This window comes from Rhinolophus sinicus, chromosome 4 (assembly GCF_057876585.1).
Source record: "Rhinolophus sinicus isolate RSI-liver-muscle chromosome 4, RSI-T2T, whole genome shotgun sequence".
Taxonomy (NCBI): domain Eukaryota; kingdom Metazoa; phylum Chordata; class Mammalia; order Chiroptera; family Rhinolophidae; genus Rhinolophus; species Rhinolophus sinicus.
The window spans coordinates 301,080-435,003 of NC_142504.1; the positions used below are offsets into that span (position 1 = coordinate 301,080).

General features: G+C 51.2%; 7 protein-coding genes and 1 pseudogene across 19 annotated transcripts in view; 2 read left to right on the forward strand and 6 right to left on the reverse strand.

Annotated features, from left to right (window-relative positions):
• Positions 1-13,984: 13,984 nt before the first annotated feature.
• On the reverse strand, positions 13,985-30,856 carry LOC148758312 (mitotic spindle assembly checkpoint protein MAD2A pseudogene; annotated as a pseudogene). Its single transcript, XR_016021224.1, has 3 exons — positions 30,841-30,856; positions 17,810-26,895; positions 13,985-17,704 (listed from the first exon to the last, which is right to left on the reverse strand). The product of XR_016021224.1 is annotated as a mitotic spindle assembly checkpoint protein MAD2A pseudogene (transcript).
• Positions 30,857-42,130: 11,274 nt separating this feature from the next.
• On the reverse strand, positions 42,131-44,876 carry MRPS24 (mitochondrial ribosomal protein S24). Of its 2 annotated transcripts, XM_074312142.2 has the most exons (5): positions 44,703-44,876; positions 44,558-44,626; positions 44,120-44,231; positions 42,735-42,856; positions 42,131-42,562 (listed from the first exon to the last, which is right to left on the reverse strand). In XM_074312142.2, exons 1-5 carry the CDS (start codon positions 44,739-44,741, stop codon positions 42,452-42,454), a joined length of 453 nt encoding a protein of 150 aa, XP_074168243.2. In that variant the 5' UTR covers positions 44,742-44,876; the 3' UTR covers positions 42,131-42,451. The 2 variants fall into 2 exon arrangements, with proteins under 2 accessions (XP_074168243.2, XP_019587244.3); XM_019731685.3 differs by lacking the exon at positions 42,735-42,856.
• Positions 44,877-50,310: 5,434 nt separating this feature from the next.
• On the reverse strand, positions 50,311-79,435 carry URGCP (upregulator of cell proliferation). 6 transcript variants are annotated; one of them, XM_074312136.2, is made up of 6 exons: positions 78,878-79,338; positions 61,818-61,844; positions 61,436-61,506; positions 55,370-55,420; positions 55,130-55,168; positions 50,311-53,274 (listed from the first exon to the last, which is right to left on the reverse strand). In XM_074312136.2, exons 4-6 carry the CDS (start codon positions 55,401-55,403, stop codon positions 50,774-50,776), a joined length of 2,574 nt encoding a protein of 857 aa, XP_074168237.2. In that variant the 5' UTR covers positions 55,404-55,420; positions 61,436-61,506; positions 61,818-61,844; positions 78,878-79,338; the 3' UTR covers positions 50,311-50,773. The 6 variants fall into 6 exon arrangements, with proteins under 6 accessions (XP_074168237.2, XP_074168239.2, XP_019587233.3 ...); XM_074312138.2 differs by having other exon boundaries at positions 61,818-61,839; positions 78,878-78,991; XM_019731674.3 differs by lacking the exon at positions 78,878-79,338 and adding an exon at positions 71,777-72,180.
• Positions 79,436-84,276: 4,841 nt separating this feature from the next.
• DBNL (drebrin like) lies at positions 84,277-95,663 on the forward strand. Of its 2 annotated transcripts, none has more exons than XM_019731678.3 (13): positions 84,277-84,434; positions 88,293-88,348; positions 89,787-89,899; positions 90,384-90,458; positions 91,246-91,392; positions 92,096-92,173; positions 92,683-92,834; positions 92,915-92,963; positions 93,188-93,311; positions 93,789-93,884; positions 93,972-94,084; positions 94,317-94,413; positions 94,777-95,663. In XM_019731678.3, the coding sequence occupies exons 1-13, from the start codon at positions 84,352-84,354 to the stop codon at positions 94,914-94,916; spliced, it is 1,323 nt and encodes a 440-aa protein (XP_019587237.1). In that variant the 5' UTR covers positions 84,277-84,351; the 3' UTR covers positions 94,917-95,663. The 2 variants fall into 2 exon arrangements, with proteins under 2 accessions (XP_019587237.1, XP_019587238.1); XM_019731679.3 differs by having other exon boundaries at positions 92,918-92,963.
• Positions 95,664-96,437: 774 nt separating this feature from the next.
• PGAM2 (phosphoglycerate mutase 2) lies at positions 96,438-98,838 on the reverse strand. The gene is made up of 3 exons (XM_019731683.3): positions 98,367-98,838; positions 98,085-98,265; positions 96,438-96,638 (listed from the first exon to the last, which is right to left on the reverse strand). Exons 1-3 carry the CDS (start codon positions 98,778-98,780, stop codon positions 96,472-96,474), a joined length of 762 nt encoding a protein of 253 aa, XP_019587242.1. The 5' UTR covers positions 98,781-98,838; the 3' UTR covers positions 96,438-96,471.
• Positions 98,839-99,423: 585 nt separating this feature from the next.
• POLM (DNA polymerase mu) lies at positions 99,424-107,660 on the reverse strand. Of its 3 annotated transcripts, none has more exons than XM_074312141.2 (11): positions 107,434-107,660; positions 105,906-106,089; positions 105,111-105,209; positions 104,804-104,974; positions 104,105-104,176; positions 102,337-102,457; positions 101,037-101,169; positions 100,843-100,945; positions 100,516-100,755; positions 100,347-100,430; positions 99,424-100,087 (listed from the first exon to the last, which is right to left on the reverse strand). In XM_074312141.2, the coding sequence occupies exons 1-11, from the start codon at positions 107,604-107,606 to the stop codon at positions 99,980-99,982; spliced, it is 1,488 nt and encodes a 495-aa protein (XP_074168242.2). In that variant the 5' UTR covers positions 107,607-107,660; the 3' UTR covers positions 99,424-99,979. The 3 variants fall into 3 exon arrangements, with proteins under 3 accessions (XP_074168242.2, XP_019587234.3, XP_019587236.3); XM_019731675.3 differs by having other exon boundaries at positions 99,424-100,157; XM_019731677.3 differs by lacking the exon at positions 100,843-100,945 and having other exon boundaries at positions 99,934-100,157; positions 101,037-101,161.
• A 12,668-nt stretch (positions 107,661-120,328) lies between these two features.
• Positions 120,329-129,615, forward strand: AEBP1 (AE binding protein 1). Its single transcript, XM_019731669.3, has 21 exons — positions 120,329-120,714; positions 122,276-122,617; positions 123,068-123,130; positions 123,256-123,327; positions 123,451-123,594; positions 123,671-123,748; positions 124,406-124,483; positions 124,771-124,854; positions 124,944-124,997; positions 125,391-125,500; positions 125,574-125,713; positions 126,018-126,102; positions 126,179-126,323; positions 126,418-126,503; positions 126,714-126,837; positions 127,054-127,250; positions 127,411-127,590; positions 127,767-128,118; positions 128,198-128,337; positions 128,444-128,543; positions 128,800-129,615. Exons 1-21 carry the CDS (start codon positions 120,462-120,464, stop codon positions 129,402-129,404), a joined length of 3,432 nt encoding a protein of 1,143 aa, XP_019587228.3. The 5' UTR covers positions 120,329-120,461; the 3' UTR covers positions 129,405-129,615.
• Positions 129,616-129,740: 125 nt separating this feature from the next.
• Positions 129,741-133,924, reverse strand: part of POLD2 (DNA polymerase delta 2, accessory subunit) — a 7,297-nt gene continuing 3,113 nt past the window's right edge. For all 3 annotated transcript variants that reach the window (XM_019731671.3, XM_074312133.2, XM_019731672.3), the window contains exons 3-11: positions 132,442-132,563; positions 132,153-132,276; positions 131,829-131,943; positions 131,469-131,667; positions 131,256-131,336; positions 130,963-131,120; positions 130,653-130,780; positions 130,367-130,468; positions 129,741-129,991 (exon numbers count right to left, since the gene is read on the reverse strand). In XM_019731671.3, coding sequence (XP_019587230.2) covers positions 129,831-129,991; positions 130,367-130,468; positions 130,653-130,780; positions 130,963-131,120; positions 131,256-131,336; positions 131,469-131,667; positions 131,829-131,943; positions 132,153-132,276; positions 132,442-132,563 — 1,190 coding nt within the window. In that variant the 3' untranslated portion in view covers positions 129,741-129,830. The remainder of the gene's footprint in view (positions 129,992-130,366; positions 130,469-130,652; positions 130,781-130,962; positions 131,121-131,255; positions 131,337-131,468; positions 131,668-131,828; positions 131,944-132,152; positions 132,277-132,441; positions 132,564-133,924) is intronic.

Genomic DNA, 133,924 nt, shown 5'->3' on the forward strand with positions numbered 1-133,924 from the left:
CTAAACTCTGTACTCCAAAACCTGAATCCAAATGTGAACCCTGAACCCAAACCTAAAGGCCAAACACCAAAACTGAATCCGGAACCCCTGAAACTCGAAAATCAGTACCCAAAAATCGAACACAAACACAAACAACAAAAATGAACCCTGAAACCGATTCCCAAAACCATAAACACGATACCCGAACCCTGAACACTGAACCCCAAAATCTTGTACCCAGAAACTCAAACCAGAACAAGAGACAAGAACCAAACCAAATCCCTAACCCCAAACACAAAGCCCTAAACCTCAACCACGAACCTCTGAACCCCGAGACCCAAACCCTGAACCCCGAAAAACCGTTACCCCAAAACAAGAGCCAAAACACAATCCCTAAACAGAGCATGAAACCGAAACCTCTATACCCTAACCCTGAACCCGTGAACCCCAAAATCATGTACCCAGAAACTCAAATCAGAACAAGATCACCGAAACCAAACCGAAACCTCTAAATATGATCCAAGAACCATGAACCCCAAAACCTGTACCACGAACCCCAAAGACATGTACCCCAAAATAGGACACAAACACAAACCCCAAAATTAAACCGCAAAATGGAACACCAAACCCCAAAACCCACACCCCTAGCCCGAACCCTGAACCCCTATACCATAAACCTCATACCCAAAAAGCATCCCCAACCCAACCCCAAACCCTGAAACCAAATCCAAAAGCTGATAGCACAAGAAAAAAAATGAGAAACAAAAACTCACAGACACAGACAATACTTTAGTGTTTACCACAGGGTAAGGGGGGCGGGGGGGGTGGGAGATGAGGGTAAGGGGGATCAAATATATGGTGATGGAAGGACAACTGACTCTGGGTGGTGAACACACAGTGGGATTTACAGATGATGTAATACAGAATTATACACCTGAAATCTATATAATTTTACTAACAATTGTCACCCCCAATAAATTTTTTTAAAAAAACACTCAAAAAAACAAAAAACAAAAAAAACCGCAAACCCTAACCCTAAACCCAACATCTAAACCTACCCCTGAACTGTAAATTTTAACACTAACCCTAACCTTAGACATAAACCGTAAACTTTCACCCTATCCCTAACCTTAATCTCGCGAGATAGGATATCAAGAGCCCAGCGTGAGACCCACGGACCATATTCACGCGAGAGCCAGGAGAGCGAGAGACGCCGGGATGTTTACCCGCGACCGGAGGTGCAGTTTGTTTTGAGAGCTTTGCTTAGCTCGGTGTTTGCCGTGGACACACTGCTGCTCTGGGGACGGCATCGACTGCCTTCTGTACCTGCTTCTCTCAGTATTTCCCAGAGAAACACTGGACGAGGGAAGAGAAGGTAAGGGGCTTCCTGTGCTGCCGAGTCGCTGAAGGGGGTGTTGAGCCCCGGCGGACAGAGCGGAGGCCGGGCTGGGTGTGGAACCAGGGCTGGTGTTTGTTATGTGAAGCGAGACAGGGTTCAGGGTCATTGTTCTACGAGCGGCTGTTTACTGTTTTCACTGCCATTCGTGTAGGTTTCATTTTAAGCTCCATTTTGCTTCCTTGATGTATGTGGTTTATGTCGATTCCACTGTTTTGCTTATGATTTTTTGTCTTTTCTCGAGTGACCTGGATGAGTCCATTGAAACTCCTGCTGTGTCTGCTGACACATTTCTAGTTACTCAGGTCACCTGAGGCCCAACGGCTGCTGATGGAGTCTTCACACATTGACTTTTAATAACACGGTGATTGCAACAAGGGTGAACAGCTTCACCTCCTTCAGTGAACTTGGATATGCATAGGGCTTGGACTCTATGAAATGCATGTCTTTCTGCTTTCATGGTCTGGTTTTGACATTGTTGTGTAGAATTGTAATTTACTTTCCGTTAATTTCAAACGTGAAAACTTTGAATAGCATTACAGGTACTATGTCTGCACTCAAATAATGCAGCTGCATAGCTTCTGTTGGTACACAAGTTTTTAATATTGAGGAAATATAATTTTTCCATCATTTGTTTCATTACTTCTGCTTTGGTGTCAGATTAAAGAAACCATGGTCAACTCCTACGTCAGACATTCATCACGATGTTTTCTTTTAGCTTTCTTAATCTAATCTCATACATGTAAGACTTTGATCTATCTCAAGTCAGTATTTTAGGGTGTAAGTTAAGGGCACCATTTGATTCCTACACCTGGGGATACTCCATTGCCCATCACCATTTTTTTGAAAAGACTCTTTACCTAAATGAATGGTTTCCTCCTATGACAAATGACTGAAGATGGATGCATTGATTTTTGAGGTCTTCATTCGGTTGCATTCTATGTCTCTAGAAATGCATCACATTGTGATATTTCTGTCAGTGAGACTGGACATATCACCGTGACCACAGAAAACTATAATGGTGCAGAAAATCTATCACCTGGAGATGTCCTAGCACAAGGCATCATTCATGCGTTCGTGGTGATGCTCATATAAATACTACAGTGATGCCTGTCATCTAAAGAATGTACTTAATGTGAAAGTGTACATATTTGGAGTTAGCAATTTGCAGAGATGTGTGAAACGGGAAAAGTGATGGGAGATTGGAAGTTCCAGGCCCCACATAGCTTCATAGGGCCTCACCCCTCCAGGATAGTAAATGTGTTACAGAAAATGATACAGTTAAATTACACAAGGGCAAATCGTGACCGGCTTCATGTAGGCTATTGAATGGTCTGTGATCTTTCTGTGATGCTCCTGTAAAAACAGTGAACCAAATGCAGGGGGTAGGAAGCATTGGTTATTCTACTTTGTCTTCAAAAATGATGAACTTTAGAAATCAATATCTATGCATAGAATGGGTGCTTCTACTATTTTTCTTGGTAACTGTCGTGCACTTACAGTCTGGGCAATTCAATGGGGCTTTGACCTTCCTGGGATAACTGATGTGCCCTTCAATAAGTGAAAAGTTTTTCATAATATATCATAGTCACATTTTTAACATAAAAGGTGGATCATCTGCAGCTTTAAGTCAAAAGGTAGAAAAAGGGGCATCTGCATTATAATGTTTTAGGTTCAGTAGTCTGCAGTTTGTACCATTCTCTAAACGCATGAAGCTAATAAAAAATTCTCTTTGTATTTAACAAAGCAGACGTCAGTTTTACCTCTTAGCTCACAGAATATCCAAACCTGTTTGGAGGGAACTTGGTAAACCTCTTTATCTACCCTGCAGGTACTATGTCTTCGAAGACGAGGTGGAACGTGCTTTTGTACCTGCTTTACTTCAGTATCTCTTCAGGAACTGTGGAAAAGAAGAAAAAGGTAAGGAGAATCTTCCTGTGTGTATAGTCTGCTGAGAGGTGGGGAAAAGCTTATCTGTTATCTGAAAACGAGGCATAGAAAGGAATTGGTGTGAAAAATCATGGTTTTTTTTGTGGTATCAGTAAGTATTCAGTGCTGATTTTTTTGCATGTGGCTGTCCAGTGTTAATAGTGCCGTTTATGTGAGTTCAGTCATGGGCTCCTTTATGCTCTATGATCTGTCTTTGGTTTTATGCCAATGCCACGCTGTTTTTGCTACTATACTTCGTGGTCTAGTGATCTGGAACACTGGAAATAAAAATCTGATTATGTCTACCGTATCCCAGGTCACCCACGTCACCCGAGGCACAGTGCCTACTGATACAGTCTCCCGACAGTGCCTCTAATTAGCTTCACCTCTTTGGGAGAGTTGGGTCTGCATAGGTCTTATCCCCTCTGACAGACTTGGATGTGTTCTGCTTTTCTGGCATAGTATTGATGTGGTTGTTTCAAATAGATTACTATGCAGTTATTACAAAGTTATGGAAAACTTTCTATAGCACTAGATTCTTTCTGTGCTCAGATTTCAGGGTTCGGTCCCTAGTCGGGCTCTGCATCTGATATCCGGGGTTCGAGACTGGTTGGGTCCAGCTTCAAGTCTGGGCCCATGTGTGTGGGATATGTACAGCTCTGGCTCCAAGGTTTGACGTCTGCGACCTAGTATCCGTGGTCCAGCATCACATGTGAGGCTCTGGCGGTTGGTGTCCAGCATCCGTGGTGTCTAGCTTGTGTTCTGGCTTTGAGACTGGCTCAAATTGGGGTCCGGTTCTACTCTGCGACATCCGATCGATGTCCCGGGGTCTGTTGTCCAGCGTTGGAAAAATGGTTAGGTACCCAGTACAGATTCGGGAACACAGGATGTGTGTCCCGAATCTAGCATTGGCAGCAGGTGTCTGTCAAACTATGATCATTTACCATGATTCAATGTCAAAAGGAATCCCCAAATTGGGGTTGTGGTGAAGATGGAAATTGTATTCAGTGCAAATAGCTCTATTGTGATACAGCATTGCTGTGAGAATAGCATAGCTGAGCTGTGGAGCGGCTCAGTAGTGTTACAGCTCAATTATGGATCATCGGAGCCCTAAGTAGAAGAGACCCTGAGGTGAGTTCCCTCTCTGGCTAGACACTTCTGCTCTACGTTCCTCCATGACCTCCGGCGTTGTCTGGTCCTGTCTGCTTTGCCCCTGAGAGACATCGTTCATGTGCAGTGCACTGTGGGAGGCAGGCGGTTTCCTGCCAGACTCTCCCTGAAGTGTGGTTTGTGTAAAAACCGTGTGTGAAAATGGCTGCTGGGCTACCTTTTTAACAAGTTGAGGCGTTAGCCGGCCTTGACACTTAAGGAGATGTCTTCTTTCTCAGAGCTTACGTCTGTGTTCTTTTTGCATGTGAGGGGCACGGGTAAATGAAACATGGCTGCCAGAGTCTCCTGAGAGCAATTAGGCAACAGAAACATAGCTGTCAGAATCTCGGGACAGCAGAGTTTCACACTAGAAACTTGTCCTCTGAAATATCCCAAGAGCACTTCCGTGTGAAAAATATGGCCACCAAAATCTCCCGAGGGCACTTTCGCTGTAAAATATGGCGCCGAAATCTCACGATAAATATGGCCGAGATCTCCCAAGAGCACTTTCGCTGAAAATATGGTGCCAAACTCTCGCGATAAATATGGCCGCCGAGATGTCCCGACAGCACTTTTGCGGGGAAAATATGGCGCCGAAATCTCGCGATAAATATGGCCGCCGAGATTTCCCGACAGCACTTTTGCGGGAAAACATGGCGCCGAAATCTCGCGATAAACATGGCCGCCGAGATTTCCCGACAGCACTTTTGCGGGAAAACATGGCGCCGAAATCTCGCGATAAACATGGCCGCCGAGATTTCCCGACAGTACTTTCGTGGGAAAATATGGCGCCGAAATCTCGCGATAAATATGGCCACCGAGATTTCCCGACAGTACTTTCGTTGGAAAATATGGCGCCGAAATCTCGCGATAAATATGGCCGCCGAGACTTCCCGACAGCACTTTCGCGGGAAAATATGGCGCCGAAACCTCACGATAAATATGGCCGCCGAGATCTCCCGAGAGCACTTCCGCATTAAAATATGGCGCCGAAATCTCGCCACAAACACAGCCACCGGTATCTCCCAACAGCACTTGCGCGTGAAAAATATGGCTGCCAAAATCGCGCAAGAGCAGAGGTTCGCGCGTGAAACATGGCCACTGGAGTCACGGGAGAACAGCAGTTTGCACAATAAACATGGTCGTGGAAATCTCATGAGAGCAGAGGGTCACACCAGAGCTGGGGCCGCTAGAGAATCAGAAGAGAGGCCTCTGCCGTGACAGACGCCATGATGCCTTTCGTGTCCTGCAGTGGTATCCTCTGTGAGGGAACTGGTTTTTTCACTGTATCTATCCTGGACGCTCTCCGGCTGGGACACGACGTGGGATTTCCTTCTGTACCTGCTTTACCTCTCTGTCTCCCCGGGAGGCACGAACGAGAGCCAAAGGTAAGGAGACTATGCCGACTCTGCGGTTCGCGGGAGGTGTGTTGGCCAGTGTTGGCCACTAGAGGGCCCAGCACTGAAAAGACATAGTAGTGAAAATTGTTGGTTTTTATTTGTGCGGTAAAATAGCGTTCAGTGCTGTTGTTTTGCATACAGCTGTCCCATATTCCCAGTGTCGTTTCTGCTGCTTCAAATTTGGCTGGATTCTGCTCCACTGATCTCCGTGTTTGATTTTATGCCAATACCACCCTGTTTTGGTTAATATAGGTGGTTTTTGGAATAGTGATATGGAAAACTGGAATTAGAAATCTTGCTGTCTCCCAAAGCCCAGATCATCCACGTTACCCAAGGCGCTAATACGGTCTCCCCACAGTGACTCTTATGCCAAGGGCAGTTAGCTTCACCTCTTTTGGAGAACTGGGTCTGCGTAGGGCTTGTGCTGTGTAATAAACTGGGATGTCTTTTCCACTATTTCGGTGTGGTGTTGACATGGTTGTTTAGAATTATTACTTTCCAGTGATTTCAAAACCATAGCCATTCTACTGTGTGTGAAAGGGGTATCGTATTGTGATTTCAATTTTCATTTACACGAGTAATAATGTTTAACATCTGTTTGAGTGTGTTTTTGCCCATTGGTGTTTTCTATGGGGAAGGGTGTGTTCAAGTCTATTGTCAGCCATAAAAAAATAAACTGATAAATACCCTAACTACAGAGATGAACTTTTGTGGTATAAGTGCCTGAAAATTAGTTCAGTTTTGTTTTACTGTAATGTAACTGTTGGGCATTAAGCTTTTGGTTGCTGAGGCACCAACTTTAAACCATCCATCTAAAATATACTTGCGCAGGTACACAGTCACAGAGAGAGCCAGGCTGCCTCACCCATAAACTTCCCCTTTAAAAAAGCCCAAGTTGACCTAAATTTCTGCCTGCTAGAGTGACCCGATAAAGAGTGAATCTCTGAAACCCAAGGTACTCCCAACATCTGCCCCTACAAAGGCAGAAACGCAGGTCTGCACGTGCACTCCCTCTATACCCAGGACCATACCATGTGGCCAGGGACAGTCAGACCTTCCACGGGCCGTAAATTATAAACCTTGTTTTTTTCCCCCCCTCATAGTTTCCTGATAGTTGTTGCTGAGGTCATTCTTACAATCATAATAATAACAAGGGCGGGTCCGGCCACATTGCTTCAGGTCAGGGAAATATCTACAGCGGCTCACGACAAGTGACAAGGACCCCAGGCGTCCATAGGCAATAGCATCGTGACAGACCGGCTCAGACCAACGCAAAACAACCTTGACAGAACGCTAAATGACGGCCAGATAGAAAAGGCCACCGATAGAATGCTTCTCTTTATATGGATTTATACAGATGTCCAGATTAAGTACACTCCTAAAAATACAAAGTAGAGTAATGGTACCTAGGGGATAGGGGAAGGAATGGAGTCACTGTGAATGGCAACAGGGTTTCATTTTGGAGTGATGATAATGTTCTGGAATTTCACAGTGGTGAGATTTGCACAACTGTGTGAATACCGGGGTCCCCTAGATCTATGTTTTCTCACTTTCCGTGGTCAACTTTGGTTCAAAATTATTACATGGAAAATTCCACTAAAAAAATTTTAAGTTTTAAAATGCAGTGTTCTGAGAGGCATGATGACATCCAGTAACATTACGTACTTTTTCACCCAGGATGTAAATCATGCCTTTCTCCAGCGTACACACGCTATATATTTTCCCTGCGTATTAGTCACCTGGGTTATCAGGTGGACTGCAGCGGTACTGCAGTGCTTTTGTTCCAGTGACCCTCGTTTTACTTAATTATGGCTCCAAAGTACAACAATAGTGATGCTGGCAATTCTGACACACCAAAGAAAAGCCATAAAGTTCTTCCTTTAAGTGAATATATAGGTATGGTTCAGTACAATCTGAGGTTTCAGGCATCCATTGAGGATCTGTAAATGTATCATCCATAATTAAATGGGAACGATTATGCTGAAAGTGACACAATGATAACCTTTAAAATGATGAATTGTATGGAATATAGATATTATACTTCACTGACTCTCCTAAAAAGAGAGCAATTTTTTAACCTCAAAGATTTTGAGTAATTTGATAGTTTTTCAACAGTCATCTCATCAAGATTTACAACATTTCCATTGCCCTGGAAGACAATCTTTTAAATGCCAGGCTTAATAGAAACTAGCTGGAGTCTCATAGTATCTTCTGCATTCAATCTACATCTTGTACTTGTGGAAATGCATTAAGGAAATATGGACACGCCCAAGTATGTAGTTGAAAAAGGACAGGTAGTTTAATATGCTTATCCAGTAACTGTGGATATTGCTCTTAGACAGTAAAAACTGAACAAGGGATCATTTACTAGCAATGTACAGTCTGAGATCATACAGATGTTGACCTTAAACAAAAAGTCAACTAGATATTCCTTCGACAACCAAAAAAAAGGTTTATTTGGGGGAAAAGGCAGAATTCCCACCCAGGACATGCAGCCATGGACAGCCGTGCTGCCAGTCCCCAGCAGAAAAGCGGAGATTCTTTTCTAGGAGTTTGGAGAGCTGTGATAACCAAGGGGCTCTTCCTGTAGGGCTTTGTCATCCATGTAGCAGTGAGAGCTCCCCCTACAGGCCCTCCCCATTCCAGTCTTGGGCGAGGGTCTGTATTTTTTTTACACAGGCAAACTTTTTTTGCTGTATTATATTACAATCCATTGGTCTAACGTGCACTTTAAATCGTAGTTTCGTGCATGATTTTGTAACATCATGCACTGGTTATTTCAAAAAACTGTGGGTTCGATGACCTATGCAGATCTCATGAATGTGAACACATTTAATTTTACATCAATAATCATATTCATCACTATCATCAGTCTTAAGTACTTGGAAGCTCTGACATTCACAGTGGCAGATACAACTTTTCCAAAATTCTATTTTTCATTTGAAGCTGTTTTATATAGCCAAGAAATGCTGTTAGTTATTTTGCATGAATTTTGTTTCATGCAAAGTTAAGCTTCCAAATCTAATGATCACACAAGTGCTCTTTCTGGAGACAATTTAAATACAAATTGTGGAATATTTGTTACATAGATATAAGACAGGTAATCAAAAGTTGAGATCAAATAAAATTATTTTTTAATGCTCCATTAAGGACATTCTGAAGTGAAATGTCACATTTCTTAAAACTGTGAATGTGGTCATGAAGAATAATAACATAGCTACTAATTAATCAACTCTAGTACCATTTGCTTGATGAATAATGAGTGGCAATACTTTTACCGACTATAGCTTTTGCAAATCCAGGGAAATAATATAAATAATCGCTGCAAATCCAACAAATGTCTTAAATTTGGGATTATCAGTGATAACTGTAACATTCTCTCAACTTTTCTGTCTGTGTGAAATTTTTCATAACAACACATTGGGGGAGAAATATAGTAGACAGCAGGACAGATGTGGACTATGATCTATTGTTTGCCAACTCCTGGTGAATTACGCTAGGCAAATACATCACTGTCTCGTTCTTACAGCATTACGGTGAGCCGTGGCAAGTAGTAGGTCAAAACACTTTTTATTGTTCTTCAAAGTGGTCTCGGTTATTTTCATTCCTTTGATCTTGCATGCACATGTTAGACTCTGATTACCCACTTCCACATATACCACCCTTTCTGTATATTGTGGTTTGTCTGTTAGGATGTATCTCTATGTGCCAAGCACGGTGTCTTCATTCTCCAATAACTACCCTCTCCCCTTCCTCTTTGCTAAAAGATGACTATGGCTTTACTTATTGGTTGTTGTTGATAAATGTACGACACCTCCCCATTTGTGATTCACTGGATGAAGGTTGATGTCTTCATTGATTCATTCAACACTTGAGAAATATTTCTCGAATGCCAGATATGAGCCTGCCACGATTATGAGGCACAGAAGATACATCGGTAACTAATATTCCTTGTGATAAATTCATTGAGGCAGGGGAACACATAATAAATTATGTAAATATTGATTTTTTTAAAGGTAATAAGTACTATGGAAAAAATAGAAAAAAACAACTAGAGGGGATTGGCAGTGCCAGTGGTGTAGGTGCAATTTTAAATAAAGCAGTGCCTTAATTTCCTAGGCCTGCTATAACAACTACCACAGAGTGTGGGCTTAAAAACCAAACGTATTGTCTCATAGTTCTGTAGGCTATATGCCCAAAATCATGGTGTTGGTAGCATTGGTTCCTTCTGAGGGCTGTGAGCGAAATATGTGTTATAGGCCTGCCTCCTTCACTCGTAGACCTGTCTTCTATCTGTGTCTTCACATCATCTTTACTCTATGTGTATCTGTGTCCTCATTTCCCCTTTTTTTAAAAATAAGGACAACAGAGGTATTGGACTGGTGATCTAATGACCTCACTTTACCTTGATTACCTCTGTAAAGACCCTTTCTCCAAAAAAGGCCGTATTCTGGGCCTGGGGGATATAACTTCCAAGCGTGAGTTTTGGGAGGACACGATTCAATGCTTAACAGACAGTCAGGATAGAATTCATTTATTTATAAGGTGATACACACTAAATCTAATCTTTTTCCATAGGACTGTGTGATTGAGTGAACTTTGTCACTGAAAATATCTAAACTGTAATTGCTGATGGACGTAACCAAAAGCGGTTGGTCTTTCAAACTGTTTGAAGCCCAAAATCTGTGGAATCTCTATTCCCTTGCCATCCATCTCTTAAATTCATCTCATTCTTGGAGTAACTTGCCAACTACAACCAATAGCTGGTTTTATACACCATTACTTTGTTTTTACTTGATTCCTGTACAGCTGCTGTGACACTAGCAACATAGTTTGGAACTCGGCTAAGGACGAAGTTAACTAAATCAATTTCTTTCCCTTCCTGCCGTGTAACAAGAAAATCAATGCCACCGTTTTCATCAGTGTGTGCTTAATGAAGGGATGAATGTTAAGAAGATACTTTGACCCCCCATGTGCCTATAGCTTTGGACACTGTGATGCTGGGGTTTTTTAATTCCTCAGGGCTTTTCTATTCCTCTTAGTAAACCGCCAAGATCCTTAGCCAGATGTGGAGGCAGCAAGGAGTTTCAGAAAATAGTGCAGCCTCTAGATTATGGAGCCAAAGTGATCTGGGTGTGAACCCTGGCCCCTCTATTTCTTATTGTGCAACCTGGCCCGGGTCACTTTGAGCTTATGAAGTGGAAGTTCATACGTATGAACAGATTTACCGTGAAATTTAAATGAGATGGTGCGTGTAACTCACATGCCACATGACATTTAAAACATAATTACTTCCTTCCCTTCAAATTCTAATTTCTACTTAGTAGCCGTTGCATTCTAAGTTATTACATCAACACAATGACAGAGGGAGACGGGACAGTATTCGAGGGAGTTCTGAGTGGTTTTTCAGAGAGAATTATTATTCTCCCAAGAGAATAACGATGGTAGGGCATATTTACTTTTTCAGTTAGAATACCTGATTTTATAAGATGCTATGCCATGTACCAGGCATTGTAGTATTGAGACCAGACACACACTAGCTAGTTATTTTTTAATTGAAGCTTCGCCATTACTAGCTATGTGAATTTGGGCAAATTACTTAAAAATGCCAAGCTCTAGTTCCCTTAACTAGAGAGGGGAGAATATTATGTTCCTCGTACGGTTATAGATAGAAATAACCTAATGCAGTAAAGGGCTCAGCAGATCGGGTACCTCCTAGTCAGATGTCTGTAGTTTTTAAAATAAGCAATGATGAGTAAACTTGTTGTGAGCATTCACTTGGAGCTGAAGATTTGTTTCCCCAAAATCCGTTTTTCTGAGTATTTCTTAAAATCGGCTTTACTGAGGGTACAATTTACAGAGAGCAAACTGGGTCCATTTAAAGTGTTTAACAAATCAATATTCATGGAACCACCAACATCAACAGACAGATCGTCCCCCGTGGTTCCATGGTGGTCCTGTTTGCAGTCCGTTGCTCTCCCACCCCCAGCTGCAGACAACCAGGGACGTATCTGTTGTCATTAGACATTATCTGTTTTAGAATGGCATATACGGGAGTCACAGTGTGTACTCTTGTGTGTCTCACTTCTTTTACTTAGAATGCTTTTCACATTTAACCATGCAGTTGAGTGGTCATTAGTTTGTCACATTTTATTGCTGAGTAGAATTCCATTATGTGGCTATACCCCGATTTGTTTATCCAGTCACATGTTGTGAGTTATTATACGTGACATCTGTTCTTTACATGTACGTAGGGTTTCAATTCGATAAATGGACTTGATGAATCATATAACTGTACGTTTAGCATTTTAAAGACATGCCAAACTGTTTTCCATAGAGGCTGCACTATTTCATAATCCCCTCAGCCAAGGATGAGGTTTCTATTCGCTCCAGTACTCAGCAATTATTACACTTTTTATCTTAGTTCTGTTACTGGCTGTGAAGTACTAGCTCCTTATCTTTTCATTTGCATTTCCGTAGTGACTAATGAATGCTGAGCCTCTTTACATGGGTTTAATGGACAGTCAGTCCTATGTATTCTTTTAAGTGAAGCATCTGGTAACATATTTTTATTGTGGGTTTTTGTGTTTTTGTGTGTTTTTTTGGTTTGTCTTACTACATAACTTATGAGTTATAAGGGAGAAATTTTATACTTCTCAGTGTACAGACCATCCTCATTTTGTTACATTTATCTAAGTGTCTCATGTTTTTGTATTACCCAGAAAGCCCAGCTAATGGTGGAAGTAAGGTTCGGTGGATTAGGAAAAGGCCTGATCTGAAGCCCAGAATGACTGCTGCTTTTACTGTAACCAAAGCAACTGGGAAACCAGGGGCTCACAAGGCGGTGGATCAGCCCAGGAATGTTAACAGTGTAAGGGGAGGTGTTTCCAAAATGCCAGCATTTCCAAAAGCCACACCTATGACTTGTGCCAAGTAAGGCCAACTCTGAGACATGCTGACCTCTCACACTTGGGGCTCAGTGCTAGTCCTGTAACCGCAACACAGCAACTTTCAGCAGGAGGCTGCCTTAGGTCTGGGTCAGATTTTGCTTCCAGAAAAGCATCTTGGGTGCCAGTGGGCCCAGAGGGGCTGGTGCTGAGTCTGCACATGCAGTGGCTGAATGAACTCAACCAAGGATTGGCACACACACAAGCCACCACCAAACACTGATGACCACAGAACAGCAGCAGGGTTGTGCCACATGGCTCTTGAGACCTTAGTCTCTGTGAATTAAATCCCATCCCATACTCAGGGAGAGAAGGACTAGAATCCAGGCCTTCTGACAACCAGAATAGCCAGTAGTCTCATTGGAACTCGTGGGAACTCATGTATGTTATATGTGAGAGAGAACAAGCTCCTGGGTTGACCTGATTATTTCCAAAGGAAGTATACTACGGGGGGTGGGGGGGGCCTGGTTGGGCCCAAAGTCCAACCCCTCCTCTGATCACCAGCCTGGTCTCTTGTCAGTCACGGGGGGAAAAAATCTTTTTAGTTACTTAGCCCAGAGTGGCTCCTTTTCTAATCGTCACTTCTTCATGTGAGACTGCAGGAGTTCTGAGAGAGGGAACTCCAGCATTAGGCCTCTGGAATTGGTGTCATTCATTGTTCTGATGATGACACTCAGAACTCACATGAGTGAACATATTAAAAATAATGGTAAAACTTCTTTAAATAAAGTTGTACTTGAGGCTTATTGCTATTAGACAAGACTAATATTTATACTCCTATTTTTCCATCTATTGAGCAGATAGTTTACTGGATAGTGGAATTGGAATAGAAAGATACTGAGAAAATTGTCTGCATACATTATTCTTATTGCTCAACTGGTAACTCAAACTTTGAGTCTAATCTCCTTCCAGGCATCATCTCAGAAAAACGTGGTCAGAGCAGGAAAAAATGCTTACAGACCCAGTTATGCAGAAACTCTACAGCTAGGAGTGCAATCTGAGGAACTGATATTAAATGTGTGGACAGTGTTAGCATATTCATTGCAGAGAAACAGTTGAAGTCAACCTAGATGTAACGGGAGGAAGTCTATAAATACGACATATACGTGAGATGGCATATACGCAACCATTTACAATCACGTGTACACAGAATATTTATGCAGTGGGAAATAATCTTGATGTATGTGAAATTTCTTAAAAATGTAGTAACGGTCTTGGTTAAATTTCAAGGAACACAACACCTACCAAGACTAAATCACAAACAAATAGAAAATCTGAATAGACCTGTAACAAATAAGGAGATTGAATCCGTAATCAAAAATCAAACAGAGTAGTACATACAGAAAGGGCTTTGGGAAATGGGCAGAGGTCTACAAACATAAGCTTTTATTGCAGAACACTTAGAATTGTGTATATAGGTTTACCCAAATTACTTAATGTTTGAATGACTAAATAAGTCTTTTCAACATATGATTGGTAGAAAAGGGAATGGTGAAGATGCTGAGGAGTCACCCTCCCAATGTCACAGGGGCTCCTCTGCCGGTTCATGCTCTTCTAAGTTTGCGGCACTTCAGTGTGTGAGCAACTTGGGGAAATAGGAGTTTAATTTTTAAATGACCTGAATAGCACCTTCTCCATATTAGACACACAAATGGTCAACAGGCACACTAAAATGTTAAACATCATTAGTCATGATGAAAATACAAATTAAAACCACAATGTGAAACCCCTTCACGTGAAACAGAATGGCTATAATTGAGAAAAATAAAACAAATGGCAGCAACAATGTGGAGAAATTAGAACACTTAAATATTCCTTCTGAACATGTAAAATGGTGGCCTGAGTGTACTATAGTTGGGAATTTCTAACCCGTAAAAAAATTCCCATGTGGTACAAGTCCACTTCTAGAAGTAGACCCCCCAAAATTGAAAACAGATGTTCAAACAAACACTGATACATGAATCCACGGCAGCGCTGTTCACAACAGCAGAGGCCTAAACAATCCAATGTCCATCTTAGTCAGCAGTGAAAACTAAGTAAATAATTGTGTAGCTATACCAGGATTCCTTAGATTGATATAATTATGGACATATTAATAATTTCTAGAAACATGTATCCCCATAACACACACAAAAATTTTAATATACCAGAAGACATATTTAGTAATACACCAATATATTTAGTTCCTCTACAATAAATACCAAAAAGTTGATAAATCTATTTTCAGTAATCAGTGTTTCATTATTTTATCCTATTTGGAAATAGTCCAGACGTTAAATGCATATCCATCATTAATTTAGATAGCAAAACTGTTAAGTTTCAAATTACCAAATACACGTAGAAAACCTTTTCAGTGCTTATGTAGAATATAATTATCGCTAAAAAGTTTACATATTTTTTATTTTCATTGTACCTATCTTACATATTAGTTAAAAATTTTAGATGTCAAAATCAATTATTACCGAAGCTATTTTCTTGACACATTTTGTAACACAGATAACAAACTTATTTTCAGAAACCCAGTTAAAATATAAATATTTTATGTTACTGACTTTCACAGATATGACTATGTGATAAACACAAACTAAAACCAGCTTTAATATCAAATATTTCACCACGTCATCTGATCCTGAAAAGCATTTGTGTCAGTTTGTATTTTATTTCTTAATTTATGTAAGCATTTAATTTCTTCAAACCGATCAAATATTACACTAGTAACACCATCCACAGATACAAAACATCTTACCACACACAAACTGGTTTCACACAGGGATCACAAATTAACAGAATTAGTAATAACTTTAGAGAACGCACAAGTTGGTTCACCAAGAAAACAGCTGGTTGTCACAAGAGCTCTGTAACACAATTTAAATGTAGAAGATTTTCCCATTCCAGGATCCATCGTCTGTCCGTGGACAGTGAGGACTAAATAGTGACACAACCAACCAGCCTCCTTACAGCTCCGGCCAGGAAGCCAGAGGCCCCTCCACACAGAGTGCAGAGGAAGCAGCCCTCCCAGAGCCAAAGGGTCACCCCCAAAGACAAATTAGTTAATGTTTGAATGACTAAATAAGTCAGAAAAGCACAGAACTTCGTCACCCAGGAGGTCGGGATGGAGGCGTGGACGGTGTCTCCGGTCTCACACAAAATGGGAGGCACCTCCAGCCCCAATCCCACTAAATCGTGGTTTCCGGGAGGTGCTACTAGACTGGGATCTGTCCAGGTCTAACGGGTGAGAAAGGCAGGGGGGACAGATGCCCCTTATGGGCAGAGGCCCCTCAGGACACACTCCCCTGGGAGCTGGCACAGCCAAGCAGAGGCCCACTGGGAACCCCAGCTCATCCCACTGGCTACAGGGCACAATGGAATAAGTGCACCTGGCCGATGGTGGGGACGCCGGTCTGGACAGAACCACTTAACTCCCCAGCCTGTGGGGCCGGCTCCAACGACAGGCTTACGGGACCTGTGCCTGTGTTCCGTCCCCGTGGTAGTGACTTCTTAGGACAAACGACATGCAAGACACAGAGACAAGAAAAAACGAACACCTCTGGGAGGAAAGAATATAGAGTCTCTAGGTGCAAGAAGTTAGCTGCACAAGTATTTTTTTCTGACGATCTAAATTCAGAAAAGAGACAAAAGCCTCGCACCCCTTCTAACTTCTACCCAACCCCACAGACAGAGACCAGGAATTATGATACATGCGCACCTAGAATTCACATCACCGTGAAATTTCCAAATACAGCGAGGAGAAATCAGGTAAATATGACATTTTGACAAGGGTGGGAGTGGACTCTTAGATTTCAGATGTAAAAATGGGACATTTACAGGTAATTCAGGAAAAGCTGAACACACGTGGCAGGTACATTTGGTGAGGCTCATGCATGGACTCTTCCTGTCTACTGCTAAGGGGATTGTGGTCAGTGTTTATTTGTGCTTCACAGTCTTTCAGGAGGCAGGAAAAGGGGAGTCAGGCTGGAAGAGGGAGGCTTGTATTGTTAAAAATGCCCCTTTTGCAATTTATTTTCCTCAGCTCGGCTCTCTGGCCTCAGACAGTTGTGGGCTGTGTTTACATTTCTGATCTGCTCGGCAGAGGACCTGGGGGAGATGCTGAGACTCTAATTTGTATCAGACTAAAAAAGCTGCCTCAATTTTGCTCAAGTTCCTGATCAGTTATTACATTCCTTGAAACTTGTTCCAACATACCAATTATCGTAATATTAGATCGCCATACAGTTTTTAAAAATTTGCACATCTCTTGATTTTCCCTTCTGCTTTTTTTAAACCTAATGTTGACATTAGCATTTTTAAGACCCAACAAGATGAAGAACTAATTCAAAAGTTAAATCTCCTTAAATTCGTTTGTATTAAACATGTGGTCTTCCTCTTAGGTTCCAATAAAACAGCTGTTTGCCATGAAAATTCTCCAACGCAGTTTCAAAATTTGAAGTTTTTCCAATTCAAAGCAACTGTGGTATGACCATTGATGATAGGATTTTAATAGCTCCTAAAACCAAAAAGCCCTTTTACTAACTTAACCAAGGAAGCCAAAGGCTTTCTGTCCCTGTGGTATTTTCTTTCTTTCTTTTTTTTTATTAGAGTTTATAGGAGTCACAATTCACAGTACAGTTACATAGGTTTCAGGTGTACAATTCTGTATTACATCATTTATAAATCACATTGTGTGTTCACCACCCAGAGTCAGTTCTCCTTCCATCACCATATATTTGATCCCCTTTACCCTCATCTACCACCCCCCTCTCCCCCTGGTATTTTCTTTCGATTACAAACGGCACAAGACACAGACACAGAAAAAAATGACCACTTCTGAGAGGAAAGGATCAATAAAGAAAACCTGAGTCGCTACTCCCGAGAAGCCAGCTTCACAAACATTTTTTCTTGCCAATCTACATGTAGAAAAGAGAAAACGGACACGCAGCACTTCTGAATTCTCCCCAACCCCACAGAAATAGACCAGGAAACATGACAGGGTGAACAAAAACACCGCTTACCTCTGCCTGCAGATGAGATGTCCATGAGCTCCCAGCTGCAGAGTTTCCAGGTGCTGTAATCCAGCCAGTAATTCTCCTCGCAGGCTCCCCAATACTGTGGGGCTTTAACAAAATTCTTTTGCTCTCATCTTGTGTGTTAGAGGAGATCAGGTCCTTGTATCTATCACCACAGGAAGGCATTCCAGGACGTAGGAACAATGCATCATGAGCAAAGGAAAAAGCAGGCCAAGGATTTAATAAAAGAAACAAAATATATTCCCAATATGCTGGAGAGCACAAGACCACGAGGAGAGTGACTGCACCGGAACAAAGAAAAGTTAGGATTATATCTGAATGAGGGCGGGAAATATTCAAGGGTGGAGTCACAGGTGATCTATGGGCGTTTCTAGGGCGTTCCCAGGGCCTGTCTTTGTTGATGCCTCCTTCCCACCCGGAGGAGGGATTCCCTTATAGGAACTGTGAAAGGGGTGGAGAATTTTCCCGCCTGTAATGCTAACACTGTTATAGCCAATTACAATTAGCTGTAGCTGTAGCATTTCTTAGGAATTTTTCCCTGCCTGGAATTCTGATAGTGTTATAATCCATCACAATTAGCTGTAGCTGCACTTTCTCTTACGAATGATTGCATTGCATTTCTGTTTTCTTTGTTTCCTCTCACATCTTCCTTCCTTTCCTCCCCCATCTCCTGTGGCCCTGTGCTCTCTGCCTATGGTAATTTTTTCTAGCTGAGCTAATCATAAAATTAATAGAATCACATTAACGTAAAATAGAATTTTAACACATGCGCATGGGGAATTCACATACGTCTAAAAATTCCAAAGGCAGCGAGGTCAGATTGGGTGCTTGGCAGGTAATTTAGGGAGAGTGGCACACTCTCAGGAGGTAAATTGTTGTTAGGCAACCCAGAAAATAATGGGAATGTGGGAAGGGAGGTCAGCAGGCTCCACTGGGCGTCTTCCCGCCTTATGCTCAGGAGTTTATGCCAAGGTTCCCTCCCTAAAGCAGGTCTTTCCATCTGAATCTCTTAGGCAGGAAAGGGGGAGGGTCAAAGGCTGTTTCAGAGTCTTTTGTTCCCTAACAAGGAGCTTAAAGTCAATGTGCACAAAGACAAAACTTTTCATCCTCTTCATTCCCACCTTTGTAACTTTAATACAAGTTTCACGTCCAGAAGTTAAATTGGTAGATTGTTCCGTATTTCATTGATCTAATCATTCAATCTGGAGAATAAGTTAGTTTAGTTAAATTGTTGGATCTTATTTCATGATGCAGTGATGTAGATACAATCCCAAATTTCACCTTTTATTAACTACCCTGCTTAGATGACTTGCTTAGATGGAGGGAAGGAACAAACTGTCTTCTACCCTCAAGGTTTCTTCTGGCTGCTCTAATAATCAAACAGACATGAGACAGATTAGCCAAGAGAAAATAAGCCGATTTAATTCATACACATGGGAACCCCGCACACAGGAGAGAGTGAGAGACCCCACGTACAGGATTGGTAGGGAATTAGACAGGGAACCTATGTAGCTAAGACATGCCAAGCTAGGAATGAAGTAAGGTCCCTCGGGGGCTTGAAAGTGTCACTGCAGAGGGGTGACAAGAGGAAATGTTTCATAAATATCTTGAACCTAGTCAGACAGACAGATGTTGACAGACACTAAAGGAGGTCTGACAGGGGCAGAAATAGAGAAAGAATGTGGGGTGTAGGGTGCTGAGCTGCTACCAGCCCAAGGTCGCTGTGTGCATGACCTGTGGGTTTGGGATCTCTCGGGGTGTCCTTGGCTGCCTCTGCATTGTTTTCCCAGTTCTTCCATATATGCCTTTAGGCCTCCACGAGACTGAAGTTCCCACACCAGGCCAGCACTCGGGACCTGAGAGTGGCCCCAGCCTTGGATGAGACCCCTTATGCCAGGGAAAAGCTGAGGGACTGTACCCCAACCCACCGGACAGGTCCAGCTACCACAGCTGTGCAGGGGGGACCTGTTCCAGCAAAGCTGCCCCAGGAGCCTGGTGTTCGGCTCCCCCTGCAAATGCTGCACCTGGAGTGGAGTCCCCAAGGCCCCTTCAGCCCCAGTGCACAGGCCAAACCCTGGGATCCCACCACAGCCAGCCTCCCCTGCCAGGAATGCTAATAGTGTTTTAACCCACTCCAATTAGCTGTAGCTGCACCATTTCTTAGGAATAATCTCATCTCCTCTCTTTTCCTTCTTTTGCCTCACGTCTTCATTCCTTTCCTCCCCTCTCTCCCTGAGGCACTGTTCGCTCTGCCTATGGTAACAACTTCTTCTAGCTGAGCTAATCATCAAATGAACAAAATGAGATTAATGACATACCTCAAATTTTAATATATGTGCATGAGGCATTCACATACTTGTCAAGATTGGGTAATTTAGGAAGAGTGGCACACTCATGGAAGGTAAATTGTTGCAACTCAGAAAATAATGGGACACAAGGGAAGGGTGGTCAGCAGTATCCACTGGGTGTCTTCCCGCCTTATGCTAAGGAGTTTACGCCAAGTTTCCCTTCCTAAACCAGGTCTTTCCATCTGAATCTCTTAGGCAAGATATGGGGGTGGGGTGGGTCAAAGGTTCTTTCTGAGTCTTGTTTCTTAACAACCAGCTTTAAATCAATAGTCCCAAAGGCAAGTTTGAGTCCTCTTCTTACCCACCTTTGAAACTTTATGAAAGTTTCACATCCAGAAGTTCAATTGGTAAATTCTTCTATATTTCATTGATCTAATCACTCAGTCCTAACGATGGAGGAATATTTTCCTGTGATTCCCCAATTGGTGTAGATGATGTTGGATCTGCCGGCAGTTTCTGGGTATAGGCCAGGATTGTCTCGGGAGACCCAAGAATGGAAACACGGACCCAGGAGAGGTAAAGAGTTTTAAAAAGAGGATACTTTATTGCAAGCAAAGAGTCAGAGCTCCCAAGCAGGAGGCGGTCCCGAATGGGGGTGGCCCCGTGACGGAGGCAAAAGCCCTTACTTTTGTATCTTCCCTTGCCTGTTTGGGGAAGGGGAGCTGTTTGAAGAAGGGAACTGGCGCCTTCTAATGCCTTCTAATGGAATTTGTCTACCATGTTTGTGCTGCTTGCCCATCCTAAAGGAATTAGGAAAGTAATCCACTCTTATGTATCAGATCTGTTCTGTTTGTCAGGCCAAAAGGAATTTTATGATTAATCTCAAGGCCTTGTTATATTATGTCCTGGAGCGAAGGAGTGATTTCAAAACCTGGAGTTTTAGGATATGGCTGTCTTTTGTTTATTCCACCAGGGACCTCCCTGTCTACCTAGGGATGCTAGCTAACCTGTACCACTAATAATAAGTTACTTTATAAACTAATTGTTGAATCATATTTTATGATGCAGTGATGTAGATATACTCCCAAATCTCACCTTTTGTTAACTATCTGATTACTTGCTTATGTGAAGGAGGAAGAAACTTTCCTCTACCATCAAGTTCCTTTTGGCTGCTCTGATAATCAAATAGACATGAGACAGATTAGCAAGAGAAAATAAGCAGATTTAATACATACATAAGGGAACCACACACACAGGAGAGAATCAGAGACCGCAGGTACAGGAAAGGTAGACAGATAGAAATGGTGAATAAGGCATCCCTAGCTAGGGATGAGATAAGGTCCCTTAGGGGCTTCAAAGTATCACTGCAGGGGGGTGTGACAGAGCAGATGTTTCATTAATATCTTTAACCTAGTCAAAGACAGATGCTGACAGAGACCGAAGTAGAAGGTCAGACAGGGACAGAAATAGAAGCACAGCATGGGGTGTGGGGTGCTGAGCTGCTGCCAGCCCAAAGTTGCCAACTGAGTGTGTGGCCTATGGATTTGGGATCTCTTGGGGTGTCCTTGGCTGACTCTGCACTGTTTTCCCAGGTCTTTCATATGTGCCTTTAGGCCCCCTGCTTCCCCAGCTCTCCCAGGGGACTGCAGTCTGGACCCTGCAGGCCTCTCTGTAGTCTCTCTGAAACAGGGCCCGGTTGGGACACCCACAAAAGAGGCCTCACCTCTTCCCGTCCTAGAGCTTAACAGATGGCCAACCCACTCCCGGAGGTTTGGGCTTGGAATGTCCCGTTCCTGAGCTTAGGAGATCCCTCTGTCCCAGTTACATGCTTTAGATAATTACCCTGAAACTTACGCTTGCTTACTAGTCACAGTGCCTTGTGCCTGCCGATTACAATCTTTAAGGCCCAGCATTCTTTCCAGTCACTGCTCCTGGGTTGGTGAACACGTTGGAGAGCCACATCGCCAAAGGGAAGCCTCCATGCAGACCCCCGGAACCATCACAGCTTCTGGAGGAATGCCCAGATTTCCCCATAAATATCCCAGGCTGGTCTGAGAATGTGAAGGCAGTTTTTGGAGGTGTTAACCCGCTGCCTTCTCAGGCCACCGGTGCTCTGATAATAAATGCTTATTCTTTGACCCAACTCCTGTGTCGGTCTATTGGCTGAGCGATGCAGGCAGCACGAGCCCCGGACACGTTTGCCTCCGGTGTCAGTTTCTGGTGACCCAGATGGGACAGCCTCGGGGCTCCTCCGGTAAGTCTCGGCTTGCGGAGGGTCTCGGGGGCTGCCTGGGACTGGGCAGATTCCTTGGTGCAGGACCGACCTCTGCCAAGATATTTTGCAGGAGGTGGGGTTTGTGCCAGCGCCTGCCCGTCATAAATGCCATTTGTGCACAGTAGGGATAGAATAAGCGTTGGCTCTGTTTCCTGCCTCTAATTTCTGGTTTGGAAATTAGAGTGGATCTGGTATGCACAGTAAGAGGACTTTGCACTCAACATCTGCGGCTCCTCTTTGAGGGCCATCTGGGGGTCATACTGACCCATTGGCGTCAATAGGTGAGGTTGCAACATCCAGCAAGGCGTAATACCCCACCAGTAAGGGACTCTGGTTGCAGGCTTCCTCTGGTCTTGGAAGCACGCATGTTGTCTGCACTGTGAAAGCCACCACGCTTGGTTTCAGTCTTTGGGCATTGGGTGGCCTTAGGGCCACACTTGGTTTTTGGTATTTGCTCACTGGCCGATTGTCTGATGGTCAACGGACCATGTATATGGATTAAGACAATGTCGCATCCCAATTTGGTGCCTGGCCAGGTTTTGGTTTCGGTATTCGGATCCAAAGTTAGTTTTTCTGGTTTTTGTCTGTCTGATTCAGGAAATACTTGGGGGGGGGTGTGTGTGTGTGTGTGTGTGTGTGTGTGTGTGTGTGTGAGTGTGTGTGTGAGTGTATATCAAGTGTAGCTGTATTTGTTCAAGCTCAAACATGGGATCTAAGGTTTCAATCCCAGCTGGGAGCCCATTGGGTAAAATATTAGGACATTGGCAAAAGTACAGCTATAAGCCATTGACCAAAAAGAAATTAATGTTCTATTACAGTGCTGTTTGGCCAATGCATACATTAGATTCTGGAGAGTGATGGTTGCTCAATAGTTCATTAAATTACTATACAAAATTGCAACTGGAATTGTTCTGTTAGAGGTCTCAGAAATATGGTGAAATTTCTTATGTATGCCTTTATGATAGACTCTGAAAAAAATTAAACAAAACTGATAGTTAAGAAAAAAGGGGACTCCACCCATCTCCTAATCCACTAATAAACAGGAATGCTGAGGCTGAGGTAACTGAAGGAAAAAAAAGACACTTTTAAAACCAAGCGGCAAATTCTCAAGCCAGACCTCCCACTCCTTGTTCCAGCCAATTTGAAATTTTGGGGGTAACTGTAAGATCTTAGGACCCTGTTTACGTGTATAAGGTCTGCAATACGTGTGTTTGTATATTTCATATATAATGTTATTGCCTCCGGATGTATTGCCAATTTATAATTGATTTGCTTAAAAAAAGGATTAAGCACTTATAAATTTAAATAATAAAAACTAACAAGTACTGTTCATGATCAGGTGATTTAAGAAAATATTTGATACTAAGGCTAGTTTAACTTTTAGTTAAATGTGGTTTTTTTAAATGTTATTAACATTAAATATGGTATCTTCTGCCTAGGTTTACAAAAACAAATTCATGTTATCTCAGTCACAAAATTTGTCAAAAAATAGCTTGGTTAATACTTACCTTTGAAAACTTCTGGAGTTAAGAACTAATAATATGTTAACAGGTGAAACTTTTCAGTAATGATATAGTGTGGATGCTTGGAGGAGGTTTCTCAGCATCTGTTGGTAACTTAAGATTTCAGTTCTGAGCGACCAGCTGGCTCAGTGGTTGGAGCGCGGTGCTCATAGCAACAAGGTCGCTGGTTTGATTCCCCCGTGGGCCAGTGAGCTGCGTCCTCCACAACTGGATTGACAATTACTTGACTTGTAGCTGGTGGGTCCAGGAAAAAAACACTGTTCCCCAATATTCCCAAATAAAAGCAAAAAAAAAACACCTGAAAAAAAAATATGAATTTTACTAAGTTGTGTTAAATGATAAAAACTATTGAATATCTAGGTATTTCTAAATAACAAAATGCTGCAATATTAATTATTGGATGAATCTGAGTTCACCTACTTTTTGGTTTCTTGTCACAGGAAATCTGAAAACTAACGATGTCAGTAAATGTGGTTTTTAATTTTCTTTAAAATATAATTTTTAAAAATTGGTAGATATATTGCTAACAAAAACCTATAGTTCTAAAGGTTGCAAGATGTGTTTATGCATTTGCTAATGGAAATACTGGATACTTGCTTTTAGTTGTCAGTAAAAATTAAGGCTCTGAAGGTTATAGATTTTCATTACTATATAAGGAAATGATGTATGTTTTCAAGAAACGCATAGGATATAAAAATACATTTTTGAAAGAAAAGAAAGGAGTTTGTTCTAAGTATGATTATTTCTGAATGAGTGAGAGGAGACAAACCAAGAGGGACTGGAAAACTCATAGAAGGTTTGTGAGGAAAATCTTGAAGAAATTTTATATATGGTTAAAGTAAATGTGACTTAAATAAATTTAAGTATCAAAAGTAAGCTGGCACAAAATTAGGTAAATTTTCTCTCTCTGATAAATAAAACATAGTTTGTTAGACTAGTGGTCAGCTAATGATATTATAGAAAAGCTTTCTGTATGAAAAGCAAAGATTATATGTGTCATTAAATTCATTTTCTATGTATTATATTGTCTTAATTAGATCTTCAGTTACTGAGGAAAAATAAATCTAAGAACTGACTTTTGCTAATAGTTATGCAAACTTCTGTATTTCAGGACTGCTGGAGTTCACGTGTTCTCCTCAGTGTCAGATATAGACCAATATAAGGAAGCTTGTTTTCCTAACCTGGCGAGGTAATACAATGGTTCTGGTCCACTGTTACATTCCTGATAGAGGCTCAGATACTAAAAGAAGGACAGGGGGGTTGTTTAAATGTCTTTAACAACTGCGACAGGGAAAAGGAGGAGAGAAAGGAATAGTGAGACTGTAGATGAGGCCAGAGGCAGGCCAGATTTTTGGCTGCGGTTAATAGACAGGCCAAGGCCAGGGCGACCTCAGGGCCACCCCGGCAGCCCCAGAAAGGAAAAAGACCCTGCTTTGGACGTGGAAGCCCAGGCCACTGGCGTAAGGCGTGCTAGAATCCTGCAAAGCAGCCATGCCCACTGTGCAAACTGAAGGGCACTGGAGGAGGCCCCTGGGACTACATTCTCTTTGAGATAAATCTGTTTTAGGCCCTCACAGGTCCCATGTCACCTACGACTCCTATTTTCCAATTGAGGCAGAGACAATTATTATCTCCCTTTCACAGGTATTTAAAATGACTGATTCTAACGCAGTTCTGAGTCCGAACTGAGGCTGAAATTACCAACGTGGGCCAGAATAGCTTGCACACACAGGGTCCTGGACAAACAGAGTGATCCAAATAGTCCTTATAGCATTGGGTGCAATCTTGGTTATTCTATTCAGGAAAATCTGCAAATAACCTTAATAACCTAATACAGTGAGCTGAGCTAACCAGCCACCCCTAGAAAGATATTTTTAAGAGTGCTCTATTACCAGAATTTAAGCAGTAGAAATATTAGTTTTGTAAGTGTAACTGATATGAATTACAACCCAATTGGAGATTTTTTCAGTATGGTTACTATACAAATGAAATAAATGGCAAAAGGACATGATAGCAATATTTTGTTATTTATGTATTACCAGATATTTTAGGACATGAACAAAGATTCTGAGTGTTCAGACTTCTTTTGTTGTGTTTCATATTTAAATAACTCCCTACCTGTATTCCGAGTCAAGCTACTTGACAAACAGGTATGATCTGAGAAGGCATTTAGCTTTATACCAAAAGTTTTTCTATCTACAGTTACCACCTTCAAGGAATTGACATTACGAGACAAATAATATGCTGGGTCCCTTTTTTGAACACTGCAAAAAATTGTGTCAACAGCACTGGAAGTCAAACTGATACCCCCAAAAAAATGGAAAAATCATTCATGGTCCAGGAAAGTATGTTAAGTTCTCCCCTGCATAACAGTTAAGCAATAAAATATGTAAACTACAGTTGACTTGGTTTCAGGAGAAGCACATTTGAGGATTACGTTATTGTTCTCTTCTCATCTACAGTCATTAGCAGGGATTCTGTGGGCCACCATGCTATTTACTCTGTGGATTGTGGTAGTGAGGCAGGAAGACAGACTTGCTCACAATTGGTGATCAACTGTGGTCCTGTCTCTTCCCATTTTTCAGGCACAATATAATATTTGTATAAATCAGGAGGTCAAAGGAACAAGAAACTTCCGACAATGACAGGAATATCACTGTAGCTGTGATCTGTCTGATCACAGAAAGGATTTCATCTTGGAGAGCTTTCTGAGCCTTTTCTCTGAGTGTACTGTCATCTCTGGCAGTCTTGTCACAATATCAAATTACCGTCTTTCAAGGACCCTTTCAATATGTGAGAGGACTGCCACTACTTTCTTAACTGAACTCTTGTACAATCCAACTTTTAGTTGTCCCACGTTATTTAGGTATTTCATGAGCTCTGAATGAGTAGTTAGAGTCAAGGTGAGCCCACATTTCTGCACTAGAGTAAAGTTTTCAAGTGGATACAGGCCACGCTGATATAACATGTTGTTGATGTCAAGAACTCAGCCATGATGTCAGTGCTCGTGCAGGGTGGTGCCTCACTCCCGGGAGACCTGCAGGACCATTGCCAGACCCACAGACGGGCGAGCCCATTCACAGGGTGATGGCAGGGCTTACGGCAGCTCCCCGTCATGTAAGTCCAGTGATCTTTTTTCCAAACATAAACTTTTTTAATTGTATATCTCTTACATACAGTAAAATGTAAAGATTTAAAATCCATTGATTTTTTGTTGTTGTTCAAGGGTCAAAATCCATTGATTTTTTTATAAAGGGCAGACAACATTAAATTGTGTAAAGAAAGGTATTTCCAACAAATGTGCTACACAGCTGGCCATACACATGAAGAGAAATGAAACTGGACTCTAACCTCACACCACTTAAAAAATTAACTGGAAATAGATGAAGGGCTTAAATATAGGAGGTAAAAGTATAAATTCTCGAAAAAAACATGGAGATACATTTCTGTGACCTTCGATTAGCAATGTTTTTTTAGATTTGATAACACATACAAGCAACAGCAGCAAATAGGTAAATTGGACATCCTCTAAATTAGAAACATGTGTATCAAAAGGAGCGATCCAGAAAGTGGAGGCAGCCCATCAAATGGAAAAATATTATATACCTGACAAGAGTCTGTTATCCAGAGTAAAGAATTTCTAAAACTCATGAACAAAAAGACAACTAAAATTTTTAAATGACCTGAATTGAACCTTCCCCACATTAGACACACACGGTCAACAGGCACACGAAGATGTCCCACATCCTCAGTCCTGATGCAAATGCAAATTAAAGCCACAGTGTGATCCCCCTTCACATGTACCAGAATGGCCATAATGGAGAAAACTAACACAAATGGCAGCAACAATGTCGAGAAATTAGAACCCTTAAACATTCCTTCTGAAAATGTAAAATGGTGTGGCCTCCGGGTACTACAGTTTGGCATGTCCACCCCATAAAAGATTGCCACGTGTTTCAACAAATCCATTTACAGAAATAGACCCCCCCCAAAAAAAAATTTAAGAGATGTTCAAACAAAACTGATAAACTGATACATAAATCTACAGCTGCACTGTTCACAGTAGCAGAGGCCTAAACAATCCAAATGTCCATCTTAATCAGCAGTGAAAGTAAGCAATTCTGTAGCAATACCAGGATTCTTGAGATGGATGCAATTATGAACATATTTAACAATTTCTAGAAATAATACTACCCATAGTGCATACAAAAATTTTAATGTGGCAGAAGACGTCTTTACTAATACACCAATATATTTAGTTCATCTACAATAAATAGCAAAAATTGATAAATCTATCTTCAGTACTGTTTCATTATTTTCTATTTGGAAATAGTCTAGACATTCACTACATATCCATCATTAATTTAGATAACAAAACTTCAAAGATTCAACTTACCAAAGACTGGTAAAAAACCTTTTCAATGTATATATACAATATAATTATTGCTAAAAAGTTTACCTAAGTATCTTTTATTGTCATTGTATCTATTTTATATATTAGTTAAAAATTTGAGATTTCAAAATCACTTATTACCGAAGCTGTTTTCTTGACACATTTTGTAACACAGATGACAAACTTATTTTTATAAACCCACTTAAATATATATATATTTTACGTTAATAACTTTCAAAGACATGACTATGTGATAAAACCAAACTAAAACCAGTTTTAATATCAAATATTTCACCAGATCATTTGATCCAGAAAAGCCTATGGATTACTTTGTATTCTGTTTAATTTATATAAGCATTTAATGTATTCTACCCGATAAGATACTACAAACTAGTAACACCATCCAGAGCTACAAAACATCTTACCACAAACACAAACTGGTTTCACACTGACATTACAAATTAACAGAATTAGTAATAACTGTAGAGAACGCACGAGATGGTTTACCAAGAAAACAACTAGTTGTCACAAGAGCTCTATAACACAATTAAATGTAGAAGTTTTTCCCATTCCAGGATACATCGTCTGTACAAGGACAGTGAGGTCTAAATAGTGAGACACACCAACCACAGCCTCCTTACAGCTCAGGCCAGGAAGCCAGAGGCCCCTCCACACAGAGTGCAGAAGATGCAGCCCTACAAGAGCCAAAGGGTCACCCCCAAAGACAGAGACAGCACAGACCTTTGTCACCCAAGCGGTCGGGATGGTGGGGTGGACAGGGTGTCTCAAGTATCCCACAAAATGTGAGGCACCTCCAGCCTCAAACCCACTAATTTGTGGACCGGCATCTAGAAAGCTGGGGGGACAGATGCCCCTTATGGGCAGAGGCCCCTCTGGACACACTCCCCTGGGTGCTGGCACAGCCAGGCAGAGGTGCACTGGGAACCCGATCTTACCCCACTGGGCACCAAGTGCAATGGAGTAAGTGCACATGATGGATGGTGGGAACCAGAGAGGATTACCTTCCTCGGTCACAAACCCAAGCTCCCGGGACACAGCAGAAGGAAAGAAAAACCTCATGTGGTTTCTAGACAGGGACCCACACAGCAAAGTTTGTTTCCGCAGACGCCGGTCTGGAGAGAACCGCTTAACTTCACAGCCTGTGGGGCTGTCTCCAACGACAGGCTTATGGGAGCCTGTGCCCGTGTTCTGTCCTTATGGTAGTTCCTTCTTAGGACAAAGGACACGCAAGACAGACACATGAAGAAACAAACATCTCTGGGAGAAAAGAATTAAGAAAACTCTGGAGTCTCGAGGTACAAGAAGTTGCTTCAAAAATATTTTCCTGCAAATCTTATTCAGAAAATAAAGGACTCGCACCCCTTCTAACTTCTACCCAACTGCAGACAGAGGCCAGGAATGTAATACATGCACACCTGGAATTCACACAAGCATGAAATTTCCAAAGACGGGAGAAATCAGGTAAATATGACATTTTAGACAAGGGTGGGAATGGGCTCTTAGATTTTAGATATAAAAATAGGAGATTTACAGGTAATTCAGGAAAAGATGAACACACGTGGCAGGTCAACTTTTGTGAGGCTCCTGCATGGAGTCTTCCTGTCTGCTGCTAAGGGTACTGGGCTCAGGTTTTCATTTGTGCTTCAGTCTTTCAGGAGGCAGGAAAAGGGGAGCCAGGCTGGACAGGGAGGCTTGTGTTGCTAAAACTGCCCCTTTTGCAATTTCTTTTCCTTTGTTTAGCTATGTGGCCTCTGGCAATTGTGGGCTGCGTTTACATTTCTGATCTGCTTGGGAGAGGACCTGGGGGAGATGCTGAGACCCTACTTTCTTTCAGACTGAAAAATACAGCTTCCATTTTTGTCAAGTTTCTGATCAGGTATTAGAATCTTTAAAACCTGTTCCAACATAGCAATTCTCATACTCTTAGATCGCCATACAGTTTTTAAAAATTTGCACATCTCTTAATTTTCCCTTCTGCCTTTTTTAAACCTAATGTTGATATTAGCATTTTTAAGACTCAACAAGCTGAAGAACTAATTCAAAAGTTACATTTCCTTGAATTCGTTTGTATTAAACGTGTGGTCTTTCTCTAGGTTCCAATAAAACAGCTGTTTGTCATGAGAGTTTTCTTAACACATTTTCAAAATTAGCAGTTTTTTCAATTCAAAGTAGCCACAGTCTGGCCACTGATTATAGGATTTTAATAGATACTCAAACCCATAAGCCTTTTTACATCTTAACCGAGGAAGCCAAAGGCTTTCTGTCTCTGTGGTATTTTCTTTTTATGACAAACGGCATAAGAGACATAGACACAGAAAAAAATGATCACTTCTAAAAGGAAAGAATCAATAAAGAAAAGCTGTGAGTCGCTACTCCCGAGAAGCTAGCTTCACAAACATTTTGCCCTGCCAATCTACTTGTAGAAGAGAGGAAAAGGACATGAGGCACTTCTACATTCTCCCAAACCCCATAAATACACCGGGAAGACTGGCATGGTGAACAAAAACACTGCTTACCTCTGCGGGCAGACATCCTTGTGCTCTCAGGGGCAGCAGTTTCCAGGAGCTAGCAGTGCCCCAATAATTGTGGCAGGCTCCCAAAAACTGTGAGGGCTTAAAAAAAATTCTTTTGCTCTCATCTTATGTCTTAGCTGAGATCAGCCCCTTGTATCATCGCAGAAAGGCATTCCAGGATGTAGGAACAATACCTCATGAAAAAAGGCAAGCAGGCCAAGGATTTACTAAACGAGAGAAAATATATTCCCAAAATTCAGGAGTGCACTGGACCAGAAGGAGTGGGACTGCACCGAACAAAGAAAATTTAGGATTATGTTTGAACGAGGGCGCGAAATATTCCAGGGAGGTGATCTCTGAGCGTTTCCAGGGCGTTCCCAGGGCGTGTCTTTCTGGATGCCTCCTTCCCACCGGGAGGAGGGATTCCTTGTAGGAACTGTCACGGGGACACAAGAGGTAGAGATTTTTCCTGCTTGCAATGCTAATACTATTGTAATCCATCACAATTACCTGTAGCTGCACCTTGTCTTCGGAATTTTCCCTGCCTGGAATTCTGATAGGTTATAATCCCTCACAATTAGCTGCAGCTGAACCTTTTCTTCGGCATGATTGCATTTCTGTTTTCTTTGTTTCCCCTCACATCGTCCTTTCTTCCCCCTTTCTCCTTGTGACCTTGTGCTCTCTGCCTGTGGTGATAACTTCTTCTAGCTCAGCTAATCATAAAATTAATAGAATCAGATTAAGATAAAATCGAATTTTTATATATGCACATGGGGAATTCCCATACATGTAAAAATTCCAAAGGCAGCGAGGTAAGATTGGGTACTCTGCAGGTAATTTAGGAAAACTGGCACACTCATGGAAGGTAAATTGTTAGGCCACCTAGAAAATAATGGTACACAGGGGAAGGGTGGTCAACAGGCTATACTGGGCGTCTTCCCTCCTTATGCTAAGGAGTTTACGCCAAGTTCCCCTCCTAAACCAGGTCTTCCATTTGCATCTCTTAGGCAGGAAAGAGGGAGGGTCAAAGGCTGTTTCAGAGTCTTTTGTCTGGAACCCTCAAACTCTAACCGGAACTAGAACTCGAACCCGAACTCGAACATGAACTCGAACCCGAACTCAAACTCAAACTCGAACAAAACTCAAACCCGAACTCGAACTCGAACTCGAACTCGAACCAAACTCGAACTCGAACCCTAACTCGAACTCGAACCAAACTCGAACCCGAACTCGAACTCGAACCAAACTCGAACCAAACTCGAACTCGAACTCGAACTCGAACTCGAACCCGAACTCGAACATGAACTCGAACTCGAACCAAACTCAAACCCGAACTCGAACCCAAACTCGAACTCAAACTCGAACCAAACTCGAACCCGAACTCGAACTCGAACTCGAACCCGAACTCGAACTCGAACTCGAACCAAAATTGAACCAAATTCGAACTCGAACCCGAACTCGAACCCAAACTCGAACTCGAACTCGAACCCGAACTCGAACTCGAACCAAACTCGAACTCGAACTCGAACTCGAACTCGAACCAAACTGGAACTCGAACCAAACTCGAACTCGAACTCGAACTCGAACTCGAACCAAACTCGAACTCGAACTCGAACTCGAACCAAACTTGAACCAAACTCGAACTCGAACCAAACTCGAACCCGAACTCGAACTCGAACTCGAACCCGAACTCGAACTCGAACTCGAACCCGAACTCGAACTCGAACCAAACTCGAACCAAACTCGAACTCGAACTCGAACTCGAACCAAACTCGAACCCGAACTCGAACTCGGACTCGAACTCGAACTCGAACCAAACTCGAACTCGAACCAAACTCGAACTCCAACTCCAACTCCAACCTGAACTCGAACCCGAACTCGAACCCGAACTCGAACTCGAACCAAACTCGAACTCGAACTCGAACTCGAACTCAAATTCGAACCAAACTCGAACCTGAACTCGAACCCGAACTCGAACCCGAACTCGAACTCAAACTCGAACTCGAACCCGAACCCGAACTCGAACCCAAACCCGAACCCGAACTCGAACCCGAACCCGAACTCGAACCCGAACTCGAACCCGAACTCGAACTCGAACTCGTACCCGAACCCAAACTCGAACTTCGAACAAGGCAGCATAGGTAAGAGCCAGGTGAGAAGGTAGTTAATTCAGGTGTGCCAAACCGTGCGCCGGGTTTCACCTCCAGGACCCCACATTCCAGCAGGCAGCTTCCAGGGCACAGCCCTGGGTGTGACACATTGGCTCAGAAGCCTTTGGAAAGAAGAGCTTATCTTGACCTCCACTCAGGTGTTACTCCCAAAATGCACACGAGATGGCAGCAGAGAATAACTTTTCATGGTCACCTGCAACCAGGTGTTATTCCCAATATGCACACGAGATGGCAGCAGAGAATAACTTTTCATGGTCACCTGCAACCCGGTGTTATTCCCCATATGCACACGAGATGGCAGCAGAGAGCATTTCCCTGACCACCGGCCTTAAAATGAGAATCCAGGCCCCTGGGACTACATTCTCTTTGACATAAATCCTGTTACAGGCCCTTCACAGGCCTCAGCTCACCTACTGGTCCCATTTTACAGAAAAGGCAGAAACAATTAGTATCTCCATGCACAGGTAATTAAACGGGAGAGTGATTCTAACACAGTTCTGAGACCAAAGCCGGGACGGAAATGGGCCCACATGGGCCAGTAGAGATTGCATACATGGGATCCTGGACAATATTATCTACGTATTATCAGATACTTTAAAATATAATCAAAGATCCTGAGTATTCAGACTTCTTTTGTGGTGTTTCATATTTCAATCACTCCCTACCTGTATTCTCAGTTGAAGTACTTGACCAAAAGGTGTGATGTGAGAAAGCATTTAGCTTTATACCAAAAGTTCCTAGTTTTATACAAAAAGTTTTTCAGGGTCAGGCCAGGAAGCCAGAGGCCCCTTTATATGGAGTGCTGAGAATGCAGCCCCCCCAGAGCACATGGTAAACAAAGACAATGAGAGAAAGCACAGACCTTCGTCACACAGGCAGTAGGGATGGTGGAGTGGACAGGGTGTCTCAGGTCTCCCACAAAATGTGAGGCACCTCCAGCCCCAAACCCACTACATCGTGGCCCCAGCAGGTGCTACTAGACTGGGATCTGTCCAGCACTAACAGGTGAGGAAGGCTGGGGGGACAGATGCCCCTTATGGGCAGAGGCACCTCAGGACACACTCCCCTGGGAGCTGGCACAGCCCAGGCAGAGGCGCACTGGGAACCCCAGCTTATCTCACTGGCCACCAGGTGCAATGGAGTAAGTGCACCTGGCCGATGGTGGGGACCGGAGAGGTTTAGCTTCCTTGGTCACAAAGCCAAGGTCTCGGGACACAGAACGAGAAGGAAAGAAAAACCTCAAGCGGTTTTTGGACGGGGACCCACAGCAAAGTTTGTCTCCGCAGTCGCCGGTCGTGACAGAACCGCTTAACTCCCCAGCCTGTGGGGCCGGCTCCAACGACAGGCTTACAGGAGCCTGTGCCTGTGTTCTGTCCCCGTGGTAGTTCCTTCTTAGGACAAGCGACATGCAAGACACAGACACAGGAAAAAACCGAACACCTATGGGAGGAAAGAATATAGAAAACTCTAGAGTCTCTAGGTGCAAGAAGTTAGCTGCACAAATATATTTTTCTGCAGATCTAAATTCAGAAAAGAGACAAAAGCCTCGCACCCCTTCTAATAACTTCTACACAACCCCACAGACAGAGACCAGGAATTGTAATACATGCGCACCTAGAATTCACATAACCATGAAATTTCCAAAGAAAGTGAGGAGACATCAGGTAGATATGACATTTTAGACAAGGGTGGGAGTGGACTGTTAGATTTTAGATGTAAAAATGGGAGATTTACAGGTAGTTCAGGAAAAGCTGAACACACGTGGCAGGTACATTTGGTGAGGCTGCTGCATGGAGTCTTCCTGTCTACTGCTGAGGGGATTGTGCTCAGGGTTTTATTTGTGCTTCACAGTCTTTAAGGAGGCAGGAAAAGGGGAGTCAGGCTGGAAGAGGGAGGCTTGTATTGTTAAAAGTGCCCCTTTTGCAATTTATTCTCCTTTGCTCAGCTCTATGGCCTCAGGCAGTTGTGGGCTGTGTTTACATTTCTAATCTGCTCGGCAGAGGACCTGGGGGAGATGCTGAGACTCTAATTTGTATCAGACTGAAAAAGCAGCTTCCATTTTGGTCAAGTTTCTGATCAGTTATTACAGTCCGTAAAACTTGTTCCAACATACCAATTATCGTAATATTAAATCGAAATACAGTTTTTAAAAATTTGCACATCTCTTGATTTTCCCTTCTGCCTTTTTTAAACCGAATGTTGACATTAGCATTTTTAAGACCCGACAAGCTGAAGAACTAATTCAAAAGTTAAATTTCCTTGAGTTCGTTTGTGTTAAACATGTGGTCTTCTTTCTAGGTTCCAATAAAACAGCTGTTTGCCATGAAAATTCTCCAAAACATTTTCAAAATTTGAAGTTTTTCCAATTCAAAGGAGCCATGGTCTGACCACTGATGATAGGATTTTAATAGCTCCTCAAACCAAGAAGCCCTTTTACTAGCTTAACCAAGGAAGCCAAAGGCTTTCTGTCCCTGTGGTATTTTCTTTCTTTTTTTTTTAATTAGAGTTTATTGGAGTGACAATTGATAGTAAAGTTACATAGGTTTCAGGTGTACAATTCTGTATTACATCATTTGTAAATCCCACTGTGTGTTCACCACCCAGAGTCGGTTCTCCTTCCATCACCATATATTTGATCCCCTTTATCCTCATCTACCACCCCCCTCTCCCCTTGGTATTTTCTTTTAATTACAAACGCACAAGACAGACACAGAAACAAATGACCACTTATGAGAGGAAAGAATCAATAAAGAAAACCTGAGTCGCTGCTCCCAAGAAGCCAGCTTCACAAACATTTTTTCCTGCCAAGCTACAATTAGAATAGAGGAAAAGGGCACGCAGCACTTCTAGATTCTCCCAAACGCCACATAAGTAGACGAGGAAAGATGACAGGGTGAAAAAAACACCGCTTACCTCTGCCTGCAGATGTCCATGAGCTCCCAAATGCAGCGGTTTCCAGGCGCTGTAATCCAGCCAGTAATTCTCCTCCCAGGCTCTGCAATACTGTGGGGGCTTGAAAAATTCTTTTGCTCTCACCTTGTAAGTTTGTTATCAGAGAGTGGGTCCTTGAGTCATCACAGGAAGGCATTCCAGGATGTAGGAACAATGCCTCATGAACAAAGGCAAGCAGGCTGAGAATTTATTAAAAGAAAGAAAATATATCCCCGAAATGCAGGAGTGGACAAGCCCAGTAGGAGAGCAACTGTGCCCAAAGATAATTTAGGGTTATATTTGAAAGAGGCCGCGAAATATTCAAGGGTGAAGTCACAGGTGATCTATGGGCGTTCCCAGGGCATGTCTTCGCTGACAACTCCTTCGCACTGGAGGAAAGATTCCCTCCTAGGAATTTTCAAAGGGACACAAGGGGTGGAGGTGTTTCCCTGCCAGCAGTGCTAATAGTGTTATAACCCATCACAATTGGCTGTAACTGCACCTTTTGTTAGCAATGATCTCATCTCCTCTGTTCTGTTTCCCCTCACTTCTCACTTCCTTACCTCCCCTCTCTCCTGAGGCACTGTTCTCTCTGCCTAACTTCTAGCTGTACTAATCAGATTAATAAAATAAAACCAAATTTTAACATATGTGCATCAGGAATTCACATACACGTAAAAATTCCACAGTGAGGTCAGATTGGGTGCTTTGCAGGTAATTTAGGCAATTCATGGAAGGTAAATTGTTGTTAGACAATCCAGAACGTAATGGGACATGGGGGAAGGGTGGTCAGCAGGCTCCACTGGGCATCTTCCCGCTTTATGCTAAGGAGTTTATGCTAAGGTTCCCTCCCTAAACCAGGTCTCCATCTGAATCTCTTAGGCAGGAAAGGGGGAGGGTCAAAGTTTCTTTCTGAGTCTTATTTCTTAACGACCAGCTAAAAGTCAACATACCCAAGGGCAAAACTTTTGTTCCTCTTCATTCCCACCTTTGAAACTTGAATAAAAATTTCACACTCAGAAGTAAAATTGGTAGATTGAAACTTATTTCATTGATCTAATCACTCAGTCCTGAGAATAAGATAGTTTAAATTGTTGAATCTTATTTTTTTTTTTAAGATTTTATTAGGGGAGGGGAACAGGACTTTATTGGGGAACAGTGTGTACTTCCAGGACTTTTTTCCAAGTCAAGTTGTTGTCCTTTCAATCTTAGTTGTGGAGGGCGCAGCTCATCTCCAGGTCCAGTTCCCATTTCTAGTTGCAGGGGGCACAGCCCATCCCTTGCGGGACTAGAACCAGCAACCTTGTGGTTGAGAGCCCACGCTCCAACTGAGCCATCTGGGAGGCAGCTCAGCTCAAGGTGCCGTGTTCAATCTTAGTTGCAGGGGGCAGAGCCCACCATCCCTTACAGGACTCGAGGAGTTGAACCGGCAACCTTGTGGTTGAGAGCATGGAGCTCTAAACTCCTGAGCCACCGGGCCAGCCCCATGAATCTTATTTATTGATGTGGTGATGTAGCTACACTCCCAAATCTCACTTTGGATTAAATATCTGATTACTTATGTGGGAGGGAAACAAACTTTCCTCTACCTTCAAGCTTCTTCTGGCTGCTCTAATAATCAAATAGACATGAGACGGATGTGCAAGACAGAATAAGCAGATTTCATACACATGGGAACCCGCACACAGGAGCGAGTCAGATCCCACATGCAGGAGAGGAAGGGAGATAGAAAGGGAACATGGGTACATAGACATCCTGAGCTAGAGATGAAGTAAGGTCCCTTGAAAGGGGCTTGAAAGGGTCACTGCAGGGTGATGACAAGAGCATATGTTTCACAAATATCTTGAACCTACTCAGACAGATGTTGACAGACTGAAGGAAGTCAGACACGGACAAATAGATGGATGATGTGGGGTGTGTTGTGTAGAGCTACTGCCAACCCACGGTTGCTGACTGATGTGTGGCCTACGGGTTTTTGATCTCTTGGGGAGTCTGTGGCTTACTCTGAACTGTTTTCTGAAGTCTTCCATATATGCCTTTAAACCCCCCAGGACTGGAGTTTTCACACCAGGTCAGACTTCTGGACCTGAACGTGGCTCCAGCCTTGGACAAGACACCTCAAGCCAGGGCAAAGCTGAGGGACTCTACCCCAACCCACCGGACAGGTCCAGCTACCACAGCCGTGCAGGGCAGTGGCTGTTCCAGCAAAGCTGCCCCAGGAGCCTGGTGTTCTGCTCCTCCTGCAAATGCTGCACCTGGAGTGGAGTCCCCAAGGCCCCTTCAGCCCCAGCGCCCAGACCAGAGCCCAGGATCCCAGCATAACCTGCCTCCCCATGAAGTGGGAATATTTTTCTGAGTCACCAAATGATGTAAATGATGTTGGATCTGCCGGCAGTTTCTGGGTGTGGCCGGGATCGTGTCTCATGAGACACAAGAATGGACACATGGACCAGGGAAAGGCAGCAAGCTGTAAAGGAAGATACAGCTCCCAAGCCGGAGCGGTCCCGAATGTGGTGCCCAGTGCCTGAGGCAAAAGCTCTTTTATTATACCTTCCCTTGGCTGCTTGGGGAAGGGGGCTGGGCCTTCTAATTGAGTTCATCTATCAGGTTTGTCCTGTTTGCTCATCCTGAAGGGATTAATGAACCAACCCATTCCTATCTATCAGATCTGCTCCTTTGTCCAGCCAGAAGGAATTTGAGATGATTTATTAACCTCAAGTCTCGATCTCATGTCCCTGTCCTGGCGTGAAGGAGACATTCCAGGACCTGGAGTTTCAGGATATGGCTGCTTTTTTGTTTATTCCACCAGGGACCTCCCTGTCTACCAAGCAATCATACTAACTAACCGTTCTCACCCAGCTGTCCCTGGGGGCTGTAGTCTGACTCCTGCAGGCTGATAAAGTGAACTAACATCTTAAGATGCTTAACCATTGATCTGGGAGAACTATAGGTGAAGCTGGCCCCTTGTTAACTCTCTAGCCCTGACTTCCTGTTGTACTTTGTGGTAACTACGTGGGGAGGGATGCTAATACATAGAACAGCCATCTTGGAACCGGGGCTATTCTTCACGTGGGCTGCCAGTTCGAGCCCTGGATTGGACGTATGTGGTGGTTTTTATTCCTTTTCTTTTTCCAAATAAGCCGCTCTTTTGGTGGACTTTCTGGACACTTATTTTTGCCAGTCAACAAGGCCTACCTGTGGTCTTTCCATACCCAAGATTTCAGCTCTCAGACCTGGGTTCCTTTTGTTCTGGTCCTCCTGGGTAGCAACTTTTACAAGCAAAATACATCTTTGGTTTGCAACCCACAGCCCCAGATGTGGCAACTTACAGAGGCTGTCTAAGCACACTGTTAATTCAGAAATGGCCCTGGGGAAGGTAGGGAGCCAGGAGTGGAGGGTGGCATAAGGCAGCATAGGTAAGAGTGAGGCAAGAAGGCAGTTAATTCAGGTGTGCCAAGCCCTGTGCTGGGTTTCACCTTGAAGTCTTCACATTACAGCGGGCAGTTTCCAAGGCAGAGATGACTGCAGCTGGGGCACTGCGTCCGACACATTTCATTGGCTCTGAAACCTTTGGAGAGCATTTCCTGGTGACCTCCACTTTTATGTTACTCCCATGATGCACACTAGATGGCAGCAGAGAAGAGCAGTCCCTGGTCCCCTCCACTCAGGTGTTATTCCCAAAATACACACCACATGGCATCAGAAGAGCTTTTCCAGACCATTTTCAGGACCTTGGATTTAGCAATGGTTTCTTAAATACGATACCACATATAAGCAACAACCATAAAAAAAGATAAATTGGAATTCCTCAAAATTAAAAACTTGAGTGAAAAGACATTGTCCAGATAGTGAAAAGACAGCCCATAGAATGGAAGAAAATACTTGCCAATTATATCTCTAATAAGTTTTATCCATATTAAAGCATGTTTAAGGGCGACTGGATGACTCAGAGCCCGAGCTCTTAACGACAAGGTTGCCGGTTCAATTCCCGCATGGGATGGTGGGCTGCACCCCTGCAACTAAAGATTGAAAATGGCGACTGGACTTGGATCTGAGCTGCGCCCTCAACTAGATTGAAGGAGAACTACTTGGAGCTGATGGGCTCTGGAGAAACAAACTAGTCCCCAAAATTCCCCCAATAAAAAAAATTAAATCAATAAAAGAATGTTTAAAACTCATCAACGAGACAATTAAAATTTTAAAATGGACTTGAATAGACTCTTCTCCTGAGTAGACATTCAAGTGGTCAACAAGCACGCTAAGATGTTAAACATCATTAGTCATGATGGGAATGAAAATTAGAAAACCACAATGTGATACCCCTTCACATATACCAGAATGGCTGTAATCAAGAAAACTAAAACTAACAAATGGCAGCAACAATGCAGAGAAATTGGAACTCTTAAACATTGCTTGTGAAAATGTATAATGGTGTGATCTCTGTGCACAATAGTTTGAAACTTCCATCATGCAAAAAATTCCCAGTTGGTTTTAACAAATCCACTTCTAGAAATAACACCCCCCCCAATTGAAAACAGATGTTAAAAATAAGCTGATACGTGAATCCATACCAGCACTGTTCATAATAGCAGAGGCATAAACAATGCAAATGTCCATCTTAATCAGCAGTGAAAACTAAGTAAGCAATTGTGCAGTGTTACAGGATTCTTTAGATTGTGAACATATTTATTAACTTCTAGAAGTGTATTTCCTCATAGCACATGAAAAATTTAAATGCGGCAGAAGACATGTTTACTAATGTCGACTGACAAAAATAACTCTCCAGAAAATCCACGAAAAGAACGGTTTATTCAGGAAAAGAAAAAGAAACGAGGTCACCTCAGGAGTGTGCAAATGCACACTCTGACCGTCACTCCAGCCCACTGCTCATGCGAAGAAAAAGGCCCCAATTCCTAGATGGCTATTCTATTTACAGTGGTACCTCAGTTTTCAAACATAATCCATTCCAGAAGACCGTTCAAGTGCTGAAACGGTCGAAAACCGAGGTGCGGTTTCCCCATAGAAAGTAATGCAAAATGGATTAATCCATTCCAGACTATTAAAATCAACCCCTAAAACTGCAATTTTAGCATGAATTTTACTATCTAATGATACCATACATCCATAAAATTTACAGCGTTCATAAACCGAAATGTTTGTCAACGGAGACGTTCGAAAAATGAGGTACCACTGTACTAGCATCCCTCTCCCCCAGAAGTTACCACAAAGTTTTAACAGGAAGTCAGGGCTAAGAGTTAAAAAGGGGCCCAGCTCCACCCATAGTCCTCCCTGCTCTATGGTTACGCATCTTAAGATGCCAATTCACTTTTATCACTAATACACCCAAATATACTTAGTGCCTCTATAACAAAAGAAAAAAGTTGATAAATCTATGTTCAGTAATTAGTGTTTCATTATTTTCTCCATGTGGAAACGGTCTAGGCATTCAAGGACTATTCCTCAGTTAAATGAGATAGCAAAACTGTAGTTTCAACTTCAGATACGTGGAAAACGTTTTCAATGTATATACTTGTGTGCAATTCTCATTAAAAGATTTACTTAAAACATGCTCACTTCAGAGAAAAGGAAACCTCATGCCCTCCTCATAAAATTAACGCTAGAGCTACCATCCGATCCAGCAATCCATCTTCCGGGTATTTATCTGAGGGCAATGAAATCAGTACCTCAGACACCTGCACTCTGACGTACTCAACATGTGGTGACAATCTGGGTGTCCCTAGAAGGATGGACACATATAAAGATGCAGCACCTATGTGCGGTGGAACATTGTTCAGCCATGAGAAAGAACATCCTGCCATCTGGGACGTGGACAGACCTGGAGGATATTAGCTGAGTGAGACAAGCCAGATCCAGAACGACCAATAGTGCTCGATCTCACTTTTATGTGAAATTAAAACCAGTTGAAATGGAAGCACAGTAGACAGGGGCTGGGGAAAGGGAACTGGGGAGATTTGGTGCAAGGACACAAAATGTTAGTTATGCAAGATGGTTAAGTACTGAGAACCTAAGATGCAACAATGCCACCACAGTTGACAACTTTATTACATACCCACCACTTGCCAAGAGGGTAAATCCTAACTCGCAGCCTCCCTGGGACCCCTGAAGCGCCCCAAAGAAAACCTGTCCTAGTTCCTTCACCTAAAGTATAGAGACAGACCGGGACAACAGACAACATGGAAAGTCCATTTATTCAACAGCAGCTTTGAAAGCAAAGTGTTGGGACTCTGGGGGCCGGGGGTTCTCCCCATTTCTACTTCACCCCTTTCTCACACATTTGTCCTTTGCAGGGTAGAGATTCATGGCCAAAAGGCCACTATCCTAGATGTACTTATACACGACCTTTGAGGGCACAGTTTGGAGGTGCAGACGCACGCGACACTTGTAAAAGTGGGACAGCAGGGTCTCGCTGTAGCCCACGAGGAAGTAGAACTTGTGTGCGGGTAGCAGCCTCAGGACCAGGGCACAGATGTCTACCTGGTTAGCCCGGCGTTTCAGGACAAGCTGGTCAGCCAGGCAGCCTGGGAAGGTGCCCAGCATGAACTTGCGGAGAAAAACATCCTCCACCGTTCGCTCTGCGGCGTGGTCCTCCCCATCCAGATTACCTGAGAAGGGGGAGTCAGTCAAAGTTCCAGAGGGCACTCAATTCCACCCCCAACCCCACCTCTTCTCCTTTCCTCTCTTAGTGGAGTAACACTTTAAAGTTCAAAGTGCAATGTTTCGTTATGCTCCTGAACTAATCCTGTGAAGTCAGTACCATCATGACCATTTCTTTACCGTAGGGAAGAATGAGGTCTTAACGAGGACAAAGTACAGACGACTCCTTTCCCACTCTCTTCTGACTGCCTTATAGAAGCACTGGTCATCCCACAGGCCAGGGATGAGGCCACCAGCTCCTTCTGGGGTTTGGGACACGAGCTCTGTCACCAGCCAGTGGGTTCTCAGTGGACCCTGGATCCCCTGCACCTCTTAAATATTTGCTGAGCCTGCACACCCACCTCCAGACTTTAGAACCAAAATCTGCAAAGGGTGGGGACAGGAACCTCTAACTAACTGCTCTAGATATATGTATGCACTGCAAACATCCAGGTCCAGAGCCCTCATACTGAACAAAATACAGTTAATGCTTGTTAACTAGCAGTTAGTTATGCTCTAAAAAGTCACCGTGAACAATAAATTAGCAAATACTGAACACCTGCTCCTGGGGAAATGCAGGGTTAGGCTCTGAAAGCCTTTGGTCGCAATATTTTTGTCAAGAGGTCAATGCAGAACCATGTTTTAGATTTCTATTTAAAGACACTTTGCTTATTGCATGTGCTGATTCACACTGAACTCTCTCCCAACCTCACTGCAACTCGTGCCTCAAGGAAGCTTAAGTGACAGGCACATTTTGTGCGTGAGGTACTGCCTTCTTGTGCTTCAGACACTACACAGCACTTCAGCATGACCAGCTACGTGAAGTAGTAGAGTCACCAACAAAATGCACAAAATTGCGAAAAGATGTCATTATAGAGCTCAAAAAGCACATGTGTATTGTGTGAAAGCTGAAGCAAGAAGGCAGAGCCCTGTTCAACCATGGCTGGGAAGGTTGACGTGGGGTTGCTGCCCACATCCAAGAATGAGACAGCACCAAGAGTCGGCTAATTACCACTTGCGGGATCTGTGAATAATGGCTGCTCAGTTGTAAATAAAAACGTGTGCTTTAGTGGAAAGCAGCAATATTCAGAGCACTGTCCCCACGTCGCGGTGCAGTCCATGGGGTTCACTCCTCTCACTGCCTCTGAACTATTTTGCATCTTTGTAAATCACAGATGACCGACAGCAATACAAAACAATTCTTGTCTGTAGTCATGCAAGTAATTTCTGTGTTGGTTCTATCGAGTCCTTGCTCCCCAAAAGGCCAGTTCTGTATCCCTGTTAAATACATTTCAGCATCCCTGACCTACATGTCTCTGCGGTTTTAATTCTTTGGGTGTGTTTGACTGGTTTCTCACTCTCGCGTTGATTTACTGAGCAGAATAAAACCTCTGACACGTGTTCATTTCGCGTCTGTGTTGACAGCCGCACTTGAGACCGCCCCGGGCGGGGCCTGGGGTCGCATCGCCCACTCTCTAGCCTGTCGTCGTCCTCTCCTGCCACCGGAATGGCTATCGTCCCCTCACCTGTGTGCAACGACAGCCAGCCCTTGCGGTGGGCGATGTGGTGAGGCGCGTGCGCCTCCTCGTAGGTCACTGGCTTGTCCCCCTTGCCCACACGGACTCTGGCCGCGCGATTCTAGCAGCAGAGAGAAGCCGTGAGTCCGCGCGCCCCCCCCCCGCCCTCCAGGCGCCCCGGCCCCGCGCCCCTCCGCCCCCCCCCCCGCCCTCCAGGCGCCCCGGCCCCGCGCCCCTCCGTCCTCCCCCCCCGCCCTCCAGGCGCCCCGGCCCCGCGCCCCTCCGCCCCCCCCACCCTCCAGGCGCCCCGGCCCCGCGCCCCTCCGCCCCCCCCCGCCCTCCAGGCGCCCCGGCCCCGCGCCCCTCCGCCCCCCCCCGCCCTCCAGGCGCCCCGGCCCCGCGCCCCTCCGCCCCCCCCACCCCGCCTCTGAGCCCGACCGCGCTCACCTTGGCGCGGACCGCGGAGGTGTGCAGGGCGCTCCAAGTACACGGCAGCTGTCGGCTCCAGGACAGAACCTGTGGGGGAAGCGGCGTGAGACGGAAACCAGGGTCCCCACGCCGACACGCCAGGCCCCCCGCGTGGCCCACTCACCCGTGGTCCCAGTCCCCGCCTGCACATGGGCGCCGCCATCTTGGGCCGGGCGCCGCGCGCGGGACGTAAAGCCGCGCCGCGGGGGCAAAGGTCAACACTGGGAAGCCGCGACTGGGGACGAAACCTAAGTGAAGCCAGCGATTGAAGCCGGTGCAAGTGTGTGAGTAGCGTCTGCTTGGGGCGCAGCCTCCGGCTGGGGCGGAGCCTCCGACTGGGGGCGGAGCCTCTGGCTGGGGGCGGAGCCTCTCTGTCCGGAGCCGGGCCTCTGGTTGGGCCGTCCCGCCTCAGTGGGGTCGGGACCCCTGCGAGGTCAGACCCCTGCCCTGCTGCTGCGGAGCGGCGGGCTTGGTGTCAGGCCTCGGATACCTTGACTTACAGACAGGCCTCGTCTGCAGGACGAAGAAGAAACATGTTCTGGAAAAGACTTCTCCCAGTTCTCCAGGATGAGTTATACAGAGGGTAGGGTTTCTCGTGTGACCGCACCCTAGTGTCTGGCCTGGGGGAGGAACATTTTAAGTAAAGGAGAAAAGGCGGGACCCTGCGGGAAACCATGGGCCCATCACAGGGCCTGGAATGCTCAAGCCAGAACATGACCACTGTAATCGGTATCCAGCAATTATTAATGTCACCGGGAAGAGCACCAACACTGGATATCTTGTAATGGAAAAAGCCCATAAGCTCTGGAGGTGGCCCAGGTGTAACAGTCTTTGCACAGTTGCGCTTCAGTCCATTATCCATAAACGGGTCTGTTGATTGTACTACCCCATAGAGCTGTTAGGATAAATAGTAGTCATTGATATGTTAGGTTGTCAGGTGAAGTCACCAGTATTTAGCCATTTTTTACCGACATCATTCAACGTGATGCTGCTTGCATGCTGCTGTGCTTCCCGTGGGAGGGAACCACATAGATTCTCATGTCTGTGGAAAATAAATGGAGACCAAAAGTGGAGGGTAAGTTGCCTAAGATCACAGAGGGGAGGGACACAGCGGGACCATGACACCCGTTTCTTGACTTCAGTCCAGTGCATTTTCCATGATCAAGATTCCTTTGCCTACCTGAAGCTACGTCCCCCAAAAAACAATAAAGAAACATTAATAAAAGGACAGTGTCTTTCATATCCACGGAACTAGGAATGTTTTATTTCTAATTTTCCCTGTGGCCGCCAACTGCTCTGCATGTTGGATAAGGGGACAGAACAAGTATTGTCAAATGACAACACTTTCCAAGTGTAAGGATTTTCACCTTTTCATGGAGGACCTTTTAAACTGATAGTATTTTTTTCCATAAAGTATGATGATTTCACAATTTGATGTTTTAAAAGCCTGCTCCAAAGTGGTGAGGAACACGGGATCTGAATTACTGCTTCCTGGATGTGCAATTTACGCAAGTGACTTGACCTTCCGGAGCCTGTTTCCCTCAGTATAAAATGGAGAAAGTAATGGTTCTTGTGAAAATTACACTGTAAAAATGCAGGAGAGAGTGAGCAGTTATTTTATTTTATTTTATTAAAGAATGCAGCCCCTGATATCTACCTCCTCTTGGGGAGATGAACCAGCTGTTGAGGGACCATGAGAACTCACATGGACACCACCATAACAAGAGAAAGGAGGCTGGTTTTCCAGCACAGGTGACAGCGGCACCGACTTCTGCTGGCCACTGAGCAAGGACTGCTGTGCTGGGTTCAAGGTGGGCCCTGGAGAAGGAGGCAGCACCACAGTTAAACTAGTGGTTTCCTGTACTCAGGCCACTCTTCCTTGTGCCTGACATGTCTCCCTGGAATTCCAAACTGACCTCCGTCCTTCATGGTTCAAGTATCCTGTTACCTACCTTTCTGTTCTCTTTGTTTATACTGGACCTTGTAGTAAACAGGGTTGTAGCTGGTTCCTTAATGGTGGTCCTGTGAGTGTTTGCATGATTAAAATAACTTAAAAATGACATTTTAATACATACAATACTGTGAATTGTTATTGTTTTCAATTGCCAATGGGAAAATTTAATGGGGTGTTTTATTTTTCTGTAATTTCCATTTTGTGTTTTGATGCACTTTACTTCCTGTCAATTCTTAAGAGGCAATATTGTCCAGGTTTTGCAGATCAGAAGATGAGGTCCAAGACTCACTCGAGGTTAGAACTAGCAAATGGAGCGAGTCTCCTCGTTCCAGAACATGTGCTCCATTGAGGGGGCCTCCAGAACCTTGGAGAATGGGGGAATGGCCCCGGTTTCTGTGGCTGAGCACAGACCACTTCCTGGATAAGGAGCAGCCACATGTAGGAACAAATGACCTCTGGGAAGATTGCTGGGGAAGGGTGGGGAGAGTCCAGACAGAATCCTGGAGAGACAGGATGTCCAGCTGTGTGTTTTTTTGTTTTTTGTTTTTGGTTTGTTTTTTTTCAGACAGGAGCCCTTTCGCTTTCCTCAAGATAACCAGGAGGAGTCAGTCGCTTTCATGCTCTGAGAGCACAGGCTCTCTCCCTGGCTGGATGTCAGCATGCACTGACCCCACCCTGCCATCACAGGACTGGGGGACACCCGCTTTCTCAGCGCTTTTTAGGGGATCCAGGTTTGCAGCCAGGCTTGAGAACTGGTGTCCTAGACTCCACATTTAAGTGGGAGACTCCCAGACCCTGATTTGTAGAGACCCCTTTGGGGAGAGGGCTGTTGGACATCCCCTACACCCCTCTCTATCACCAGTGCTGGAAGGTGACAGTATCTGTCACTCGGAGGGTACTGGCCTTAGACGGCATGCTAGATCTGACACTCTGTCTTCACAGGGAGCTCGGATGGGGTGGGCAGAAAAGCAGACCAAAGAGGTAAGATAAAGACCATAACGGGTGGGATTAGAGGTGGGGCTGCCATCACAAGCTGTGCTAAGGAAGGAGTGCCCACTAGGGCTAGCCAGGGCCCAGGACAGTTGGGAGACCCAGGCAGCCGACACCATGAATGAGGCCATGAGTCCCGAGTGGGGGTGCTGTGGGGTGAGGGACTGAAAGCTGCCACAACCAGATCAAGAACCCCTCGGCTCCCTCTTCTGCGGTCCTGACTCATTGGTGCTTGTGAGGCTAGACTCTGAATTTGTTTTATTGGAAGTCTTGGGAACTCAAGATAGTTTTATAGCCAAAATCATGTTTTTGATTACTGACCCAAACAAAGAGAAAGGACTTTTCTTTACTTGGCTAACAGACACCTGAGAAGCCTGGGAGAGCTACCATAGCCCGTTTACATTGTTACAGATTTCTAACAGTAGTCCTGCTCGGTTCTGTGTCAGTAAAACTAACAACATCCATGACAAGACATTGCTTTATGTACTGTTGAGAAAAGGAAATGGCTGCAGATTAATTCTAAGATACCAGTGTTTGGCTGCTTACAAGATGAGTCTGGCATGTTCAGATGTTCGAGGCTGACTTAGAAGGCAGGAGGCTTCCTTCACACGAGCTGTATGGGTGTGCACAGTGGGATCGACTCAGTTTGTTGGTACCCAAACGAGCTCCTCCCAAACTGGTCTTTGTGCAATTCCCACAGAGTAGGTGCTAGGAGGGGACTAAGGCTCGGAGAAGCTGAGACGGCTCCAAGGCCATGAAACTGGCAGGAAGCAGGGCTGAGGTTCAGAGCCCGACCAGGCGCCGGCATCCTGTGAGCTACGTCCAGTCTCCAGGAGAGGGGCAGGCACTCTGGCCCTCATCTTAGACCCCCAGCCTCATTTACTGCATGGTCACTGACGTGCTTCCCACTCTCACTTCATCACCACGTCCCTGTGAGCAGGCCTGGCCGCCCTTCCACCTGAGTGGCTGTCACGTCACTATGCTCGGCTCTAAGGATATCACTGCCCAGTAGCCAGCCCCATGGCAAGTTCTAGGGCCTCTCAGACACTGAAGATGTCTTCAGGTCTGATGTGGGGAGCCTCCGGCTGTGAACCCGGGAACAGGTAGGGCAGGCTGATGCTTACTTACATTTTGAGCTTTGGGGCCAATTGGCAAGATCTGTGTATTGTGGGAATTGGAATCAGAATGGCACCGAATTCAGGGTCTGCCGACAGCCCCTTGCGCTGGTCATGGAACTGAAACATCAACCCCTGACAGTGAGGACTGGCCTAATTGGCCCTTTCTGGAAAAATCATCCAGGCTCTAGGGCAACCCCCTTCCATGCCTGCCCCTGAGAAACGATGGTCACCCCCTTCCCCACCCCCCAACCCACCCCGGACAGGCATGTTCAGGGTCGCTCACGGCTGCTGGACGGCGAGTCCTCCATGGCGGTCCTGCTCCAGGCCTCCCAGGGCAAAATCCTGCTTAGTCTTTAGACAGGTCTGTTTGCAAAACTTTAAATACTTTGGGCAAATGCTAGATGTAATTTCATAGTATCTTAGGTCCTATGGATCGATGGAATATTTTCCTGATTGCTAAGCAGTTATTTTTTTGGATCATGAATCCTTTGGAAAATATGTTGGAAGCTATGAACTCTTCCCCCCAAAAAAAAACAAAAAAATCACAATTGTCTAAGTTTCAGGAACTCAGTGATTAAACCTTAACTTTGGACAATGGACAGGACACAGGTAAAGAACCCTTGGTCAGCAGGAACCAGTAGGACTGGCCTCCCTATTCTCCAGTTGAGGAATAGCTAGAAGCAGTTTTGAAGAGACTGATTGATAGTCAACAATTCTAAGAGTGGTTTCCAGAGCCTGAACTTGGGGCACTGGGGGGATTCATGCTGAAAAAGCACCTGGGGGACTTCCATGGCGTTGGGGGAAACTAATGAGAGCTTTGGGTACTTCCAGGTGAACCAACATGATAAAATTTGTGTTAATGACCCAGGAAGAGATGAGTTTAGAGTGCCTGAGGATTGGAGATTCTTTGACGTTTCAGAAGAGAAAAGGTTTTCCTACATTTATTAGCAGAAGCTCAGCTTTCCCTAGTCCCAGTACAGCTTCCCACCTGTCGCAACATCTGGAGGCTCACAGATCATGGGCAACTCTCTGGACACCACAGAGACTCCAAAAAAGGGCCCAGGAGCCTGCATTCAAGGATGGGTCCGATGCAGGATGCAGGTCACTCACCTACCGAATCAGCAGGAGTGCAAGGGACACCACCTCACGGCCTAGTTTTCCTCAACCATAAGATTGACATTCTCAGAGCTAGTGGCACAGCTGGGACTGGCTTCCAGGGCTCCGTGAGGTGACCCTGGCCCTCAGGAAGGGCCAACACAGGCAAGGATTTCAGCTGGAGAACTGACAGGGGAGGGCCCCAAGTTCTGGCCCAGATGGCGGCAAGTGGGAGGAAGCCTGGCCCCAGAGGCATGGAAGTGAAATGAAGGGCTGACACCAAGGGGCGGGCTGGGGTGAGCCTGGTTGCTGTAGGAGTTTGGGGACAATGACTGCTCAGGGCCAAGGGCACCATGCAGGAGGGTGGCTAGGACGTGTGGCTTCATGGCTCTAGGCCGTTTCCTCAGCTGCAAAATGGGATGATGATGGAGACACTTGGAGTCAATGCAAGGACAGTGATTTCAGTGTCCCAGGAGCAGCTCGAACCTGGGCACCTTAGAGAGGGGACAGCATCGTGCACCCCTCCCTCAGACAGACACTGATCCTGGCTGAGGAACTTGCCTATGACTCATTCGTGTATTCATTCATTTCACAAACTTTTATTAAGCGCCAACAGTGCTGGGCAGCCCAGCCCTGCCCTGGAGGGGCTCAGAGCCCCGGGCAAGGACCAGAGGAAGTCAGTGCTGTGGGGAGACAGAGCCAGCCTCCAGTGGGGTCGGGGCCGCTGCAGTCAGTCAGTAAACAGACCTGCCGGGGGGGAGTCACCTAGCTCTGCTTTCTGGGATGCCTTCCTAACCCCTCTCCTGGGCAGCTGAGTGCTCCGGCTGCAGTGACGGACCACAGCTATGCACTCCAGGGGCAATGAAAGAGCCGCTGTGGGAAAGCCACACCCCAAGGTCCTCCACTGCAGCTTGGAGACATAGCTCATGGCCCACCCCAGGGCCTCTGGCAGCGCTCTGGAGGCTACTGCCTTCCGAAACACTGTTCAGGAGACCCCGGACGCCGTGGGACGTGACACGCCCCTCAGGGCAGCTGTACTCACAGCCGTCTGACCAGCTCAATGAGCTGCTGGACACTCCTGTTGGGGTTGGACAGGCCGTTCCGGATGTTTTCCAGCAGGCACCTCTTCAACTCGAAGACGGCTTCACTGTACCCCAGGCTCACAGCGGCCATGGGCGGCACTCCGTGCCACAGGCTGGGGATATGCCAGACGTGCAGCTTCTCTGGGTCACAGAAGGCCAGCTCGGCCAGCGTCCGGAGGCCGTCGGCCTGCTTGTCCGCCTGTACTGTGGCCCTGCTCACGTCACCCGGCTGCTCTAGGAGCCACCACCTGTCTCTGGGCTTGGGACCGGGGACAGGCACATCATGAAGGTTCTGGTGCACAAACTGGTAGCTGGGCATGTGGCCTGCTTTTTCCAGCCTCAGAAACGCTTGCAGAACAGCCGGCGGGATGTCCCTGGTGTCAGCCAGAGTGACCACGGTGACATTGCTCAGCCCCATAATCAAAGTGGCCAGGGAGACCTCCAGTTCGAAGCGCCCCCCCGCCGTGGCCAGGGCCCCGGCGATCAAGCCCCCAGAGTCGATCACCAGGATGTGGTCACAGCCCAGGTCCTGGCTGAAGCTCTCGGCCACAGTGACCAGCTGCATGAAGGCCCCCCGAGGACCACGAGCCCTCCCGGTGGCAAAGCGCAGCCCGAACATGGTGTTGAGCAGAGTGGACTTGCCTGTGCCCGGCACGCCCAGCGCTGACAGCACCACCAGTCGCGACCGTCTCCCCAGATGGGCGTGAAGCTCCTTCAGCAGCCCCGTGACCCAGCGCAGCGGGGCACTCAGGGTGGTCCCGTCCACCAGCTCCAGGGGCAGCCCCGTCAGCAGCAGCTCCAAAGCCAGGCCCGGGAAGTGGGCGAAGCGCCTCTGGCCTGCGGGCAGCTTCCCGGCCTCCACGAGGCAGCTCTCGGCCTCGTACAGCTGCCCCATCTCCCGCAGGAAGTGCTCCAGCCCCAGAGGCTCTGGCCTGGACGGCTCACTGGCGTCTGCTGCCGCACCTGGCTTTGCTCTCAGGGCAGCAGCCAGTTCCGGGGGATGCCTGGGCCTCAGGTGGGCTGCCCAGGCCAGTCCCCACTCCATCCAACGCAGGAAGTACTGCTTCTCGCCCGGGGAGGGGCTGCCGAGGCCGGTAATGAAGTCCTGCAGCCCCCCAGCGGGGCCCCCGGCCCACGGAGCCTGACGGAGCTCCCTGTCCACCTGGGCCGCTGTACCCCCAGGGTCCCCCTGCAGCCGCAGCGCACCCCTGGTGGCCCCCGTGACCCGCTCCATCCGGCCCTTGGCCCGCTGGCACTCCTCACTGTCCTCGTCGACCCTCAGCCCCAGCTTGCGGGCCGCGTGAGCCATGTCCTCCAGTGACAGCCTCCTGCAGGGCGACCGTGCCACATGCGCCACGATGGAGCGGAGCCTGTGCACGAAGCGAGCACTGTCCGTGCTGCTGACCTTCACGAGCACGTGCGAGTGGTCCACCCGCAGCACGGGCAGCAGCCGGCCCAGGAGCCGCAGGTTCGTGTTCCGCTTCCCGCGGCAGGGGCTCAGGATGAAGTAGCACTTGGTGGCTGACCCCTTCATGGAAGACAGCAGTTTGTACTCCTTCCTGCTGATGTTGTCAGTCAGGATGAACACAGCCGAAGACACTTCTGTCAGCAGTTTGAACTGCAGCCAGTGAGACCCGATGTCACCCCGGAGGTTCAGAAAGGCCACGGGCTCGGGGAAAAGGTCCAGGTCCTCCCGGCCGCTGGGCAGGAACCAGGAGATCTCCACCAGCCCGTCCGCGATCTCCCGAGGGCTGGTGCCCACACTCAGGTCGCGGTGCCAGAAGCAGTCACGCTGCCTGTGGCCGGGGCTCAGCAGAGCGTTGAGCAGCTGGGACTTAGAGTTGCTGCTAACCTCCATTCGCACGAAGGCAAAGGTGGGCGCCCGGGGCAGGACCACGCTGTCCTCCCGGAGGCCACCCACACCCCTCGGGGTCTGGGCCCACCACGTCCGCATGACACCCCTCAGGGCCCAGAGCAGGAAGGTATGGCCATGGTTTTCTGAGTCAGGCAGAATGAGAGGGAGTGCGAACTGGCAGAGGGACATTTTCAGCACGATTTCCTGTTGCAGGAAACTGTCAGAGGAGAGCAGCAGGGCGCACAGAAGGTCCAAGGGGTTCACGGGCGTGTCGGGGGTCGGCAGCTCCGAGAAGGAGTAGATGTCGGCCGAGACGTCGTCGGCCGTGTCCCAGTACACAATCTCCTCCACCTGGCTCTCCTTCTCCACAGGCCGGGCGTCTGGAGGCGTGTCCGGCACCACGGTGGTGCTGTTCCTGGCCTCAGCATTGAGAGCCTGCAGCTTCCTGAGGAAGGTCCAGGGCAAGTCCCTCGGTGCCTGAGGGGCCCAGTTCCTCACGCTGTCACTGCTGATCTGCAGGGCATCCTGAAGGCTGAGCTTCTGGACCTGGTATGTGTCCAGGCCCAGAAGCGACAGCATGTCCTGCAGGCGGCTCCTCTCCACTGTGGAGGGAAAGAAAGGTGTGAAGTGCGTAACGCGCATCAGGTCAGCAGTGGGGATGGGGTACCAGAACGGGTGGGGCGGCCTCCTTCAGAGCAGGACACACGATAGCACACCAGCCAGGCACGGACACAGGCAGACATGTGAGATGCTCGGGAGGGAAGAGGGCAGGGCAGCCAGGGGCCACATTTAAGAATCGGGAGATTTCATATTAACATCTGTGTGTCTACTTTCGCTTGAAACCTACAGGATCTAGCAGAACCACGCCCAGATTAACTGGCTGGAGTGACCAGCTACGCACCCCAGATGTGCAAAGTACCCTATTCTCCAACCACACCCCAACCCTCCAATCTGCTCCTGTGCTTCTGCCCCAGCCCAGTGGTGGGTTTCCTCACAGTCACCAGGAACTTCCCAGAGGTGACACAGTCACTGATTTCCTTGTTGATGTTCCTTTCTCTTTACAAAATATTGGCAAATTTTTTAAGGAAATGGAGTTATTACATCAGTAACGGGTTTAAATTTTTATTGTATGGGATAATTGTTAGAGACCATCATAACTCTGCACTTGTTTATGCAGGTCTTTACATGTTACCTCTGCAGTGCGGGTTTTCTTACCAGTTTTCATACTAGAAAAAAATTAGAGGGCCGGCTCAGTGGCTCAGGTGGTTGGAGCACTGTGCTCCTAATGCGAGGTCACCGGTTCTATTCCCACGTGGCCCAGTGAGCTGCACCCTCTACAGCTAAGATTGTGAAAAACGGCTCTCCCTGGAGCTAGGCTGCCATGGGCAGCCGGAGCTTGGCATAAGCTGCTGTGGGCTGCTGTGTGCTGCCATGGGCTACCGTGTGCTGCAAGGAGTGGCCAGCGTGAGTAGCCAGCAGGCAGCGTAACCGGCAGCTGGCGTGAGCTGCTGTGAGCAGCCAACCGATGACCGGTGACCAACTTCCTCAGCAGGGGGGAGCGCAAGGCTCATAATACTAGCATGGGCCAGGGAGCTGTGTCCTACACAACTAGACTGATAAGCAACAGCTTGAACTGGAGTGGGGAGTGGGGAGGCGGAAGAAGGGGAAAAAGAAAAACGCAGAAACTGCATGTTAAGTAAATCAACACCGATCCTGCTGCGCTCCAGGATTGTGTGTCTTGTCTCAAAGGAAGTGACACCTGTGATGCCAGCTCAGACGCTCACTAAGCCACGATGGGAGGCACCAGGATGGCGCAGGACCACTGCTGGGTGACAGCAGCATTCTAAACACGGGCAGAGCTAGAGCTGTCTCACGTCCCCGCAGGGGTCCGCCTGCCGCTGACTTCGCCAAAGGCGCCCTGAGAGCCCTAGGGCAGTGTAGCTGGTGACCTCACTGCAGGGACACAAGCACTAGTAGGGAAAGACACGCCCAAGAAATTCTTCACAGGTGTTACTCAGGTTTCTGGGTTTTGCCTGAGTGAAACCAGGGACATTATTTTTCTCATCCAGACATGGAACAATTGTTATGTTTTACGTGGCACAGTAGTTCCATGTGACGGGAAAGGCAGAGCAAAGAAGACCATTTGTATATGCACTCATGCCCGGTGAGTGGTCCTCCATGGATCTGTAAATAAACCACACAACCAGAGGAGTGGTCCCCAAGCCTGACTGCTCTAGGATCACGTTGAGTACTTGGTAACATAACTTGCGCAGGCACCAGCTCACTGTAATCCTATCCTGTAACAGCTCCCAGGGGTTGTTTTTCTGGCAACATTATTACTGGCACACAAAGGGATAATGGACCGGAGGTGATTTTGATGCCGTCAGGTGTGGGAACCACGAGCCTAGATGATGTCTTCCTTCTCTGGGACGGGAAGAAATAAGAGAACATACATACCTGTGGGAAAGTCACTGTCCTGAGCCTCATTCGTACCATCTAAAAAAGCAAAAATAAAGTGTCAATCAAATCAGGTGCCTGACACCAGCCAACTTAGGCTGAACTCAGAACCCTCTCCTCTTCTTATTAAGACAGCAACTTCTCCCAATTGTTCAAAATAAAAAATCCCAGTTATTTTTCATTATACCCATTCCATCCCTCTTTCCCCAATCCAATGTTATCAAATCCTGTAGTTTTTACCTCCATAATGAAACTCGCAATCATCTCCTTCCATTTCTCTCCATTCCAAATCTGGAAGAAAACAAACACAAACACACACACACACACACACACACACACACACACACACACACAGAGTTTCATCAGCAAGTTAAGAATTGTCTACCAACAAGTAGAAGTGACGATATAGTGGCTAATTTATTTTTAGTGCTATTACTGCTTTCAGTTTTTCCAAGTAAATTTCATTTCCTAGAAGATACAAAGCAGTAATAGCTGAACACAAGATAGGGCTTTGGTCTAGGATATATCCTTTGTAGAATTTACTAAACTTTGTGAAAATAAAATACAAATAACTACATCAAACACATCGACCGATCTTTGATTTTAGAAACTATTTAAAATATAAGTTGATATAAACTTCTCAGCTCCCATGAACATCATTTTTATTCTGTCTTAAGGAGTTTTTTAATCACTTAACACGATACACGTACATGGGGGAAGGGCACAGAGGGGAACAGTTACGACTTTCAAGTAAACAGTCACTTTTCCAAAGCCTCTAGCACTGCGGTCTACCCAACACTGACATTTTAATAACAGAAGGTACTTTATTCAGTGCTATTCAGATATTTACACTGTGATACAAGCCCTTAAAACCCTATAGATTTGCTTGCAAATGTGGGACTGTGTGGCAACATTCCTTCCCCACGCATGTTTTTATGGTTTTGCCTTTTTTTGTTTTTAAAGATTTTATTGGGGAAGGGAAACAGGACTTTATTGGGGAACAGTGTGTACTTCCAGGATTTTTTTCCCAGTCAAGTTGTTGTCCTTTCAGTCATAGTTGTGGAGAGCACAGTTCAGTTCCAGGTCCAGTTGCCGTTGCTAGTTGCAGGGGGCGCAGCCCACCATCCCTTGCGGCTCCCGGCAACCTTGTGATTGAGAGGACGCGGTCCAACCAACTGAGCCATCCAGGAGCTCAGCGGCAGCTCAGCTCAAGGTGCCGTGTTCAATCTTAGTTGCAGGGGGCGGAGCCCACCATCCCTTGTGGGAGTCGAACCGGCAACCTTGTGGTTGAGAGCCCACTGGCCCATGTAGGTATCGAATCGGCAGCCTTTGGGGTTAGGAGCATGGAGCTCCAACCACCTGAGCCACTGGGCTGGCCCGATTTTGCCTTCTGATCCAACTAAAAGTATCACCTATTCCAAAATTAAAATTATATTTGCAAAAGCTTATGAATCAAGAAAAGATTCTGAAATTTTCAGATTTATTCATTCTCTCATGATTTGTATATAAGCAGGTAGATAAACAAGGCGTTTCAAACAGCCTTCTTCGATGCTATGCCTGGGAGTCAATGTGATTAAGAGGACGAGGGAGAAAAATGAGAGAAGGAGGAAAGGGAGTTCAGAAAGCAGGAGAGTATCAGAGGAGACACAGATGGGAGATGCACGTGGACCAAGCCGCAATGCTGAACAACGTGAAAAAAAAATCTGAAGAATTTCCCCAAGGAATCCATACGCCAATGGTTATGGTTAGAGAAGAGAACAGGGCACCTTGAGAAACCCGAGAGGGGGCGAGGTGGTCCTTAGGGTCAGCTGAGCTGGAATCAAGTAAACTTCAGGCCCAGAGAAGGCAGGGACTTGCTTTTTATGGATGGGCAACAGCTCTGGCTTGGAGTGGAGAGGTAGCAGGTAGGTGAGGCAAGAACGCAAAGTGGCCAGAGGGTTGAGCTGTCAAACCATGGAAAGCACTGACCAGGGTAGGAGAGCCTTACGTGATGCAGGCAGAGAACTCTGGAAGCCAAGATAGATGTCGGCCGGCAGCAGACGATGGGCGAGGAGGACACAGGAGGGAGTGGGGCTGCAGGACACAAGGCAGCAGCCAATGTGGGCCGGGAGGGCTGGGCACCGGGGCCAAAGTCTCCACCTGAGCTCCTTTTGCATACGAGCTGGTTAGGAGGGGACTGGTGTAGGCTACAGCCCAGTGGGAATACAAGGGGCAGAAGGTGGAAACAAGCGAGTATCCCTCAGCAGGGGAACGCACACACAGAAACTGGTCCATCCACACAACAGAACATTATTCAACCTTAACACGTTGCGTACGGATCACGAGAATCTTCATGAGGGATTTAAACCCCGCCGTACGCAACGTGTTAAAAAGAACATGCGTGAACACCAAACATTATGCTCATTGAAAGAAAAGGAACACAAAAGGGCACACGTGTATGCTTCCATTTACAGGGAAAATGCAGAACAGACAGAGACACTTAACATAGACTGGTGGTGACTACAGGGTCTGGAAGTGGGAAAAGACTGGCAGTGACTATAGGGGCTGGAACGAGGGACAGGCTGGCGGTCACTACAGGGGCTGAAGTGGGGACAGATGGGGAAACACTGCCTAATGGATACAGAGTTTTACTTTTGTTTCTCATTTTTTTAAATTTATTTTTGAATAATTTTTTCTTTTTTTAGTTTCAGGTGTACAAAACGCCACAATGATTAGACATTTACACCCCTCACAAAGCGATAATACCACCCAAGTCTACTACCTCTCTGACACCATACTCATTTATTACAATACCATGTTCCCTATGCTGTACTTTACATCCCGTGACCATATATACATGGTCATATATATATATATATATATATATGTATATATGTACACACACATACAAACACATATATTTTTATATACATACATACATACACACACACACACACACACACATACACACACTGGGGGTGCTAAAAAAACTGTATACAAGTAGACCCTTTGGTCAACATTGCTCAAGAAGTAGTTCGCCATAATCAGAAGTGTCTGGACGCTGATGGTAACCACTTTGAGCACCTCTTGTAATTGCAGAAGTCAAATGTGACTTCTATTCATCTTTTGTTATCAGTATATATTATTACAATTTTAATATTTTCTTTCTTTTCTTAAAATGTATACACATTTTTTTGGCACTCTCTGTATACATTTAATTATACTTGACATTCAGTTTTATTCTACATCAGCTTCAGGTGTAGAGCACAGTGGTCAGGCATCTACACAGGCTACGACTGATCCCCCTGATAAGTCCAGTGCCCACCTGGCACCTTACATGCTCTTTTTAACATTATTGACTATATTCCCCATACTGTATTTCACATCCCTGTGACTATTTTGTGACTACCAATTTGTACTTTCTAATCCCTTCACCTTCTCCCCCATCCTCAACCCCCTTCGCATCTAGTAACCATCAGTTTTTTCTCTGTATCTCTGTGTCTATTTCTGTTTTGTTTGCTCGTTTATTCTGTTCTTTAGATTCCACATATAAGTAAAATCGTATGGTATTTGTCTTTCTCAGTCTGACTTATTTCACTGAGCATAATATTCTCTAGGTCCATCCATGTTGTTGCAAATGGTTAAGATTTCATTCGTTTTATGGCAGAGTAATACTCCATTGTATAAATGTGCCACAATTTCTTTATACAATCATCTATTGACGGGCATTTCAGTTGTTTCCATATCTTGGCCGTTGTGAATAGCGCTGCAGTAAATACAGGGGTGCATATATTTTTCGAGTTAGTGTTTTGGATTTCTTTGGATAAATACACAGGAGTGGAACTGCTAGGTCATTAGGTGGTTCTATTTTTAATTTTTTGAGACCTCTATACTGTTTTCCATAGTGGCTGTGCCATGTACATTCCCACCAACAGTGCAGGAGGTTCCCTTTTCTCCACGTCCTCGCCAGCACTTGTTTGTTGATTTATTCATCACGGTCATTGTGACAGGAGTGAGGTGGTATCTCATTGTGGCTTTTATTTGCATTTCTCTGATGATTAGTGACGTTGAACATCTTTTCATATGTCTACTGGCCATCTGTATGTCCTCTTTGGAGAAATGGCTCTTCATATCCTCTGCCCATTTTTTAATTGGATTGTTTGTGGTTCTCTTGGTGTTGAGTTGTATGAGTTTTTTATAAATTTTGGAAATTTTAACCCCTTATCAGATGAATCATTGGCAAATATCTTCTCCCATTAAGTAGGATGTCTTTTTGTTTTGTTGATGGTTTCCTTTGCTGTGAAAAACCTTTTTACTTTGAGGTAGTCCCACTTGTTTATTTGTTCTTTTGTTTCCCTTGCCCGAGGGGCTATATCAGTAAAGATATTACTAAGGGTAATGTCTGAGAGTTTACTTCCTATATTTTCTTCTAGGAGCTTTATGGATTCAGATCTTACATTTAAGTATTTAATCCATTTTGAGTTTATTCTTGTATATGGACTAAGAAGGTGGTACTGTTTCTTTTTTTTTTTTTTTGCATGCATCTGTCACGTTTGACCAGCACCAATTATTAAACAGACTGTTTTACCCCAATGTAAATGCTTGCTTCCTTTGTCATACATTAAATGACCACATAGGCATGGATTTATTTCTGGGCTCTTTATTCTGTTCCATTGACCTGTGTCTGTTTTTATGGCAGTACCATGCTGTTTTGATTACTATAGCCTCGTAGTATGATTTGATGTCAGGCAGCATGATACCTCCCACTTTGTTCTTATTTCTCGGGATTGCCGTGGCTATTTGGAGTCCAGAGTTTTGCTTTTGAGCAATGTAAATGTTTGGGAACTAAATAGATGAGAAGATCTTATCTAAATAGATAAGCTCACAAAACTTCATGAGTGTACTAAATGCCACAGAATTATTGACTCTAAATGTTGTTTTCCCAATGTTTTTCCTTTTTTATTGTTAAAATACACGAAACATAAAATGTACCATCTTAACCATGTTTTACGTGCACAGTTCAGTGGTATTAAATACATTCACAATGTTGTGCAGCCATTGGCACCCTCCATCCCATAATTTTACTGATCTTCTAAAGAAGAAATTCTATTCCTATTAAAACAATAGTAATTCCCCATTCCCCGCCCCACCACTGTCTTTCCTGTCTTTACAATTTAACTGCGGTAGGCACCGCATACATGGACTCACATAGCGTTTGTCTTTCTGTGACGGGCTTATTGCACTCAGCAGTTTTCCTTTATGCTGCGGCATTTTGCAAAATCTCCGTCTTTTTAAATGATGACTAATATGCCATCATAGGCACATACCACATTTTGTCTATCTGTGTACCTGCCGATGCACACTCAGGTTGCTTCTGTTGCAGCTGCTGTGAGTAATGCTGCTGCTGTGAACACAGGAGTGCACAGGTATCTCCTCAAGACCTTGCTTTTGATTTTGGGGGGTAGATACCCAGATGTGGGATTGCGGGATCATAAGGTAGTTCTATTATTAAAATTTTGAGAACTCTCCGCACTGTTTCCACAGCAGCAGCCCCACTACGTTTCCACCACAGCGCACAAGGTTCCAATTTCTCCATGTCCTTGCCAACACGCATTCTTTTCTGGTTTTCTGATAGTAGCTCAGAAAACTAGTATGAGGTCATAGCTCATTGAATAAATATTTGTTTGAATGAATAAAATAAAACAATGCGATTAACCCAAACTTATTTGCATGTTTTGTGTGGTTATTTTTGCATAACATTATTAGTATCCAACAGAACACATTCATCTCGACAAGCACCAAATTCATGTAAGGCAAATGGACAATGAGTTACTAAGAGAAATTAAGATCTCTGGTGTGCGGCTACTCCTTCCAGCTGACGTCACGAGGGGCAGCAAAACAGCCCCACTGCCAAACCTCCAAAGAAAGAAGGACCGGCTTCTGTTCACCATGAACAAGAACTGCAACCCCCGTCTACCAGGACAGTCCCAGTTACACCTGTTCTTCCAGAAAAACACACCTTCCATGCTCACAAGTGCCCAGTTTAGAAACTAGTCTGTCACCCTACACATGACTCAGGTGGCAGTGATCAAATTGTGGTGTTCCCATTAAACTGTGTGATAACCACCTGTTTAAAACTTGGATCCTATTTTGAATATATAAGGAAAGCTTAAAAGACGATTGGATAGAATCTTCTCGTAAAAGGAAAAACGAAGCCTTATGCTTGTTTATTTTTGAGGCCCATGGTCTCAGGGTGGTGCTGGAACCCAGAATCCCAATGGGATAGAAGAAACACCTACTTTGGAGGGGGCCCAAGCCCAGCTTTACCTGCAATGGCCACGGCTGTTCCTCTCTCAGATGCTTTCACTTCTCGGGCCACTTCTCCCACATCTGAATGTCTAAAACAATTTCAGAAGAAAATTATAATTAAAATAATGGAAAACTACTTTCACCTTTCCAGTTGGCATGTCAGAATCTCTTGGGGATCCTCTAAAAACTAAAAATCCTGGTGACGCCCCAGATCCTTGAAACCAGAATCTCAGAGGTTCTGAGTCCGTGCCTGGGCATCGCTGCTTCTGAAGGTACCCCCCGGGATTCTGATGTGCGGCCCCCCCGCCGAGAAACACTGGTCTAGAAAAACCAGTGCGCTCAGGAACTGGGAGCCAGAGCATAAACACAGCTGTTCAGAAAGACATAAAAGTATACATACCCTCTGACCAGTAACTCCACTTCTATCCTAAGGAAATAAAGATTTAGTTACAAAGGTGTTGATGCCAGTTTTATATATCTCAGCAAAAAATTGGACACCTTCTAAAATCAAAGTCCAATAACAATTCTGGAGCAGTTTTATTCTGCATCCGTTACAAAATATTCTATGCATCTCATTTTGTGGACTTTCTGATGTTGGATAATATGTTGTGAAATGGAGTTAATGCTGCTCATCAGTGGGGAAATCAGGTTCCAGAACAGTCTGCATAGTGTGCTGACAATTTCATACAACTGCATATATTGCTCTGTAGGGACATGTGGTGAGATGTGCAGGATGGTCATCGAAAGCTGACAATGTGGGCGGGGCCACAATCCTGAATCTTTCCAGTGGGTTTGATAAGTACAGTCCACTCAAGAATAAACTACTTTAGGAACATCACGTGCTGATCTTGTCAGGAGCCAGGGTCCTGGCGTTGGCGGAAGGACATACAAATAGGAATGGAGGAACCCTCAGAGACAGACGGGAATCGGACACAGCAGTGTGCACTTGTGATTGATTCCTACATGCCTGCTCGTGCATGCGTGTGTACACACAATTGTGTGCAGACACTTGCATTTCCTAGCTCTGTCCACTGAAAGGCCCAAGAAGTGAAGACCTCATCACAGCAGCAAGCACACCAGCGCAGGTTGTGTCGCTGCTCACTCTTGGGCCAGTCGGCTTATTCCAGGGCCAGCAGCCTGGGAAGCACACACAAGCCTAAGCAGCTAATTTCAGAAAACGAGGAAGGGCTCAAAAAAAGGGGCGTGTCACAGGACACAGCAGACAGCTTGATGGGGCCGCAGCTGCCAAGTCTGTGGCAGTGTGCACATGAACAAAACTGAATACAGTATTAACTAGAAACCATGAAGATGACTTAAGGAGGCCCCGGAGATGAGAAATAGATACGCACACGGGAGGAAGAGGGCGCCTGCTGACAGCAGAGCTGCTGTGGAGGATGCTGCCCTAGGAGCTGCGTCCCAACATTGGTTCAGGCAAGAAATGCCAACGAATGCCGACTCTTGGACGAAATGTCAATGAGGAAAGATTCCTTCCCAGTCTTACAATGCTCCTCACAGAGTGCTTACTAGGTGCCAGGGAGAAAAACCCAGTAATTCTACCCAGCTGTGTGATCACTGTCAGAGACAATGGGGACAGAGGCCACTGTGTGCCCAGAGCTGTGGCACTCTGAGGAAGGACACATGGCTGAGATGTAGAGCCCTGAGCTAATCATGTGGACAAACCAAAAGTGAAACATGCTAGATGGGGAAACTGTATTATCCCACTGTAAGAATGTCACAAAAGACAAAAAAAAAAAAGAAAAAAATTAAGGATATGTTCCAGATCTGAGTGAAGAGCTGAGTAAAGATGTGAAGACAAAAGGCAACACCTACCCCTAGACTGGATCGTGAAGGAGAAGGGGAAATCTGGGTACCTACTGACACAACTGAAATATGGGTGTCGTCAGTGTCACATGTACTGGTAGTGACGACTGTGCTGTGCTCGTGTAAGAAAACATCTCTATTCCTAGGAAACAGACAACGAAGGATTCAGGCACACAGGGTGGGGACATGTGCAACTTAGTCTCTAGTGGTTAAGAAAAAACCATATACATGTGCATTTATACGCAGACACACAGAGACAGCCAGAGAGAGAATGACAAATTAGAACGGCAATGAGTAAAATGGTAAGAATAGCACACTCTGGATAAGAGGACGTTTTCTTTTTGTAATTTATCTCTAAGCAGAAATTATTTCCAAATAAACAGTTTAAAAACTTAACAGTAGTTAATTACTTATGGGGAGTATGATATCAGTTTATTCTGTCTTATCTGAATTCTTTTAAATAGAAGAAGCATGTATTGATTTAATGAAACTAGAAGAGCTATTAAAATGACGCTGTAAGCGGGGGTCATGGCCAGAATAAGGTTTGTGGGTACCCCAAGAAGACCAGATAACCCAGAGCCCCTTCCGACCATGGCTCTTGCAATAAGTGCTGACACGTTATGTGTGGCAGCCCCTGAAACCAGCAAAACAGCGCCACTTAATTCACCAGCAAAACCAGCAAAACGAAGGTTTTATGTTCACCCAAGTCACCCCCAGGGGATATTCCAGGACCCTTGGTAGTTAGTCCAGCATGTTCTTTGGGGGTTTCACACTCTGCCCTGTCTGAGGAGAGTTGCAGTGACAACGGTCACTGGCTGTCCATGGCTGTTTGAGCCCCTTTTACAGACAGGGCACTAAGCAACTCTGACTTGATGGGCCTGCTGCTGAGAAAAACCGGAGTTTTCACTGTCTCCACTTTTCAGCAAAGAACATATACTGCTTTCGTAATAAGTGAAAAAATGCAATCTTAAAGAAAAAAGAGGAGGGGGACAATAGGAAAGGTTGCAAATAGCTCCTCAGAGGGAAAGAAGCTGGCCTGGGGGCACAGGCACTGCCTCCCAGGGGCTCTCGGGACCCTCTCAGATCTTTCCAGGACGGAGCTTAACTTCGACCGTTTCTTTCCCACACAGAAGGCAGGGAAGTAGCGTGACATCATCACAGTAACGACCTTGAGTTTGTGCTAATCTATGAAAATACACATATGATTGAGGACTTCAGTCTGTCAACACACCTCACACCTGCATCCCTGTGTTGTAAACTGGCGGGGGGCCAAGCCAGACCTCACTTGTGTCCACTACTTGTAATTCACAACTCTGCTTTCAATAAAGTTGTGGCCTGAGTTGTGCCCCCTCAAACTCCTAAGTCGAAACCCTAACCCCCAATGTGACTATGTAGAGACTGGGACGTGTGAGGGGGTTCGTGAGGGTGAGGCCCTGATCTGCTGGGACTGGTGTCCCGTGAGAGGAGGCGACACCTGGGGGTTCACTCTCTGTCTGCAGGCACAGAGAAGAACCTGTGAGGACACAGCTCGTGGGTGGTCACCTACCAGCCAGGGACAGGGACAGGGGCCCAGGAGGACTGAACTGGCCTGCATGGGCTCTGGGACTCCAGCCTCCAGAACTGAGAGAAATACTCTCTGTTGTTTAAGCCACCTGAGCTGACTGAGCTAACACCCCAAACCATCCTGCAGGTGGAAACGGGGCTCAAAGGACAGGCCAACATCACCAAGCCAGTAGGCCAGGCCAGAACCCAAACGGGAGACTGATGGTTCCCTCCTGGCTCTTTATTTTTCAGGCTCAGATAGCTTTTTTGTAATGTATAATTATAACTAATGATTATAAAAATCACAGAAGCCAGCCCATCTGCCGAGTCACAGTGCAGCCCTCCTGCGAGCACACGTGCAGGGCCTCCCCCTGCCCATCGCAGGCAGCCAGACCCGGAGAGAAAACCAACAGCGCTTGCGATGGTCCCAGACACGGGCAAGGGGGCATTCTGCAAAGCAGCTTTTGAAAATTACTAATATCATTAATATGCTTTCCTGATTCCAAAAATAAGACAAATATACAGAGAAGTACAAAGAAATGCCTTTGCCCTTTTGAAAAATACTCAGTGTATTAAACGATTCTCTTCTCCTTTTAATCTTTTCATGTTGCTATAGGTCATTCTATCAACCGATACACAGGACTGCCCGTTTTACTCCCTATTAGGGCTCTTTAGGTTTCAGACTTCTCCTGGTCCTCACAAGACCCCTGGGGCATAGAGTCACAAGTGCAGCTCAGTTCAGGCACTGCCTGGGGCCGCGTGGGCTCCCGGTCTCCGGTGGGCTCCCTTTCCATCCTGGGGCACCTCCCACAGACTTCTCTCCCGGGCCAGGGATGACCTGCCTGCCACCCTGATGGGTCCATCAGCAAGCGCACATCCTGGTTTGTACCCAGGGCTTCCTTCAAGTCCGGCGGTGGAGTCAAGACCCTGACTACTCGGCCGTCTGCCTCACTGGTTGTCTCTCCGAGGAGTTACCTGAGGAGCCTTTCTACTTACACCTGGAGACTCTGGCTGAGGAGACCGCACAACTCTGAAAACAGATGCTTGCTGCCACTCAGCATCCAGCACTCCTTGGACAGGGTCCCTCCGTACCCAGAACCGTGTCCAAGCCTCAGGAGCTGGGCCAGTTCCTAGCAACAAACCCAGCTCCTTCACTGATGCTGCCAATCAACCAAATGGCACAGAAAACCGCCACACACGGTCGGCCAGGTCAGTCCAGGGGCCCCCGCTCACTGTCGTGGGGGCAACAACACACTATTAACTGCCTTGGATACAAAGATTCTGACTCAATTTTTGCTGTTTGATGCTGACAGCTTTCAAGACCTACCACTTCCCCTCTGTTCAACATCTGGGCCCCACAACAAAACCAAACCCAAAGCCAGAAAGCCTCACTCAATTAGCGTAAACCTTTTCAAAATCTCTTGGTGTATGCTGTGGGTGGAACTGTCCCCTGAAAAGACACATTCAAGTCCTGCCCCCAAGTCTGCGACTGGAAACAGGGTCTTTGCAGATCTAATGAGTACGTTAAGATGAGGTCCTGCTGGGGCAGGGTAGGCCCCCAGTGCAATGACTGGTGTCCTTACAAGGGGAACCTGGACACACAGGGAGAAAAATGTGGAGACGGAGGTGACATTGCAGTAGTGCCGGTAAGAGCCAAGGAACACCAGGGACAGACAGCAGACAGCCACCAGAAGTGTGGTGAGGCCTAGGACAGACACTCCCTCAGAGCCCAGAGGAAAACCACCTGCCAACACCTTAGTCCGAGACTCCGGGCAGCCAGAACGTGAGAAGAAGTTTCTGTTTTCTCTAAGGCCCAGTTCGTGCTGCTGGGTCACAGCACTCGAGCAGACATGGTGCATGTGTGACTGTGATCAGAGATGTTGGCTTCTGCCTGTGCTGATGTGGGTTGTCCCTTGTGTGTCTGTGTTTCTTCTCTGCTTCTTATAAGGATACCTGTCATTGGATTAAGGCCCAACCTTACCCAAGGCGACCTCATCTTAACTAATTATACCTGCAAAGAGACCAGTTCCAAAGAGTCCCGCTCACAGGAACTAGGGGTTGGGACATTATCATATGTTTCAGGGGGACACAATTCAACCCACAACAACATGCGAGTCAAAACTAGGGTCATCCCACCTCTGCAAGGTGACCACACCCTTTGAAAAGTTTAAAAGTCATCATTCAGCAGTGGGGCTGAGAAAACATCCATGAAAAAGTTCCTCAGGACAGCTCATGAGAACAAAGACGTCAGATATTAGCACACGGGTAAAAGCCAATTGCTATGCATCCCAGGACTTCAGTCCCTGAAACACGCTGGACTGCACGGACAGCATGACGGAGGTGCCAGTGCCGTGCTCTTGCAGAGGAGACAAGCAGACCCCTCCCATCAGACAGCAGTGTCCTGCCTGCTGGCAGTGACCCTTCAGCAGGGTCATGGGAGATACTACTGCAACACCACAACCTGAGAGGGCTCCATGGAGAGAACCGGTGGACTGAGCAGCTAGTGTTTGTACTGGGTTCATGCCTTGCAGGTTAGCCGAGTGGGAGGAAACGGCTCTAAAATGCAGCTTTGACCCCTGCAGAAACTTACACCAGAATCAGGCTGTAAAGAGGTTATAAACACTCGTTATACAACGTCTACACAGCACACATGTGCCAACCTGCAAAGCCAGGTGGCCGTCCGGCCCGGCATCGGGTTGCTCCCAGGGCCCGGGGGCACTCATGTCCGGGACACATATCTGCAGAAAGCGGCCAAGGTTCTCCTGGATTAATCCACATACTTATTTGCAGCTAGAAACTTTTCTAAAAGTTGGGGGCACATCCGTGAAGAACACAGACATCCCTGCTCTTAGCTTACACTGAACGAGGTGGACAGACTGGCCAACAACCGGAAAAAGTTTAAACGGGCTGCACCAGGAGGAGTGAGGTGCTGGGGAAGAAAGAGCAGGAGGCTAGGCTCAGGGCACCAGCGTGCGGGGAATGGGGTGGACGGCTGCTGTTGTTCCAAGGGAGGGGACATGCGAGTCCAGGCTTGGCAGGAGGTGACGACACGAGCAGGAGCTCCCTGGGCAGTGGTCCAGGCAGATGTATGGCTGCTGCAGCAATGGTCTGAAGGTGCAGGGGACCCACAGGATGCTGTTGTGGCTGGTACGGAGTGCACAGCGCACAGCAGGAGAGCTCTGGTCAGACCCAGCTTCCTTGGAACCCCAGGCAATATTCCTGTCTCATGTTGAGAATAGATGAGAGATGGCAGTACCTGAGGTGACAACACTGGGTTGAACTCTGAAAGTCTCTGTGAAGGATTTCAACAGACTGGATAGAGCGTGTGAAAAAGAGCCCAGGAAACCTCCAAGTGTTCAGGCTCTAGAGAGCTGCTGCTGTCTCTGGTGGGAAAACGTGGGGTGAGCAGGCTGGCAGGGACCATGAGTAAGTCAATGCCCACATGCCAGCTGGGCACACAGGGTAGACCTCCGTGGAAATGCTGAGCGGGAATCAGGGCTAGAAGGGGCTTGGCGGGGCTGGAGAAGCCAGCCCTCCTCCAGGCACCGCAAAGACCACTGTCAGTGCCTTCCCTAAAGACACACATCTACCCATGACAAAGGCAGAGTCACCTTGCTATTTACCCATGACAACGGGAAGAAATTATGGTGCCAGGAGACCGGAAAACCCAAGAGACCAACTGGAAAACAACTACAAACAATGAGAGAGCAGTAAGCTGAGGACAAACAGAAATCTTTTTAAAAACTCAACTGCCTTCATGTATACAAAAATTTAGAAATATGGAAAAGGAAACTCCCATTCCCAGTACCAATATTTAGGAGTAGATGTAATAAATGTGCAACATCTATATGAAAAAGAATCTCTAAATACTAAAGAATATAAAAGACTAAAACAAATGAAAAGGTATATCCTGTTTGGGCAAAGGAAGGCTTAGTATAATTTTTAAAGTCAGTTCTCCCTAAATTAACCTGTAAGTGAATTTTTTTGAACTTGTAAGGTTCAACACCAGATAAGCTTATTCTATGGAAAAATATTTGTACAATCAATATCAGGAAAATTCTGAAAAAGAAGAGTAACAAAGGAAGACAAAACCTGCCAGTGAGTAAAACATGGTCCAAGCCACAGTTCTGGTTCATGGACAGCCCAGAAAAGGCCAATATAGCTGGGAATTTCATCTCTGATGAAGGTAGCTGAGTATCGTGATTATTCCTTTACAGCAGCCTGGAAAAATAATGGTAATGCCTAGTCCTCCTTTCACCAAAATGAATACCAAATGGGTCTGAGTCACGTTAGAAAATGAAACAAACAAACGAAAAAAAAAACACTGAAAGAAAATATTAAAGACTTTAAAAGGCTCAGTTGGTTGGAGCACATCCTCTCAACCACAAGGTTGCCGGTTCGACTCCAGCAAGGGATGGTGGGCTGCGCCCCCTGCAACTAGCAACGGCAACTGGACCTGGAGCTGAGCTGCGCCCTCCACAACTAAGACTGAAAGAACAACAACTTGAAGCTGAACAGCACCCTCCACAACTGAGATTGAAAGGACAACAACTTGACTTGGAAATAAAAAGGCCTGGAAGTACACAGTGTTCCCCAATAAAAGTCCTGTTCCCCTTCCCCAATAAAATCTTTTTAAAAAAAGAAAAAAGACTTTAAAAAAAGAAATCTCAGAGTAGGGAAAGCTTCATACATTCAAAAGGCACATGACAGGTGGAAAAAAAGTGTCTGTGACACAAATGACAAAAGGCTCATTTTCTCAATGTACAAAGATCTATAAATTCAGGAGAAAGAGCCCAGGACATCCCCAAAATGCATTTTGGGCTCTAAACAAAAAGAGGAGGAGGACACCAAACTCCACTGTGCCTTCCAGCCTGGGAGACCGGACTAGATAAGGAACAGGGTGCAAGAGTCTCTTTATATCTTTTGAAATGGGCACCCGGTACCTGTGGTACTTGCTTTTTAAAAGTAAGGCAGCTAACAATTTTATAAAATGCTACCATGTGCAGAATGTACAATAGAACCAGCGCAGCGGAAAGGCCTCCTGACAAGCAGGCGGGTCTGGGAAAGCACAACCTACAGAAGGCCGCTTCTAAGTTATTTCCGTGCCAGCCATGTTTTGCAAAACCGTAAGCAAAGGCACAAAGGTTCCAACGAGCTTCTTACTCCAACGAAGAAGCTTCAAGCGGAGCAGACAGTGCTGGACGACAGTCGCCCCCTATGCTCCTGGTCAGAACAAAATTCAGAATCCAACATTTCTGTTTGTGCCTCAGTAACCACATTTAAAGCAACCATCCTTAATGGGGTCGTTTTACATCAAGTTTTAACTTAAAACGACTTAGCTGGGCCTCATTTCCTTATCTGTATAATGGGGATAAAAACAGTACTTACTGATAGTGTTATTGTGCAGATTACCTTACTCTGCACAAAAGCACTTAGAGCAGGCCCCACAACACACTTCTTGGAAGTAGGACTGTCACACAGGAAGAACACGGGATTTGGAGGCCCATCCGTGAATAGCCCAGCAGAACCCACGGCTCCCCTCCCATCCTTGCCCTGAATGTCTGCACTTGTCCCCACAGCACCTACCTGGTACACTAGAATGAGTGTCTGCCGGCCAGCTGACTGAGGCAGGCCACAGGATCGCAGGAAGCCAGGTCTCCCTGGCTAGACTCTGAACTACCTGCAAAGCCTACAGAGTAAACACATCTGGAGATGTGGGTTGTCCCAATTTATACATACCATTAACAAGTGCATAGTTCTCTCTATAAAGTGAAATCAAGTATACTAGAAGTTTTGTGACCCCAGCTTTGCAATCGGCACCCCTCAGAAAATTACAGATTAGTACCAATTGCAGACGCATGGTGTCACTCATAAACGGAACTGCAAATATCAAATCTGCACTAATGCCACTTTCTACAAGGATGCAGTTTAGGTCCTGTTGGCTCACAGAAGGGCACGTCTGCAAAGTGGTGAGCTTGGACGCCAAATGTACCATCACTTTTTAAAGGGCCTCGGTGCAACCACGCACAAGCTCAGCCACCTGCCTGCTGCCCGCAGCCCTTCCGCCTCACCCTTTCCTGACGAGATGGGCAGGAATGCAGTGGGACCTTGACCCTCTGGGTGAATCAGCCAGGCCTTCAGAGGGACCAGCCCTCGTTTATTCTATTTATGAACTCAAAGTACTGAGTAAAGACCACTGCTCCCCAAACCTGGACAGAAGGCGGGTAGGAGGAAAACGCCGGGCTTGGTTCGAGTCAGACCCCAGCTTGCTCTTGTCTGCACTGAGCCAGGGCAGTGCATGGCCGACTCCGGCCTCACCAACGCGCCCGCAGGCCCCGCAGCTGTAAAGGGCCGTTGGGAAGTGCAAAGATGTACAACTTGAACGGCTGGCACACCCGTCAGGGCTAAGACTCTCTGAGTGGTGGACAGCAGTCAAATGAAGAATTTTACCAACTACAGCAATGACCTTGGGACTAATTCTCCTCCTCCGTGGTGTTGGAATACTGTCATTCCCAGCTTTCACGACTAGTTAAATTACTAAAACAGAAAGTAATCATAATGAATCGGTGGTTTTATTCTTCAAGTAAGGATTTAAAAAGAAATTACAAACTCTATATGTCCCATCACTTCGTAGAGGAAAGAGCATTTTAACACCGCGACAGACGGGGTGATGTCAGAACAGGGCCAGCCCCGCAGGCCCGCAGCCCCTCCAGGAACCCAGGAGGCACCGGGCGCGCGGGGTCTCCCCGCTCTCGCGGCTGACACTCGGGCGTCCGGGCCGCGTCCCCGCGGCGCTGCGAGCGGACAAGCGGCCACGACGACTAGGGGCGCGCTCCCCTCCCCCGCGCGGCCCCCGACCACGGCCCGGCCCTCCGCGTCCGCCCAAGGTCGGCCCGAGAGGGCCGCGGGGCCTGGCGAGCTCGGGCTGGGGGAGGCCTCACCCCGCCCTCGCCCCCGCCGCAGCCCCCGCTTGCACGGACCGAGCGCCGCACTCACCCGGACGACGCCATGAGCGCGGCGAGGTCTCGGCGCTGCCGCCGCCTCCGCTTCCTCCGCGCTGCGCGACTCGGGGAGGGGCCTCGCGCCGGCCACCCGCTGCCCGCCGGCCGCTCCAGGAGGGCGGGGAAGGGACCGGGGAAGGGGGGCCCAGGTCGGCCGGAGAAGGGGTATGAGTGAGCCCAGAGTCGGATGGGGGTGCGGCTGGGTTTCAGCTCCGAGCGGCCTGGGGGCGGAGGGGGCACGGCCCGCGACCCGCCCACCTGCCCAGGTGCCCGCAGGCCGGGACTCGCCGGGAGGAGCCTCTGGTGCGGAACCAGCCGAGAACATGCCCCTGGGCCACGAAGCAGCTGCAGGACCGGGTGAAGTCTACATCTCCCGCAATATGAGTTTAATTTCCGTAAGAAAAGCCTTTCCTTTAGCCCAGGAGTTCAAGGATTTGTTATTAAGCAAAACAGTAATGTCTTTTCTTACTTGCAGCGATGTCGTGCACAGTTGCTGGCCTCTCTGAGCCAGTTACCCCTTGTAAAATGTGTGTAAAACCCAACCGTGAAGCCCTGAGGATTGTGGGGGCACTTTTATTCTTTGCACGGTGTTATTAAGCAATAATGAGTCTGGAATTCCTGCAGTGGTTACTTCAGCCTCAGTTCCCTTCTCAACAAATGAGTTTTCAAAAATAAATGAGCTCTTGTAAATGGAAACGGTTAATCAAAAGCTCTGGACATTGCTGGTCACATTCCTGTGTTATATTAAATATTGTTGGTAATCACTTTATTTTTTACTACTAGTAAGAACAAGAGATAGCAAAGAAGTGACCGAAATCTTGGCTCTGTAGCCAGAATACCTGGGTTGAAATCTGGAACCTGGAGCAAGATAGAACCTCCCCCAGGGCCATAGTTTCCTCATTTGAAAAATGAGAATAATAGGTCCCTTCCTCTCTGTGAGTATTGAATGACTTAGTAATTTTTTAATGAGTTAATATTTTTTAAGTGACTGATAGATGCCTGGCACACGGTCTCTTTCACTTCCTGTGAACCTCTCCAATGTTTGGAGCCTGTGCCCTTTAGTAAACCAGAAGCTCACAATCGCTGCTGTGAGTTCAGAACACAAGTCAATGCTAGTAAATGTGAGCTCATGTGTAAAGCCTCAGGGCCTTCTGAGACCCCCAAGCAGGTTATGAATCCAGGGTTTGGAAGAGTTTTGGGAGTGGGCAACCACTGCTTGGTCCAAGGCAGTAATGTTTAACACTGCAGTGAGGCAGGCCAGATCGTTTTTTAAAAGAAACTGTTGGTTTTAAGATATATTTTAAAGTAACATAAGAAGAGTGAAACTAGACTATCTGATACCATATACAAAAATTAATTCAAAGTGGATTAAAGACTTGAGTATAAGACCAGAGAAAATAAAATACAGAGAAGAAACCATAGGTACTCAACTTATGGACCTTGGCTTGACAGGGGTTTTTGTGAACTTGAAACCAAAGGCAAGGGAAGTAAAAGCAAAAATAAATGAATGGGACTACATCAAACTCAAAAGCTTCTGCACAGCACAAAAAACCACCAACAAAACTAAAAGGCAACCAACTGAATGGGAGAAAATATCTGCAAATGATACCTCCAATAAGGGGCTAATATCCAAAATATATAAAGGTCTCATACAACTCAACAAAAGTAAAAAAATAATTCAATTAAAAAGTGGGCAGAGGACCTGGATACTTTTCCCAAGAAAACATACAGACGGCCAACAGATATCTGAAAAGATGCTCAACTTCACTAGCTATAAGGGAAATGCAAATTAGAACCATAATGCAATACCACACTACACCTGTTAGAATGACTATTATCAGTTAAGAAATAACAAGTGTTGGAGAGGTTGTAGAGAAAAAGGAACCCTCATACACTGCTGGGAGGAATGTAAATTGGTACAGACACTATGGAAAACAGTATGGAGATTTCTCCAAAAATGAAGAACAGAGCTACTATACGACTCAGCAATCCCTTTTCTGGGGATCTACCCTCAGATTTTGAATATACTGATTTATAAAGATACCTGCATCACCATGTTCACTGCGGCATTATTCACAATAGCCAAGACATTGAAACAACCTAAATGTCCTTCAACCGATGACTGGATGAAAAAGATGTGGTACGTACCGTTTCTCCAAAAATAAGACCTAGCCACACATTCAGCTCTAATGCGTCTTTTGGAGCAAAAATGTAATACTTATATTTAATATTAAATTTAATAAATATATTTAATATTTAATATGTATTTATATAAGACCAGGTATTATATTATAAAGACCCGATCTTATAGTAAAATAAGACCAGATCTTATATAAGACCTGATCTTACAGTAAAATAAGACTAGGTCTTATATTAACTTTTGCTCCAAAAGACGCATTATAGCTGATTGTCCAGCTAGGTCTTATTTTCGGGGAAACACAGTATATATAATAGCCATAAAGAAGATGAAATATTGCCTTTGTGACAACATGGATAGATATTGAGAGTATTAAGCTAAGTGAAATAAGTTAGACGGAAAAGGACAATAACCACATGATTTCATTCATATGTGAGATATAAAACAAAAAGAAGCAAACTCATAGGCAGAGACAACATATGGTGGTTACCCAAGAGGAAGGGGGTGGGGGGAGGATGAAGAGGGTAAAGGGTGTCAAATACATGCTGATGGAAGGAGATTAGACTGTGGGTGGTGAGTACATATGGAATGTACAGACAATATAAAGTTGTACACATGAAATTTACATAATGCTATTAACCAATGTTACCCCAATAGATTCAATTTTTTAAAATGTTAAAACAGAAAGATATCAGATCAATACTCTATGCTTTAAAGAACGAAAAAGACTGAAGAGCAAACGAAATCTAAAGTTAGCAAAAGGAAAGAAATATTAAACATTAAAGCAGAAAAAGATAAAGTATAAAAATCGGTGAAATAAAAAGTTTGTTCTTTGAAAAAATCAAAATTAACAAACTTTTTCCTACACTCACTTAAAAAGAAACAGGAGAGACGACACAAATTACTAAAATCAGAAATGATGGGGGGGACATTCTACTTATTTTACAAAAATAGAAAGAATTGTTTGTGGCCGGATGGCCCAGTTCGTTAGAGCGCGAGCTCTGAACAACAGGGTTGCTGGTTCGATTCCCACATGGGCCAGTGAGCTGCGCCCTCCACAATTAGATTGAAGACAACGAGCTGCCACTGAGCTTCCAGGGGGGCGGCTGGATGGCTCAGTTGGTTAGAGCGCGAGCTCTCAACAACAAGGTTGCCAGTTCAATTCCCGCATGGGATGGTGGGCTGTACCCCACTGCAACTAAAGATTGAAAACGGCAAGTGGACTTGGAGCTGAGCTGAGCCCTCCAGTAGATTGAAGGATGACTTGGAGCTGATGGGCCCTCAAGAAACACTGTTCCCCAACATTCCCCAATAAAATTAAAAAAAAAAAAATTGTAAGGCAATACTATGAACGGTGGCGCACCAACAACCTACATGAAAAAATAATCCTGGAAACATACAATCAACGATAATTAACTAATGAAGAAATAGAAAATCTGAATAGATGTATAAAAGACATTGAATTTGTAATTAAAGAACCTCACAACAAAGAAAACTAGCCCAGATGGCTTCAATGGTAATTGTACCAAACATTTAAGGAGTTAACACCAATCCTTCTCTGACTCTTCCAAAAACTTACAGAGCACGTCTCACTTTATGAGGTCAACATTACCCTGATACTAAAGCCAAAGATGCTACAAGAAAACTACAGACCAATATCCCTTATGAATATTGATATAAAAATCCTCAACCAAATACTAGTACAAAGAACCCAAAAACATAACAAAGGGATGATACACCATGACCAAGTGGGATTTATTCCTGGAATGCAAGGATGGTTCAACACATGAAAATCGATCAATGTAATATGTCACATTAATACAATGAAGGAAAAAAGTTTCTCCCCACATGCTACTTATTTAAAAAGAAATTTTTTTCTAACTTTCCAGTGGAGAAATCTGACAATATCAACAGAGTGACCAGACTTAACCAGTCATACTTATCAATGTCATGTACCCTCTGATGTGATGCACTGAGAGGCACAGCATCACTTCTGTAATAGTCTTCTGTAAATGCATAACTTTAAGCTCATCAATAGAAAACCCAAATTGAGGGACAATCGCTCTACAAAATAACTTTGTCATTCTCTTCAAAAGTGTCAAGATCATGAAAGACGAATACTAAAGAAATAAGATTGCAGGAGACTAGTTGACAGGATGAACAAATACAACATGGGACCCTAAATCAGACCCTGAACCAGAAAAAGGACATTAGTGGGACAATTAGTGAATTTTGAATAAAGTCTGTAAATTAGTTAATAGTATTGTATAGGTGTTTTCTGGATTAGATAACTGAATTAGTTATGTAATATGCTGTTAGAGAAAGCTGGGTAAATGGTATACAAGAACTGTGTATTGTTGTATTTTAAACAGTTTTACAGATATAATTTTCCCATTAGCAATCACTCCCCATTCCCCCCTTCCTCAGCCCAAGTGAGCACTACACTACTTTCTGTCTAATAGAGTAGCCTATTCTGAATATTTCATATAAATGGAATCATACACTATGGGGCCTTTTGTAACTGGCTTCTTTTCTCTCAGCATAATGTTTCAAGGTTCATCCATTGTTATATGAGTATGTTGCATTGTGTCCCCCCAAAAGATTTTGAAGTCCTAACCCCCAGCAGCTATGAATGCAACTTTAAAGTGGGTCTTTGGAGATGTGAAGCTAAGATGAGGTCATTAGGGTGGGCCCTAATCCAGTATGACTGAGTCCTTATAAAATGGGGAAATTTGGACACAGAGATAGACACACATAAATGAAAGACGGTGTCAAGACATAGGAAGAACACTATCTACAAGCCAAGGAAAGCCTGAGGCTACAAGAAGTTGAAGAGGCCCTGGAAAAGATTCTCTCACAGCTCTTAGAAGGAACAACCCTGTCGATAACCTTGATTTCATACTTCTAGCCTCCAAAACTGAGACAATAAATTTGTTAAGCCACCCAGTTTGTGACAACTCAAGCAATCTAATATTATAGCAATCCATGTCGTAGCACGTATCAGTACTTTATTCCTTCTTGTTGCTAAAAATATTCCATTGTGGATATTATCACATTTTGTTTATCCATTCAACATTTGGGTTGTTTTGACCTTTTGGCTAATATGAATAATGCTGCTATAAACACATGTATAAAAGTTTCTCTGTGAACATGTTTTAATTTCCCTTGGGTATATATATCTAAGAATGGAATTGCTGGGTCATATAATTCACTTTTTAAGGAAATTCCAAACTGTTTTCCAAAGTAGCTACACCATTTTACATACCCACCAGTCAAAGTGTGAGGGTTCCAACTTCTCCACATCCTCACCAACACTTGTTATCATCTGTCCTTTTAACACGTTGCATATGGCGGGGGTTTAAATCCCTCGTGAAGATTCTCGTGATCCGTACGCAACGTGTTAAGTATAGCCATCCTAGAGGATGTGAAGTGATATTTCATTGTGGCTTTGATTTGTATTTCCCTAATGACTAAAAATGCTGAGCTTTTCTGTTTTATGTGCCTAATGGCCATTTCTATATCTTCTTTGAAGAAATTTCTATTAAAATCCTTTGCACAGTTTTTAATACTTTGCCTTTTTTAGAGTTGTAAGAGTTCCTTTTTGTATTCTGGATATTGAACCCTTATCAAATACATGATTTGTATATATTTTCTCCCATTTTAAGGGTTGCTTTTTGCTTCCTTGATGGTGCTGTTTAAAACAAGTTTTAAATTTTTATGAAGTCCCATTTATCGATTTCAATTTGTTTTATATTTGCAACACTTCTATACATCTAAAATTACTTCAAAATAAAAAGCTGTGTATAAAAATGTATGTAAAATGGTATAGAAGACTATGTGCTAATCTAACAGGAAATAGAAATGAAATTGTCATTTGCTATTCAACACAACTTTTTTTCTTTTCCTGAATTACAGTGTGCAAATTCTGAGGAAATTTTGGAAATTAACGTCATTAGTACACTCTCTATCCAGAGATAATTATCATTGTAATTGAGGTTTATATTCTTACAGGAATATATAAACATTTATAAAAATTTAGGATTATTTGTACTGTGGGGGAGAGCCATGCAAACAGTGTGGGGGACGGATGACTCATGAACTAAGAGGGATGATGCTTGAACCATCTTTGCAAGGTGATGGTTCTGCTTTAGGGGAAGAGAGAGGGGGTTTTCAGGACAGACGGCAGCCAAGAATAAAGGAATATAATGGATGCAGTGATGGAAACTGCTTATAGTGAGCCAGGCAGAACAATCCTGGATTCTTAAGGGCGTTGGATGACCATGGATGTGACCCTTGTAGGCCACAGGGCATCCTTGCCGAGTTTTGGGCAAGAATGCATCGTGATGAGATTTACATTTTAGAATTTATGAAGTTGTGTGGAAGACAGATTAGAGGAATGAGAGAATGGAAGCCGGGGACTTGGCTGGGTGACCACGTAAATGTCTGTGCTGCATTTTATATTCTGGGTACACATATACAGGTGACCGTATACCCTGGTTTGCCAGACACAGCCCTGAGTACATCTTTGCTCCTAATTGTATTGCACCCCATTTCAGTCTCAAAGTGTCTGAGTTTGGAGGATAAATACGGTCCACACACACACACCATAAAACTTTCAATCTTTACTATGTGAAACGCACTAATATTTTGTACTCTCCCTTATTTTTTTAATGTTGGTTGCAGCCCATTAACTTATTTCGTGACACACTCATTGTTCCTAAGCCAGTTTGAAAAACTCAGACCTAGATGCCTGCCAGGTCTTGGGAAAAGGAGGAGAAAGTGAAGTTTGGATATGCTCAGGTTAGGGCCGCGCTTTCCAACCTTGGTAAAGCAGGGAAATCCCGACGCCTGACTGAAAATGCAGCTCTCCAGGCCGACTGCACGTACAGCTGTGCTATGTGCATGTCTGTGGGAAGAACTAACACGTCTGACATAACACACACGAGTGTCTATACTTACACACTTAAGTTCAAAGCAGAGCTGAGAACCACTACTTTCAGGAGTGCGTGACCGCCGGGGAGGGAGCCCAGGCGGCGGGGACAGAGCCCGACCGGGGCACCTCCTAGGTGCTCGGCGAGTCCCTGCTGAACCACCGGCGCCTCGCCCCGCCTGCTTCCCCAGGCCCTCGCTGACCCGCTCCTCTCGCCCGCGCAGGGAAGCACCTCGCGCGGGACGCAGGCCCCAGTGTGCCCCGCGGCGCGCACGCGCAAGCGGACGCCCCCGTCCCCAGCAGCGGGGATGGGAAGACGCAGAAGCGGATGTAGAAGGTCAGGATGCCTCCCGCCCGCGGGCTTCTTGCGAGTGCGTCGATTAGCAAGCGGGGTCGTCACGGCCACCAACCGAACGGCGGCTGAGGTGCAGCCGAGCGCGGTGACACCTGCCAGGAGGGAGGCGGAAGCGACCCTGGCGCAGCCTAAAAGGGCGCGGCGAGCGGCTGGCGTCTCGTAAGGCTAACGTCCTGCCGGGCGAGGCCGGTGTCACGCGGCGTTGCGTCCGGAGGGGCAGGGTCGGCATCACGTGGGCTTGAGACCTACAGGGCGGGGCTGGCGTCACGTGGGGTTGCGTCCTCCGGGGTAGGACCGGCATCACGTGTGTTTGCGTCGTGAGGGGCGGGGCTGGTGTCTCGGGAGGGGGCCGTCTGGGCGGAGCTACGCGGGATGACGAGGCTACGCGGGATGAGGGCCTCAGTGGAGTAAACATCATGATAAAACGAAGTCCCAGAAAGGCACAGTCTCACAGACTCTTCTTTCTTTAAGAAAAGATGGGGGGGGGGGGGGTAGACAGTCGACTAGGCTGCTGTGCGACAACAGATGTGCTCCAGGAGCTCCCAAGTTGTGGCAGAACTCGCTGCTGGTGCTTTCCAGTGCGAGCACTGAGGGTAGTCATAGCACAACTTCCTCAGCAAAGCCGGCAGCGGTCTGAGCCTGCTATGCATTTCCTTTATGGGGTCTCCATTTAGGATACAAATACCATAGGCTACGTTTTGGGTTCCGTGGGCCCGTTCCCTGCCTGTCACCATGGTGAGGATTGCCTTTTTTTTTTTTGTCTTTGTTACCCCTTTGGTCTTTGCTTAAACAAAATGTTAAATCTTCATAGATGGGGAGAATGCCATTACTGTGGTGTCCCCTGGGAAGGCTGTGCCACTTCAGACAGTCACAATGCTCCTTGCAGCCAGGTGTCACAAAGCAAGGGAAGGTGGAATAGGCTCACATGTCAGAGACAAGTCAGAGGCTAAGAGAGGGAAAATCCAGACCCAAGTTGGTGGTGAGACCGTGGGTGCCTTTCAGGAATATTAGCTTATGACTCCCGAGAAGCTGATAAGTTTCCTGAGTCCAGTCAAAATTCCCCCAAGCCTGCTCTCTGTTGGAGATGCGTGGTAGAGAAAGTGAAATCAGTCCTTTGGGATTCCCTGCAGAAATTATCATTTACCCTTTGCAAGCCTGAGTTGTGCTGTGTACCTGCCAGACCCCTCAGATAGGCCTGTCCCAGCAGTCTGCTTGGACTCACCACCTAGGAAACTCATGTTTGCCATGTTTTCCAGGGCTCAGTCAGCATGAAGAACAGGCTGAAAACCTTATTAGGATGCACTCTGGTGTGGGCAGCTTCCCTGTAACCCACATGTGCAGCTGGCACGTGTCCTAGGCAAGTCCCAGGTGGGCAGCTGGACAACAGATCCAAAAAGCCAGCTGTGGGGTGAGGTGGTTTTTTTCTCTGTGGACCAGAAAAGTCAGGGAGACATAAGATCTTAAGCAGTTGATCCATTGTGAATAAATGACTATTAACTACACCCAGAAGCATCTGGGTTTGCTGCATTGCTCTGAGATCTTGATCCTTTGTCAGGCTCCAGGAAGACCCAGGAGTTCCAAGAATATGGCAAAGGGTCAAAATCTGACTAGAGATAAAATGCCAGAATGCAAACAGTCCAGGCCTAGCAGCTCACAGCTGAGCAGTATGTCAATGCTGAGAGCCCACAGCAGCTCACTCAGGTGCTCAGGGATGGGCAGGTTTCTGTTTCTGACATTCAAGTTTTCCTTAAGTGCCAGGGAGGTGCTGGTGGGACAGGTCTCCAGCACTCCTGGCCTGAGGTCTGTCCCTGGTACGCAAAGGGAGGCAGAGCAGAAGCCTCAAGGTCAACATGGGCCCCTAGTCTCTCCCACCCTGCCAGCCCCTCCCTCTTGTACCTCTTCTCATTGATGCACACTCCTGCCCTGGCAGTGCTGGTAAGGGCTGGGCCTGGAATAGATCTAGTCCAGGAATGGAGGAATGGAGGACATGGCTGTCAGCACCCGTGAGGGTAGGAGCGCTCCCTTGCCTGCTGTCCTTTGGTGAGAGGAGGAAGGACCCATCATTCTTCCTGGCTAGTCTGCTGGTTTCATTGTCGCCACCACCCAGGTTTCTCCCATTGATAGATTTTATTAATACTAAAATCACAAAGCCATAAAGAACCTGAAAAACCTATCAGACCAGATATTGGATTCTTAATTTTCCTTAAAACGTCTCCTTCACCCCCCACCATGTCTCCCAGGCCCCCAGTCTCTACCCTCTGGGGGAAGTTGGCCATTTTTGCATTTAATATCAAAGGCACAGCAGTGCAGGCTTGAGTGTCATCCTGACTCAGGAGGGACTGACAATCTGTCAACATCTTTGGGTTAAAATGTCAGCAAAGGTGCAGTGAACCTGTAGAATCACCCTGCCCCTGACTCCGGACCTTTGAACCTGTCCTGTCGGGGGTGCTGCAAGCCCTTGGCAGCAGGAAGCATGGCTGAGGCTTCAGGCAAGACCTGAGCAGACAGACAACCTCATGGCAAGAGCTGTGTGAGCAGCAAGAGTGCAGCTGAGCCTCTGTGAATTGTTAGGGTGGCAGGAACCAGCGCCCCTCCTCCTGGGAGCCACCTCAAACAGACTTATGGCTGCCCCTCAGAGCCCAGCCCAAGGTCACTGCCTACCTGCAGGCCTACAACCCAGACCAGGGTCAGGGCTGCAGCCCTTTCACCTCCCTGCCATTGACTGACTGTTACGCTCTGTTCACATCATAACATGGACTCAACTATGAAGGTTTTTATTTGTTTTTTTAATGTCTCAAGATATGAAGTATTTGTTTACTGCATTCTACTTACCATGCAGCATAAACAAGATTTTAGGGTAGGAAAAACAATAATTCCATTTCTCTGTTATAACGTGGCCATGTGAGGTTGGAGCAGAGATGTAATCCTGGTGGTTTTAAGAAAATGATTTTTCTGCTAATTGACACTTCTGTTGATGAGGATTTTGAATAGCTATCCTTTTTTACTGATTGCTATGGTCTGAATGACTGTGACCCACCCCCAAATTTCCTATATTTCAATCTTACCCCCAAGGTGATAATACTAGGAGGCGGGGCCTTTGGGAAGTGATTAGCTCATAAAGGTGGTGCCTCATGAATGGCATTTGTACACTTTTAAGAGAGACCCCAGAGAGCTCTCTTGCCTCTTCCACCATGTGAGTACACAGCAAAAAGATGGCCATCTATAAACTAAGAAGGCCCTCACCATACACAGAATCTACTGGTGCCATGATGGACTTCCAGCCTCCAGGACTGTTTATAAGCCGCCCGCTCCTGTATTTGGTGATAGCAGCCCGAACAGACTGAAGTACTGCTCTTCCTGTTCTTGTCAGACAGTTCTTTTTCTTAACGCCATTGGTTCCCTCTATACTGTGGGCTCCAGAGGGAGCCTATCAGCAAGATCTTCCCTCCACACTTGGACCCAGATGTATTTAGGACACGGTCAATTGCCCTCAGAATGTGGAGGACACTGACATTCAGGGCTCTGGTTTTTTTGCCTTGCATCTGCCATCTAATCTACAAGGAGAGCATCAGGAAGTAAAGCAGATCTGAGTTTATCCACATGCAAGTAAAGACGCTGTGTGAATGGCAGAGAAGTTAGGGAGAAGAGAGAGGAGTCCCAGGAATGACCTCTGGAGACATCTCTATCAAACTGAGGACCAGCCAACCAAAAAGAGAAGGATGCTGAAAGGAGACAAAGTCAAAAGCAGGAGTGGGAGGGAGGGAGGGGGCATGGAGATTGTCCACATGTGGCAGTCAGAGGGCTCTTTCAATCACGTCCTCTCTAAAGCTCCCCAGAGATTCTGTTACACCTAGAATAAAACCCAAAGTCCTTCCCCTGACCCACAGGGTCCTACAGGATCTAGCCTCCGCCCACGGCTCCTTCCCTCTCCTCCCTGTGCTCCCACCTCAGAGCCCCAACACATCTTGTTCCCTCTGCCTGGAGCACTTCTGCCCAATCTTCCTCAGCTGCCCCCAGCCCCATATTCACTCTCTGCTCCAGTGTTACCCTCCTCAGAAAGGCCTTTCCTAGTCTGTCAAGCCGACATAGACTCTCACAGGCTAGAACCGGAAGCGGAATCCTGGCGTCCCCAACTTCCCACCAGGGACCCCTCCTCACAGCCTTCTCAGTGGAGCCTGGGTCTCCCTGCAGCTCCCTCAGCAGTGTGTACGAACATGGTCAGCACACTGACCTCCTCTACTTCCAGAACAGAGATCGGACTGTGGCCTGCACAGCCTGATTCAGGCAAGATGGGATCTCCCCAAGTTGACTGAACGTTGAAAAGTCCTCCTAGACTTCTTAAGGGTCCAGGGATCCCAGGCTCGCGACTGGCAGCCAAGTGGACAGAGGAAACCGGTCACTAGCTGTTTAAATAGGCACATTGCCAGAGACAGAAGGGAAATCAAAGAGGGGCCAAAGAGAAGACAGAACAGTAAGGCTGTCTGAGTGCTGGCAGCCAAAGTCCTCCATTCCTCAGAGGACCATCAATCAGAATATGGAGGGCGGCGGGAATGGGGTTCTGTAATTTAGGAAGGTGTGAGTTCCCTAGGGCAGGAAGGGAAGTTGTGAGCGGCCTGGCCCCTGGCCCCCATTTTCCCTCGGGGAGGTCACGGCAGAAAGGAACTGGCCTCCTTCCGGCCAGGGCCTGCAAAGAACCAGAGGGGAAGGCAGGTGAGGGCGAGGAAGCACAACAGCCTCTGAGTTCGGTTCGTGGCAGTGTGATCGTCACTTAGCCTTCTTCTCCATCCATGTCCTCACTAACTGATGCTTCATTCATAGGTCAAACTTCCGTGGAAGAGTCCCAGGTGCAGGGAGGCTCTCATGAATCCAAGTTCTCAAATAAGCGCATTAGCTGTGAGGAGACTGAGCAGACGACAGGCACAGTGCTCCGTGCAGCACCGAACGGGCTAGGCTGGTTGGGGCCCTCTGCGCACACGGCGGGCCGCCGGCCTGCTCCTTGCAGCCGTCAGCGCAGCCCAGGAGCTTCGCTCACCACGCGCCCTTCGCACCGCTTCCGCTTCCGGCCGTCGGGGCGGGGCTTCCGGCCGTCGGGGGCGGGGCGGGCCCGGAAGCGGCGGCGGCGGCGGCACGGGGACCGAGGAGCTGGCCATGGCTGCGAACCTGAGCCGGAACGGCCCGGCACTGCAGGAGGCCTACGTGCGGGTGGTCACCGAGAAGTCCCCGACCAACTGGTGGGCGCCCAGGCGGGCCGGGGCCGTGGGCGGGCCGGGCCGGGGGGAGCCTGGGGGCGCGGCTGCGCCCCACGCCTGGTTGTCGGTAGCCGCACTCCGGGAGGTGCTGGCCCCCACCCTTGTCACCCTTACCCCGCCGAGCGTGAGTCGCCGGGCCTCCGCATCCCTCCGGCCGCCGGCCTCGCGCGTGGGACTCCATGTTGGACTCCGTGCCGGGCTGCGCTTGGTGGCTTCGCCAGGTTCTCCTTTTCTGCCCGGGGACTTCACCGCCCTCCCTGAGAAAGAGGAAGCCACGCCCGGCTCCTTGCAAACGCTGTGCTCAGGGATGGGCCTCTGAGAACCGTGTGGCAGCCCGGCCGGCACTGGGAGGCCTGCCCCGGAGGCGTTACACAAGGAGCTCGGGGGTTTGGGTCCCTGGTTAATTGTGAATGTGGATTTCAGAACCTCCCTTTCTCCGAGAATGCTCCTACCCGTGCCTCAGCCATAGGGAGATGAATGAAACGACGGTGATGGCCACCCTCTTTCTTCCACCTCCCTGTACCGTCCTCTGCTAGGCTGGCAACATTCATGTCTCCTCCGGGGGTTGATGGGGTTTTGTAATACTGGAAACCCGGATCTGCAAGCTCGGGGATGGCCCTGGACAGCCACGCAGAGGGTCAGCTCTCTTCTGCACGCAGTGGTAGCCGTGGATGGTAATTCTCTGTCACCGTCCCGTTTGCTTAGTTTTCACTTCCAGTTCTAAATGCTGAGTTTGGTGGACTAAGATGAACAGCTTTTGGGAGCAGGGCCACGGGTGGGGCTGCTACTGGGACTGGTCTCCACTTGTCAATGCTGCTGCTTTCCCATCTCTGCCTTCCCTGGTGCCCAGCACGGACTGGCTTTCACACAGTGTACTACTGGACACTGAGGATGTCATAGCCTTTCCTGTCCGTCAGCACCAGGCCTTTTGGGGAAGAGCTGCCTGGGGCAAAGTGGATGTGGGCACCCTGTGTGGGACGTGTGCACAATTTTCCAGGGGAGACAAGCAGCACAGTTTCTGTTTGGAAAGCATCTCTTCTAAATAGGGAAAGGTGTCTAGTAACTCATACTGTTTCTTTGCCTTCTCTTCTTCATAATCCTATAGGAAGTTCGCCCACCCGTCTAGGTACGGTTATTTCCATAAGGAGACTTGGGGGATGTCAGCCCCCTACCCCTCTGTCTCCTGTCCTCAGAGGACCGTTGACCTTTGCTGGTGTTCCAAACCCTGGGGAAAGTACCTCCACCTGAGTGCCCGGTTCTCACACCCACATGAGGCCACCTGCTTTGGAACCCAGGAGCATGTTTGCCCCTCTGCAGTCCTGCCCAGCTAGGGTTCTGCTCCGTTACGTGTAATCCTTTCTGACTTACCTAGGAGACTCCTGGGCGTACTAATGGGTCTTCCTTCCATGTCTTTCTGTCCTCAGTCTTCTCAGGCCTCCCTTGGGCTTCTAACCAGAGCTGCCTGCTACCCCCCAGGTCTGCAGCTGATCTGCCCCATCCCCTCTGCCGCTCAGGGTGCCGAGCCTCCCCCCACCCCCAGGCTCCCATGGCACTTGGGGGCTGAACCACTGAGCAGCTTGAAGTCCTGGCCTCTGTCCTCATTGTCAACAGATAGGGTGTGGCAGGTCCCCACTCATTCGCTGAAAAACATCTAGACTATGTCACTTCCCTGATTATAACTGCAGGGGCTTTGGCTGTACCTTACATAAAGCCCCGACGCCTCGCCCCGGCTGACACCCTGCACACCCAGCTCCTGACCTCCACTCCTGCCGCCCTGCCGCTCACCACACTGACCACACCTGCTTACCACCACTGTGGCCTCCTCCTCTTCCTCACCTTGCAAGCTGGTTTCTCCTCAGAGCCCTTGTGCGTGGCTGCTTCCTCTGCCTGGGGCGCCCTTCCACTTCATCCCAGGGGGCTCCCCAAACCTCAGTTCTCAGCCCCATGGCTGCCCTCTTGGAGGGCCCTTCCTTACTTCCCGGCTCCCTGTGTGGCTTCCTCCAGACCCGTGCCAGACAGCCTCACTGGTCGCCTTTCCGCCTTTACCAGAAGGGGTGGGGTGGGCACTGTCCCTGTCCCTAGTACAGGACTGCAATGTGTGGTGGGAGCTCAGGTGAACGATGGACTTGGCGCAAAAGGAGGCAGAGGATATTGGAGCAGGGGTCTGCGGTGCGGGAGGCCGTGGAAGACTTCACATGCAGAGTGGGTAGCATCGGGCTGGGCTCCAAGGCTGGTGGGGTGGGCAGCCGCCACCACGTCCGTTCTGCATCCTGCTTTCTCTTGGTTCTCCCAGTTCCCCCCCCCCCCCACGTGGTAGTAGCAACACGTGTATCCGCTTCCTGCTCCTGCTCCAGCACCTGGCAGCACGCTCGTGTTGTGTGTGCTGCTTTGTCTTGCGATAGGAAGTAAGTCCCATTGGCAGGGTTTCTTGGGGATTATTCGTAGCTGCAGTCCCACGGCCACGTGTTTTGGGAAGGAATGACCAAGTTATAAGGTGCTCAGCACCCATGCTCGTGCCCTGCACAGGCCAGCGCTCCATTTCTTTCCATGTTGATTTGAAAGAAGGGCGAAACTGGATTGAAAGTAGAAATGAGCCCCTGAACTGGGAACATCCAAGAGAGTAGCTGAGACCCCCCAGGGAGAAGGGGCAGGAAGTCAGAGGGTGAGGTGGCAGGCACGGAGCATGGCTCTGACTAGCTGCTCGGTTCCTTCGTGGTGGAAGAGCTGGGCCAAGTGGCCATCTAGATCCCCTGCTGCTTGTCTGGGAGGAGGATGGGCCAGGACACCCGCCACCAGAGTGCATGCTGACAGGCTAGACCCACTTTTCCCTTTGACTTGCTGTCCGCTGGTCAGCCCGCACTGCCTGGAGCGGAGCTGCGAGTCGGTGTTGGTGGCTGAACTTCCGGAAGGCGTCTCTTCTAGAATGTCCCCCCTGGATATCCACCACCTCCCACGTCTTTTCCCTGTTTCTCTGAGTGCTCCCTTCAGTGTTTTCTCTCCCTCATACTCTCTCCTCTCCTGGGAGCATGGTTCTTTCCTCGCAGCCTGTCCCCGTCAACCAGATCCTCTAGGCCTGGGTTGGATTTCTCTTCGGACTTTCTCGGGCACGAGCAGCTCTGCCCAGTGGCATTAGCAAGGCGAGTGGAAGCCAATTTTGGTTCTTGTCAGACTGTTGACCCCTGTCCAGCTCCCTCAGCCAGCCTATGCTCTGAGGTAACTTCCACAAGTAAGCCCACATTTAATAAAATGCACCGTATTTCCTAACCTCCTCTGGGGTGCAAGTTTTTAAACCTGAATCCTACAGGAGAAGAAAGCTGTGGTCCAGGGTCACCTGTGGAGAATTTAGGCTCTCCTCGATCTAAAACCTGCCCCCCCAGGAGCCTGCCCTATGAAGCCTGGCCCTGTGTTGTCGGACACCACACACGCTGGGCAAGCTCGTGTTTGCAGGGAGAGAGAGTCCTGGCCCCAGAAGACAGGCCAGCCTGACCGGGGCCCGATGCACGTTCCTCCCTGCTTCTCCTTGGGGTGCTTTGGGTTCAGGAATGTGCAGGGGTCTGTTTTCCCACATTCACGTTCCCAGTAGCTGGGTGAGCAGTTCACACACGGGTGTGTAAAGTATTGGCATAAAACACGACAGCTACTGTTCCTTCAAGGAGATGAATGCTCCTTGTCTTCTTAAGTGTGTCCCTCCCAAGCCCCTTTAGCCAGTCGGGTCAGCATAATCCCAGCGTCAGAGCTGAGAAGGCTGCGCTGGCCCAGGGTCACCACGGTGTCGAGCTCTGGCTGAGGGCAGACGGCATCACCACACTGGCTACAGAGCCCACTTGTGTTCTGTTTCAGGGCTCTCTTCACCTACGAGGGCAACAGCAATGACGTCCGTGTGGCTGGCACTGGGGGTGAGTATGGGCATGCGAGGAGCTGAATGGGCTCGCATGGGAGGGTGAGTGTGTGAAGGGGAGAGAGTTGGGACGTCAGTGCTCCATCTCAGTTGGCATTGCAGCCCTCACAGCAGGCGGAAGGGGACTCAGAGCACACAGGTGTCCCCTGCCTGTGATGCGACCACAGTGATACCTCCCTCGGCTAAGGACGGACCCACCCATGTCAGCATGTGTTGGGGAGTTCCCCGGCCCCCTGATTGCAGTGTGGGCCAGACTCGGGCTGCAGCCAGCCAGGCCGGATGAGTACTGCACGGAGCAGGATGGGCCCCCAGCACTCACGCCTGCTTCTGGCCGCTTTGGGTTCAAGTGTTGCCAACTGAAAGAAGGTCCTCCTTGCTATCTTGGCCCCCAGGGTGGGAATAGCGCTGCTCTCCGGGGTGGCGGGGGTAGCTGAGATGGGACACAGGCCACCGCCAGATCACGGACAGCCAGGATGAGAATGTGCAGACTCCTCTGCCCTCCTGGTAGCTAAGTGTACTCAGGGCCCACCCTCACTGAGGGGAGGTAGCAGCAATGCACCTGGTCAGCTGGGACGGGGTGACCTGGGACAGTGCCGCCAGAATACAGGGAGACGGGAAGTCCCTTGGGAAGCACAGGCTCGGCCAGTGCCGGGCCAGAGACGGGGGTGTGTGAACTGTGGGCACCCAGCTGACACCCCAACTCCCCTATGCTCAAGGCCAGCTCACCTGAGCTGAGCTAGCACAGCTTCGTCCTCAGAGTGCTTCTGGTGACTGGCTGGTAGAGACCTTTCCCCTGACGGGCCTCTCTGTGCAAGGACTGCCTGCGGTGGTCCACGTGCACTCTGCTGGTGCAGGTCACAGAGACAGAGGTCGGCAGCTGAGTTGCTCCTTGCAATCTGGGAAGGTTTGGGGGGCTGCTAAGCACCGGGGCCCACCGCCTCAATGTTAGGAGAGAATGGCTTAGGGTGAGCATCTAAGAACTGAGTCCGTGCACGGCTGTGGGATGATCCAATGTGCTCAGGGCCCTCTGGGTGGCCCCAGAGTCAGAGCAGACACGTGGACGAGGGCGGTTGACTCGGAGCAGGTCCTGTTATTCCAGGGCCCTTGGTGGGGTCCAGGCAAGACGAAAGGTGCACAGTGCTTTCCTTTCATAAGTGGTGTCAGGTTTGTGGCGTAAATGACACTACCTGTGGGTTTACAAAAGGGGTTTTTAGACTTGTGTGGGGAAAATCGCCGAGGGGCTTGTCATAAACGCAGGTCCTATGTCCCACCCAGCTTGTGCGTCAGCCCAGTGGGCTGGGCCCAGCGTCTCCTTCCCGTGCAGGTGCCACGGAGACTCTGGATTAGAGGCAGCCTGGGCTTCCTGTCCTGGTGGACCAGGTGCAGGGCTGGGTGGGGTGCCTGGGCCACCACTGACCCTCCTGTGACTGCTACAGAGGGGGGCCTGGAGGAGCTGGTCGAGGAGCTCAACAGCGGGAAGGTGATGTACGCTTTCTGCAGGGTGAAGGACCCCAACTCCGGCCTGCCCAAGTTTGTGCTCATCAACTGGGTAGGTGACATGTGAGGCCTCTGCGTGGTATCCAGGTGTGACTGGAAAAGCTCCCTTTGCTTCTTTTTCTTCTCCGCCCTCTGTGATTGGAGCAGAGGAGGACTTGACTTGAGGATAGCGCATAGCTGGTGAATGAGTAGCAGTGGATGGACCCACTGTGGCCCAAGGAGCACCTGCAGCCTCGCTAGTGCACAACACACTCTCCCAGCCAAGAACTGCTCATGCAAAATGTAGTACAGTCACAGGACAGCTTAACTTTTCCCCTCCAGGGTAGTTGTCCAAGGGAGCAGAGGGTGTGGAGAAAGGCTGGGACGCTCTAGAGCGCGGAGTGGAGGCCGGGGGGGGATGAGGGCTTCTGAGCCCCTGTGGAAGCTGCCCCGGGATCCTCCCTGCCCTCTGCTGTGGTGGCCGGCTTCCCTGCCTGGGTCCCTGGGAGGGTGGTGGCCTTGGGGAATTGGGTCATGCTGGGTGTGTTGTGTTGCAGACGGGCGAGGGCGTGAATGACGTGCGGAAGGGAGCGTGCGCCAGACACGTCAGCACCATGGCCGGATTCCTGAAGGTGAGTGCTGCTGCCACTGGGCCTCACAGAGCCTGCACGGCCCGGTTCCCCCCCCCCCCCCCCCGGGAGCGAGCGGGATACCCCATACCCCATAACTCTGTCTGGATGGCAGGGTGTGGCCAGAGGCTGCTCCTCCTGCTCGGCAAGTGTGCGACAGGCAGGGTGTGCAGGCTGGGCTCAGCCAGGAGGACCGTGCTGGAGCTGGCCTGAGGTCAGGCTGGGCCGGCTCCCACCCGTTTTTCAAGTAGTGTTGTCAGGATTTGGAGGAGAGAGAGAGTTGCTTATGCCCACCGCCCCAACAGGCATATTCCCTTTCCAGTGTGTCCATCACAGAATGGTGCCCTGTTTACTTGCCGGGGCGTTTGTCATTCGCTTGTCGGCTAAGTTTGCGTTTCCTTGGTTACTGTCAAGGAGGCTTGGGACTTGGATGTCCAGTTCAGCCAACACTCTTTCGGATATGCCTCAGTTTTTCTGTCTAGGAGATAAACGAGAGGGTCCCAGGCTTATTGGGTGTTAGTGACAGTGAGTGAGGTCATGAGCCTGACCTCTCAGGTGGAAATCAGTGACTTGCTAGAAAATGGGCTTATTTGCAGATGTCTTTCAAGGTTAGCTTTCGTTGATTAGTAGGAAACTCTCCACTGCCTGAAGCGCAGAGCAGGCCGGGGCCGCAAGGCCACCAAGGCCACCAGGGTCAAGGCCGAGGCTGTGCCTCATTCCCATGCGGCCAGGTATGCGCCTGTGTGGCCTGCGGCCCCTGCACCATCACTTAGTGCCGGTCCGGCTGCAGGGGGCCCACGTGACCATCAATGCACGTGCGGAGGAGGATGTGGAACCTGAGTGCGTCATGGAGAAGGTGGCCCGGGCCTCAGGTGCCAACTACGCCTTCCACAGGGAGAGCGGCCGCTTCCAGGATGTGGGCCCCCAGGCCCCAGTGGTGAGTGCTGCCGGGTGAGGGCAGGTGGCAGGGCCTGCCCTCAGCGCCGTACGCCTCGTGGGGCTGGGCTCCCGCCTGCCTGGCTTCAAGTCCTGAGCCAGGTGGTGGTGCGGATGGTGACCCCATGTCTGATAGCAGGAGCTGCTCACCAGTGAGGCCGGTGTCAGTCGGCACGAGGAGCAGTCCTGACCCTGGCCACTGGGGGGACGGCTGTTCCCAAGCCTCTTATGCTGGCTATGTGTGGTTAGAGACTCGTAATGCCCATGCCTTCACCCTCTAGGCCACGGCACCAGTGTGTCCTCTGCGGCCCTGGGTGGTGGCAGACAGGGCAGGCCCTTCCGAATCGTGGGCAGACACCTGCAGGCCCATGGCCCTGGTGCTGGGTGGGCAGCCAAGTACCCCGAAGCATAGCAGAGATTTGGTGGGCACTGCCATGGTGGTCAGCTGTCTGAGGCTGCTCTGCCTCAGAGCTGCCTGGACCCCCCAGGACTCTCAGGCAGGCCAGGGTCATTCCTGCACAGGCCTCCACCCGCCAGAGACTCTCCAGTGTTGCCTAGGGGAGCTTCCCCGCTCGGCAGTATCCAGGGCCATTCAGGGTCGGTGGGCCAGGCACATGTGCCTCTGCCAGGTGCCACCCTCACAGGTGTAGCCTGTGCTGTCTGCTCCTGCCAATGGCCCTGCAGTGGACCCTCTGTCTCCACAGGGCTCTGTGTACCAGAAGACCAATGCAGTGTCTGAGATCAAAAGAGTTGGAAAAGACAGCTTCTGGGCCAAAGCAGAGGTGAGTGCTACCTGGGCATGGACGGTGACTGGACTATGAAGCCGTCTCGTGTGTGACAAGCCTGTGCTCAATGCTTTCATTTTCTGCACTGTATGCTCTTGGAGCAAAGGTGGTTTTTTTTTAAGATTATTATTATTTTTAAATTTTATTGAGGAATATTGGGGAACAGTGTGTTTCTCCAGGGCCCATCAGCTCCAAGTCATTGGCCTTCAATCTTGTTGTGGAGGGTGCAGCTCAGCTCCAAGTCCATCCAGTTGCCGTTTTCAGTCTTTAGTTGCAGGGGACGCAGCCCACCATCCCATGCAGGAATTCAACCGGCAGCCCTGTTGTTGAGAGCTCGTGCTCTAACCACTGAACCATTGGGCCTTCCCTGGAGCCAACGATTTTGCTAGTGCCTGTGTACAGCGGGTCCGGCCACTTCAGAGGCCTAGTGTCACTCAAGCAGTGCAGGCTGCCAAGTGGGCTGGGGCGCGTGCAGCTGGGGGCTGAGCCCGCTCCCTTCCCTGCAGAAGGAGGAGGAGAACCGCCGGCTGGAGGAGAAGCGGCGGGCTGAACAGGAGCAGCGGGAGTGGGAGCAGGAGCGGCGGGAGCGGGAGCTGCGCGAGGCCGCCCTCCGGGAGCAGCGCTGTCAAGATTGGGGCAGTGGGGCCGGCCCCCAGAGGTGAGCCCCAGAGGTAACTGGCGGCCGGGGGACAGGGCCGGCCAGTGCTGGGCTGCAGCTCTTCCCTCTGCCCCTCCCAGCAGGCAGTGTGAGCAGCAGGAAGTGGTTCCGAGGGACAGTGAGGAGCAGGTGAGACTCGGGCCCCCGGCAGAGGGCCGGTGACGGTGGTGCCCCTCTGGGAGTCCACAGGCCCAGCAGCGGGCCTGAGAGGTCACCGATGGTCCTGCGGCCAGCTGGGGCGCATTGCAGGTGGCAGTGGTGGGGGAGGGTGAGCAAAGGCAGAAGTGCCCAGCGCGGGCCTCAGCCTGGGCTGGGAGGAGGCTGTGAGCTGTTTTGCTTCCTGACACCCACAGCTGTGGGGAGCCAGGCAGGCTGCCTCCCGGGAACCCATCTGTCAGCAGTCGGCACACCCACGGGAGGTTTTCAAGCAGAAGGAGAGAGCCCTGTCTGCCACATCTGTCTCCAGCCCCCAGCCAGGTGAGACGTCCCTCTGGGACTTGCCATGAGCCATGAGGCAGGGGCAGGTCACCATGTGTCAGAAGGTGACAGGGACAAGTGAGCAAGGAGAGCCTGTGCTCAAGAGGGCAGCTTCTGGGAGGGTGTCCCCTTCCTGCCCTTTGCCTCATTCGGCAGAGACCTGGTGAGAGATGAGGGGCTACGGTGTGGCTCCAGACTGGGGACCCTCTGGCCCCGGCCCTGTAACCCCGCACAGATCACACATTGGGCTGTCAGCTGGGTCTCAGGAGGCCTACATCAGTCACCTCCCAGGCCCCAAGAACACAGCTTCCCCACACTGCCTGTGGCCTCGAGGGGCTGCCTGGAGCACACTGGTGTGTGACAGCCACTGCCCTAGGACAGGCCCTGCCTCTGGGCCACGTAGGGCACAGAAAGCAGAGGCCTTCCCTTGCCTCCCCCTGCTGGCTGCGTGATGTCCTGTGTGCTGTTGCTTTGCAGGCAAACTGAGGAGCCCCTTCCTGCAGAAGCAGCTCCCCCAGCCAGAGACCCCCCTCGGCAGAGACTTGCCTCACGCCACCTCACAGCCCAGGGCAGGCAAGGCTCCTGGCCGCCCCATGGGGGGAGACGGGGCAGCGTGCCTCCCCTCCCCAGGGTCAGAGCGGGCCACGTCCTCCCATGCAGGTCTCTGCGAGGACCCGGCACCCAGCGCCCCTCCCTGTCCAGTGCAGGAGGAAGGAGAGGCCGTGTACGAGGAGCCCCCAGAGCAGGACACGCTCTACGAGGAGCCCCCAGTGGTGGGTGCCCTGCGGTGGGGGCAGGGCTGCCAGGGGCAGCCCCTCTGCGGTCACTGCGTGTGTTGTGTTGTTTCAAGTCGGGGCAGCCTGTGCGATAAGTCATCTGGCAAGCGCTACTGTGCTGGGTGGGGAGCTGGGTGGGCACCCTCTTCCCTAGGGCCTGGCGTGAGCCCTGGCCGTGTGCAGAGCCGAGGTCACCAGGACCCCCAACTTCTTTCCCGCCCATGAGCAGGTGCAGCAGCAGGACGCAGGTGCCGAGCGCGTGGACCACTATCCGGGGCTGAGTGGGAAGGGGCTCTGTGCCCGGGCCCTGTACGACTACCAGGCAGGTACGCACTGCGGCCGGCTGCTCCCGGCCACAGGCCCTGGTCAGGAGCCCGCTGGGGGCTCCCTCCAGCTGTCGGAAGACAAGGCAGAAGGGTGAGGGGACGGGTGGACGCCGCACACAGCCCAGACCTCCCAGGGGCTTCAGGCAGCCGCTTGCTGTCACCTGGCATGAATCCCAGTTGCCAGCCTAGTTGTGGCGCCTGAAGGTGACCAGAGAAGTGACCTAAAGTAGTGGCCTGGGTCACTGGAGCAGACTGGTGTGCATTTTGCGGGAATGGTGGCCCAGAGCCCACCCTGAGCCAGGTGTCGGGGGACTGGTGCCCGGAGCCCGGAGCCCTCGCATAGTGTCTGGGTTCACCTTGCAGCTGACGACACCGAAATCTCCTTTGACCCTGAGAACCTCATCACGGGCATCGAGGTGATCGACGAGGGCTGGTGGCGCGGCTACGGGCCAGACGGCCACTTTGGCATGTTTCCTGCCAACTATGTGGAGCTCATCGAGTGAGGAGCCTGGCTGCTGGCCCAGGCTTGGACCGTCCTTCCTTCCCCACCCATACTTGGTCCCATTGCTGAAGGAGGTGGTGTGAGGTCTTCCAGGAGTGGGACTCCGGGTAGGACGAGCCCTCGGGCTCCCTCTGGCTTGGGTGGCTCAGCCCGTCACCCCAAATGCAGCAATAATCTGGTGGTTCCCACACGCTTCCGCAGCCTCCCAGGCCCTCTGGTCAGTCTGACCCTGACCCCAACCGGGACCACTGAGCCGAGCCCCGGCCCTGCCAGCCCCTGGGGGTCTGAGCCAGAGCCTCGGGAGGCCTGGACTCACCACCTTTTCCTCTGCCCTGGGGATGGGGGCTGTGGATTTAGCAGTTGCTGTCCGGAGGCAGAATGGGTCATGGCACCTGGCAGCCGTGACTTGTCTGTGTGTCTCTGCTGTCTGCTCCGTTTCTGTCATTCTGCCTGAGCTGTGGTCAGTGGGGTCGAGGACAACCAAGCCCTCATCTGAGTATGTGAAGGAAAGTGTGGAAACATCGCAGATGCGTCTGTCCTTTGTGCGGCTCGATCTTGCCTGCTGGCCCCATGTCTGCTCTTGGAGTGGGACCTGCTCCCACAGGCCCCCTCTCTGACTGCCGTCTTTCTTGTGACCTGACTGCCTGTGTGGGACGAGCCCTTCCTGGGGACTGTGGCACGTGCGTGTACCTTGGGCCAGCTGGCCACAGCCGCCTGCCAGGAGTATAAATGTTAGGATGTGAGTGAAGTCGGCCTCTGCGTTTCAGTTCTCTGGGAGGAACTGAGGGCCTTGTTCCCTCCCCGGGGGCCTCTGCATGTGTGGGAGGCGTGTGCGTGTGTGTGCATGGAGAACATTGGGGACATTACGCGTCATCTTGTGCCCTGGGAGATACGAGGCGGAAGCAGCCTGGCATGAAGGCTGCAGTGAGGGGTGGCCCAGGTGGCGGCCAAGCCCAGTGCCTTGAGCCCGCCTGGTGGCAGGTGGCCCGCCCTGTGTGTCCCTTGGACAGGCCATGCTGTAGATAGGTGTCACTGTCCTGATTTCTCTCCCCTAAGATGGGACGACAGGGCGCCCCGCCAGCTGTGGCGGCCTTATGAGTCAGGTGTCCCCAGCTTTGAGGCCATCTGTGGGCTTGTCTCTCCAAACCAGAGGACACCCAGGAGGCGGGGCTCGGTGCCACCACGCCATGCCTACCCTGGGGCTGTCGGGACAGTGGAAGACAACCCATCTCATGGAAACTGGCCACAAAGCAGTGTCCTGGCCACTGTCCTTGCTCACTGGGGAGGGCTGGGTCCCTTGGACCCCCTAAGTGACCCCAGGCACCCCGATTCTAGAGCAAGGGACTGTTAGAAGTCAGCTGATAGCCAGGGGTGGGGACCAGGCTCCTGCCCCTGGTCCCGGGGTCCCCATACCTAATGAGCAGGCCCCCCAGGGCAGCATTTGTGGAACCTTAGGCTCTGGCCTGTGAGCCAGCTGAGCAAGCGCTGGGGGCCGGGTACGCGGGGCCATGGACTCAGGCAGTGGGAGGAGGCGCTTTTATTGGCAGAGCCCCCCTTCACTTGGCCTTGCCCTGGGCGGCCACAGCCTCCATGGCCTTGCGCACGGTCTCCTCGTCACCCAGGAAGCGCATGGGCTTGGTGGGCTTCAGCCCCTCGTCCAGCTCGTACACGATGGGGATCCCCGTGGGCAGGTTCAGCTCCATGATGGCCTGGTCTGACATCCCTGGGCCGAGGAACCAGAGGCTCTTAGCCCCTCCCAGCCTGTCCACCAGGCAGCCAGCCGCTTGCTGTCACATCTGGCAGGCTCTGTGACCTTTAAGAGCTCCCTCCCACCCTGATAGCAAGGCCCGGAGAAGGTCAAGGCAGAACTGAGTGAGCTGGTGGCCTCCAGAAATAGCTGCGCTAAATCATGGACCTTCCCCACCCCAGTGCTGTGAGCTGGGCGGCGCCAGGGTGTTGGCCCAGCACAAACTCTGGCCGGACAGATGGGTGTTTGCATTCAGTTAGGACACCAGCCATTCAGTTTCCAGAGAGTTCTAAATTCTGGGCATACTGAGCAAAGGAGCAGGGGGTGATCCTAAGAAATGGGTGGACGGGAGGCTCTGCCAGGTGCACAGGGCAGCATTTTCTGAAGAAACCTGACCCCGCCAGCGTCCCGCAGCCCCCGCCTGGAATAGCAGCTCACCCTTTGGTATTTCCACCACCCCACGGTACAGGGAGGGACGTTCTGGGCAGTGGAAGGCTAGCCCACGTGGCCTGGCTGCGCCCTGTCCTCCCAGTGGGCAGAGAGGCCTGTGGGGGCGTGAAGCCCTGGGGGAGGGGGCAGATGGTCCCCATCTGCTGGGCTCAGTGCCAGGTGTCAGGCGTCTGCATGGACCTGGCATCCTGGGGCAGACAGACGGCTGGCCAGGCCCCAGGCCTGCCTATCTGCTCTGGCCAGATGCCCACTACCCCACTTCCCTCCTCCCACCCTGATCCCACAGCTGGTAGACCATTCAGATGCTCACAGACTGTCCAGATGTCTGAACGTTTCCAATGAGAGCCCCTGAAACAGTCGTCACGCTGTGGGGCTGCCCACTCCCTGCATCCTTCTGACTGGTGTTATCTCTGCCTGGAGTGGGTGGAGCTGGGGTGCTGGGTGTACCAGTGGCCGGCAGTACCAGGAGTTGCCCCATAGGGCGGTTGAGGCCCAGCAAGTGATGTGACTTGAGCAGGGACACACAGCAAAGCAGGGTGTGAAGCCAGACAGCTGTGCCTTTTCCTGGCTGGGTGTCCTTGGCAGGATGCCACCCTGAGCCTTCCCTAACCCCTGCCCAGGGCTCATGCTCAGGAAGCTGGGCCAAGCCCAGGTTTCTTAGGCCCTGTGCAGGGAGGACCTGGGCCCTGGGTCAGGGGTGGCAGACGTTTTCACCCAGTCTTCAGAAAGAAACTTTACATGGTGTCCCACTACATACACAGAAATGAAACCAAAACTTCACAATGCTGTTTTTTAAATGTTTTCTCTAACCCGCCCAGTTCCATTCAGTTTGAAACCGGCCCCTGGGCACCGGCGTAGGCAAAGCACCCTCAGCTGGGCAGCGGGCCATGAAATGAGTGGCTGGCTGGGCCAGGCCTGTGTGTCCCCCCTCTCCCCCCGCCTGCACCCACGCCCCGGTGGGGTGTGCCTCACCTTCCAGGTGCTTGACGATGCCGCGCAGGCTATTGCCATGGGCTGCGATGAGCACTCTCTTGCCGGCCTTGATCTGCGGGGCGATCTCCTCATTCCAGAAGGGCAGGGCCCGGGCGATGGTGTCCTTGAGACTCTCACACGTGGGCAGCTCCCCAGGCTTCAGGCCTGCGTACCTCCGCTCCTAGGGTGCCACACGGCTGTGCAGTCCCCGCGGCCCCCCCGACCCGGGCTCCCTTCCCAAGGCGCTGCCCCAGGCCTCCCTGCAGCACCCCAGCCGCGTACCTTGCTGATAGAGGCGTAGTAGGGGTGCTTCTCGTCCATGGGGGGCGGTGGAATGTCAAAGGAGCGTCTCCAGATCTTGACCTGCTCCTCCCCGTGCTTGGCAGCGGTCTCCGCCTTGTTGAGGCCCGTCAGGCCCCCGTAGTGCCGCTCGTTCAGGCGCCAGGTACGCACCACTGGCAGCCACATCTGGTCCGTGCCGTCCAGGATGGTCCAGAGGGTGCGGATGGCCCGCTTCAGGACTGACGTGTAGCAGACGTCGAACTCCATCTTAGCGTCCCTGACAGCCTGCGCGCCCCTCCTCGCCTCCTCGGCCCCCTTCTCACTCAGCTCCGCGTCAAACCAGCCGCAGAAACGGTTCTCCTGGTTCCAGGTACTCTCGCCATGCCGAACCATCACGAGGCGGTGAGTGGGCATGGCGGCGACACTGGGCACCGCAGCAGGCTCTGGACAGGGACAGCTGCCTCCCTGTGCCACCAGCTTTATAACAGTCCGTCCCCAGCCCCCAGCCCAGCCAACTGCCAATGGGCATTCCGGGCCCTACAGGCAGTGGCAGGTAGCCAGCAGCAAAGCTTTGGGGGAGGGTAGGCCAGGGACTGGACTTAAAATAGTCCCGGCAGCCAGCAGTCCCCAGAGCCCGGGCTGGGCATGAAGGGCAGCTTGAGAGGGGGGCGCTAGCAGACAGTGCTTCTCAGGGAAAGGCTCCCCATGAGCTCAGAGCTCCGAGCCCTGTCAACCCCTCCCTGCTCCCAGGGGCCTGACATACTCAGGCAGATGTGCAGAAATCCCACCCACTTTCTCCCAGTCACTCCTAACACAACTGGGGACAAGTGTGCGTCTCAGCAGACAGGCCAGGCCTGAGAGGTTCTGGATAGTCTGGTTCCATTGATGTGACATTCCGGAGAAGGCAAAACTGGGGGGCCAGATGAGTGGGTTAGGGATGGGGAACTTGACCACAATGGGACAGCATGAGGGGGGTTCTGATTTTGGTGGAGGTGAACAGGTTGTACAGGTGTTAGCACTCAGAAAACTATATGGCAAGAATCGGTTTTACTGCATCTTAGTTTAAAAAATGTTTTTTAATGTGAGGGATCAGGGAAGTCTTCACTTGACAGACACTTTTTGGACAGAAGAGTAATTCCAGGTGGGCGGTTGGGTGAGGGCGCCCCTGGGGATTTGAGGAACAGGACACCATGAGGCCAGGCCCCTGGGGAGAGAGTGACACAGCCCCTGGCCATGTGGGTGTCTGGGGCAGTGCAAGTGGGAATGAGCTGGGCTCAGTCACAGAGCAGGGGCTGGGGGGCCTCACTGGGAGAGGAGCAGAAATGCTGGGGACGTGGGGGCCGCAGTGAGGACTTCGGGTTTACTGAGCAAGGTGGGCCACTGCTGGAGGGCTTTGAGCAAGGAGTCACACCACGTGACCTGCTTTTAAAAAGCTGCTTCCAACTGACCCTAAAAGGAAGCCTGGTTGGGGGCGAGAGGCAAACCCAGGCAGTGGGTCAGTTGAAAGTTCTCTTCCAACTCCCTACCCCGGGCTTGGGTAGGACGGGTGTGGGCAGGGTGTGCGGCGGACGAGGGTCCACTCCAGAGGGTGAGAACTTGGATGGCAGTGCAGCTTATGCCTGGAGACATTCTGTGGCCAAGGGCATCCATGGGGTTCGGCTGGCTGAGCGGCCCCCCAGGGTTTCTGAAGAGTGGCAGACAGGATCAGGCGTTTCTCTGCTCTGGGGGGAGGTAGGCAAGACCCAGGTGTCTGAAGATGTCTTCCTCTGCAGCCACATGGACAAACGCCTTCTGCGAGGGGAGTGGGAACCTTGGTGCTTGAGCACTTCCCCCCCAACCTGTAGCATCTTCCCTGATGAAAGGGTGGGGGAAGCGGGGAGGGGCAGCCGGAGTGGCTGTCTCAAGGCCCTGCCTGTGGATTCCAGGCTGTGGGCCATTGGACAGACAGACAGACGGCCCCACCCCCGCCCAGCAACACACCTGCTCTGGGTCGTACAGCCCCCGGCTATTCAGCCACAGCCCCCTCTCGGTCCGGCTGAAGCGGCGAAGCTCACGCTCAAAATGCTGGGGTGGAGGGGTGACAGTGTCAGTAGGCCCCGGGACCCCTGGCCCCGTCAGGCCATGCGCCCCACCCCACAGCACACCCTACCTTGGAGCCAGTCCAGCCGAGCAGGGCAAAGGGGTACTGGCCAATGGGGACGACCACCAGGTCCACACGCACAGCCTTCCAGGCGGGGCCGGGCCTCTGGGGCCCCCCCACAGCAGCCCCTGAGGGTCTCAGCAGGCGGAAAATGCAGAAGCTGCTCTCAAAGGTGTCCATGTTGTGGCTCTGTCGCATCCAGTGAGCGTGGTCTCTGCAGCGGCCGTGCTGCTGGTACAGGACGAGGCCCTGGGGGGCGGGGAACAGCAGGTGTGACCGGCACTGCCCCTGCAGCCGGGCGGGCAGGCCCAGGTCCCAGTGGGTCCCAGCGTTCACCTGCTTCTTCAGGTAGCACAACACTCTGGGCAGCAGCCCCACCTCCTGGCCCTCCTGGGGGTGGGTGATGAGGAAATCCACATCGTGGCCCTGCGACTTCCCCCTGAGGGGGCAAGCGTGACGCTGCCATCCAGTGCACGGCCGCCGTGCTCTTAGAGACCTGCAGTGGGGGAAGGCCCACCTCAGGCCATTACCTCCGGAAGCTCCCAGCCAGCGTGACGGTGGCCCCAGGGAGGGCCTGGCCCACGGCTGCCTCCACCACCAGCTGCAGGGCCTCCGCGTCGGACCGCTGGACCGGACGGCTCAGGTCCCCGTAGTGCTGGAGTCCTGTGAGCGGCAGGCTCTCCTGAGCTCCCAGCCCAGCTCTCTCCAGTGCCCTCCTACCTTCTAAGCATGGAACTTCTATTCTGCAATAACTACATCCACATACAGTGGAAAGAAATACCAGGTCCTCTGTGCCCTCTACTCAGTCCCCCAGTGTAACATGTACGTCATACCCACTCAGATGCTGAGGCCGACACAGCCAAGATACACGCTCCTTTCTGTGCCTCACCTTTCCCACCCATAAATGGGACCAGCAGTTGGTAAAAAGACACGGAAGAGGACGTCCATAGCACTTGGGAGCAGCTTACTGTAGCCCAAGTACATCTGCTCACCTGTCAGGACTCTGTACCTTCCACTTAGGAGATGGGAACGGGAAGTGTAGCAGCGACAGCACCTGGCAGAGCCAGCTCAGCGCTGCTGCCACCTCTGGCTTTACCATGTCCTGGGAGAGCTGGCTCAGTGAACCAGCGGGTGTCACACAGCTTTGTAGGTCTGACTCCCTGCTGATCGACAAGGCAGGTCTCCTAGGATCCCACCCGGCCCCCGACCACGGGTGGCGCTGCTCCTGCAGCCCCTGGGAAGACACTCAGAGGCGGTGGGTGCTGGGCTGTGGGGCTCCCTCAGGCCACACAGGCAGACCAGACTATCTGCTCAACACCTGCTACCCTCAGACAGATGTCCATGGCGCCCCACACTTCACACAGGACGGAATGGCGGCTCGGAGAATCTTAGTCTCAGGGCCACCTACCTAATAAGTGGCAGAGATGGGACTGAAACCCAGCCAAGCCAACTCTCAAGTTCATGTTTTTTCCACCTCACAGTGCCACCTCCAAAGAGCAGGGCCCTCCCTGAGCCTCTCCTACCGCACAGGTCCCCTGGCCATCGGTCAGCAGTCAGGCGTGCCAGGCCCAGGCTGTTCAGACAGGCCCTCCCTGGAAGCAGGAGGAAGGGCCCAGGCCTGGTCCAGTCCAAGTCTAACCAGAAGGTCCTCAATGTCACGTTAGCTACTGTGACCATCGTCATTCACTGAGAAAGGGCTGCAGTGGGTCCTCCCTCCACTGGGTGGAGGCCCAGGAAGCCCACTGGAGGTGCCCGCCTAGCCATGGGCCCCCGCGCCGACCCCTTTCCCACCCTCCAGAGACCCTCCTTGTGGGCCTCTCTGAAGCTCACCTGCTTTCTGCTGCTGGGTCAGTCTCTGTACCTGCTTCCGGACATCGTCCAGCGTCCGCAGCCCTTCCCGGTACCACTGGTCAGCAGTCCTGACTCCAACCCCAAAAATCCCGGTGAAGAGCTGTTGTGATGAGCACAGCCCGGTCAGGGGCCAGGGGCAGAGCTCATACAGCAACATGCAGGTGGCGACACTGAGGTGCAAAGGGGTCGCCAGTGGCCTCGCTGTCATCGTGCAGCATGCCCAGTGCTGCCCCACTGCTGTTTTTTGAGTTTAAGCGACCTACCCGAGGCCACACAGCGGTGCACTGGCAGGATTCCAACCCCGAGCCTGGCCTATGCAGCGCCCCCTCCAGGGGACAGTAGGGGAAGGCTCCAGGCACCTTGGTCTCCTCCTCTAGGAAAGGTCTGTCCCCAGAACTTGTGCACTTGCAGCCTGTGATTCCATCACCACAACAGCCACTTAACGGCAGCTGAGGCTCATCAGTGCAGTTCTCCTGAACCAACAGCGGCCCCCTAACAACTCGAGGGCGGGTTTAGTAGGAGCTGGCGGGGATGAAGCTGGGCCTGGCTGGGCTGCGCTCCAGGCTCACACAGCACCTGTCACTGCCCAGCCAGTGGTCAGCACACACACCCAGGCCAGTGCAGACGACATGACTGGAGCTGACCTCTCACGGGGTGGCTGGCCGTCCTAACACAGGGGACTGTGACCCCAGCCCAAGCAAGTCACCTGTGCCTTACAACCCATTGGTCGGGGTAGGCACCTGTCCTAGGCCGGCCAGTCAGAGCCCCTCCAGGAATTTCTGGCACTAAAACAGGTCAGGGTGGAGGCAACAGTGTCTGGCAGGAGCACCTTCTCTGGCCATGTCTGACCTGGGAGGCTGCTGGTCAGGCTGAGGAGGAACAGCAGAGCCCCACTTCCTGCAGACCCACTGCACCCCTTTCTGGGCTGTGCTGCCATCCTCCCCTTGATCCCCGTAACCAAGAGCATGAGCTGGGTCACTGTCACCAACAGAGTCCTGAGAGGAAATACGCTGAGAAGAACCCAATCATACTGTTTACGAAACTAAATTTCTGATTGTTAACGTACTTGTTTGCCCACTTGATGCCTTCGGGACTCCAGTGCCCACGAGGAGGCAGACGCCTCTGCCCTCCAGCTCCTGTATGGTCCCCACTCCCCCGCTGTCTGCATGCCTGAGCCCCTCTGCCCTCCACATGGCTCGTCCACCTTGAAGCCCCCGTGGATCCTCACAAGATTTTGTGCAACCCTCCACGGCAGCGATGACCTGCCCTGCCAGGCCTGCCCCACGGCCCCACGGGTCACAGATCTGCTGGCCGCCAGCCACAAAAGCAGGGCGTCAGAGCGCACCCCCAAGGCACCAGGCGGCTGCACATCTGTCCAATGGGAGGTGAGGAGGAGCAGAGGGAAGGCACGCTGTGGACATGGCCAGGAAAACACCAAGATGTCAGCTGGACACAGAGCAAAAGTGTGCGGCCCGCAGGCCCTCCGCCTGGGGCATGCTGGGCCCACATGCTGTTTAAGGTGCACAGCACATAACGTCAGTGCCCAGTAAGGACACACAGTGCTGACAGAGCCATCTTGGAAAAGAAGCTTCTCCTTGCCCGTCTGTGGCTGCCTGTGAATATCAGGTGTCAGCTGCCACTTCCTCAGAGACCTTCTGTGACCCCTGGGTGGGGCCACTGCTCCGCTGCATGAAATGTGCTGTCCCCTGGGGAAGAGGGCTGTGTCCCACAGCCCTCCCATGCATACCTTCATGCTCTGGTACCTCTCTGAGAGCCGGACTCTCTCCACCTCGTCACACACACCGTGTTCCAGCAGCTCCTGCGGGGGACACAAAGCTCTGAGCTGGGGCCGGGCCCGGCAGACCCCACACTCAGTGGCAGGCTCTGTGGTGTCAGGCCCTGACAGACCTGGAAGTGGACACTGCCCCGGAGGCACTCAGAGCTTCAGGCCCAGGAACACAGCTGGTCTGTCAGATGAGGAACAAGCCCCAACATATGGAAACCACTCTCAAAACAGGTGAAAAATTCAGTGCGACTTCATTTAAAAGCATAACTGAATTCAAAAGTAACTTGGTCATGATGTAGTGTCCTAGAGATGTGTACAAAAGAACAACATTCCTCAAATATTCTGCCCTTTAAGAGAGTGGCTTGTACTCAGGGCTTCTCTGCCACTGTCCTGGTCAGTTAGGGCAGATGCTAACAGTCCCAGCCACACCAGGCCCAGGGGGGCCCCTTGTATAGAGCACTGTCAGCCACCCTGAAGCACGTGGTGTGGTCATACTTTACATATGAGGAATCTGAGTGGAGGGTGGCTTGTCACCGCCTGGGAGCCAGCATCAACGTCTGGGCTCTGACCTACCTTGCCACCTGCTGTCCCCAGCCTTCAAGGCCGCCTCACTCCACTGGTGTTCACAACACTGCCTTGAAAAGTGTGCTGGGCACCTACCTGGACGACCCTGCAGGAATGCTCTCCAAAGTGGGGCAGGCCCTGCAGCTGGCTCAGGGCTGTGACCGGGCTGGGAAGGGCCTTGAGTACGGAGGCTGATCTGTAGAAGGACAGGAGGCGGCCCTCACTGCCTTCGAAGCCCGCTGCCTCTGCCAGCGTCTCCAGAGCCTCCTGCGGAGAGGGGCCCTGGGTGAGGGCGGGCTTCGGGGACACTCGCCCAGCCCTCCAGCTGCCACCCACCTGTTCCCATGGCTGGGAAGGACAGAGTGGGGAGTCCTCTCAGGGAGACCAGGAACCCACGGCTTACCGAGAAGCTGGTGTTGTGGTGTGTGAGGGGCGTGGGACGCTGGCAGGCGTAGGGTAGCATCCACACTGGGCTTGGCAGCCCCTTTCTGGACACAGCCACCTAGGGACGGGCAATGAACAGGCCACTGGGAAGCTGCAGAGCTGGCAGCCCCGAGAGCGCTGCCTCTTCTGGATGGTCACCTAAGGCTCTCAGCAGACAGGACAGGAGCCAACTCTGAGAGGGCAAAATGACCAGAAGCATGTGGCAAAGATGGCGCCGCCCTGCAGAGCAGGCCCGAGTGGCAGTAGTGACACCACCTGCCAACCCTCACGGACACATTTCCTGCCTGTACCCCACCTCCCAAAAGCCTGTCATCCCCACCTCAGATGGGGATGTTGAAGCCTCATGGCTCACAGGCAGAGCCAGGATTTGGACATAGGCAGCCTGCTCCCAGCCCCCACCTGCATCCCCACCTCTGCTCAGCCAGGAAGCACAGAGGTAGGCAGCAGCCATGAACCTCACAGTCACTCAAGGACAGCCTCCTGTTGGCCCTCGTGTCATCTCACTTAGGGGTCACAGTCATTGACTTGGTGAACACGAAAAGCCAAAAGATGCCAAAAATAAATGGACCCCAAGTGTCCGCACCAGTGTTGACAGCAGAAGCTGGGATGAACTGGCTTGCTGGTGTGGGCAGAGCCCTCAGTGCCCACCTCATGTGGACAGAGGCACTGCTGCCATGTCAGCTTGGCCCAGCTGGGCTACAGCCTGCATTGGGGCTTTCCCTGTGTCCCCACATGAATCCACCGCCCAGCTCACCTCCAGGCGGTGCCGGCACTCCACAGGTACAGGCTGCCCAGCTGCCATACTCTCTGTGAACCAGCTTATGTCCAGTAGTGCTGGGCTGGCACAACCTGGGGGAAGTGGCGCCGCCCTGCTCTCCAGCCAGCAGACGGCGTCCTCAGCTGAGGTCTGCTCCATCACCACATGTGTCACCTGGGAGCTGGGCAGAGGGTGGGGGCAGGGGTGAGGCCTGGGCCTTTCCCAGGCTTGCCATCCTTCCCGCTTCACTCCATACGTCCAAGGCTTTACTCTGCCTGGTGGGCACCTGTTGGTTCTCCAGATGGCATCGTCTCAGAAGGACTTCCCAGCCCTATTCCTGGCGGCCCTCTGCTCCAGCTAGAATCACAAGCCCAGCCTGATTTTGTGTTGTCCTCCCACCCCAGAGAACGGAGTTCCTCAGGTGCAAGGACCAGGGGGCTTCATCTAAGCGCTGGAGCCAGACAGCTTGGGCTTGAACCTCAGCTCTGCCACACCCTTGCGGGGTACGCCTGGGCACCTCATGTCTCTTCTGTAAAGCAGAGATAATGACTGTCCCTTGTGGGGCTGTTGTAAAGAGTGAAGGAGCTAATGGGCCAAAGGGCTCAGCCAGTGCCCAGCACACTGAGTTGCTGTCATCCTGGGAACAGTTAAGGTAAGAAAGACCTGCAGGGGGACTGGCCTCTGGTTTGCGGGCTCTTTCCACTTCACACCTATGGGAACCAGCTACCGTACTCTCCCTGTTGCCTCCGCAGCCGCTATTTTTTGGTTGTCCTGGAGCCACTTGAGACTCACTTTCTCAGTCCCAGGAGAAAGGAGATGGCAGGATGAACTAAGGCAGAGGGGCTATTAGCCAGTGACACTGTTCCGGCTGCCTACACCCACGCGGCTGTTTTACAACCCTCTGGCACACACTGCCCCGTGACCTACAGATCGTGGCCCTAACTGCTGGCAGCACCCTTTTACAGAAGAGGAAACAGAGAAGAGCCACGGGCCATGACGTCCGAGGGCTAACTTGGAATCCAAACTCCTCGGGTGGCCCTCCCCCCTGGCCAGCCGTGTGCAACTTCTCTCAGCCGCCTGTTGTTCAGAAACATGGCATGTGAAAGCGGCCGGGCAGCTGCCAAGTCCCGAGCACCGGCATTCTGTGCTTAGGCCGTCACACCACGCAGCGGTGTCCTCCCGTCCACCGGGAACGACAGCGCAGTGATGCCGGGCCGTGGGCGCCGCACCCGCCCTGAGCCCTCAGGTAGGCTGCCTGGGAAGGCGGCCCCGCTCTCAGGTAGGCGGCCCCGCCTCCAGGTAGGCGGCCCCGCCCGCAGGAAGGCGGCCCCGCCCTCAGGTAGGCGGCCCCGCCCTCAGGTAGGCGGCCTGGGAAGGCGGCCCCGCTCTCAGGTAGGCGGCCCCGCCCTCAGGTAGGCGGCCCCGCCCTCAGGTAGGCGGCCCCGCCTCCAGGTAGGCGGCCCCGCCCTCAGGTAGGCGGCCCCGCCCTCAGGTAGGCGGCCCCGCTTGGCCGAGAGCGGCGCACCTGTAAGCGTCCAGCACGCGGAAACCCTTGGACAGCGCCAGGCGTGTGAGGAAGGCCCGGCGGCTGCGGCCCATGCGCGGCTCCGCCAGGTAGATGGTGACGCCGGGGAAACATGCCGCGGAGGAGATAGCGCCGGGGGTCCCCACCCGAGCCCGCCGCCGTTTCGGGAGCATAGGCGCCGGGGCCTGGAGCGGCGCTGGGCGAACGTAGCGGAAAGGCGGGCGGGGGGCCGGCAGGAAGCCGGAAATTATGAGGACGGAAGCCGAGCGGAAGGGAAGGTGGCGCGGGGCTCCACCCCGCGGGCAGGCCCCGCCCCATGCAGATTGCTCGACAGAGCGCTCTGGAGGTCCCGGGCTCCCATCGGATTGGGTGTCCCGGACACTGGGCGCCAGAGGCCCCGCCTCTATGCAAATGAGCAGGGGGCGCGCCTTCTTTTTGAATTACTCTCAAGGAAAGCCGCGTCGGGCTCCTGGTACCACCCGGGTCAAGAGACCCGGCGTGGCGGGGTTACGGTCAGGGTGCTGGGGGCCCATCCTCGGCCAGGGGGAGGGGGCGGAATCTGCCCTTGGCCGAGCCTGGCGTGAGGTATCCGCGAGCCCGCAGGCGCTGCGGGCAGGGGCAGAGGCAGGGGCAGAGCCGGTGGCCGCGGAGACCTGGCGGCGCGGGGTCTCGGGACGGCGCAGTGGGGCAGATGCGCTAGCCTGGAACGTGCTGGTGGAGCGGCCACTTCAAACCCGGGAAATGCTTTTTGGTCGAATAGCGTTGGACTACTGGCCGGCCATTTGGAAAAACAGAAGTTAGCTCCCTCCCTCACTCCTTAACATTAAAATAAAATCCAGACGGATCAAACATTCAAATCTAAAACAATGCACTGGAAAGTTGATGAATGTTTTTATAGCCTAAGTATCACAATAAATCTGAAACACTGAAGGAAAAGAATGACACACTTGAATACATAGAAATTTTAAAATGTATTTTAAAATTAAAAGGCAAACCAGAGAAAAAGTGTCTGACATATTTTGAAATTAAGTCTAATTCGTGTCATTATGAAATTGTCCACAGATAAATAAGGAAAAGGCAATGATCTAATGGAGAAACTGGCAAGAACACCAATAGGCAATTCAGGAAAGAAATGCTACTCGTAAACTTACACCAGATTGGCTGCGCTGTCCAATCATTAGAGTAGAGAAGTGCAAATATAACTGAGAAATCTACCTGTTGCATCATCCAACGTTTAAAAAATTGACCACACGTGTTGAAAGTGTGACAGAATTGGCAGTTTGTAGGAAGTACTTTTTGAAAATCAGTTTGGCAACCATATCAAACAAAAAAAACAAAAAATCACACCCAACAATTCCGTTTCTAAGGTTGGGATTATGTTGAATCTACAGATCAGGTTGGGAAAGCTGACACCGGGAAAATACTGACGGTTCCTCTGTGTTTCTGTCATTTTCAGGCACTATATTTTGGAATGTCCTTACAGCAGTGTAACCATACTCCAATGAACAGCGAGGACAGGCCAGGTGTGACCCCTGCCCCACCCCTCTCCTCCATCTCCTCCCAACTTGCAGTGGCACAGAGCTGAGGGTGGAAGGTGCCTTAGCCTCCCAAGCCAGCTCCCAGCCTGTCCTCTGCAACCCCAGGGCACAACCCCAGGATGGGGCTTGTGGCCCTGTGGTCACCACCCCTCTCATTTCTCCTCCTGTCAGCATGGAAAGGGGCTCTCCCAGGTTCTCTGTAAAGCATGGGAGCCTAGTTCCCCATCTGTGGGTCCCATCTCTCCTCAGGGAGCAGACCTCTATCCCCTGGAACCACTTCCTTTGAATGTCCTCTGTCTCTGACCAGGGCAGAAGCAGCTTTTCATGACCCATCGTACCTGAATACCTAAAACACTGGGCAGCTTGCCAGAATGAGGAACACAGGGCCTCCCACAGGTGCAGGGAGGTTTTGTGAGGGGGAGGGTGACCCTCAGTGCCCAATGAGCGGAAGCCTGGGTACCAGCAGGCAAGGCCATGTTGTGGGTGGCATACTCCTCTCCTCCCCTCCCTGGACCACCAGGTCCCTGTCCCTCCAGCTGGGAAGTGGAGAACTCAGCCCTCTATTTCCAGTACACCTGGCTCAGGGTTCCCAGATTCCTAAGTCCCCAGCTTCCTGCTCCCCACACTGAGACCACCCCCAAAAAGTAAGAGAGACCACACGGATGACCTCCAGGCTGGGCCCTTTCAGCTGCTCTGAGGGTGGAGTCTGCCTCCCTGCTCCGCTCTCGTATATGTTCTGGATTCATTTTATCCACATGTATGAGCTTGCATTTTCTCAAGATAAATCTCATCTAGCTAGCTATTTCCTGGTCCCGCTTACAGCTCAGAGAGGTCCCTGGTGGTCATCTTGCAATCCTCATGACCTTTGTGGAGCTCCTGTTATGAAGGTCACTTCAGTGCCCTGGGCACCTGTCCCTGGCCTGTGGGGCCAGGACTGTGCTGCCTCTTGAGCCGCCCCTGCTGTCGGTTCCGGCTCCTGGGGCTGCTTGCCAGCAGTGCTCGGTGAGCATGCCCTCAGGCTGCTGCTGATGTTGGCCTGAGCTCCTGAGGGCCGCTCGCCTCGGGCCTTCCTGAGCTACGCACCACACGGCGGCTTTGGATTACCTGGTGTATCAGTCCGCTCAGGCTGACAAAACAAGAAACCACAGACTGGGCAGCTTCAGCAACAGAAACTTACTTCTTACCGTTTTGCAGGCCGGAAGTCATGGCTCAAGGTGTGTTTCGTTCTGAGGCCAACTCTCTTGGTTTGTAGGTGGCTGCCATCTTACTGTGTGCTCACATGACCTCTTCGTGCATGCAAAGAGACAGACACATGGAGAGAGACCTCTTCTTCTTATAAGGCCACCAGTCCTGTCGAATTAGGACCCTACCCTTATGACCCCGTATAACCTTTTACCTTCTAAAAGCCCCATCTCCAAATACAGTCACTTTAGGGGTTAAGGTTCAACATATGAATTTAGGAGGACACAATTCAGTCCATAGTACCTGGTGTATTAGTGTCCTGTGGCTGCTGTAACAAATGACCACACACTGGGAGGCTTAAAACAACAGAAATTTATTCTCTCCCCGTGTTGGAGGCCAGACGTCTAAGACTAAAGTGTCAGCGGGGCCGCGCCCCCTCTGAAAGCTCTGGGGGGGCCTTCCTGCCTCTTGTACCGTCTGTGGCTCCCAGCGTCCTGCCATCGTGGCCACAGGCCTCCAGTCTCTGCCCCAGATCCAATGGCTACCTTTCCTCCGAACCTTCTTTTCTTACAAAGGCACCAGGCATTGCATGTTGGGCCCACTCTAATTCAGGATGACCTCATCTTGAAAATCTTACGTTAATTGCATCTGTAAAAATCTTTATTCAAAATAAGGTCACATTCTGAGGTTCCAGGTGGACATGAATTGGGGGGGCCATCATTTACCCCACTACCCTGAGTCCACAGCTGTGAGCCGGGCTCAGCTTTGGACTCCGTGACAGACCACATGACCCCAGCCAGGTGGCAACCTTCCCTGATCTGCAAAGATCCATCAGTTGATAACCAAGATGCTGGTAACCAAGACCCCACTGGGCTATAGTAGCTGTGTCCTCCGCTGGAGGGAAGGTTCCAGGGGTAGGGGCCCTCCCTGCATGGGCTTGGAGCCAGTCTATGACTGGGCAAGCCATCCCAGCACTACCTTCATGTTGCATATGGCTGTCATGCCCTCAGCACGTGCGTCTTAGCAGGACACACCCCTGTGCCCATGATGAGCCGAGCTGGTGCAGCCTGGGGCTGGCCAGCCTGTCTCACAAGGGCAGGCCTTGGGGACACGTGGGTGGCGGTCGCCCAGGATTCTAGGTCTTTGCAGCTCCAGACACTGAGTGTGGGGGGTCGATGGTTAGCTCAGTTGGTTAGAGCGTGGTGCTAATACTATCAAGATTGCCGGTTCGATCCCTGCATGGGGCACTGTGAGCGGCGCCCTCCTTAAAAAAAAAAAGACACTGAGTGTGACCCCGCACCCTTAGGGATGGTGTTTGTACACAGGACTCAAAGTGTGTGATTTAGAGGGGCAGGGGCCTGAGCTGACGGCAGGTGAGGGTCTCTGCAATATGGACTGGGAGGGACGTGTTGCCAAAGCCACCACCATGGAAGTGGGGGAGGAGGAGGATTGAGCCCAGAATTCCAGGTCACTGGAATCCTGTGCAGGAGAAGTGGGTCATGATGGAGCTTGGAGACACTGGGTAGTCCCTGGGGCCTGGTGAGAGGGACTACCAATGTGGAAGGATGAGCACGAACATCTTCGAGAAGCTTGGCTACTAAGGGGAGGGTAGAGATAAAGAGGGCACCGCAGGCATTAGCACTGACAACCCTGGGCCCTGCAGTGGCCTCAGGTGCCTCCTGGCACCCCTCTCCAATGGCAGGGGGATGCGGCTGGGGACATCCCTTATTTTTGTTGGCTGAGCTTCTGGCTCAGGTTTGCGAAGAAACACACAAGCACGTGAATACCTGACACACAAACAGTATAAAATTTCCTATACCACAATTTGTTTCTTATGCTTACAGGTTTTTTGGATTTCGGTTTTTTACACCTTCCTCTACCAGGTACCAGTTTTTGTTTTTTTACACCTTGCTAAGATTTTAGTAATCTTACCAGACATAAAAGTAAAAAGAATGTCATCTGTAAGAAAGACTGCTAATTATTCCTCAGTATCTATCACCTCCTGCTTTAGTAACAGAGCTCCTGATATTTACCTGGCACAAGTCCATCGGAAAGAAACTGCACTTAGCTCCCCTTGTCGCTCCCCTTGTAGTGGCCTGTGACTGAGTTCTGGCAAAGGCCAACAAAATGCACTTGGAGCTCTGTGTGAGCTTCTAGAAAGTGTTCTTAAGGGAAGAGATTGTGCTCTGCTGTTGCTTTTCCTCCTTTCTGCTGGCTGGTATGAAGTAATGATGGCTGGATCTCAAGCAGCTGTTTTGCACCATGAGGTAGAAGCTGTGTGTTGAGAACAAGGGAGCAACAAAATGAAGGAAGCCAGCATCTGGATTGTTAGGCTGCCAGACCAGGCTGGACTGCTTACTTCTGCGTTTATTTTACATAAGAGTACAAGTTTCCATTTTATTTTAACCATTACTACATTGGATTTTCCATCACTCACAGCTGATCCTGAGAAGCCATTTCAGGTAAGTGGAAGTTCGCAGGCTCTGGGTTGTAAATCAATCCCCCTTAATTGGGACACAAGACGTCTCTGAGATGATTCAAATCTGATCTTGAATTTCTTTTTCCATTAAAGTTTTACTTGCTAGGTGATGGAGCTCTGAAGTCCGATCTTTCAAGTAGATTTTAAAGTTTGGCAACTTTGTGTCCTTTCCAGAAATGATGTGGTCTTTAGGTGTTGCTGTCTCGGGGCTGGCTGTGCCCGAGCCTCTGTCCTACCCCCACTGCCACTCTCCTGTCCTCCACACAGTCCCTACAGTTCCAGGACTGTTGTCGATCTCACGAGACGCTGTAAAGGTATTTATCCCGTATTTGGCCATTTAACAGGTATTTACTCAGAGTATCTATGTGCCAGGCATGCCTCTGATGCGGGGTGTGTGTCATAAATATCACAGCCCCCCGTCCTTTATCCCTGTGAAGCCAGCATTGCTGGTGGGGAGACGTGATAAACATGCGAGATGAATGTCAGCCATCGCTGAGTAACCAGCCTCCCGACTCGGCCAATTGAGGCAATCACCTTTATAAGCCACACACCTGCCCGTCGTGCATCCAGGCAGCTCAGCCTGTCTGGCCCGGTGCAGCTGGTCCCGCTGGCCTCCCTCATGTGTCCCACTGAAGGGACAGCGGTCTTGAATGGCCTCGGTTTTGCTCCTGGGGCCTTGTCCTCCAGCAGGCTACCCAGGTGTGCTCTTGTGGTTCTGGAAGGGGGTGGACAGGATTGGGGATGCCGCAAGTGTTTTCCAGCCTCTGTTTGAACCCAGCTTATTCCCCTGGTCAAAGCATTCACATGGCCAAGCCGGCAGTCAGTGTGTGTGGTGGGGTGGGGTGGGGGGAATGGGGCGGCTACAAAGTTAAAAGGCCCAGGGCCAAGGGTGTGGGTACAGGGAGGGCGCTTAACTGGAGACACTGTACCCCAATATATCAGAGACGTGGGGAGTGGGAGGGACCCTTTCGGCATATATAGGGGAGGACTTCCGTTTTCCTCAGGGTGTTGGGGAAGGCTCAGTGGGAAGGTGGCTTCAGGTAAAGGCCTGAGGTGTCTGAGGAGAGGGTGCTGCAGGCCTGAGGCAGGACGTGCCCCGTGTGGGTGGTATTTCCTCCCATGAACATCAGACGTGTTGTATTAGTCTGGGTGGGCTGGTGAAGGCCTTCCCAGGGGCTAACACAGCACCTCGCTCCCGGAAGTCCCTGTGGACAGGCTGGACATCCCAGGCTTGTCACCCCCAGAGCCACACGCTTCTCCCATAGCAACTGTCGTGCAGGGTGCCAGGCGGGGTCTCTGCTCCCGCTCCCCACAAGAGGACGCAGGACATGCTGAGGCCAAAAAGGAACACCCACGGAGCCATAGATGGGGGAGTTATACCACTATACTCTCGCTGGCGGCTGGGTTGGAGAAACAGGAAACAGGAGCCACACAATTTGCAACCCTCACTGTGCCGCTTGCAGGCTCAGCCACCATCTTCTTGCTAGGCCCCCATTTTTTCTGCTAGAGTAGCCACGGCAGTTATATTAGTGGCCAATGGCTCACTGGTTACAGCTGATGGCCAACTAGCCACAGCTGATGGCCATGCAATCACAGTTGATGGCCATTTACTACCTGAGCCAGCACCTGTCTATGTGAGGCTGAGAGCCTGGAAACTGCTTTCTGGGGCTCTGTCCCCACAGCAACCCTCAGGGAAGGAAAGTCTGTCCTGGGGGGAGCGGGGCCTGGGGCACATGCTCCTTTAGAAGGTGGCATCCCGTTTCCCAGCCCTTGGCTCCTCTTGCGGCTCCTGGGGAGGTGGCTACTGCAGCCTCATCTGTGACCCCAGCGACCCTCAGGTGCAGCTGACCAAATGAGGTGAGGCCGAGTCCAGGTGCCAGGCCGAGCTCTCTAGGAAACATGGCTGCGGTTCCGGGGGTGGAGGGCCTGAGCAGACAGGAGAGAGAGGAGGGAAGAGGCCCCTGCCCCACCAGGCAGCTGTGGGACGGCCTGTCGAGGCTTGGCCGCCTTGGAGGGTGAGTTAGTGGTGTTCTGCAGAGAAACCCAACCCACAGGGAACACACTGAGAGATTTGTTAGGAGGTCAGCTCACAGGGTTAGGAAGGCCCAGTCCCACCATCTGCGTCTGCAAGCTGGGGGCCCCAGAAATGTGGTGGTCCAAACCCAGAGGCCTAGGAGCCAGGAAGGTCCGAGGGCAGAGAAGATGGACGTCTCTGCTCACGCAGGGACTGGGGCCCACCCGTGCTGGGGAGGGCCGCCTGCTTTTCTCAGTCTACCGACTCAGGTCAGGAACTCCCTTTTGGACTTAACCCAGAAATAGTTTCAGCAGTCACCCGGGCTGCCCTGGGCCCAGCCAGTGGACACACATCAGCTACCACAGTGGGTTGTTCTCTGCAGCCGAGTGGCCCTGAGTGACAGTAGCTCCCCAGCTCCACCCACACCAGGACGGTTTTCATCTCTGAGCTCCTGACATAGGAAACCAGTGCTCAGTATATTTTAATTTGCATTTTCATAATTTTTAGTAAGGTCAACATTTTTGAATATGTTTATTGGCCACTTAAGTTTCTTCTTTTGTGAATCGCCTGAATAGGTCTCACAACTCATTTTTAAAAATGGGAACAAAATCAAATTGGCTTGAAAACTGCAAAGAGCTGTGTTTAACAGCTTCCCTTTATGTAAGACTTACTATTTTTCAGGCACAACTTTCCAGATTTCTCTTGATGCATCCCTGCACCCCTTCACAATGTTGTGATCGTGTCATCATTACCCATTGTTCAGAAGAGGGAAACTGAGGCTCAGAGAGACGTTCCTAAAATGTCCACTTTCTGACCTCAGGTTGCAGCTATTTTCCCAGTGTTTTTTTTTTTTTTTCCTTTTCATTTCATTTTCAGTATATTTTGAACAGAAAGCTACAACTCTTATGCAACCAAATTTCTCGATTTTTTCTTCTAGTCTCTGTTAGAAAAACTTCCCCAGTGAAGAATGTAAACATGGGTCCCGTTTCCTGTTAATATTGTGATGGTCCATTTCAGCACCCACGTCTAAATGCCAGGAAGTGCACTGAGACCACGTGGGGTGCTTTTCTCCAGTGGGCCCCCATTTGCAACTGAATGACCCTCCTTTCCCCACGGACTTGACGCTGGCTGGCCGTCTCACTGGGCTTCTACACGCCCTCCCATCTGGGGCTGCAGAATTACTCATGGCCCTGGAAGCCCGCCTACCACCCCCTCAGCCCATCAGCCCTACTCCCCATGGCTGTGGTGACCCCCAGTCTCCCCAGGGGCTGGGTCCTGTGGTGAGTGGAAGGAATTTGGGTGAACTCTGCTCACTCAGCAGTCCCAGCCTGGGGAGCTGGGCAGGGACACCAGACTATGGAAAATCACATGTGGTTTTCACGTTGTTGGAAACCAAGAAACTTGTTGCCAGTTGTGCACACGGCCAGACACTGTCTGGGAGACCCCCAGGTCTCACAGCTCTGGGAACCACCTCCTGGTAATGTCCAGACTGCAGACAAGGTGTTGTTTTAGCACCCCACGCCCCCATGAGAGGGAGGAGCAGAGGGACAGGCCAGGCCTGGGTCCTTCTCCCTTGGAGGTGGACTCAGGACGCCAGGGGACTGGAGGGGCTGGTGCCTGATCTTGGAGCCTGCTGTCCAGAGCCCAGGCTTTCTGGGGCTTCCGGATAGGCCACCCCCCACTCGTGCTGGCCTGCTAGGCTGTGGAGGTAGGTGCCTCAGTAGCGCACACTTGGCCACCTGGGTATCTCGGCTTCCCTCCCCAGTGGCCTGGCTTCTAGTGACTGAGCTGCTGCCTCAGAGGCCCTGAGCATCCAGAAGGGTCTCATCTGGGCCTCCCAGGCCCTGCCACTCCTGCTCATCACCGTCCCTGTGTCCTGCCCCAGCTAGAACTCGGGCACGTTGGTCCTGTTGGCTGGTGCCCCATAGTCCTGTGGCCTTGTGGCCAGAGTCTGGGCAGCCTGGATGCCAAGAGCATTCTGTCTGGCCTCGAAGTCCTCGCCTAAACTTTCCCTGTCTCTGACATGCTGTGACCTGGACCCGTCACTTCTCCCTGGGCCTCAGTCTCCTCAATTAGAATTGGGGTAAGATAGCGCACGTACTCAACGAGTATTAGTCACTGCACAACCTGCCATCCACAAGCCAGGACCCAGCTCGGGAGACTGACGTGAGGCGTCTCAGGCTGGGAGTCAGAGTCCCCCACCGGGCAGGACTCCACTTCCCAGGGGGTCAGTGTCCTCCCCTGTGCCCTCTGTCCCAGGGGTCCAGTTGCTGACTTCCTGTTCCCTCTGGCCTGTCTTCAGGGGAGGGCTAGACCTCTGGGCATAGCTCAGGTGGCACCGTGTTGACAGCTCTGTCGGAACACACACTCAGATGCATGTGCAAATGGCCTGGGGACCCAGAGGCAAGGAGGCTGGTACCATTGGAGGGGATGGGAGCTGGGGACTAGCGTGATGAGATCGAGGACTTTCCAGCCGCAGGACCTGAAATGGATGGTAACTCCTGGCAGGACGGTCTGGGGACATCTTCCAGCTCTCAGGAAGCTGGGAAATGGTGCCCCTGGGTGCAGAGATTTCTGCTGAAACCTTTAACATGGATGAGTTCCCCGAGAGGCCCAGAGCATGATGGCTCTAACGGTATGGGGCCACCCAGGGCAGGAGACAGAGTCCTTCAGGGGCCCCTGCAACCCCTGGGTGTGGGTCATTTCTGTGTCTCCACCTCGTGGAGAGGTGTGGTCCCCAGTGAGCTGAAGGCTGATGGGACTGACCCTCATACCTCCCAGGCCGAGGCCAGCATTGCCTTGAGGTCTGTCTGAGCAGCAAAGACAGATGCTGAGCCGGGAGGTGAGAGTAGGAGACCGCTCTCATCAGGGGCGGAGGGCCAACTTGCTGCCTGTCACGGAGCCTCCCCTCCTCTTACAGCACCCTGGCAGGCAACCCTCCTGGACCTCGAAGGTGCTTTTGGACCATGAGCCCAGCCAGGGCCACACCCCCTCCCTGCCCTTGCATCTGTGGGCTCCATGGCCTTGCCCTCACACAGCTGCAGGTGAGCTCTATGCATCCCCCAGTCCAACAGGCCCTTGGCTGCCTCCCTTCCCCCAGGCAGAGCCCCAGGCCCAGGTATAAGGGACTTCCTGGGCGTGCGTCTTAAGGCTAAGTGGGGTCCCAGCCGCACCCACCGAGGAGGGATAAGGCCTGGTATGGAGAACAGTCACCCCTTCTCTCTACCTGCCCAGACCCTCAGGGGGGAAGGGCCCCTCACTCCCTGCCCCCGTGGTCCAGCGCCCCAAGAGGCTTTTGGTCAGGTTCCTGTTGGTGACTCACTGTGGCTGAGGAAAAGGTTCTTTCTATTCCTTTTGAATTCTTTTATGGCTTCTATTTTCTCTGGCAGAGGATGTTGGGCCCAAATCCGATCCATGTGTGCAGGAAGTGACGCTTCACAGCTGCCCCCAGCCTTGGGCCTCCCTGCTTGACACTCAACTGGGGGCAACAGAGCAAATTCCAAGACAGTCTCGAGAAAGATGATTCAGAGGCTCGCAGAGGACATTCATGGGTAAGAGCTTGCTCCATCCTACTGCTGCCAGGACCAGCCTGGGAACACATGACAGGGCGTGGAACAAGGAGGCCTGAGGTGGGGGGGGGTGCTCTGAGAGCCCAGTGGGTGGACTTGGCCTCTGAGGGGAATGGGTGTTGGAATCGTGCTAGGCACAGCTTGTGGGGCCCATGTGACCTACACTGTGAGGGCTGGGGAGACAGGTGGGGAGCAGTGAGGCGACGCTGTGATCAGACGGCCAGGGGGACATACCTGGGATTTGACCCCAGCGCCTCACTCCTGACACAGTCCCACTGCCTTTGAGGTACGTACAAGGCTGAGCCACTGAGAAGCGAAAGCAGGGCCTTGAAAGGGAGAGACGAGAGGCCAAGCCTTCCTGGGTCCTGCCCCTGGTCCCAGGGCTGATCCAGCAGCCCCCATGGTGCTTCCTGACCTGCCTTTCCTCATTCCCTTTAACAAACCAAGCTCCACATTTGCCTGTGAGTCACCCCAGGTGCTCCTGGGGTTCCCACCCGACCACTTCACTGGCCGAACCCTCACAGACCTTGGCTCAGGGCGGACCGCTGCTAAATTTGACCCATGGTTTGCTTTTTCTTGCTTCTCATTCCTTCAAGGGAAAATGTTCTGGGAACTCTGGCCTTAGGCATGATGCCCATCTGGGACCAGCCAACATTTGCCCCTCAAGTGGACTTCTGGAAACACTGAGCATATGGTCATAACTGCCATTGCTAGTACCCATACAGACATTACTAATTGATCCTGGGAATTTCTGTTCCATGCTTCACCCATGCAGACATTACTGATAGATCCTGGATTCTGTGTGCCCCTGGGCCCACATGGTGGCTGCAGTTTTAAAAACTGGGCTCTGGTAAGAGGAGAGAATGACTGTCTATTGGAACCTCAGCTGGTGGGAAAGCAGTGGGTCCCTAGAGGTGAGGCCGTGTTCACTGTGGGAAATAGTAAAGAAACTGTGGGGGGAGGGGGACCTGACCCCAGACATTTGTGCCTCCTGTCTGGGCAGCAAGTGACTGGAATTGTAGCATGCAGCTTCGCTGGGCTGGAGGCACCTGTTTCTCTCCCCAGCTGGTCCACGTCCTAAGGGGCAGTGTCTGGTCCCCTCTGCCTTTGAAACCCCACATCTTCCACATTGAACTAGGCTCACAGGTGCTGCCCTTAAAACCATCCCTTGATCTGACCTGGCTTCACCCATAGCTGTGCCATCTGCTCGAGAGGACAGATAAGGGGGCTGCTGCCTCCTACCTCCTTGCCAGGTCCAGGCACCCTCCCTTGGTGGCAGGCAGTGCATGGGAGGGCAAGAGAGCCTTGAACTTGTGTGGAAATAGCTGTGTCAGTTCTGAGTCCCTCCACACCCCTGACAAACCATTTCTACAAACTACATGCACAATTTAATAAAACGAGTCTCCCCCCTCCTCTGTCTCTGCCTTGCATGCCAGGTCTGGGCAGGGGTGGGGAGCAGGGACCTTACCTGGGGGCTCCTGCCTCCAGAAGAGCAGTAGGCCTGCCCTGAGGCAGTTTGCACCTGCCCGTGTTAAAGTGTGGGTTGCCAAGTGCAGTGCCTCCCCTGGGAGGTAGCACAGGTGGGCTGGTCATGCACCTGGGAGGTAAGCTGGATGTCTGAGTGGCAGCTGGGCACAGTGCGTTGCACCAAGCGCAAGGCTCCAGAGACAGGGAAGGGTGGCTTGGCCAGGTGCCCTCACCACCCTTCTGGGGGCCTGAGTCCACGGTTTGGCTCTGCTACCAGGGTTCCCGGTCATCTCCAGCGGGCTCCCTGGCATCTTGCCTCCTGGTCCCGGCTAGCTTGAGGGCAGTGTTGCATACAGAGCCGGGCAGTGGGGTCAGCTCCCTGGCACCCACACTGTAAGGACCTCCCATCCACTGGCGCCCTCTGTCCCTCCAGGCCCTCCAGCCTAGGCGCGGGCCTCCAGCCCGGAACATCGCCAGCAACCCCCACTTCGGGAAGGGCCAAGTACATGGAGCCCGGGACTGCTCGGCCCCCCCGCAGCCCCTCCATCCATGCCCGGCTCCTCCTCCTACCCCGGGGGTTGGGGAGCCGGCTCCGGAAGCCCCGACGCCCCCGCCCCGGCCGCTGCCGGAGCTTAGGAGAGGGCGGTCCGCACCAGAGCGCGCCACGCGGGGCCGGAGCTCGGAGCTGCCGCCAGCGCCTAGGAACGCCCGACCACCCCGGCGTCCCCACCGACCCCTGAGCCCCTCCCTAAGCCCCTGCCCTCACGCGTGCTGCGGCCATGGCGGCGGTGCGCGGGGTGCCCCTGCTTGGCTGCCTCCTGGCGCTGCTGGCGCTGTGCCCCGGGGGGCGCCCGCAGACGGTGCTGACGGACGACGAGATCGAGGAGTTCCTCGAGGGCTTCCTTTCGGAACTGGAGTCGGAGCCCCGGGAGGACGATGTGGAGGACCTGCCGCCCCCTGAGCCCACCCTGCACGTCCGCAAAGCCCCAACCGAGGGCAAGCCAGGGGCACGCCCGGGGGTGGCCAGAGAGGGTAAGAGCGTGAGCAGGGGTGGCCAGGGTGTGATGGGGGGCCTCGGGGCGCCCTGCGCCAAAGGTGAGAATGGCGGTCCCGGCATGGTTTGGCAGCAGTCCAGGCTGCCGGGCGTGAGGAATGGCCCTGTAAGGCATGGGACAGCCCAGATGTCTGGCGGACACTGTGCCAGGCCGCGCGGTCAGTGCTGGCTTGTAGCCCTTTGGGCATGGAAGCACATCCAGCAGGTCCGCTGCCCAATAGCTCCAGTCCTCCCAGCCAGCCCCTCATCCCCAGCCCCAGCCCCCTAGGGAGACTAGGCTTCAGCCAACTAGGGACTTTGCTGTCCCCTCCCCATGTCTGTGCTGTGAACGGCCTGCTGTCCTAATGGGGCCACTCAGCCTGTTTGGGGCACACACTGCCAGTGCTCAAGGCACTGCCAGACTTCCAGCCTCAGGCCTTCCCTGGAAGGGTCCACAGCACCCTCCTAGGGGACCACCCTGCCTGTCCACCTACTCCCAGAGCACTGAGGCAGAAGACCCCTCCCTCAAGGCTTCCAGGAGCTGGGGCAGTGGACAGTACTAGTTATTGTGAGAACTCAGTGAGCTGATGCATCAGGAAAGCATTTCATCCATCCTCTTACATAATCAGTTGTCGATAAATCTTACTGCTTATTGTGCCTTCAGGGGTGGCAAGGGTCTTATTGATCTCCCCCCTTACCCCCCCCCACTTCCAGCCACCATCCCCCATTCCTGAGGTCAGCAGTCCCTGCCCCCACTGTAGATCTTTCCTGGTTCCTCCCCCACCCTGGGGGCGGGTACTGCGACCCAATGGGCCGCCCCCACTTCTTGCTTGCATTCCAAGCTTGCTGCTCTGGACTCTTGGAGGCTGCTGGGCAGCCCTTTCTCCTGGTGGTCTGCAGTTTGTCAATTTTCCTATTTCTGCCTCGCAGCCCCCACCCGCCTTCAAATTCTCAGCAGTATTTGCTCAGTGACCTGCCCCTGCCTCCTCCCCCAGACTCTGAGCTGGGTGAGCAGCTGCTGTCCTCCCTGTGCCTCTGTTCTCCCTGGCCCCAGGGCCCTCTGTTGGTTATGGCTTCCAACAGGCCCAGAACCCTGACTTCTTGGGATGGCCCACCAGTGCCCTTTCCTCGGAAACTTTTCTTGCCCCTGCAGGGAGCTTTAGGGAGGCCTGGCTGTGCCCCCCCCCCCCCCCCCCCGCTGTGCCCTGTACTTTGTGTGGCATTTGGCAGGAATGACACTGCCTCCCCCTTGAGACTTGGGTGCCCCCCCATAGCTTAGTCACCTCTGCACCTTACAAGTCCAGCACAGATTGGCACTCCCTGACTGGCCGAGTGGACATGTGGGGAAGCGGGTATCGTGAGGGGCTCCTGTTGAGGTTTGGGCAGGTGGGAAGACAAGGGCCGGCTCCATGGGAACTGAGCCACCCAGGCCAAGATGTGGTGACAGCATAGACTCGATATAGAAAGCCTGGATTCCAGGCTGTAGGCCCCTGTGGCCGGGGGAGATGGGGCACAGAGTGGGCTCTCCATTGATCTGACCTAAATCTGCATCTTGGACAGCGCTCCGGGAAAAGGCCAAAGACAAAGGGAAGAAAGGCAAGAAGGACAAAAGCCCCAAGAAGGAGAAGCAGCCACTGGAGGCGTCCCCCACGCCACCCAAGAAGCCCAAGGAGAAGCCACCCAAGGCCACAAAGAGGCCCAAAGAGAAGCCACCCAAGGCCACCAAGAGGCCTAAGGAGAAGCCACCCAAGGCCACCAAGAGGCCCAAAGAGAAGCCACCCAAGGCCACCAAGAGGCCTCTGGCTGGAAAGAGGCCCCCCACCCCGACCCCCTCAGAAGCACCATGGTGGCCACTGCCACCGCCCCTCAGCCCCAGCCCCGGGGAGCTACTGCAGGAGGGAGGTGTGTGCCAGCTCTTCTAGGTGGGAGGGCTCTTATCTGCCTGCTGCGGGGAGTGAGGGGTGAGGGTGGGCACCTGGGCCCGTTTTCTGCAGATTCTCAGGGTCACCATGTTGTCATAACCACAGCAGTTCGGCCGGAGCTCCCTCAGGTCCACTGGGTGGGGGGTGCTTGGCAGCCTTGCTGGGGGGTTTCCTCTCCACTGTCCTGGGATCTGTCTTCTGGACCCAACCCAGAGCCGCCCCTCATGTGTTGCTGGGCTCCAAGCCTGCAGGTGCCTCACAGAGAGCAGGGCCTGGGCTCCCCAGATAGTTGTCCAGCTATCTGGCCTCCGGGTGCTGAGGGCACAGCAGCCCAGGCCTCCAGGGAGTGAGCTGAGGCTTCAAGGGGTATCAGCTGGGCCCAGATGAGGGGGTGGCCCCCCATCTCCCTGCACTGGGATTTGTATCGCAGGTGGTGCCTTCCCAAGTACCTGGCAGGGTCCAGGAGGAGAGACCCATGTGGAACGCCAGTCTGGTGAGTGGGTGCCATCCAGCTGGCCGGGGGGACAACAACCACCGGCTTGTTGGGTTTCGCTGGCGGGCCTGGGTGGTGGCATCGGTGAGTGTCAGCCACGAGGCAGCCACAGTGTTTCCCCCCAGAGCCAGAGGACGGGAGCGAGCAGCCCACACTGGACTACAACGACCAGATCGAGAGGGAGGACTATGAGGATTGTGAGTAGGACCCCGGCGGGGCCCCACCTCCTGTCTGCGTCCGGACCCCCAGGCCCCACACTCCCAGCCCTGCTGCCTCCTAGGAGGGGCCTTGGCCCGCTCAGAGCCCGCCCTCCTTCTCAGTTGAGTACATCCGGCGCCAGAAGCAGCCCAGACCGCCCCCCAGCAGGAGGAGGCCCGAGAGGCCCTGGCCCGAGCACCCTGAGGAGAAGGCCGAGCCCCCGGGGCGGAGGCTTGAGGCTCCAGAGGAGAGAAAGGAGAGGACTGGTAGGATGGGGGCAGGGGGGAGTGTGGACGCCAGGTGTGGGGGCTCTGGGCCCACACCTGCCTCCCACCTCCCCAGAGCTGCCTTTGAAGCCCATGCCACCCCCGCTGCCCCCCGACTACGGAGATGGCTCCGTGATCCCCGACTACGACAGCAGTGAGTGCCCACACCCCAGGGCCCGGGGCCGGGCCTGACCCCTTGTCACCCTATCGTGGTGGCAGTGGTCCCACCGCCCCGTGTGCCTCCAGCCTTGCCCTTCTCTGTGCTGTCCTCACTCATGTTGGGCCAGCCCTTGACCCTTTCCTGTTTCCTGATCTCGCCCTCTCTTCCGGCCTTTTCTTTCCGAGTCCCAGGGGCTCCTCTGGCTCCTGTGCCCCGGCTAGCCGCCCCTGGCCTGCTGGGAGGCCCCTGCCTTCCCCACTCTCCTCCCCTTCCAGGGCTGCAGGCCCGAACCGGTCCTTGCCTTTCTCTGCCCCGTCAACCACTCCAACCCTGGGCCCCAGCTCAGCCCGTAAGACGACCCCCACCCAGGACACTGGTGCCAGTTGTCACTCGAGGCATGTCCTTGCCATGTCCCACTCCCTGCCCAGCCTCTCCCACCTTTCCCCAGGCGAAGCCCTTCTGCTGGGCCAGGCTGCTGACTTCCCTGGGGTCTTCCAGGCAGTCCCCCCTTCTGGGAGGACCCACCCCTTCCTCTGGGCCTGTTTGTTCTTCAAGGCTGACCCGACACACCGCTTGTCTAGTGCCCCCTCCTGCCTGTGGGGCCCTGGGAGCAGCATGGGGTTCCCCTTAGCACTGCTCTCCCTCCCCTAGTGGACTATTACTTCCGGCCTCCCAGCCCTCGGAAGCCTGACACCGAGCCTGAGACTGACAAAGAGAAGGAGGAGCTGAGTGAGTGGAACCAAGCTGTGCCCACCCCACCTGCCCCCAGCTCAGCCTGACCCCACCTGCCCCTGGAACCAAGCTGTGCCCACCCCACCTGCCCCCAGCTCAGCCTGACCCCACCTGCCCCTGGAACCAAGCTGTGCCCACCCCACCTGCCCCCAGCTCAGCCTGACCCCACCTGCCCCTGGAACCAAGCTGTGCCCACCCCACCTGCCCCCAGCTCAGCCTGCCCCCACCTGCCCCTGGAAGCCTGTGGCTAAGCTGACAGGCCCCTCCCACCGTCCACCCTGCAGAGAAGCCCAGAAAGGTGGCCAGTAGGACTAAGGAGGAGGAGACAGATGACAAATGGACGCTGGAAAAGGGCAAGGACCACAGAGGTGTGGGGCTGGGTCCCCGAGGCAGGAGCAGCTGGACTGCTGGCTGCTTCAGGGCCCTCGTCACCACTGCCCCCCTTTGCTGCCCACAGGGCCCCGGAAGGGCGAGGAGGTAGAGGAGAAGTGGGCCCCAGCAGAAAGAGTCAGTGAGTGAGGGGTCAGGGAGTGTGGGGGCTGGGGGTGTGTGGGGTGAGGGTACTGGAGCAAGTGACCCACCCAGGGCCACACGTGGGTCCCGAATCTGGACTTCCTGATGGCGTTCCTGGCCTCCAGAACCATTTCCTGTTCTTAGGTTCTTGGAGTCCAGAAGGAAGGGGGCCTGGAGTGTCTCTGCCCTGGGTCTAACCCCAGGGGACAGAGCTCATGGCACAAGGCAGCTGTGCAGATGGCTGCCCCAGGGAGGGGAGCACAGGCTGGGTGTGGCTGCCCTGACTGGCACCCCGACATGAGGGGACTGGGTGCCAGGATCCTCGGTTCTCAGTTGGGTGGCAGGAGGGGTGGAGCCAGTGGGCCAGCAGCCTGGGGTGCCGTGTCCCCAGAGTGTCCCCCCATTGGGCTGGAGTCACACCACATCGAAGACAACCAGATCCGGGCCTCCTCCATGCTGCGTCACGGCCTGGGAGCCCAGCGCGGCCGGCTCAACATGCAGGTGGGTGTCTGGAGGGGCCAGTCTCCCAGCCACACAGGGGCCCCTCCACCCACTCAGCCCCATCACCCCACAGGCTGGTACCACCGAGGACGACTACTATGATGGGGCTTGGTGCGCCGAGGACGACACTCAGACCCAGTGGATCGAGGTGGACACCAGAAGGACCACCAGGTTCACGGGTGTCATCACTCAGGGCCGGGACTCCAGTGTCCAGTACGTTGTTTCACAGGCACTCGGCGGGGAGGGGAGCTCCATGCCCAGCTTTCAGTCCCAGCTGAGACACTGCCGGGGGCCCTCCAGGGCCCCAGCCCACTCCTCAGCCATGGCAGTGACGAGATGAGCAGGCCACCTACCCAGGCCACACAGCAGGCATGCAAGCTGCTCCTGCTGCCAGGCCGAGCACCACGCACCCTGCTAGCTCTTAAGTTCTTGGGTCCAGGAGGACAGCTCGGCTGCCTGAGGACCTGGGACTTGGGCTGGCAGAGCAGTCCTGCCCTGACCACCGTCTGCTCCCCAGTGACGACTTTGTGACCTCCTTCTTCGTGGGCTTCAGCAATGACAGCCAGACATGGGCGATGTACACCAACGGCTATGAGGAGATGGTGGGTAACAGCCCTCGGCACTGCTCCCACCGCCAGGCCAGGGTGGGGTGCTGCTCTGATGCCTGCTTCTCCACAGACCTTCCACGGGAACGTGGACAAGGACACGCCCGTGCTGAGCGAGCTCCCGGAGCCGGTGGTGGCCCGCTTCATCCGCATCTATCCCCTCACCTGGAATGGCAGCCTGTGCATGCGCCTGGAGGTGCTGGGGTGCCCCGTGTCCCGTGAGTGTGGGAGGCTAGCCCATGCTTGAGGGGTGGCGGGGCAGGCCGGCAGCTGGCCAGCTCAGGACCCTGCCTGCCCCCCGCCCCACCACAGCTGTCCACAGTTACTATGCACGGAATGAGGTGGTCACCACCGACGACCTGGACTTCCGGCACCACAACTACAGGGACATGCGCCAGGTGGGGTCCCATCCTGGGCTTGGCACCAGGCTGGCGAGCACTTTCTCACACTCTATGAGCTCTGCTCCCATCCCAGACATGTGGGCCTCAGGAAGGAGGAACCCCCAGCCTCTCCATCCTGTACTAGTGCCTGAGAGGGGCTGGGGTCCCCTGTACCTGGGCTGCCTCTGAGCTGGGGGCAGCGTAACTGGTATCCTCTCCTGTGCTCAGCTGATGAAGGTGGTGAACGAGGAATGCCCCACTATCACCCGCACATACAGTCTGGGAAAGAGCTCACGCGGACTTAAGATCTACGCCATGGAGATCTCAGACAACCCCGGGGACCATGAGCTGGGTGAGGCCCCCCACAGCCCCCCACAGGTTAGAGGCAAAGGCCCTGGTGCTGCAGCTCACCCCCTCCTGCCTATCCTGGGAACCCTTCTGGGGTCCCAGTCTGCCTTGCTGGGCCCTCCAAGCTCCAGCTGCCCCCAGCTCTTGGAGTGAGGCCAGTTTGGATTCTTAGATCCGCAGTTTTGGGAGGCTGTGGTTGCTGAAGCTCCCACTCTTGCAGGGGAGCCCGAGTTCCGCTATACAGCCGGGATCCACGGGAACGAGGTCTTGGGCCGCGAGCTGCTGCTGCTGCTCATGCAGTACTTGTGCCGGGAGTACCGCGATGGGAACCCCCGTGTGCGCAGCCTGGTGCACGACACGCGCATTCACCTGGTGCCCTCGCTGAACCCCGATGGCTACGAGGTGGCAGCGCAGATGGTGGGTGTAGGGGAGAGGGTTTGGGCCCTGGCCTAGCAGGAGGCAGGCCCGAGTGCGGTGGCGAGGCAGGGTGTGGGGGCAGATGGGGTGGGGCTCGGGTGGGGCAGGTCTGAGGCGGGGCTGGATGGACCCCAAAGCTGACACACACCCCACTCCCCAGGGCTCAGAGTTTGGAAATTGGGCGCTGGGGCTGTGGACTGAGGAGGGCTTCGACATATATGAGGATTTCCCCGATCTCAACTCTGTGCTCTGGGGAGCGGAGGAGAGGAAATGGGTCCCTTACCGGGTCCCCAACAACAACCTGCCCATACCTGAACGCTACCTCTCCCCAGACGCCACGGTGAGGCTGCTGCCTGGCCTGCAGAGCCTGGGGAGCAGCTGGGGCCCAGGTGTCCTGGAGCTCTGGGCGCTGAGACTGCAGGGCTTTGGAGGGGCAGGGGCATGAAAACCCACATGGGGTCTGCATGGAGGGTGGTGGAGGCTGCAGCCCAGACCTCACGCAAGGGCCACCCGCAGGTGTCCACAGAGGTCCGGGCCATCATTGCCTGGATGGAGAAGAACCCGTTTGTGCTGGGGGCGAACCTTAACGGTGGTGAGCGGCTCGTATCCTATCCCTACGACATGGCACGCACGCCCAGTCAGGAGCAGCTGCTGGCTGCGGCCCTGGCAGCCGCCCGCGGGGAGGACGAGGACGAGGTATCTGAGGCTCAGGAGACCCCAGACCATGCCATCTTCCGCTGGCTGGCCATCTCCTTCGCCTCCACCCACCTCACCATGACCGAGCCCTATCGGGGAGGATGCCAAGCACAGGACCACACCGGCGGCATGGGCATCGTAAATGGGGCCAAGTGGAATCCCCGATCTGGGAGTGAGTTGCCTGGGGAGGGGCCCTGCTGGGGTGCTTGGTGCGGGGCGGGGGTGACTGTGGCTGTGTCTGCCCTACCTAGCCATCAATGACTTCAGTTACCTGCACACCAACTGCCTGGAGCTGTCCATCTACCTGGGTTGCGACAAGTTCCCTCACCAGAGCGAGCTGGCCCGAGAATGGGAGAACAATAAAGAAGCCCTGCTCACCTTCATGGAGCAGGTGGGGTGGGGCAGCACTGGGGGCACCTGTGCAGGGTCCTGGGGGACCCCCACCAAGAAGGGCAGGGGCATAACAGCATGTGGACATCGGCCCCTGCCTCCTGCAGGTTCACCGCGGTATCAAGGGGGTTGTCACGGATGAACAGGGCATCCCTATTGCCAATGCCACCATCTCCGTGAGTGGCATTAACCACGGTGTGAAAACAGGTACCTGTGTGCGCACCTACCCCACTTTCCCTGTTGGGGGCCCAAATATGTGTGGGCTTTGCAGGCAGGTCCAGGCCTGCCCCGGAGGTCCCACTCCCCTGGATGTCCCCAAAGAGGGTCTGCCCCAGGCAGACAGAGGGAGAGCTGGGTGGTACTGGGGACTCAGAGAGGACTGGGGGGCTGGGGGGATCTGAGAGAGGAGGCTGGGGCCAGGTGGGGGGTGTCTTGAGCAGCTGAAGCAGTCCTCCCTCTGCAGCCAGTGGTGGTGATTACTGGCGCATCTTGAACCCGGGTGAATACCGTGTGACGGCCCAGGCGGAGGGCTACACGCCGAGCTCCAAGACCTGCAACGTGGATTATGACATCGGGGCCACCCAGTGCAATTTCATCCTGGCTCGCTCCAACTGGAAACGCATCCGGGAAATCTTGGCCATGAACAGGAACCGGCCCATACCCCACATCGACCCTTCGCGGCCCATGACCCCCCAGCAGCGGCGCCTGCAGCACCGCCGCCTGCAGTACCGGCTGCGCATGCGCGAACAGATGCGGCTCCGCCGCCTCAACGCCACTGCGGGCCCGACCACGCCCCCCACACCGCCCCCCACCCCCCCCACGCTGCTCCCAGCCCCCTCCCTGGCCCCCTCTGCGGACCCCATCTCCACCCTGGGGCCCTGGCGCTTTCTTCCTGAGACCACGGCTGACTGGGAGGAGTTTGAGACTGAGACCTACACAGAGGTGGTGACGGAGTTTGGGACCGAGCTGGGGCCGGAGGAGGAAGAGGAGGAGGAGGTGACAGTCGCTGGCCCCGAGTTCCCCTTCACCACTGTAGAGACCTATACGGTGAACTTTGGGGACTTCTGAGAACAGATCTGCCAGGGCCAGAGCAGAGCCCCCCCCCAGTGGTCATGTCACCTGGGTGTCACAAGTGTGACCAACACCTAAAAGCCTGGGTCTGCCACAGGCTCAGGGGAGAGGACGGTTGGCTGTAGGCTGGGTGGGGGCAGGCCAGGTGATTCTAGGGCAGACTCTCAACCACCTGCCCAGGCCACACCAATAAACCAAGCTTATGGCAGATGTGTCACTGACCGCTCCCCATCCCATCGGATTGGGGAGAGAGGAGGAGGGAGACTCACATTCCATGTGGGCTCCCTGCACAGGAGGGCCCGGCCCAGCACCAGTACACGTAACCAGTACCAGTAACCACTAACCGGTCAGGCTTTATTTACAAAGAACAGCTGACTTTGCAGGCACGCATGGTTGGGGCCTTAGGACAGGCTGCCGGGTGACTCAGGGGCCCAGACCCAGGCCCCCCAGGTCCTCATCCTCTGCCCCAAAGCCCGAGAAACTGATGGGCTGGCAGTCCAGGCTGCGCAGGTTCACGAGGCAGGCTGTGTGCGTGGCACTGAAGTCCGGAACGGCCACCAACAGCACTGTCTGGCCCTCAGGGCCTGCAGAGAAACCATGTGGGAACCCCCTTCAGGTTCTGGGCGAGACTTGTCTCAAAGGGAAGTCATCACAAGCAAACAGGAGTCCCCCGTCAGCACCAAGGAAGTGCTGCCCACAGAAGCTCCTTTGGACCAGAAATGGAAAGGGCCGAGGACCCCATAAAGGTCCAAGGCTGAATCAGGCTGACCTGAGATGAGATGGGATAGCACCACACAGCACGGGCAGTTTCAGCCCTACTGGGCACACGTGGACCTGTGCCATCCACCCCACGGGGCCGGGCTCCAATGTAGGTTTTGTTCTCTGTGAGCCTTGTTCCCAGTGGAGAGCGAGTCCCTAGTGACAGCCCAGGCCCGGGGCTCCCAGAAGATGAAACTTACCTCGAATGATTTTGGAGCCAAAGCTGGGGGTGTTGCCACAAAAGTAGACATGCGGGCACTCCAGGAAGATGAACGGGTCCGTTTTGTAGAAAGGGTAGCAACCTAGAGAAGAGGGCCTTGTAGCTGAGGGCGGGGCTGACGGCTGGCCATGCACAGGTAAGCTTCCACGGGAGCTTCCAGAACTATGTGTCAAGGCCAGTGAGTGCAAACCCACACCAGGACCCCTCCGAGCAGCGGGCCTTCCCTGGTCTTAGGGCCCACCCCCTGTGGCTGAGTTCCGCGTTACCTAGAGTGTCAGGAGCTGTGGGGCTGATGTGACGGACTCGCAGGGTCCATTCCAGGATCTCCAAGTGATCCTCCATGCTGCTGTACCGGAAAATGTCACTGACGTTCTGGCCCGCTGTACCCAGGAACCTGCGAGGCAACGCTCAGCTGAGCCCACCCTGGGGGCTGGCCTGGAGCTCACCCGGCACTCATGGGGGTGTCCCAAGCCACCCTGGAGAAAGAGCCCAATTCAGGTGGGCCCTCTGTGGTCCTGGACCCAGCCCTTCCCTTCCGGTGTCAGAGGCACAAGGCCAGGGCTCCATGCTGGCTACCTGACTCCGTCGATGGTGGCCTGGTAGGGGTTGGTGACCAGCTGGAGCGTTGAGTAGGCGGTAGCCAGTGGGAACATGCAAGGGTGCAGGGGCTGCTGGGGGAGCGTGTAGTTGGTGGGGTCAAACTCGCCTGGCATCACGTCCACGGGCACCGAGACCTGGAGGACACAGGGCAGGGAGCTCGTAGGTTCCAGCACCCTCCTCGGGCAGCCCCACAGAGCCCACCCGTGTCCCTGCAGCCTTCTGGTGCCCAAAGGCAGCCCTGTCTCCAGCGTGCCCCTGCCGGCACTCACGCTCAGCTGCAGGAGGATCTCGTCCAGCATCTTGACAGCTTCCACACTGGCCGCCTGGGTTTTCTTGGTTAGGTACTTGGCCTAGGAGTGGAGGCTGTGAGGCCCCAAGCGTGGCTCAGCTCACAGGGACATCCCCGCTCAGCCCCACACACGGGGACAAACCAGCCCTCAAGCAGAGGGGAAGGAGGGCCTGTGCGGGCCGCGGGACCGTACCTTGTTGATGGAGTCTCTGCTCTGGGTACTATGGCTGAGGAGGTTCCCAGCAAGGATGACCCGGGAGACTTGGGCGGCGCTGCACTGCTCCCCCTCGTCTCCCAGCTGCCCCGTCACCACGTCCACCAGCAGCTGGGTGCCCAGCAGGCTCTCCCCACCGCCGCTACCCAGGCCCAGACCGGACACCAGCAGCACAAACCTACAAGAGAAGTTGGGGTCCTCCTGGGGGCCACAAAAGCAGGCAGACCCCCAAGGTGGGCCACAAGGAGCCACTTGTGGTGCTCCTTCACTGTCATGGGTGAGCAGGGAGATGGAGCCAGTGACTGCAATTCCCCTGCGACCCCAGCACCTGCTCCTCACCTGTCCAGGTCAAGGGGGGGTGCGGGCATCTGAGGAGCCAGCCCTGCGAAGCAGTGGTCCTCCACCAGGAACCTGCCGTCGTCCCCCGCAGAGCCCAGCACAGCCAGCACCGTCCCTGACGAACACAGTGTCACCCCAGCAGTGCAGCCCGGGGGCCACGTCCTTGCAGTCACCCAATGGCACAGCCCATTCAGGACCTGCTTCCTAGGGTCACTGCCTTCAGGTGGCTGCGGGAAGGGCTGACCCGACCTGGTCTCACCCACCGCTGCAGGAATTCACGTGAGCCAGTACCCGGGGTACAGGCCATGCCCTCCCACTGCCCACCTGTGACCAGCTTGGACACATCGATGCTGCCTTCCAGTTTGATACGCTGCAGTTCATCTTCCAAGACAAGCTCATCATCTGGGTGGATGTACTTGCTGCGAGGAGGCTGAGGGGCCAGGTTGTGCTGGAATGGACATTTGCACTGGTCTCAGGGCCAGAGCCCATGGCTCCTGCGCCACATCCGTGACATGGCCCTGCAGCCCGGCCCCCCATGGCTCCGAGGCAAGTTGCCCCATCGGTGTCCCCAGGGAAGTGTTCTGGGAAGCCCATGTGAGCAGGCCAGCCTCACCTCCTCGCTGACCTCACGCAGGATGGATGGCTGGAGCGACATGGACTTGAAGAGGGTCCCCACCACACAGCACTTCTCCCCAGGCTGCAGCTCACACAGCTTCTTTGTCTGGACTCCACTGCCTAGGCACAGCGGATATGAGCTCAGAGACCAGGTGGCCCTCCAGGCACCCCACAGAGCACCGAGCATAGCAGCCCAGGTGCCTGGCCTCTGTCCAGGGCGAGGGGGACAGACCATCACGTGCAAGGACCCCTGGACCTAAAGGGTCACTTGGCTCCCGGAGGACAGAGGGACTCGATGTGTCTGGGCCCTGGATGGGTCCTTGTAAGAGAGGCAGACCTGCCCCGTGACGACAGGGCAGAGACTGCCGTGAGGCGGCCACAAGCCCAGGAGGGCCAGGGCTGCCCCTAGAAGCTGGGAGAGACAGGCGGCCCCTCCCGTGAAGCCTTTGGAGGGAGCACAGCCCTGCCCATACCTGGATGTCAGATTTGTGGTCTCCAGAACTGGGAGAGAAACCAATTCCCATTGTTTGAAGCCGCCCAGTTTGTGGCTTTGTTGTTTGTTTCAGCAGCCACAGGAAACTATGTGGTATCACAGATACCTAAATTATAACTGGTTCTTAGAAAGAGGTATACCAGGTCCCAACATGGCTGTCCTAAAAATATTACAGGTTCCTTTAAGAGTTTGGAGTCTTCACCTGCCCCACAAATGCCTGATCCTCTGAAAACAGAGATGCCCCCAATTCAAACTTCATATCCCCACTTCTGTTCTCTTCCATGCAGTCTGAGTGTCTGGGACCCTGGGGATAGCACATGGGTGGCATCAGGCTTGGTCCTCAGGGGTCACTCGGGAGAGCGGAAGGAAGGCATGGAGGTTTCAGAACACTTTGTCCATACAGACCCCAAGCCTGGAGAAAACGCAGTCAGGAGATGACAGATAATGTGGACATGGGACCAGCCCCTTCCTTAGCTCAGCTGACTCCAGCATGAGCCTCTCCTGCCTGGAATAACCAAGAACATTTCACACCTCGGGGAGCGGAGGAGAGTAACTCAAAACAAGATAAGGAGAGTGCCGGCGTAGGATAGAAACACCAGATGCTAACAGAAACCAGATCTCCAAACCCCAATGTCTGCGCCCTCAGAGAGCCCCAGGCATCTGAGCCCTCACGAAGCCCCAACATCTGAGCTTTCTCGGGGCCTCAGACAGCTGGGCCTTCATGCATCCCCAGGCGGCAGAGCCGAGCATGGTGGGTGGAGCTCATCCAGCCCCGACACGCCAAAGTAGAACTAGCACCCCACCATGTAGCTGAGGAGACTGAGGCACAGACAGGCTAAGACACGCATCCAAGGTTGCACAGCTGGGACCCAACGCATGCTCCTGAGCACCAGGCAGAGCCATGCGTCCCTGTGCCCAAGGCAGGACATCCACGTGTCCGGGCGGTGTGCAGGCACCAGTGTGAACACGGAGGCCTGCACTCACCTTG

Coding starts and splice junctions, on each gene's coding strand:
- PGAM2 (XM_019731683.3), bottom strand. CDS start 98,780: ATGCCCACTCACCGCCTCGTGATGGTTCGGCATGGCGAGAGTACCTGG. Junction 98,266..98,366: donor ACTACGCCTCTATCAGCAAG/GTACGCGGCTGG, acceptor GTGGCACCCTAG/GAGCGGAGGTACGCAGGCCT. Junction 96,639..98,084: donor CATCGTCAAGCACCTGGAAG/GTGAGGCACACC, acceptor TCCTCGGCCCAG/GGATGTCAGACCAGGCCATC.
- MRPS24 (XM_019731685.3), bottom strand. CDS start 44,741: ATGGCGGCGCCCATGTGCAGGCGGGGACTGGGACCACGG. Junction 44,627..44,702: donor GGCGGGGACTGGGACCACGG/GTGAGTGGGCCA, acceptor CTTCCCCCACAG/GTTCTGTCCTGGAGCCGACA. Junction 44,232..44,557: donor CCTCCGCGGTCCGCGCCAAG/GTGAGCGCGGTC, acceptor CTCTGCTGCTAG/AATCGCGCGGCCAGAGTCCG.
- URGCP (XM_019731674.3), bottom strand. Junction 61,507..61,817: donor GTGGAGTTACTGGTCAGAGG/GTATGTATACTT, acceptor AAATTGTTTTAG/ACATTCAGATGTGGGAGAAG. Junction 55,169..55,369: donor TTGCGAGTTTCATTATGGAG/GTAAAAACTACA, acceptor TTGCTTTTTTAG/ATGGTACGAATGAGGCTCAG.
- POLM (XM_074312141.2), bottom strand. CDS start 107,606: ATGCTCCCGAAACGGCGGCGGGCTCGGGTGGGGACCCCCGGCGCTATC. Junction 104,975..105,110: donor ACCACAACACCAGCTTCTCG/GTAAGCCGTGGG, acceptor CCCTCTCCGCAG/GAGGCTCTGGAGACGCTGGC. Junction 101,170..102,336: donor GACCCAGCAGCAGAAAGCAG/GTGAGCTTCAGA, acceptor TGCCGCTCACAG/GACTCCAGCACTACGGGGAC.
- DBNL (XM_019731678.3), top strand. CDS start 84,352: ATGGCTGCGAACCTGAGCCGGAACGGCCCGGCACTGCAGGAGGCCTAC. Junction 88,349..89,786: donor CCGTGTGGCTGGCACTGGGG/GTGAGTATGGGC, acceptor TGACTGCTACAG/AGGGGGGCCTGGAGGAGCTG. Junction 93,885..93,971: donor CACCTCACAGCCCAGGGCAG/GCAAGGCTCCTG, acceptor CCTCCCATGCAG/GTCTCTGCGAGGACCCGGCA.
- AEBP1 (XM_019731669.3), top strand. CDS start 120,462: ATGGCGGCGGTGCGCGGGGTGCCCCTGCTTGGCTGCCTCCTGGCGCTG. Junction 128,119..128,197: donor GTGGAATCCCCGATCTGGGA/GTGAGTTGCCTG, acceptor TGCCCTACCTAG/CCATCAATGACTTCAGTTAC. Junction 128,338..128,443: donor TGCTCACCTTCATGGAGCAG/GTGGGGTGGGGC, acceptor TGCCTCCTGCAG/GTTCACCGCGGTATCAAGGG.